Source organism: Chelonoidis abingdonii, chromosome 10, assembly GCF_003597395.2.
Source record: "Chelonoidis abingdonii isolate Lonesome George chromosome 10, CheloAbing_2.0, whole genome shotgun sequence".
NCBI classification, from domain to species: Eukaryota; Metazoa; Chordata; order Testudines; family Testudinidae; genus Chelonoidis; species Chelonoidis abingdonii.
The window spans coordinates 47,781,012-47,925,190 of record NC_133778.1 but is presented as its reverse complement, the minus strand read 5'-3'; the positions used below and the strand labels follow the sequence as shown (position 1 = coordinate 47,925,190).

General features: G+C 40.3%; 3 protein-coding genes across 3 annotated transcripts in view; all 3 read right to left on the bottom strand.

Moving 5' to 3' along the window:
• The window catches only part of LY75 (lymphocyte antigen 75), an 83,413-nt gene extending 49,173 nt beyond the window's left edge, over positions 1-34,240 (bottom strand). The window contains exons 1-17 of the mRNA XM_032782055.2: positions 34,045-34,240; positions 29,880-30,251; positions 25,901-26,074; positions 25,432-25,596; positions 24,613-24,723; positions 21,933-22,076; positions 19,826-20,014; positions 18,928-19,085; positions 17,338-17,445; positions 15,145-15,233; positions 14,285-14,457; positions 13,882-14,078; positions 12,418-12,560; positions 6,007-6,088; positions 3,677-3,748; positions 2,332-2,455; positions 64-99 (exon numbers count right to left, since the gene is read on the bottom strand). Of these exons, the coding sequence (XP_032637946.1) occupies positions 64-99; positions 2,332-2,455; positions 3,677-3,748; positions 6,007-6,088; positions 12,418-12,560; positions 13,882-14,078; positions 14,285-14,457; positions 15,145-15,233; positions 17,338-17,445; positions 18,928-19,085; positions 19,826-20,014; positions 21,933-22,076; positions 24,613-24,723; positions 25,432-25,596; positions 25,901-26,074; positions 29,880-30,251; positions 34,045-34,129 (2,422 nt within the window). The 5' untranslated portion in view covers positions 34,130-34,240. The remainder of the gene's footprint in view (positions 1-63; positions 100-2,331; positions 2,456-3,676; positions 3,749-6,006; positions 6,089-12,417; positions 12,561-13,881; positions 14,079-14,284; positions 14,458-15,144; positions 15,234-17,337; positions 17,446-18,927; positions 19,086-19,825; positions 20,015-21,932; positions 22,077-24,612; positions 24,724-25,431; positions 25,597-25,900; positions 26,075-29,879; positions 30,252-34,044) is intronic.
• Positions 34,241-60,540: 26,300 nt separating this feature from the next.
• PLA2R1 (phospholipase A2 receptor 1) lies at positions 60,541-128,277 on the bottom strand. Its single transcript, XM_032782067.2, has 30 exons — positions 127,849-128,277; positions 122,708-123,091; positions 119,418-119,585; positions 117,304-117,468; positions 106,403-106,516; positions 105,712-105,855; positions 105,251-105,439; positions 102,727-102,884; positions 101,123-101,230; positions 93,614-93,726; positions 89,910-90,079; positions 88,952-89,154; positions 88,423-88,568; positions 87,330-87,414; positions 86,453-86,585; positions 85,749-85,784; positions 84,737-84,894; positions 79,296-79,360; positions 78,666-78,769; positions 75,474-75,616; positions 74,254-74,371; positions 73,126-73,256; positions 72,327-72,471; positions 69,869-70,107; positions 68,767-68,935; positions 66,414-66,554; positions 64,912-65,025; positions 64,008-64,184; positions 61,886-61,915; positions 60,541-61,757 (listed from the first exon to the last, which is right to left on the bottom strand). The coding sequence occupies exons 1-30, from the start codon at positions 127,955-127,957 to the stop codon at positions 61,540-61,542; spliced, it is 4,377 nt and encodes a 1,458-aa protein (XP_032637958.1). The 5' UTR covers positions 127,958-128,277; the 3' UTR covers positions 60,541-61,539.
• A 14,871-nt stretch (positions 128,278-143,148) lies between these two features.
• ITGB6 (integrin subunit beta 6) overlaps positions 143,149-144,179 on the bottom strand; it is a 44,027-nt gene continuing 42,996 nt past the window's right edge. Inside the window, exon 16 of the mRNA XM_032782069.2 lies at positions 143,149-144,179. This exon is cut by the window's right edge and continues 825 nt beyond it. The gene's annotated coding sequence lies outside the window, so the exon portion shown is untranslated.

Sequence of the window (144,179 nt, the reverse complement as noted above, 5' to 3'; positions counted from 1 at the left end):
ATATATAGTGAGAAACGCTAGACACAAGTAACTGAAACACATGTAAAAACTAAATCTGTTTACCTGGTGTATACCACTCTGGTGTCTTTGGGGTACTACCTGTTCAGGAGAGAAAGAAACAATCACTGATCTTGCATTCCTGATACACATACTTCCACTGAAGTCAACGGGAGCTTTGAACGCATCAGACTTCAAGTTATTTTTTCTCCTTATTAGAGATGTGTAAGCACTAAAGCTCACACTAATAATAATGCCAATTCTCCCCACGCATAGGCACTAAGATTTGGCATTTTTACTGCAAATTTCCAACAAGTCAAGGAAAGTTTTAAGTCCCCAAAAGCTATTTTTCTGACCAACTAGAATAATTAGAAGCCAAGATTACTAGATGCTAAAACTCCTAACTCCTCACAAAAACAAATGGATCTGTGCAGAACCCTCATGCCATCCTTTCTCCACCCTCACTAGAGAAACCCTTTTGTGTGTATTTTGCTACTCTGGAGATCCAAGTCATAAATTTTACAAGATGATTAGAGGCCAAATTCATGTCTGGAGGAATTAGCTGTCCAGGGGATTTTCTTTTGTTTATAAATATTGCTTATACTTTTCAAATAAAGCACATAAATGCTGGAATACCATGATGTGTACCTCCTCACCACACTAAGGTATCTACATTCTCTGTGGTGCATTTCTCACTCCAAGGGAACTTAAGGGGTAGAAGCAAGGTTGGATCCTAGAGAACTGATACAAGGTCCTTCCCCCAGTAATAGGTTTTTTGTGAGTGTTTTGTATGTTTATGTTTCTATGAACAGGAGCCTATGAGACATGCAAGGGATTTCAGGCCCTTGCCTCGTGTACTGTTATGGCCAGTTGGTTAGAGGATGTGGTAAAGTACTGGTTGCCAAATTTATTGCGCTCATATCCTTCTTTTCCCCAACTAGAAAAAAAAAAGACATCCATGTCACAGAGTCATCGGGTGATGCTCTGGAACTGCTCCCCACCAAGCCAGTCAGGACTTTGGGGAGCCTCCTCTCCCTTGGAGCAGACTTGTCCAGGGCAAGAAGCTCACACATCTTCACTTCCTGGGTCTCTCCTTGCAGCATTCAGCATCCTCTGCCCCTCCGTGCGCTTCCCACAGCGAGCCCGCTCCAGTGGGGTCCTGGAGAAGCCACAGGGTGCTGCACCCCCACTTTTCAGTCAGACGTGACTTTCAGCCAACCAGTAAAACAGAGGTTTATTTGATGACAGGAACAGGGTCTAAAACAGAGCTTGCAGATACAGCGAACCAGACCCCTCGGCCGGGTCCATTCTGGGGGGCAGTGAGCCAGATCCCCACATCTGCACTTCACTTCTCATCCCCAGCTAGCTCCAGACTAACAACCCCCTCCAGTCCCTCCTCCTCTGCTCAGTTCCTTTCCCCGGGCCAGGAGGTCACCTGACCTCTTTGTCTCCAACACCTTCAGTTGGCACCTTTGCAGAGGAGGGGCCCAGGCCATCGGTTGCTAGGAGACAGAGGGTCAGGCATTTAGGTGCACTGGCCCCTTGCTCTGCAGCAATCACACACCCTTATTCTATCATCATACTTAAGAACTGCATAGGGGACACTGAGGCACCACACAGTATTCAGAGCAAACATTAAGAACATTCCCAGTTCGTCACAGTCCAACAACCAAAAACTGTGAATTTCACACAACTTTAGAGAATATAACTCAGCTGTTACTCATACTTCAACCTTACACTTCCTATATTAAGCACCCTTTCAAGTTGATAATAAATAGCATTGCAAGTGTGACAGTCTCTCTCTTCTTATTTATTTAAAATACACAAAGTTCAAGTCTCGCTCTCAGATTCTAAGGACTCTAGATCTCAAGATTATTTTAATGCCTTCTAAGATGTTTTAAAGTCAGAGATCCTGGGTTTACTGTTAATGATGACAAAGTGAAAGAAGTAATCAAAGACATTTTAAACAAAAAACAGATGAGAGTTTAGATCAGGGGCTGGCAACCTTTCAGAAGTGGTGTGCCGAGTTTTCATTTATTCACACTAATTTAAGGTTTTGCGTGCCTGTAATGTATTTTAATGTTTTTAGGTCTCTTTCTATAAGTCTACAATATATAACTTAACTATTGTTGTATGTAAAGTAAATAAGGTTTTTAAAATGTTTAAGAAACTTCATTTAAAATTAAATTAAAATGCAGAGCCCCCTGGACCGGTGGCCAGGAGCCAGGCAGCGTGAGTGCCACTGAAAATCAGCTCGCGTGCCGCCTTCAACACGCATGCCATAGGTTGCCTACCCCTGGTATAGATGAATAAATGGATGTAAATGCAGCTTACCTTTTGTTATCTGGCAAACCCATTCAAGTCTAGCATCACACAGGAAAGGTTTTAAATAAAAATCCAATTGTCTGTCATCATGGAAATGAAGTCTCCAAAAATACCTCCCCGACATTCGAGTGGTCTGCATAAAAGTAGCGGTGGGAAACGGTGTTGGTGTACTAGATACAAACGTCTGAAGCAATAAAACTGTTTATAAGATACCTTAGATATCCTTGATTATAGAAGTCATCTACCCTGTTGCCAACTCTTTGCAATTTTAACTGAATTTTTAAAATGATAAAATATAGGTACAGCTTCAAAAATAGTCTCTCAACAACTAGAAATTATGAAGCAATCAGTTTAAAATGTATCCATTCACAGAAATCTCATCTTGCAGCTCAGTACAACATTGTGTGTTTGTTTATTTTTTTGTAATCCACAAATTTCATCTCTGTTTATCATGGAGTAATAGTCACTGCCCCTTAAAGGATTCTCGTATCTGCCCCGAAGGGACAATCCTCTCAATTGGCCCAGAAACAGGATTCTTCTTAGCATAATCAAAATAAAAAAAGCTCGATGCCACCTCCTGGTTTCTACAATAAAGATAACGTTGGTTCTTTTAGTTTGATAACACAGGATCAGACTCTTGTAATTGTGAAAACAGTGGTTACAAAAGCCACGACGCCCACTTCACACTTGTTTAGGGATAGTCTTCCTAACATCCAAAAATTTATTAGCCTAATATTTTAGATGAGAGGTTCTCAGTCTAAGGGCCATGGCTCTTGGGCGTTTCAGGGGCAAGAGGGTAGTGACCACCACCCCCTTCAGTGAATACTAAATGAGAGGTGGTTCTGGATAAATGAGAGGGAACGTCCCAGCATGATCCCAATACAGGAAACCAGGTAATTGTATGGAAAAGGTTGAGAAGTACTGTTTTAGCAGTCATACCATATGGTTACAGTTACATAGTAATGAGGCATTTATGAATGTAAGAGAACCACACCAGTCTGGATAAATGGCTTGTAGGACCATAATTACAGTATTTTGCTAAATTCCTCTGTATGTGACATATTATTACAGTAGTATTTTAATAGAAGTAAAGAAGTGTTGGTGAAGAAAGTCCTTGTTATATGTTGTTAGTAAATATTCACTCAGCAGTGGAGGTAAAGCTGCTGTTTTTTGTGAAAATTAGCAGGTTTGTGAATTAACAAAAAGAAAAATAGCATCTTTCTAATGTGTACAGTTATAAATTTACAGCAGCGGTCTAAGTTTAATGTACAAAAACTTAAAAGTACAAAGTAAATATAGTGTAAATAAAAATTTCATATGAATATATTCATATTATTAAAATCTTGAAACATACCTTTAAAGCAGCACAGTCTCTAATGTCATAGACATCTCTTTGGAAATCGTGTGACATAACAACAGTAGTTTCCTACAGAAAGGGGAGGGATGGCAGAATCGTGACTTATTATTATTTGTATCGAAGTAGTGTCTAGGGACCCCGGTCATGATTCGATCCCTTTGTGCTGGGCACTGTTGTAACACATAAAAGACTATAACTGCCCCAAACAGCTTTCAATCTATGACTCTGATTCTGCAAAGACATGTGTACATACAGTACTTAACTTTATACTAGGGTGCCGATTAATCACAGTTAACCTCATACGATTAACTCAAAAAAATTAAACATGATTAAAAAAATTAATCATGATTAATCAGTTTTAATCACATTCTTAAATGATAGAATACCAACTGAAATTTATTAAATATTTTTGGACATTTATCTACATTTTCAAATATATTAATTTCAAATACAACACAGAATACAAAGTGTACACTGCTCACTTTATATTATCTTTATTACAAATATTTGGACTGTAAAAACGATAAACATAAGAAATAGTATTTTGCAATTCACCTCATACAAGTACTGTAGTATGATCTCTTTATCGTGAAAGTGCAACTTACAAATTAGATTTTTTTTGTTACATAACTGCACTCAAAACAATGCCTACAAGTCCACTCAGTCCTATGTCTTATTCAGCCAATCACTAAGACAAACAAAGTTTGTTTATATTTATGGGAGATAATGCTGCTGACTTCTTATTTACAATGTTACCAGAAAGTGAGAACAGGTGTTCGCATGGCACTTTTGTAGCCAGCATTGCAAGGTATTTATATGCCAGATGTGCTAAACATTCGTATGCCCCTTCATTGTTCGGCCACCATTCCAGAGGACATGTTGCCATGCTGAAGATGCTTGTTAAAAAAATAACGTGTCACTTAAATTTGTGACTGTACTTTCTGGGGGGAAGAACTGTTTGTTTCCTGCTCTGTTTTACCTGCTTTCTGCATATATTTCATGTTATAGCAGTCTCGGAAGATGACCCAGCAATGTTAGTTTTAAGAACACTTTCACAGCAGATTTGACAAAACGCAAAGAAGGTACCAATGTGAGATTTCTAAAGACAGCTACAGCACGCAACCTAAGGTTTAAGAATCTGAAGTGCTGTCCAGTATATGAGAGGGACAAGGTGTGGAGCATGCTTTCAGAAGTCTTAAAAGCAACACTCTGATATGAAAACTACAGAACTCAAACCACCCAAAAAGAAAATCAACTTTCTGCTAGTGGCATCTGACTCAGGTGATGAAAATGAACATGCATTGGTCTGTATTGCTTTGGACTGTTATCGAGCAGAACCCATCATCAGCATGGATGCATGTCTTCTGGAATGGTGGTTGAAGCATGAAGGAATATATGAATCTTTAGCACATCTAGCATGTAAATATCTTGCGATGCTATCTAGAACATTGCCATGACAACATTTGTTCTCACTTTCAGGTGACATTTTGAATAAGATGTGGGCAGCATTATCGTCTGCAAATGTAAACAATCTTGTTTGCCTGAGCAATTGGCCGAACAAGAAATAGGACTGAGTGGACTTGTAGGCTCTAAAGTTTGATATTGTTTTATTTTTGAATGCAGTTTTTCTGTATATAATTCTACATTTGTAAGTTCAACTTTCATGATAAAGAGATTGCACAACAGTACTTGTATTAGGAGAACTGAAAAATACGATTTCTTTTGTTTTTTACAGTGCAAATATTTGTAATAAAAATAAATATAAAGTGAGCACTGTACACTTTGCATTCTGTGTTGTGATTGAATCAATATATTTGAAAATGTAGAAAACATCAAAAAATATTTAAATAAACGATATTCTATTATTAACAGTGCTATTAACTGCGATTAATTTTTTTAATCACACGATTAACAACAATTAATTTTTTTAATTGCTTGACAGCTCTACTTTATACACATAAACCAGTTTGAAAGTGAGATAGACATTTTCTGGAGAAGTCTATACAAACCGAGGATATGGGGTTGAGAAGCTGAAGTACATCTTGGGATATAAAGACACCTTGTTCTGTCCAGCAGCATTTAGATCCTTATTATATTTAAATATTTTGACAGCAATACAGTATAAAGCAGATTATTATTTATGAGATTACTTTTAACTGAGAAAGTCTCCTAAGTGCAAAGTTTTACATATGTATTTTTCTATATTCTTCATGTGCCACAGAACAAGATTAATCTAAAATATCAGTAACTTGATTATATTTTCAATCCAATCTAAATTCAAACAAATGTTAATATGTATTTTCTGGAAAAAGATTAATGTAACTTACCGGATTGTTATCACTCCACTGCCAGGTTCCTAGAGAATCTGGATTCCTCTTATTGAGTCCCACCCAGACCCATCGGTCATTACTGTAAATATATATTTAAAAGAAAAACCTCAGCATGAGTGTATGTTCATTCTAGCACATTAAATAAAAAGATTAACAAGTCATTTTAAAAGCCTTCCTTTAAATACCAAACTTTTGAGACAAGTACAAAAATACAAGTATAGCATCTAATTCTTCAGACCCTTCGCTTTGTCCACGAAGCCCAGTGTGAATTACTAGTATCGTATCCCAGTTTAAACAGCCTATGATAGCACGTATTAATTAAAGAAGCCAATATTAATTTGGAGTCCCATTGCCTGGGATATTTAAAACAAAAGTACATAGATGAAACAAGCTAAGACAAAGGGGTTTGTGTTTTCTCTCTTCTCTTAGGTTCTGATTCAGCAAAGCACTTAGGCACATGTTTATTCTCCAGTAACTTCGATGAATTTACAAATGCAGGGCTGTCTTTTTTATTTTTGTTTTTCATTTTTTAGGAGTGGGGTAATTACAACTTAAAATTCTCAGTTCCATTCCAGGAGAAAGGTTGTCACTATAAAAGGGGATTTCAATATATTCAAAATTGCAGTAATACCACAGGTCTCTTTACTATTGATTGGGACTTTAAGGGCATTGTGACAGAGTGGGATATATCTGGGTCAGACTGTGAACTCCATTTGTATTGTAAGCTTCATTTTGGTTTAGGACATCTACTTTGTTCTATGTGCTGAACGCATGTCCAGCCTTGCCAAAGCAAGGTTATGAAGTGTTCTAGTCAGTTACGCTGCCTAGGGAACAGTGCTGGTATCTTGATGACTTCTCAGAGATTATCCTTCAAAAAGACAACAATCTAGTGCCACCGACTCTGATTGTCTCTAAACTACCAGTCCATTCCCATGGAAAAATGGATGTTTTACACAGGATCCTGGAGGGGGAAAGGGAAAAGCATCACAGTAGAGCACATGGCAAAAAGGAAGAGAGACTGTATTTAAGGAGTGCTTTTCTGGCAAAGGATCTGTCCATTGCCACATGCAAAAAGACAGGTTGGAGAGAGAGAGGAGGCAGGAGAGACTCTGCCTAACCTGAAATGCTGACCAGACCATGGACTCACAGAAGAGATGAGCTCAAACTAGGCAAGGGAGCATCTCAGGACTTTTTTAAAAAATTATTTCCAAAGATCTGTATCTCTTGAATACTTTTTCAGAGGAAAGTGATTGTGACTAAAATTATTTTGCTAAGCCTTTGTTCCTTGCCTTACTGGCCTTGAAGGGGTTAATGTAGAAGCCAGAGTGCCCACAGCCTTGGTGGAACTCTCAGAGAGCAGAAGTAAACAGCTGGGGGTTGGGAGATCTGAGGCACTGACTCCAGGGTCTGGGATGGCTGGACTGCTGAGTCCCATGTCCCAAGGAAGGGCTCAGACAAGAGGTATGAGTCTGAGAGTGTGCCCTAGAGACCCAGCGCTAGAAGTAGTGACTCAGCTCAGAAACATGTGGGACATAGGCTAGAATTTGAGTCCCTTTAAAATAGACTGGTGCCTGTCTAGAAACAAAGTGGGACAGGCTGTAACAGGCATAACTAATTTGAATATAGTAAAGATACTAATTTCCAAGACCATCCATTTCTATTTGTCCTCCGATTCTTTTTACGGAAATTCTTGGTCATCTTTTTATTTAATTTGTAGACATACACCAAATACTGCATTGACTTACAATGTATGTAGCCTACTGAAGTCAGTGAGGTCACTTTGGTGTTAAACCATCACAGAGTCTGGCCTATAGATGCAGATATTGTACATAACTAAAGATTTTACAATTCTACATTCTAGATCATCATTTGGGCCAAAAATTGGCTCTTACTCCAGTAACCAGATCTGCTGGGTTTAAGTCTGCTTTGTCCTAGGGGAAATGGCACTTAATGCATTGGAAAATGACAGCCAGCAATTCCACATACATAGGGCTGATCCAAAATTCTCTGAAGTCAGTTGACTTCAGATCCAAAAAAGGCATTATTCATTTTCTTTACTCGGATTTTGATTAGTAGGATAGATGTTTTACTTAAAAAATAATCTTTTCATGGCAAATATTTTGCCTTGCTCTAACATTAACCGTCTTCATATACCAGTGGGATATTAACTTACCATGTTCAATATTTTCTGCTCTTCTATAGTGATAGGAATTAAATTTGTACAAGTGTAGACTCTAAAGAACTTAGAATGCTATATGTCACTCCCCAGCAAACCACTCAGAAACAGGTATTTACATTTACCTAACAGCTGAATTGCTTCTGACATTCTTCTTTTAGGATTTTATTCTTCTACAATTGTCCACCCCTGCACAGTTATTCAAGCACTGCTTAACTCTCTCTCTCTCTGAGACACATCCCAAAGCTTAGAGTGGCACAAGGAATCACCACAGACACACTTACTGACTAATGACCCTAAAACACTTATTTCAGAAGACTTTGCAATAATTACTTGAGAGAACAGAGCAATTTTCAAAATCCTTGAACTTCGATGCTCCCACCTATTTCTTAACCAGATGTCAAGTCAAGAGTTTCCCCAATTTATTTCCCAATTTGTAATAATTAACCTGATTATGTAATAAGACTTTTCAGCTGATGTGGCACTTATAATATCAATTCATAGTTTGGCTTTTTTGTGAGAGCTCAAACATAATTATGAAACGTATTCAGCAACTGATCCACTATTTTTGATAGCACTCCTGCTCAAGTCAAGTCTTTTAGTACCCTAAGTTGAGTGCACTATCTCTTCACCATGAAGTAAATTTAGAAGGCATCCCAGGCCAAAGTAACGCTGGAATACAGCAGTTAATTAAGATTCCATCTGCACTGCAACTATGATGACATCAGGGAACCATGTTACACCACTGTTGTCCCCTGCTCCAGTTACAACATGGTTAAAAGTTGTATTGTAGATTGCACTTAAATATGTTCTAGTTTAAAACCTTGAGTAGTCTAGGTTTTGGAGTGGTTACAGTTAGTTCGTCATATAGTGTTGTAGCACAGATGGAACCTAAAATGGACTCAATCTATGCTTTACCATGGACTCAAATTTGATTGAGTTTAAAGGATTGTAAGTCTCCATCATCTGCTGTTTCTGTGCTGAAGGCTTTCCATTCAGATGAGGAGTACTCACACAGAATTAGACCTTGGTAAATGCTACCAAGTGTGGTATGGTCTTTTTTATTACTTGATGTAAATACTATATGGATCACTGACAATACTGCAACAGAGAGGTAGGTATGTCGCACTTTTTAAAGATTGTTCTAAAAGAAAAAAAATAGTAACTCAGGAAATAAAAATTCTAAATGCTCTACATAATTTAAAAAATGCAAAGCACAGCGTAAACTAATAGCACCGTGTAAATGTATTTAAAGAATAATAATTTTAAAGTGCCAGTCTCCGGAGGCAATATTAACCATGTAACATCTCTTTACTGGAAGTTAATGATCTCAAGACATAAGTGATTCACTCCTGCAATCTCATCAACATTCTCTCCATGTCTGGGCTATTGTTGTGTTCATTCTGTTATTGCTGCTCTCTTTGATTACACAGTCAGTTTATACTGTCCTTACTGTATTAGGCCAATTTAAATTCCACTGTGGTCAAGTAAAAGATCCTAAATGACTTCAAGTGGGATATCCAAGTCAGGAGTAATCGAATGCCTTAAATCACGAAAGAGGATTATAACCAGTGTTATAACACTGGATACGACAGCTGGCAAGGCATGACTGGGGTTATGGAATGAAAGACTATGTGCAGTCAGATGCACTGAAATAGATCTGGAACCCCACGAGGACCTTCCTGCAAGGGCCGACAAAGACTGGTCAATGTGGTGATGCCTGAACCGCCTGTGCATACAAACCGGCAGATCAAACACTAATATGATCAAATGGGGCTACTCTAATTACATGAGGTGAGGTGCAGACTATGGAGCACCTGCTCATTTGCCAACTCTTTGGGAGATCTGTATGAAGGAGGACCTCGCTGCAGTGATGGTTCTGGAAAAACATCTAGTTTGTGACAAGGATACGAGGGGGAGGAGGAGGAGGAGAAGAAGAGGAGGGAAATGGATCCAGCCCTTACTCTATCAAGCAACATTTGAGGTTCCTTACATATGACGTATACAATATCTCACATTATAACATTGTCAGAATCTTTAGAAATTGTAAATCTTCATCTCCTGACTCCTAACAAAATAAACATGGCCATTAGTTGTAATTAATATTGGACAGGTATTGGCAAGCTGTAAAGCCAGGCCACCTACCTCTGTTCAGTGAGGAAACAAAATATAATGATTCCTTAAACATATTTCATAGTGAACTGGGTACAGAGAAACAAAACTTATATTTGCAACATGACAGAGTAAAATTAGAATAGATTTACTACATCTACATACAACAAAGTTGTATAGTATATTTTATTTGAGGGACTTTAGTAAGTCACTTTAATAAAGAAGTTACAAGTGCCTTTTTCTGGGATGTTTCATCTATGTATAGAGTATATGGGTTTGTTGTTGTCTTGTATTAGTGCAAACAATGGCTGGGTCCTTTTCACAATTGTTATGTTTGGAAATCCACCAAATTGGATATTCAGTTATGCCAATCTTCAGCCACTGACTTTCAATTTTTAAAACGCATTACAAGAGACTGTACATTGGGAGATATTAAATGCTCTTGCTTTAGTTTGTGGATAAAAATTTAAAAAGTTAAGTGAGGCTGGCTGCAACAACAAATTTAAGCTGGCAAGGGTTATGCAATGCTAAACTGTCAATCAAAAACCTTATTACACATGGATCTGACATCATACCCATGCATAACAAGGCTTTTCAGAGACAGCTTCTTTGACAAAAATCCAAGACTCACAATTTATGTAGCATTTAATTTCTTGATACCAAAGAACTCAACATACTCATCTAATGTCTGTACAGTGTTATCCCAGTTATGCCAAATAGAATCTGTGCCAACCAGATTGCTAGATAGTACATTATTCATTGATTTAATTAATTAAAAAACAGAACTTTTATTTAGGCAGAGAGCATCTTGTGCACAAAAATAAAGCTCACTTTAAAAAATTTAATCATCAGCCATTCCTAGAGTAAGTTTTTTCTCCAAGTCAACCGGAATACAGCAGTTGAGAACAGAGAGTAACTGTCATTATACCAAAATTCAGCAGAAAGAAGCAATCGTTTTACTGTAACAATGTAGATTTAAAGTCATTGTAAAGAGAAGACGGAAAGCAAATATCTCTGCTTTGTCTCTTTATTCCTGTAGCACCAAGAAAACTTTGGCCAACTTGTGTTCCCTTTAACACTATCCAGAGAAGTGGTATTATGTTCAGGAGATTGACTGTCATGGGCTCTTCTTAAGAGTAGTTAATAACTGCCTAAGCTGCCTCTGAGATGTTTCTAATGGGCAAGCCCCTGGACTTGAGTCCAATGAAGTTTTGGATCTATACTTACTACAGTACTACCCCATGTACTGGGGACATAAAGAGACAAAAGGTTGAAATCCTGATCCTATTGAAGTCAATGGGTGTTTTGCCCTTGACTTCAATGGGACCAGGATTTTGCCCAAAATCTTGTCACCAATATGAAAAAGATGATAATGAAAACATATTACTGCTTCATTTTTTTTTTAAAGTTGCCCATTCCATTCTAGTGGGAAAGCAGAATTTTACAAGGTTGATTTAACTAACAGAATCTCTGTTGCTTTGCAATAAGAGGTAAATAAATGGGTGCTGAGACAGATGAACTATTATGCAAAGAAGAGGCAATCAAATTAAGGCTATTGCTATTATACAACAAACTTATACAGGAAAAATATAATTTTCTACTTCATTAAGAGCTTTTCAAAGTCCTGCACGGTTTCCTTCTTGACAATCTAGTGATATACACTTTAGGGACATGTCTAAGATGAATGGTGTAAGTGATCCAGGACAGTCCTAAAAAGTAATTAGTTCTTCATTGGAATGACTTATTTGGAAAAAAAGATGTATAACTGTCATAAAACTAAAGTCATCTGGAATCAAGCCTGTTTCTTTTAAGCCTAAATCTGGCCAATTGTTAGAGCTTTCAATTTCATTTCTGAGAAGACTTTGACTAGTTGAAGATTTTCTTTTGATGAATAATCTGGGTTGAAACATAGCCCAAAACAAAATCAGATTTCACATACTAAATCAGAAACTTCAGGATTCTCATTTACAAAAGTAAAAACTTCAACATCCATCACAGTTATTCAAATGACAAATACACAAAACATGCAGCATTTCTCAGATGTAACACCAGGTTAGACTCCAATCTCAGCAGTGTGTAACTGAAATCACCATATCATCATGGCATTTCTAGATTGTTACCTGACAATGTTTCTTAGTATATAATGGAGTTCCTTCATTTCTGCAATATCACTGAAACTAGGAAGATGACCTCCTAGTGCTTCACAGAATCGTTCTGCCTCTTCCCAGGTTCTGGTTCTCAGCAATCTTTCACTGTGAAAGACCTTCACAAAAAAACAAAGTGACAGCATGACTCAGTGACAGCATTGTTTAGTCACTGTTATTCTATTCAAATGTGGGCACTATTTGTAGGAACAAATTATTTCTTTCCAGGGGAAGAAAGTGGAGAGCTTGATATTAAACATTTTTTTTAAATCATTCTTTTTCCCCAGTTTTGAGGGAATGGCTGGATTCTCTGGATTTTTAGTCCAATTTTTGTTGGTCTACACTCAGCTCGACAGTATTTCTCCTCCTGTCTGTATGTACCGCAATAATTTTTGAAAACGACATCTAGTAAATTCCAAAATGCCAAGGAATGTTCTATGTATGGAAAGACAGAACTGTATGGATTTTGGTGAAAATCTGAAAAGCCTGATTTTCACTAAAATCAGGCCAACAGAATGCCCATTTTGTGCTGAGGAAGCTCTCAGACACCCTCTACTGCCATCTTCTCCCCTGCCCGCCACTCTCACCAACCCCTCCTCCCAGCTCTATCCAACCTCCCAGCAGGGACTCCATTCGTACTTAAAAAAGTTGGACACCCAAAGCTCAGCCTAGCTGAGCAACAAAATGTGATCTCGAGTTTACTATCTGTCTAAAGTTTGTACTGCATCCCAAACACTGAATCCAGAAATTAGGAGGTTTAAATCAAATAGGCCATTCATTTTAATGGGATTTGATTCTAAGCATTTCCATTAGGATTTTTAAATGGAAAAATAAAGTGTGCTTCTAAATTCAAGATCAATGAAGCCATTCCAGCCAACTCAGAAAGCTATCTTAAAACACCAAATACAACTTCAAAATTTGGCTATACTCTTTAGTGGATGAGATCAACATAATCCTGTAGCCATCCAGAATGAAAAGTCAAATGTCCCCATTCATGGCCTCTGACGGTATACAAGGGGATGTGAGAGGAGAGAAGCTGCAAGGTGCCAAGTGCCTTCTTTGTGCCTCTGTACAACAGCCAGACACAGTCAGGCTGGAGGGAAGACACTCCTTGTTAGTGCAGTCAACAGCACTAGCCTCCTGAAAGGAGGCAAGATGATGGCAGAGCTGTGCCTCAACCTTCCTTGCAGTGGTCAGCAGCGCTGGCCTGACATGGAGGGGAGTGCATGCTGCACCTTTCAAAGGATGGCAGAGTTGCTGCTCCTTTGGAGGAATTCTGAGTCAGCAAGAATTCTTCCTTGGGCTCCCAGTGCAGTATGGCTTCTCTGAAACTCCCTGCAGCACAACTTAAAGCCACAAACTGGCCATTAACATGTATATACAGACGGCTGCAAGAGAATGCCAGAATAAATAAGGCATTTAATAAGAAAAATGTATTACCTTATAGCAGGCAAGGCCTGATCCATTCTGCCATCCGGCAGGACAAGGGTCAGTTGGCTTAGGAAGTACTTCTGGCTGCCTAGGAGGCCCAGTATAGTTCTTGCAGATAGATAAAGCTGTAAAGGTTTTACAGTCCTTGGCCTCCCATTTTCCAAGAGATTTCCTACTGGACATTGCTACACATCCTCCAGGAAATGCTAAGATTTTAATAAACAAAGACAACTTTTAACTCAAAGACAACTTAAAGACAACTTTTAACTCAAAGATAACTTAAAGACAACTCCTTGCTGGTTTTCAGAAAATCCATAGGTTTTTGAATTACAGTTGTGCCATTCTTGTGAGACTATAAAAGCACTTTATCACAATTATTTATTTTAGTTTTCTTAACTGTTGAAGATTTTACCTGGCTCTAAGGAATTCCAGTTTGCATACATCACAGCTTCATTTTTTCTCCCATCCGCATCACCCCAAGTATACTTTCCTGACCGGCTGATATCTTGCAAGCCTGTCCAGAAATATTTTTCTTTGCCTTTACTGTATTTTCCAATCAAACTGTTTATAAATTCTTGCTCAAACCTGTAATAGTCACAATTTATTTCAAAAAGATATTAAAAAAGACATTTGTAACTATCAAATCAATTTGAAAATGAAGGGATATTCTCTTCTCTATGTAGATGGGTAAGTCCAAAAGATTATAAGAGGCAGTTGATGAATTCTGTACATTAAGAGAATTTAATTTCTAAATATGCACATTTGAATTGCCTATAAAATACTAACAGCTGATAAATGGATGGGCAGGTGGTAAGCTGAGACTACTGCCTACCATGCATATCATTCTTGTTTTAATGTTACCTCGTCCTCCCACCACCAACTGTTGTTGTGTCATATAAACCTAGCTTATAAGATCTTTGGTGTAGGAATTGTCTTCTTAATACTTATCTATACTGTGCTTACCACCACAGCCCTTAATTGGAGCCTCTAGGACAGTGGTTCTCAAACTTCAGTACTGGTGACCCCTTTCATATAACAAGCCTCTTAGTGCGACCCCCCTTATAAATTAAAAACACTTTTTATATATTTAACCCCATTATAAATGCTGGAGGCAAAGCAGGGTTTAGGGTGGAGGCTGACAGCTCGCGACCCCCCATGTAATAACCTCACAACCCCCTGAGGGGTCCCAACCCCCAGTCTGAGAACCCCTGCTCTAGGATCTACTGTAGTACAAATTAATAAATAATAATAATAAAAGATACAGGGCTGTACCTGTTCATTATTGTCAGATTGCACTGAGCTCCAAATGATACTTTATTGTTATGAATCTTGTAACAAAAGTCTCCATGTCTCTTCCATTCCTAGAAGTTTACAGAATGAAATGTTTATATTTTTATAGGCAAGTTCTGACAGTATAGTCCAACCTACTTCCCAAAAAGAAAGCATTACACCATTGTTTGGTGTCCAGGCACAGACATGCTAATACGTTATCAGACCCAAGATCAGGATATTACAGAATTTTCACCCTCTCGGCAAGGGAAGAAAGAACATGTAAAGGAGTGACACACCATGGGCTCTATCCGACATCAAATATCCTTACTTTGAGTAAGGGCCACAGGATCAACCCCTAGACCTATAGTGTTTGGGGAAACAAGGCAAAAGAAAACACAACATTATGTATGCAAAACTGTGCAGGAAGAGCACTGTAATTGTTGCTTGTCAAAAGTCAATACTAGAGTGAAATTCTGGCCCCACTGAAGTAAATGAGAGTTTTGCCATTGACTTAATGAACTCAAGATTTTTAAAATATTTTATTTTAAAACTGCAATTAATATCAATTTAGGAACATGACTGGAATAGTGATTTAGAGGCGAATACCCTGTTCAGGAACGTAGGTGGGGGAAAAAGGGGAAGAGGTGTTGCATTATGCATCAAGAATGTATTCACTTGTTCTGAGATCCGGAAGGAGCCGGGAGGCACACCATTTGAAAGTCTCGGGGTGAAAATGGTTTTAATTGAATTAGACAACAAACCAACCCAAAGGGAATTAATGAAAACACATCTATTAAAATTAGGGTTTTGTGACAGAGTCAGGCCAGATGGATACAGGAGAGTGGTTTTTTTTGTTTTTTTTTTAAAGCAAATAATTCGGGGAGACAACTAATGAAATAACAGGGACAGAAGTGCGCTCAAAGGGTCAAACGAAGGGAACCTGACTGGGACACCGAGCAGAGATCCCCAGACAGTGCCCCCTGCTCCTCGAAGGTGTCCAGGGAGCCAGTGGACGCCGCCCAGAGGAACTCTGCCCAGATGCGTGAATGGACAGAGGATTGGAAATAGGCCCCACAGTCACAGGAGACCCCACTGGCCAACCTCCTCTCCTTGGTCTTATAGATGGCCATTTTAGCCAGGGCCAGGAGGAGGTTGACCAGAAGATCCCGCGACTTCGTGGGGCATTAGAAGGCAGATATATTAGTCCCAGAATAAGTAGATCCTTTTCCCCTGTGTAAGGTAACAGGGGCAGTTCCAGAACAAGCAGGTACTTGCTGGAACCAATTAAGGCAGGAAGGCTAATTAGGACACTTGGAGCCAATTAAGAAGAAACTGCTAGAATCAATTAGGACAGGCTGGCTAATCAGGCCATCTGAGTTTAAAAAGAATCTTGCTTCAGTTCGCAGCATGCACATGAGGAGCTGAGAGCAAGAAGCACTAGGAGCTGAGAGTGGGAAGGTGTATTGATGGAGGATTGAATAGTACAAGCATTATCAGACACCAGAAGAAAGGCCCTGTGGTGAGGATAAAGAAGGTGTTGGGAGGAGGCCATGGGGAAGTAGCCCAGGAGTTGCAGTTATCATGCAGCTGTTCCAGGAGGCACTCTAGACAGCTGCAGTCCACAGGGCCCTGGGCTGGAACCTGGAGTAGAGGGCGGGCCCGGGTTCCCCCCAAACCTCCCAATTCCCAATCAGACACAGGAGGAATTGACTTGGACTGTGGGTTCTGCCAGAGGGGAAGGTGTCTGGGCTGTTCCCTGACCCACCTGGTGAATCTCTGAACCGAACAAATACGCCAATAAGCGCAGGAACCATCAAGACAGAGGAGGAACTTTGTCACACTTTGTAAAATATATTTTTTAAAATAAAGTAATACAATATTACAGCTTATATATTGGGAATAAACTGCTTGCCAGCATCCCAGTATACTTCCCACTAAACAGAGGAGTATGACTTTTAAAAGACAATCCCTACCAAGTGAAGAGAATTTTAAATTAAGTCAACTTTTGGATCAAAACTACTTGGATGTATCTTTATAAAGCTAGGACAATCCAACGTTTGATAAATTCTTTTAAAAATTAGAACTCCAAAAATAGAGGAAATAAAAGTAATTTTTATGTAGGAAGCATTTTTACAATGAAGAAAGATAAAAGAATCACACATTTTTTAAATAATTGGCATTATGAATTATTACCTCTTTCGGGAAACAATGTTTATCAGATGTTTCATTCAAAACCTCTCCTTTTTTCATGCACACGTATTTCAGTTTCTCTTCACAAGATCTGACTCTCCACCGACCCAACTATTAGAAAGGAGGAAAAAAATGGGATTTAAAAACCCCTCAAAACTTTCAAATTTGAACTTCTTTCCATTTATACTTTAGTTTAAAATCATTGCTGTGATGTAGACATAAGCCAATTTAAGTTGTGGGTACTCCTCCAGGCTGAATCAGCCTCTCCTGGCTCTTGCTCTTTCAGGATTAATGATTCTCCTGGCTACTGGCCCTATAAAAAGCCTGATTAATTATGCCTGCTTAAGGGACCTTTGTCTGCAGGGTGTCCTGTTATCTCTTGCCAGTGCCGTCTCTTGCTCTCCTTTACCAAAGCATTACATGGATACTTCATTTTCTTCTTAACTGATCACGGCCTGCAATGACCCTCTTGAAGACACCAACTCTGCTGGTCACAGCAGTACTTAATAGCTTCCCCAGGTTCATCAGATCGTTCCCTCCAAATACAAACCCAAACTGCCCTAAATTGCACTTTTAAAATGCACTGTGTTGTTACATCAACAGACAATGATGTTTCATCATTATCCAATACTGCCCAAACATACAAAATCACATAAAATCCCGCTGTCATCATTTAAAAAGTACATATAAAAGCCTTAATGGAGAAACCCCAAAGTTCAGAGTTTGCTGAAACAACTTGTTCGGCTATGTATGCAGAAGTCCGGATGCTATCAAAATCAGTGATACTTCCAGCCAAGCCCTGAAGCCCTCCTCCATACTACCTCTCTCTTCCCAAAACATTCCATTGCTCCCCTTCATATGTCTCCTTGGGGAAGGCTCGCCACCCTCTTCTGAGTATTTGCAGAATAGCTAGTATGTCTTTTCCAGGAGAATGGCTATGGCCAACTCTGGCACCTCTGTGGTGTTATCAAGATCTCTCTCCCCTCCAGTCTCCTTTACTACCCTCCAACCGCCAGGGTCTCTCTCCTTCACTCCACACTCCAGGTATCTCATTAACCCTTCTCAGAAGGGAGGGACTAAATTGCTCATAGTTCTTCAAGCCTGTAGGGTTTGATTCAGGCTGGCTCCTCGTCTCTATAGCTCTGGCCGCATCCCTCTTGGCTCTCTGTCACCTAGACATACCAAGGAGCTGGTAAGTGGCAACTCAGAAGGCAGAGCAGGATTGGAAAGAACAACATGGAGCAACAGGAGAAACAACTAGCTGCCCCTCAACAGCAGCCAAAGCAGCAGCTGCTAGTGGCAGAATTTGAGAACTGCAAACAATTGTTTTCATTCCCTTGAAGCCCATCACACACACAGGGAAACCAAGATACACAGTATGCAAACTTTGGATAAATAATTTCAAGCAATTTCTTTTTTTAAAATAGTGTCAAATAGTTATTTCTGAAACAAAGAGATTTGCTTTCATTATCCCTATATTTCTTTACATATCTAAGATGATTCAGTGGTATTTGAGGTTTTTTGCTCTCAATCTTCACACATACACCACATAACACTGAATCTACTGTGACTGAAAGAGCACTGGGTTCTTACCTTTCCTGAATACGACACACAGTTAGGAGTGTTGTTAAAAGGAATTTTTGGTTCATTCTGATCCCAGTAAGTGAAAACCACTTTGGACCCATCTGACCACTTAAACAAAGCTGGAGTATTCTCATTCATGAAACCCATCCATATTTCCTCTTTAGTTTCTAAAGTTAACATGGGGATGAGAATATAACTTCAGTTTAGTAAGTAAGATAATTGCAAATGAAAATGAAACCAACAAATTTAAGATTTAACAACATGCAAAATACTACAGAAGCCTCCCCAAACCTGCCACATCTCAGAATGCACTGCATTATTCTCAAATATCCATTCTCACAATGCGATCTGAGACTAGTACAAAACATTTTTTACCATGTAGTTTTTATTATTATGCATGAATATACGTAATTGCTTTTTTTTTGTGATGCTTACATGTACCAGCAAAATTACCACTAACCCAAAAAGAGAAAGCAGCAATGGAAAATACAGACAAGTTCAATGACCAATAGTCAAGTAATAATTCAAGTAACCGTATAGATTTGAATGAAGAACTATCACCATTCTGTTTAAAGCATAATACAATAAAACACAAAGTAAAATAAAAATAAACCATAACCCTACCAATATAAAACAGAGTAAACAACCCTAAAAACTTTGGAGAAAAAAAAATAGTTTCCTCAAGAGAGGTTGATCTTCTTGGGTCAGTTCCTCAGCTAACATGAATCAGTTTACTACACTGATATCAATATACTACTACTACTGAAGTCAAGGGAGGTACACTGATGTAGACAGACTGAGGATCTAGCCTTGTATCTCTCTCTCTCTCTAAACTGCTGATTCATTAATTTCTGGCCTCAGTGAGCTATTGTTAATTTTGTTAATATTGTTAACTATCCAAACTTACCATTATGGAGCTTTGTAACAACCAGCTCAACATCTGCTAAAGAATGTATGCTGATGAGGTCACTTTTATTTTCTCTGCACGACTGACTTGCCGTATTCCAGGAAGCCTGGTTATTCATTAACATATAACAAAAACCACTGTATGGAAGCCAGCCTGAATCACATTGAGTCTCCAAGTACCTCCAAACATCTGAGAATGAACAGAAAGTGGATTACATGCCATGTGAGTTACACAAATTATTGTATAAACTGAAAGGTTGTTAAATGTTTTCTTGCAGAATCTTAAAGCTTCCAAAACAAAGCAATTATAACGTATTCACTCAGCAGGAAACTGCTAGTATTTCCTCTTTCTCTGGCTCTGATCTCAATGTCCCACACTGTACCCTCCGATTCAGTGAGAAGAGCTACCCCAACTATGTCAAATGGAAGGAGAATTCTACTTCTGTGATACTGTTCAAGTTCTCTTCTCAAAGTACAGAAATCGCTCTAATATGAAGTGCACAGAAAATGCTTCAGTCTCTACCAGCATTCCTGTATGTCTCTCACTTATTACAAACATCGACTTAAAGTAAAATGGAGAGAGGTAACATTAATAAAAAAAAGTAACATGGCTCTTACAAAGTTGGAACCTAAGCCAAGGGTCAAAGAGAAACATGTGGGGCTTGCATCTATCCAGCTAGTTTAGCAGGGGAGAAACTAATAACAGTGATTAGTAATATTTATGGGTGGTACGGAAGGGGCAAAGAAAATGCAGCTAGTTGCAGTGGAAAGTAAAAGTTATCCATCACCCTAATTGTGATGTAAGTGAAAGGTATTTGTCAGAAAAACGACCACTGCCACATCTTTCCTTGAAACTACATTAGAACACACAGCCAAGCAGCTAAAAAACAAAGCTACTTCATTGTTAGTGACCAATATATCACTCCCTCAGCTTCAGCAGCTTGATTTAGAAGGAATTATGCATGCCAAGTATACAATATTATTTATATGCATTGTGGTATCACTGAATGGGCTCATTCAAGATTAATACTGTGAACACACACAAAAATTCCCAGTCTCAGCCCTGAAGATTCTACTATCTTTTTCTCCTAAGTAGGTTTCCTGTAAATTGTCTCAAACTCCAATGAGGTTCAGCCTTACTGATTTAAAACACAGCACAAAACATAAATACATTTGAAGTAATCACAAGTTGTATGGTGGAGTGTTACAGTACGTAAACTTACTATTTCATACAGCCTGTCAGACCTTTCCTCGAAGCTTACTGAATGTTTACAACACTACACAAATTATTTTATAAAATAGAAGAGAAGACATAGACCCTGCCTCAAAGAACTTATATGCTAACTCATACAAAACCAAACAAGGAGACACAGTTCAGGTATGGGAGGTGTGAGGACACCACTGGTAATGAGGTCTGTGTTGGAATAACACTGAGCTCTTCTCTAGTTTACATCATCAAAACATTGTGCAAACATTAACTACCTCTCAGCACACCCCTCTGCAGAAGGTATCAGAGAGGTAAAGATTATACAGTGGGTCAGACACCAACTCAGGCTTCTAATTCTGGGCTTGATATAAAGTCAAAGGAGTCAATGAAAAGATTCCCATTGAGTTGAATGGGCTTTCAATCAGGTTCCCTGTGCTTAATCCACCTAAAACACCGTCTTGTCAATACAGACAAGCTTTGTGAGGGAAATGGGTTTTCAGAAGAATTTGAATGAGCAAGGGTGCCTAGAGCATAGGAACTTCCAAACATTGGGTACAGTATGAAAGAAGCCACAAGCTGAAAATAGGAAAATATGATAAAGAAAGCAGCATGGAGGAGGCAACTGGGAAGCATTCAGGGAATGTTTGAGAAAGTAGGAGGAAATGGGAGACGAGGGTGAGGGAAGATCCTGCATTGTTTTGAAATGGAAGGCAAAAAGTTTGAGTTTGATGTAGGAAAAGAAGGGATTCAGTGCAAACAGATTTTGGGGAGGGAGGCTGATGTGGTCAGAGTAGGGAGAGGACCATTACTTTAACACTGGCAAGTGACTATAGCAGCAGTGGATATTACCCTCATATCACTATATATTGACCAGAAACGCAGATGCGTAGAGATGGATTACCTTGTAATTCTGATTTTGTATTATGAAGTGGTTTCTTGCAGACATATGGAAGTGCAGTCCCACAGTGGTAACTCTGCCATTGACCTGAGGCAGCATTCATTGCCACACAACTTGACCCATCCAAAGGCGACACATTTTGCATGTCTTTGGGAGAGAAAGAACTATATGTAAGAGTGCAGATTTATATAAAATGAAGGTGATTATTGCTTCTTTTGTCTCACACTTTTTGATGCAATAATAATACTTCTTGCTTCTGTAGTTTCTTCCATCTGAGGATCATAATGCACTTTACAACCTTTGGCCTAAGGAATTTGTTTTACGGTAGGTCACACAGGAAGCCTTCTGAAAGAACCAGGAATAGAGCCAAGGAATCCTCATTCTTAGTCCTGTACTTTAACCACTTCGAAGACCTAGTAGAATATTCTATCTAAACTACAATTAACACAAAGAAAATTTAAGCTATGACATAAACCAGCAGATACAATTGTTTCATTAATTCATTTCCTTTTAAGTAAAAGTCAACACTTAAATGTCCTTGTGTATGTTTAGAGGTAGCTCAGTTACAAATACCTGCTCTTATGATCATAGGAGTTTCAAATGGAAACTACCAATATACTGTTTACCAAAACAGAAGCCTGTATTAATATAGTAAGCACAGTAAAAGCAAAACGAAACAATAGTGACTACATCTGCCACAGAAATCATTTGGCAATAGGCACTGCTTTATGTTTTATCAAGTTTTTCTGTCTTTATAATGAGTGAGGCAATAAGTATTTCAATACATGGTCCCTCCTGGCCACTTCTCTCTGTTGTTTGGAAACTAGGTGCCAAAAGAATAATTTGGTTTCTTGATTAAGGGCTCAATTCTGCACACTTGGAAATTATTGTGAGTTTTGCCATGGATTTAAAGAGGGAGTGGAGCAGGTTGTAATTTATTGGGCTTTTCCATCTACCCCTTAAAAGTTTTACATTTTGAGCTACATGGTTTGGATTGTCAGACAACTGGGAACAGATTCTGCCACCCTTACTTATGATTAGGGTTCTCAAGCGATTAAAACAATTAGTCACAATTAATTGTGTTGGTAAATAACAATAGAATACCATTTATTTTAAATATTTTTGGATGTTTACTACATTTTCAAAAATATTGATTTCAATTACAACACAGAATACAAAGTGTACAGTGCTCACTTTATATTTATTTTTGATTAAATATTTGCACTGTAAAAAACAAAAATGTATTTTTCAATTCACCTCATATAAACGCTGTAGTGCAATCTCTTTACTGTGAAAGTTGAACTTACAAATGTAGAATCTGCATTTGTAAGTTACACTTCCACGATAAAGAGATTGCACTTCAGTACTTGTATGAGGTGAACTGAAAAATACTATTTCTTTTGTTTATCATTTTTACAGTGTATATTTTTGTAAGAAAAAATAATAATAGAAAGTGAACACTGTGCACTTTGTATTCTGTTTTGTAATTGAAGTGAATACTGAAAATGCAGAAAAACATCCAAAAATATTGAAAAAATTTCAATTGGTATTATATTGTTATAAGTGCAATTAATCACGATTAATTTTTTTATTGCAATTAATTTTTTTGAGTTAATCGCATGAGTTATCTGCGATTAATTGACAGCTCTACTTATGATGAATAGTGCCCTGCTTTGCAAATTGTCCCACTGAAATCACAAATAAGGTGTGACTCATGTAAAAGTGGCAAAGCTGGGTCCTTAGACTTTGAAGAGATGATAAAAGAAATGCTCCATGTGGCAAATCTTATAAAAAGCTCTACTTAGCAAACTTATCCAAAAATCATAAACTCTCACAAAAGCCACATCTTATCCCTCTTCTCCTTGCTTCCTCAAATGGCCACCATTTGATGGAACAAGAAGCTATTCAATAAGCTGAAAAAAGAGAGTTCAGTTCCAAAAAGACCAGACAGACTTACTTTGGGGAGGGGCAGGAGCCTTAGTATTAATGTTCAGTTATACAGCAAAGATTCTCATAAATACCCACAACAAATGAAACCAGATTTCAAATGCAAGGCTTCAAATTGCAAGATACTTAATAAGCAAAACTCTCATTGATTTCAATGGAACTCTGAGCAATTAAAATAAGTTTACCAAAATTCGTCTTTCTACCTCACCTCCTAAGACACCACAAGTTAATGTAACCTTAAAGTTAAGAATTTAACTGCACAAGTCAGGCTCCTGTTGCAATTTATCCCAGGTCCCTGGCACATATGTGTTATTTTATACGCTGTTAAATGTATGCCTTCATATAGCAGTATAATGTGGTGAATTACAGTCGTTATGATAATCATATCTTTGAAGTCCACAATTTGTGTATAAAATCTCATCCATTTTGCCAGCAGGAAGAAGAAATTGTCAAAGAACCCTGGAGCTGCACCAAATATGCAGACAATCTCTAACTGAAGGTGTTTTTAAAAGATGTCTTTTTTACTAGGGGTTTATTAACCCTAATCTTCCATAATTTGAAACTTGTTTAAATAGTAGGATTCACCTTTTAAGAAAAATGTTTATGGATGTTTTTCAACTTTTTACAGCAATGGAACAATAATGTTCTCTTTGGTAAAGTGCAATAAAAGAAGATGAAAAGTAAAGTTCTAGTGGGTATTATGAATATACGTTCATTCAATTGAAAAGATGGTTACCTGGATTCCAGTTAAGAAAGTTCAAGGGTGTGTGGTCTGACCACTGCCAGCCTCCAGAAATGTCCAGTTGGTTTAAGCCAATCCAAAACACCTCTGCAATGCCATCTTTAGCTGGAATTAATAATTAAAAGTGGTTAACTAAAACTATGTTCATCCATTAAACAGTTGTTTTTAAATTAAGGAGCTAACTAAAAACATGTCCAATGGAGAAACATTTTGCATTGAATATGGATGTGCAACTTCTACTGAAGTAAGAAGTTAAGGTCCCTGGGCAAAATTTGGCCCTTAATACATTACAGAATTCTGTTTCTTCCTCCTCTTCCCTCCAGAAGCTGATTGTTTTATTCCTCACATACTCAAAGACACAGTGACACCTCCTGCAGTCCAAGCCTGAATTAAGCCCTGTATGGCTGCACAGGTGATGACATGACAATGGCACAAAACACCCTCTTTCTCAAGGGATGAGTGCACTGCTAGAATGGATAGAACTAATTTGATTTCCAGATCCAAGCCTGGATCCTGTGCACTGCACTGACACTAAACTGTCATGCTGACACATTCTGCATTTTGTGTGTGGACACTGACAGTTTACTTCTGTTTACATTCACAAACACTATAATACAATCAGATGAGCTATATGAGAAAATCTCAGGTTAGATTTGTAATTCATTCCTATTATACAAGTTACAGCACCAAGAGATCTTACATGCCAGAGAATTTTAATGCTACCTTGAAGTTATTCTACTTGTCAGGGTTTCCTGATATTCTGCTGCCAACATACTCCTCTCATTCATTTATTACAGACAGTTTTATACCTACCTTGTATATAACTTAATTCACTTGTATTTGTGATGCTCAGTAAATCTCCCCCTTGTGTTTGACATGAAATATAGGCTTCTTTCCAAGAAAGAGCAGACTGTGTGTTTAACTGGTAGCAACTTTCCAATTCTGGATCGTGTTCCCAGGTATCACGACAACCATCCTCTGTTTAATGCAAACACATGATACTGGCGACTGTAGCAAAACAATAACGGCATTTGGGTTTTTTCAAACATTTTAGTGAACATTATTGTAATGCAGAGGAAAATGCAAGGAAGTGTTTCAGTTGTATGTTAAAATCACTCATATTCCAGATTATATTTGTGTTGATTGTTATATCAATGTTCCAATATCAGTGAGACCTAATTTAAAAAGAGTTTAGTGTGCAGATATTGTACCATAAAATGGAGCTGTACACACATGAAATTGCAGAACTCTGTTAGAACATCTGTTTAGAAAAACTACATGCCTGGTTTTAAGCAGATTCCCCATTTGGCATCCTGATTGTAACTGGAGGTTGTGGCACACCAGTCACCATCTGTGTGTGTTTCATCCCGAATGCAGTCATGATACCATGTCTTATTAACTAGGAAGGGGAACTCACAGGGCCTTCCATAGGAGTTACCATCCCTCGTATAGATCTCTGTAGGAAAAGCAACAAAACAGCAGATTTAGTATTTGAAAGAGAAATCTGAACACACCTGAAAGCATTATAATGAATAATCTAAAACTCCCCTCTCACAAGTTTGTTGAGGAAGAAAAGAGTAGCAAATAAAAGCTACTACTTACGTGGAGAACATTAATTTAAAAATTACCAAATCAAACTACTATCTAGGAATACTGTACTCTATTGTTACAAATAACACATAATAATACTGTAACTAGAAGGGATTAAAGAAAAATATTTTTTCTGTTCCTCCCCACTTGCCAGGCATTATTTTGTGTATTAGCTAGTTTCACCATGCTTCCTCTATGGTCAATTAGACCCCAATCCTGTGAACATACTTGTGTTGAACTTCATGCGTTTCAGTAATCCCACTGAGTTCAATAAGACTCTTTACACATGTAATGTTAAGCATGCGTATAAGCATTTGCAGGATCATCACACCTTAGTTAGTTTCCCCTTTTGATCCTGTGAATCCTTCCCACAAGGAGTTGGGGCCGGCTAGCCACAAAGCACCACCAAGAGCTCTGAGGACACAAGTGAGCCAAACCCCAGTATGGGACCCCTGGATTCGATTTCAAGTCGATGGTCCCTTTAAACAAACACGAAAATGCTGTATATTACTGTTAACTGCTATTACTTTTTGCCCAGTCTAATGGAAATTGTAAAATGGATTATACCACCCATAAAGGGCTCTTACAGAATACTTTACCTAGCCCAAATTTGACTCCATGCCTGCTAGACTACAGAGGCACTGCACAAACTACTCCATTCTCAGAAGCAATGAATATAACACAGCTCCCAGAGTCAGAGACACAGAGTGCACCAAGTTTGACTGCCATGTAAATATGCTAATTTGAGTCATCATGGCTATAGCATTAGGGGGATGCATTAAACACATTCAAAGCACCCCCTCCCTTCTCATGCAGGGGCAGGTTATTCTCTGTATGACAGACTGTTAGTCGACGAGGGAAGAAACACTAAAGGAACATTATGGCCTGCAGCAACTTTTCCCCAAGACTAGGTCTACACTAGGAGCAATTTGCTGCTATAGCTATTCTCTCCCAGCAAGGACACCGCAAAACTACATCTATACTAGAGCTTTTGCCAGCACACCTATGTCCGTCTGGGATCACATCACATGACATGCCTCAAAAATACAGCTATGCTAGCAAAAGTCTGAAGTGTACACATGGCCTAAGTGACAGCTGCCTCTGTTAGAGGGCAAGGCTTCATATGACCCTCAGGACTCTCCTGAGATTCCTCTTAACCTAAACAAAAGTCAAGGATCAGGGATTTCCCCAGTAGAGCTCTGATAGGGGAATCTGTTGGAGGGGAGGAAGAATGGTCTACTAGATAGGGCACTGGACTGAGACTCCAGAAACCATTGTTCAGTTCCTGGCTTAGCCACAGACTTCCTATGTGACCCTGGGCAAGCTACTTGGGGCCAAACTGACAAAGGTATTTCAATGTCTAAAGCTGCAGACAGGTGCCCAACTTCCTTAGGTACTTCTGTAAATCACACACTAGGGCCCAGATCTTCAAAAGGTATTTAAGGCACCTAAGTGAGTCACACACCTAAATAACTTTGGAGATCTGGGCCTCGGTGTTTATCTGCATCTTTAGGCACTCAAATTCCTCTCTCTCTCAGTGCCTCATTCCCCATCTGTAAAATGGGGATAATAATACTTCCCTACCTAAGAGGGGTGTTGTGAGTATAAAATCCACTGATGATTGTGAGATGCTCATTTACTATCGGGACGATAGTTGAAAACAGTGCTGGAAGCTGTCACTGTGGTCACAGGTTCCCTACAACTTCCAAATAGCTAAAGGAAGCTGAACATATGTGAGTTGCAGGGTAAGTGTGCATGACCAGAACTCTCTGTAAAAATCCATGAAGCTCACACATTGTCCTCCTTTAAATCCCTCCTAAAAATTCATTTCTGCCATGTTGCCTACAGGACACTTGACAACAGCAAAGCAGCTGGTGTGCTTTAACCACTGCTTCTTATGCTAAACATAAAAGTCTCATTGTCACTGTGCACTCCCCTACGTGTCTGTTATATCCATCTGCTGTCTCTTGTCATATAAAAGCTTGTATAGGCTTTTGGGGACAGTACCATCCTTATCATCATATGTCTGTACAGCACCTTGCAAAATGCAGCCCCAATCCCTGACTTGAGCCACTACTGCAACGCAAATAAAATAAAATAAAATAAATAAATAATAAAGTAATAACAATATATAGGGCTTCTGTTTTACAGGGTATATTAATTATGGTTTGGGGGGTTATTTTTGTAATTGTTGAGTTTGATACAGATGGGATTTTCAGGGTTTTCTTTTACATATACTGTATGAATAATGTATATTAAATACTGTTATGAGTAATCTCTTTGTAATGTTCCCTGGTGCTATTTAACATAGTACTGTTTCAAACAGCACTGTGTTAAAGTGCACTAGGGACTCTTTAATGTGCACCAGAAGGGTCAATATGGACCAACTAATGCATAACACAGTAGAGCACTTTAGAAATCACACCCTCATAGTTCATCTTACTGCTCCATGTACACAAGCCCTTAGATACAAGTAAGAATTTCTGTTTTTTCTAGTGTTTATTAGATAAACACCAATTTCTTTTTCCTTTTCTGTATCAGGAATGTTTTACTGGTGTTTATTGGATAAAACTGAAAACCAGAAGCCCTATAATAAGTTACTCTAGCCATGGCAATAGGAGTAATTTTGGTAAGCTGCATGGCACCAAGAAGGAGAACAGTGAAGCAGATCCTGGGATCCTGGAAAGAAAGGCAGGGCTGTCTTTATTCGTGTGTATCACCAATGCAAAGCATTTTAATAATGAATACAATAAATAAAATAATAGTTAATAATAGAGAGTTTTGGAGCATGTTGCATGAGATCATCTTCCAAGCAGCTCAGCAGCTGTCTGGTATTGAACTATTACTGTTTATGGCTTTGCACAGTGTGCAGACTATTCCCCTTTACCTAGATAGCAGAGAATAAACTATTAAAGACAAAAACCATCTCTCTGTTCTTTCTTTGCATACTCCAGAGGCAGCTATTTCCTGTCTTTTATACAGGGCTTGTGGCAAAGATACAATCCAGGCCTATTTTTTTCAAACCAAGCAGTTAATTGTTTGTTATTAAGGGCCTGACTTTTTTAAATAATGCTGTTATGGGGAAAATAGCTCAATCTACACTTTCTCCATGAAAAACTATTTACTCGTGAACTTTCGCACAGTAGCCAGTGATCCACCAATTATTGTGGTTAAAATATTGTTTATTTAAATGCAAAAAATACTGCAGATAACCAGTTACACAGTTTTCAGATCACCACTCCTACTAATCAGTGTCAAGAACAGATATAGAATGGTAGAGAAAGAAAAAAACCTGAAATCCTGGTCTGAATGAAGTTAATGGCAAAACTTCCACTGAATTAAACAGGGACAGGAAAAGGCCTATCAACTACAGTCTTGCTAAAAGGTGGCTAGTGTTTCATATATGAAAGGGATGCTATCAAAAGAATGGTAGGTGTACATGTACAAAACTAGCCTTTTACTTGACACCACTTCTCTGTGATTAATCAGTCAATAAACACCAGGTTACAAATTTGCAGTACCTGAACATCACTATCTCTCTGTGGCAAACATTTCCTTCTTTTATCAGTCGTTCAAACGCTTAGAAGTTGGCATATTCCCACATATTGTTAGTGAAAATCATCACCATATCTCCTACTTCTTCCAGAACAAAATCAAAACCATAGACTTACCACGGTAAGGGTATTCACAAATATCATCGGAAGAGTTACTTCTTCTCCAGGCGTCTGACGAATTTATACTTGCAGTGACAACATTGTCTTTTAAAGTCAGCTTGTACTGGGATGCACCAAATATGGAAGCATCAACACATCGCCACCATAGCATAAGTTGTGAATCACAATTAACCATTTTCAATGGAGCTGCTCGTTTGGCTATATTTAATCCGAGGCACTGTCGGGATCCCAAATGGAAAAGGCGATTTTGGGAGACCCATTTCCACAAAGTTTCATTTGTCTCCTTGCAGTCTGCTGCCATGATCTGTGAGTTTTTAACTTGTAGGCACTTGCTGGTTTTTTCATGGCGAATGGTAAATGCACCATTACCTATACATAAATACACGTGATTTACATGTGAAATTTTGTTTTTAAAACTAAGACAAGTTTTGATATGCTCTACCAGAAAGGACTAGCAATTGCAGTACATAGACGACTCTTTATCACTAAGGCTAAGATTTCGTCATGGATATTTTTAATAAAAGTCACAGACCGGTCAAGGGCAATAAAGAAAAATATCCATGACAAAATGGGAACCTCTGGGCAGCTGAAGGGCTGGATAGGAGCTCTGGGGCCCCCCACCACTCATGGGGGCTTGGAGAGCCAGGGTCCTCCCCCACCCAGGCTAGGAGCTGCAGGGGTCCCCCCACGCTCTGCGGCACGGCTTAGCTGTGGTGATCCCCTTGCCACCCACAACAGTGGAGGGCTGCGGGGGTCTCCCTGCCATGGTAGGAAGCTGCAGGGATAATGCCACGGGTAACTGGGGGCTGCAGGGATCCCCCTGCTGCCACGAAGGCAGGGAGCTGTGGTGGTCCCCCTGCTGCCCATGGCAGCCGGAGCTGCCGGGGGGGTGCCCCTGCTGCCGCAGGGATAACCTGCCACCCATGGCAGCTAGGAGTTGCAGGGATCTACCTGCCGCCCATGATGGGGAGCTGCTGGGGTCTCCCTGACACTGCAGCAGCTGGGTGCTGAGGGTGGCTGGGAGCTGCCGGATACCCTCGTTGCCTACAGCGGACAGTGGATTCGGGGATCCCCCTGCCACCCACAGCGGTGGATGGCTGCAGGGTCCCCCTGCCACTCCAGGCTGAAGTCCTGGAGGTCTCTGGAACTCACAGATACTGTGACTTCCCTGACCTCTGTGACAAAATCACAGTCTTACTTACCACTGGTACAACTTACATAAACCCTAGTGTTAGTAACACATTTAATTTCATCTTCCTTAGTGAAAAAATTCTGTTAATAAAACAAAAATCATTCTTTCTAAATGCGCATAAAATGAGTTTACAATGTAAGGCCTGAGGTCAATGGGAGTCTTTCTATTAACTTCAGTGCACACTGGCTCAAAAGTTGGATTAATGTGAAAACTGTCTGGGTCTGGGACCTTGTTTTCATGTCTGTGGTAAAACAACCAGCACGCTGTAGTTGATACACAAGCAATAATAAATAATGATCATCCTCATCTTTAGCTACTAATCAGCAGGAACTGTCTCTGAATGTGTGTTTGTATGGTGTCCAGCTCATTGGAACCCCCATCCAGACTGGAGTTCTTGGTTGCTACCATAATATAATAATGGACAATTATCCCACCTTGGAAATGTGCATACAACTATAAAACCATACAGTTAACCAGGGCTTAAAATAATTACCCAACACTTACCAGCCTTAGGACTAAGGTAACATTTTCAGAAGCATTAGGGGCCTAGGTCCCTTCAAGAGTGACTTAGATTTTTGTCTATATGGGAAAGTTTTTTCAGGTATAACTGAAGATGTGGATTTAAAAGGATATAGTTACACTAGCATAACTTCCCATCTGGATACTGTCTGGCCCTTTTTCAATACATCTTATGTCAGCTGGGAAGGATTTGAGGCTAAAACTGAAAAAACAAACAAACAATTCTTATATCTGAATAAGAGTGTCCACAGGGTTATATCAGTTTAACTATATCAGTACTATGGTAAAACTGTCCTGTAGGCAAGGCCTACATAATAAAGTTATGTTCACATATGCTATGTCAACTAGGAGTGCGAAAAAATTCAAACACCCCAGCTGATACAGCTCTGGCAGCAAAACCCCCCGTGTAGTCGCAACTATGCTGGAAGAGGCGTACGTACCTCCCCCATTTCCAGGGGTAAAGTGGGATGGGTCCTACTCCTAGGGGTGTGAGAGGCTCGGGGGAGGAGGGGGTTGCACAGCAAGTCTGCCCCACACACACTCCAGAGCAGCAGATCCTGTTCCATAGGGCTGGCTGGGCTCGGTTTCCTACTTCAGGTATTGTGGCCTGGCTGGTGTCACAGGTCCACTCAGGTTTGGCCTGGCCATATCTGCTTAGGGTCCTTTCCAGCCCTACATAGCTATGATTCTTAAATGGTAAGATTCAAGACTGTACTTCCACTAGAAGCGCAGAACAAAGAAACACCACGGAATCACAGCTTATGTATCCACTTGAGTTGTATCCACTTCTCTTCTCAGGATCTGACTATTTTGGAACATCTGCAGAGACTGGGAATTACTACGGAGACGTAATCAGCACTTTAGATACTGTTCTGACAGGCACCTTAGTAGTACCTGATGAGATAAGGAAAGAGAAAAAGATCGACTGTGCATTTTGACTGTCTCTTGGGCATGTGAAAAGCAGCATTCTTTGTCCTGCAGCTACGGCAAGTTTTCCCAGGCTGGAAGGCAATGTGATTTTTCCAAGCCATTGGGATAGCACAGGCTACAGACAGGGATAATGGATTTAAAAAAAAAAATTCTTTTGTAAGTGAATTTAGAAAAGCTTGCCACACTCCTTCAACCAACATGCCTCTGCTCTCCGCCTACAGGGACCTTCTCTATTCAATCTCTGGTTTCTCTTCTGAGTCTGCCAACAGGAATACCTGGAATGGCTTTGGTGATGTGGACCTTTTTTCAGCAGAGTTACAAATGAATTCAAAGTCCTTTTTATGAACATCAGATGACAACATTCATCAAATTGTAACCACTGTCAATTGTTCAACCAACCTGTGTATGAATGAAACTGGTAATCAGATCCTGAGAAATCAGCCTTAGACTATTTTAAATTTTAGAGCCCCTAGAGAGCTAATCTGTCCCACCAAATATTTAATATTCTAAAATATCCCCATTTGGATGAACAAACCAGCAGCTGATCTGCCTCGGATCCACACTGACTGCCAGAAGAATTTGTGCAGCACCTGAGAGTGGGAGTACACATTGGAAGAACTCCCTAATGCCCCAATCCTAAACACATCAGCACCAGCACTTTTTTAGCAGCAGGGTCACCTCCAGAGTGAAACAGAGTAGGAATTAAGCAGGTCGCAATTCTTTGGACTTTGCTATCTACCCTACTTGCCTCTCCTGCTTTTAATACGTTGGTTTGCTCTTGTCACATTATATCGAAACTAAACTTCTTCCATTTCCTTGGCCCTGGCAGGAGAGTTTGCTTTGCCTCGCCTAGCAGTAACAAACACAAACGCACGAGCTGAAATTCCCCGGCTGCACAGGGCTGCGCCACTTCCTTATACTGTGGACCCGAACTCTCATCTCTCGGAGCTGGGATTCCCTGGGTGTTTCGGTTCCAGCTACTGAGGCCAAGACATGGCCCGTCTGGGGCTGCGTTAATTCAGGAGACGCAAAGGGGACGATTACACTGTAGAGGAGGCGGAGGGGACTCGCCGCAAATGTGAAGGGAATTTAAGTAAAAGTGAATTAGCGTTTAAGCTGAGCCGAGCCCTGCCCCGCCGCCTTCGTGATCACTCCTGCGGTGGGGTCCTCTCGCCTGTCCTTGGGAAGGTCCCTTCCCCTCTCCATGGGGCGCACATCGCTTCCCACTAGGGGACCCTGCCCCTCGCCACAGACGCCCGCTCCTCCCAGCTAGTTACATGCTTTTGTCTGCCCGCTCCCCTAAGTGTCCTGAAATTGTAACTAAATGCGCCACCAAAGCGCAGACGGGACAGCCCAGCCCCCTGCAAAGACTCTTCCCTCTCCCAGGTCCCGTGTCTTCCCCGGTGCCCAGCTGTCTGGGCTGGGCTCAGGCTCCCCGGGGCTGTGGCCCCGCTGCTCCACGGACCTGGGCCGGGTGCGTGCCTGGAAGCAGATAAAAGTAAAAGTCTCGCTGTGCGTTACCTGCGGATGCCCCGCACGCAAAGCAGCAGGCTGCGAGCAGAGCCACCCAGCATGTGGCCAGCGAGCGCCCGGGCGCCCTCCTCATCCTCTCACGGGGCGAGCGCGGAACGCGACAGACACCTGGCCCGACCCCGAGAGATCCCCGAGCGCTTCCCAGCTCAGTGACACTCCCCAGTCCCACGGGCACTCGCTGCGACCCATTGGAGGAGGCTGGGGCCAATCAGAGTGTTCCCCTTGACTGCAGGCTGGGCGGGTAAGTTGTTGCCGGGCGAAAGCAGGACCTAGGAGGTTACGCTACTATTTTCACCGCGGACCTTACTCAAGATCACATCTCTCAGGGCATTCAGGCCCCTGGTGGGGGTGCAAAGGGGAAGAAGGGCCTCACTGAGACACACATAAAAGGAACAGTGGGAGAAGCTTTACAAGCACAGGATTTATTTCTAGTCTCCATCAGTTCAGCTGCAGCCCTCCACTTCACCTCCTCTCAGCCCCCATGTCACCTCCCCATCAGTTCAGCTCCAGCCCCCCCAGTAGTCACCTCCTCTCAGCCCTCATCACTTCAGCTGCAGCCTGCCCAATAGTCACAACCTCTCAGCCCCCATCAGTTCAGCTCCAGCCCACACATCAGTCAATTTAACCCTTTTCTGGGCTTGGAGTGCATCTTCAGCTGCTCTTTTAGGGATACCAAGTTTGGTTGGACATATTCTTTGAGGTTCCATCACATGACAATCCTCAATTAAAGATGATAATCTTTCATTCTGGAGACTCCAAGGCAATACTGTAGGATTGGCAACCCTACTTCACCCTCTCTGCCCTTTCCCAGGCCCAGGAGGGAGCAGGAGGAGCAGAGGCCTGTCCAGCTGTTCATAAGACAGAAGGGGGAGGAAGGAGCTTCTGGGGTCCTGTGAGAATGGCTTGGTGTTGCTAAGAGAGACAGAGAGAGTACACTCTTCCTATAGCCGCCCTGATTGATTGATTGCTCTTCCCCAGGTGGTGGGTAAGTGGGGCAGGCAGCCAATCGCAGGGGGTTCTGCCACCTCTGAACTTGCCAAAGGCCTGGAGATGGGGACTAGCACCAGCCCTAAATGTCATTTGCAACAAAACTCACAGGAGCTGGCAACCAATAGTGTTTGATTCAGCATTATTGATGCTCTTATAATACCAAGTTCAGAGCCTGAACCAGAGCTAGCTCTGGAATTTCCTGCTGATGTTCTAATCCAGAGCTTTGGTGGTAGCCTATGTTTATAATGTTAATGTTTGGAGTAAGGATTGGTCTAATACTGGATCTTGTATACAGCCCAGCCCCTCAAGGTGATTAACAAATAATACATAATAATGATGGGCCAGGTTTTCCACTGTGTAAATCTGTTTAGCCCCATTGATGTCACTGGAACTATTCTCCTGTACACAGGCTGAGTATCTGGGCCATGGTTGGTAATAATTAAAGAGAAATACAAGATCCTTATGGGATGGGGGCATATGTGGGTCTAAGTGAAGAGACACTACAGAGAGGCATGCTTAAGACAATAATGTTAAAAAAGGAAAGAAAAACATGGGGATATATATGTCCTGTGGTACTGCAACATGCCAGACAGATCATGTCTGTTCTCAGAAAAGAAAAACAAAAACCTTCAGGGGAAAAGAAGACCAAGGGAGAAAATGGGAGAGAGAAGAAGAAGCCGAGGGTGGGAATGTAGTGAGGTGGGGAGTGAGGACTAAGGAGGGGAAGGTGAGATAAGGAGAAATGATGGAAGAAAGAAGCTCAAGGGGGCGAGTTTGGTTACTGACTTCACTAGAAGCTGGATCAGGCCTCAGCTCCTTAGTACAGTTTTAAGCCTTTCTGAGTCCAGCCTGAGCTGCCTTTGTAGCTCGCTGGTGTTTCTTGACTGAATTACTTCAGTTCAATAAGTGAAATTACAGCCTTTGACATCAACATGGCTTTGCTTCACAATCTAATAAGCAGCCACATGACACTATCAAACACACAGAAAGCCTTTTGATTTAATTTTATTTTTTTAATCTGTGGGGAAAATTCTTGACCCAACATACAGTCCTAAGAATGGGTTTCTCAACAGAGGCACTCTCTCCTGAGGCTGCACCATGACAATGAAACTGTTCTGTGGCACTGTTACGTCCTGAGGGCTGTAATATCCTCTGCTGCTGATGCTCTCCCCCTACAGAGGAGAACAGCCAGTGTACAAGGAATGTACACAGAGAAGACCTCTGTGCACATGCAGAGGTGTGGAATCCCCATGTGAAGATCTCAAATTCTTCCCTCATCCTTTCTGCAACAGAACTTCAACAAGGCCCTCTGTGTTTATTGAGGAGGGGCCGGATTTGTGCCGTATAATCTATGTACATTATTAACATACGAGAGTTTAAAAATATCATTTAACTCCACTTGAGTGACAGCATTTTGCTGCTGCTCTATCCAAAACAAATTACTTCAGAGCCATTACTCACATGAGCGAGACCATCAAAAGTTGGCTCTGAAAGGTTTTACCAAGTACAGATTGGGGAGATGAGTGGTGTTCCTTTGGATTGTAATGGAAAGCTAGTTGCCAAAGAGCCCATATCAAAACATAAAGAAGAAAGAACACAAAGTGTGCTAGACATAATCCACAGGAATAAACAGATGCCTTCTTCCCACAGATGAGGAGGAGAAAGGTCACTCTGTGAAGAAACTGGTAGGGGAGTTAACTGTCAGATTATAAAATTCAGGTGTCTATGGCCTCTCAGATTTGAAACAACTGCAGCTAAGAAAATGAGCATATGGGATAAGTGAGTCACAGATACTAAAAAATAAGACTTGAAGGTGAAAAAAAATCCCAAAGCCTTCCCAACAGGCATGTGAAATAAAATATAATCAGTTTATGAAGAGATATACTGTGTATATGGTGATCCAGGGATATCTATATAGGCAGGGCCCCAGCTAGGAAACAAATTCCCTCACTCAAAATTTGCAGAAAAAAATATTGGGGGAATCTATTATAATTAAATTTAGAAGACAAAACCATTCAAGGGGGTAAGTCAGATTTCCATCACGGTGGAAGGTGCAACACTGAATCTATTTTGTTAGCCAATACCATATATTTTAGAAGGTTTATGCTAAGCTATATAACTATGAACCAAACTTGTAGTATACCTTGTTAGGTATGCTAAGCTTTACAGTAGAATTGTATTAGCCAGAAAAAAATTTATAACCTCAATTTCTTATACATGCAGGAACTGTCAGAAATGAGATGTGTGTTTTGTTAAGGTTTGCCAACTCATAATTAGTGTGCTTGGCACAAATATCAGGAATATTTGGGCAAGATAAGATGCCAGGATAATTGATGCTAGCCCTAGAAATATTTGGGGTAGGTGTCTCTCTGTACCCTGAAAAACAGGTGTTACAAACTACAGAATAAACAGAAGAAAGGTCTGTGATAATTAGGGTATTTTCTATTTGATGTAAGTAGATAAGATATAAATACAAATCAAAATGAGCTCACATCTTTGGAACAGATTCGAGCTGCAGAGCCATTTCCCAGGGACTGGTATGTATTTGCTTCTCTGTTTGTGCTGATCCTGAGCTATTTCACATATCATTGATCAGTAATCTAAATCAACCCCACTTACAATGTTACATATTTCTAACATACCCAGTCACTTTAAAATCTGGACACCCATCTGAGAATGTAGGTAGGCTGAATATAATGCTGTCAGGTGTAACTGTCAGAAATGAGGGATACAAACAAAACTGTATAAGGGAGCAAAAATTATGTTCTTCTTGGAACTCAGCAATGACCCCTGAGTCAGGAAGCAGGTGTTTCCAGAGATGATTTAAAAAAAAATGTTTCAAACGGGGGGAAGAGGGTTCTCTGTAAGTTGCCTTAAAATTAAGACTGCTCTTTTAGAACAAGATATACATTTTCTGGAACACTAGAGCTGTAAATAAACAGTTAACCCAGAGTGAGAGAGAGCACAGTTCTCACTGGAAATTCTGATACACAAACAGGAGATTAAAGCTAAAATTAAAAATATATTCAGACATTATGTGATGTCTCTTTCTTCATACAATATCATAACAAGAATCACTAGCACAGACACCTGTACCCATGAGTGTGAGTTCTTTAACTGTTTTCCTCCAACTTTATAACTGTCTGTCTCCAGTCTGGGTGAGGAGGGGGAACATAGTTTTAAGTTTGTAGCAAATGCAATGTGGTGCATATTTACTGCACTTACTCTAACAATGATGTATATTAAGTTAAGAAAAGAGGTTAAAATCTACTGAAATCTAAACTGTGCAAAGAATCATGTTTGGCTCCCCTAAAATACAATTCCAGCTGGTGGTCTCTTTTCATATAGCTGTCTACAGACATCACACCAGGGACAAAATCACTGGTATCACAGGCCTTGCTCCTTCATGTCTCAAGGTAAAAGAACATTTTAGGAGTGCTAAAGATGAATGTTTGTACAGTTTATTATGTTTCAGCAATGGCTTTTTTTTATACTTAATATATTGAAATCTTGAGATAAGCGCAGTAGACATGCAGCCTGCAGATGTTCAGTTGCCAGTTAAAACACATTCGGTTCCCCCCCCACACACACACCCAGACTGGGGACAGACAGTTATAAAGTCAGGGAAAAAAATAGTTAAAGAACTCACACCTGTTGTTGCTCTAGTAAACTGCTTTGTTGCTCAGTGTATAAACATGGGAACAAGGATTTTGATGATGAAAGTTGCTAAAAGATGCACTTGTTATTATAACATACAAAAGCACAATGTATATTAATTTATATACCCAGGTTTTATGCCCTTTGATGTTTGTATATTGTAGAAGTTTCAAAAACAATTTTAAATGAATAATGACTATTTATGAAGTGCAAGCTCATTTCTATTCTGAAGGTAAAGATTGTGTGGGCATGGACAGTAATTAAGCCACCAAGAAAAAGCCAGGATGCCAATTTGGATAGAAGGAATGATCACCATGAGAGATATGTAGAAAACTATTATAGCTGATAATACAAAAAAGGAAGTACAGTATCTTGTTTTATTTCCATGGAATATAAACACAAAATTTAAATAAAAGTAGGAGACACTGGGAAGGTGGGGTGTCCTGGGTAAGACAGAGGTGGAAATTGAAAGCAGATGGAGGAATGCAACCACAAGGAAGACTGAAAACTAGGAAAAACAGAAGGGAAGCACATATTTAAAACTGATATTTGCTTCTGACAGAAGAGGCCCAGATGAGGTCAGCACTTCAAACAGTGAATGGTAGGCATGAGCACTGAAATGGAGCCACTCGAAAGAGGGGCAAATTATCTTGTTTAGTGACTCTATAATGAGGAATATAATGGGCCTATTATTCATTTACACTACAGTCATTTTATACAACTCTGGCATTAAAATGGGTGGAAAATACTCACCTTTATGGCACCTTTAAACTGCCAGAGCAGTGTAAAAGGGCCTTAGTAGAAATGAGAATCAAACCTGGAAACTGTAGCCAAACAAAGAAAAGATGCTGGCTCCTGAGAGCCATGACAAAGATATCCCAGTAAGGGTTCCAGATTTCTGTAAAATGTTGGGCAACTCTTACTGATCATAATTCATATGGGGACACCTGGCACATGTAAAAGAAGTTTTTAGGTAACAGAGAAGGACCTCAGAGGTCTGAAAAAGCATCTGAGCATCTTTCCCCCCCTGTTGACAAGCACAAGTGGAGAAGGAAGACTGATAATGGAAGCCTCCAGCTCACTCAACAGTGATGGGGAGAGGATTTTGGATTTCTGAAGCTCTGGAATTACATCTGCCATGAGACATGATTATATGCAATTAAGGACATGGGAGTGCCAACCTTCTGGATTCAAAACGGACAGGGCTTGTTAGGTGAGCTTTGAACTAGGTTTCTGGAGGAGGAGAGTTTTTGGTTAACTCACATGATCTGGCATGTGCCTCCAACAAAAAAAGACTGACAATGGAGTTGTTCTGAAACAAGATGAAGAGTATGAGCATACTTATGTGTCTATATGCATACAAGGAGTATTGAGAAACAAACAAGAAGAACCAGAAACACTTCTAAATTTTAGAGATTTTGATCTAATGGGCAAACTGTAATTAAATACTAGGATTTTTCTCATAACTGGAATGTAGATATAGGTGGGTGTAATCTGCATGGCAGAGGTGAGAGAAGAAAGGGTATTATAGGTCAAAAGTGCTTACACTGCAGTAAGCTATGAGTTTGGAATAAAGACTCAGATGGTAAAATTCTTGATGAAAGTAACAAGAACTGAAAAACAAAAACCAAATAACAGCGAGCATCTCCTCTGGACCAGAGGAACTGGTCAAAATCAAGCAATCTGACAATAAATGCAGACTTATTAGTTATAATTGGATAATAGCTGGTTTCCATGTAATGGCTATCTCTGAAGGTGGAGCATCGAAGCCCTTAGGTTAGTTTGTCTTTTGCTGAAGTTATGAGCAAAGAGAGGTTCCGTCTACTGCCTGCAAAATGTTAGGGAGTTGTCCAGATCTTCAATCTGTCAGAAATCATCCATAACTGTATTTTATAAAGCAACTGCTAACACCATTCTCACTAAAAATGCAAAATGAAAGTGGAGTTCTGAAGCACAACTTGGGGGGATTCTTTAGAAGCATGGTTGGATATCAATTTAATACAAATGACTTTCTTTTTATGGCTGTTTGGCTGTGTGTATTTTTTGGCATTGTTGGGACATGTACATTCTGCAAAATGATAAATTTGGGTGCATTTGAAATATTCATGCAAAATTAAATGCATTCCTCAAAAATAGCATTTTCAACTTTTGTTACAAATATGAAAATGGTCCTTTTTCTGATTTTTTTTAATAAAAAAGAATCTCTGCTGAGTGAAAACATATTTGCAATGAAAACATGCAGAGATTCATATTTTATCACTTACCTGAAATACTAAAAGTCATTTAATTGTTATTTCACATATAGAGAAGTTTGGTCTGAGAAACACTGCAAACATTTTCACACAAAGCTTTCCAAAACATGATTAAGTTTGCACTTGTCTGGCTTGGAGTCAATACTGTTCTTTATTATTGCAGAAATTAGTATGATAAATAAGGGTACAAAGAATGTGATAATAGCAACTTTCATCTTAACTATGACTGAATGCCAAATGAATGTCTTTGGAGGAATGCATGGGTTTGGCTGACCCACCCCTGTTGGTGACCATATAACCAGTTTTGGTGGCGTTCAGGGGTAAGCGACACACACAGCCAGCAGCTGGTTAGAAGTTAAAAGAGATGACACCAAAGATCTTTAATCTCTAAATATGATCTTCTTCTAGATTCTTATTCAATTTGTTGGCTTATTTTGTAACCAAACATTGTATGCATAAGAATTATTTGTAAATGTTAAAGAGTATTTAGAGTTTTTTAATGAAAAAGGAAAATAGGTTTGTTGTTGTTTAGACTTCCCATTCCGGCAGCAACAGCACAGTCTTTGAAGGCATTACGAAATCATTGTGTTGCATAACTTCAGCAAAGTAACTGAGAGGTAAGAGATCTAATTTTTCAACTAGATTTTTTATAGATTTCTGATATTTCTTTTACAATTTTCACAGAATTCCTTAGGACAAACTTCAGGGCTTTTGTTTTACATAGTATCTGGCTCAGACTGCTGATTCTTATTTACATTGGCATAAGTGAGGGGAGAATAAGGTGAATTGTCACTGTTCTGAAGAATGTTAAAAAAGGAAAGGGGTAATATCACTAAAATAGGTCCTGATCAAGCTCCTTTGACATGGGTGTCCATTTTCTGCTTATACAGATCAGGCTCATAATGAGGTAGTTCACTGAGGGCTAATGTTCAGCACGGTGCAGCGAAGCTTTTTTTAATGGTATAAAATAAATGTCTTAGTTAGCTAGTTTCTTGTAGGCTTTATAGAAGAGGGTCTTCATGAGGGGATTTAAATGTAGAGAAGGTAGTAGCCTTGTAGGCCAGCTCAGCAGCATGTTCCATTCAAAGAAATTTTTATTCTTGAACATATTTTTCTCTCTCTCTTTGAAGCTGGGGAATTTCCTGGTAAGTATTTCTCTGCATTCTTGTACTGCAACAGATGCAGTGACATGGTAGAAAGTTGGCGCATCGGTTGAGGAAGTCTCTTATTGTCTCTGACTGATTGCAGCATATAGAGTTTGTAAAATCATATGACGTGGGAAGCTAGGAAGGTTTCTTCACTTCCACCAGAATGTCTGCAAAAACTTGCACAGTGAACTGTTGACAGCCAGTTGTGAATCCTTGCAATTTTTACATAATTGCTGATTTTAGTTCTCATTGTGAAGGGTTGCCATATTACTTTGCAGATAAAATTGCTGAGATTCAGACTGAGATATCTGCTGCTGCAGAAACAAAACCACATAGGACAAGGGTTCTCAAACTGGGGGTTGGGACCCTTCAGGGGGTCACAAGGTTATTATATGGGGGGGGGTCATGGGCTGTCAATCTCCACCCCAAACCCTGCTTTGCCTTCAGCATTTATAATGGTGTTGAATAGATTTTAAACGTGTTTTTAATGTATGGGGGGGGGTCGCACTCAGAGACTTACTATGTGAAAGGGGCCACCAGTAAAAAAAGTTTGAGAGCCACTGACATAGGACAAACATTATGTCTTTCTCTGTGTCACAGTCAATATTGGTTGCTGAGGTCACAGAGGTGGTGAGGCAGCTTCATTCCACAACTTGCACGTTGGAGCCTGGCCTTCCTAGATGGTGAAGGCCAGAGGGAAGTACAGGCTCCACTGCTGGTTGAGATTGCTAGTGTTTCCCTATCAGAGAGGGGCAGCATTCTTGCCTCCCTTAAAGAAGCTACTGTGAGACCCATGGTCAAGAAAGTAATTCTTGATGTTGACAAATCTGGCTAACTTGCCAGTGAGATGGCTGTGACAAGGTAATGGTGGCTGTTTCTTCATGCCTCGGACTTCCGGTCAGTCTCGTTATAGGCTTGGATGTGATTAAAACTGCACTTTCTGAGTTAGTTGCTGACCTCCTCCTAGCACTGGATGAAGATTAAAGTGCCCATGCTGACTCTTTCAGACCTGTGAGCAGCCTTTGACACCATTGAGCACAAGACATTGTTGAGTTGTTTGTGAACACTAGGATATGTGGCTGGAGCTGCTCAAGAAGGTTCCATTCTTATCTTTCTGAGAATACTGTTCCACTGCCTCAAGGGATCTCTCTAGTGGCCAGAAGTTGATATTGTCAGCTTTTTTGTTCAGTATGAACAGGAGGCCACTCGGAGGGTTAGTGAGAAGACAAGGGCTGCAGAGCATTCTGTAATGCTGATGACTTCCCACTCTACATCTCTGCCATGTCTGATCCAGCAGGAGTAACCAGTGCCTAAACTAACTTCACCTATGTTGCCTACAGGCCTAGCTTTGGTCTGTTTACTCACCAGATGGAGACCACATAAACACCAGAGTAACAATTCCCTTCAAGGTCATGGCTTCTCTCTCCTGGTAGATGAACCTGAAACAAGAGTCCCTTTCACCACACCCTTGATGCTGAGTATCTTGGACCTCCTCAAATGGAATCTGGAGATCATTTGCTGCTCTCTGCAGGAGCTCTTGATATTGCCTGGGGTCATCAGGCGGAGATGGGGAAGATGGAACAATTGCCTCATCTGGAGAGGAAGATGAAACATCTGTGGTACCTGTGGATCAAATTTGATTTTCTTTCCCTCATGCTCCAACAGAGCTGATTGATGTAATGTAGGAGAGGGTCAGTAGGACTCATGAAAGGATCAGAGGTGTCTAGCATAGGGATTCCATGGACCTCAACAGGGCCAATAGGAAGAGTTGATTGGGTTGAGGGACCCCTTGGCATAGGGTACCATTGGTTCCTTGAATAGTTGTATCTGGGTGAATGACAGATCCCAGATCTCCTAGAGTCTCTGTCTTAACTCACCCTCTGCTTGGGGATGATGATTCATCTGGATTTTCATCAGAAAAGAAAACGGGCTCTCGTTCAACCTGTAGAGTGGTAAGTACTGAGGGGTGAAAATTCTTGCCTACACATAGGAGAGAAGAGCATCCCTGTCTCCTCAAGGTTGATTCCTCTTCTGGTGTCAGAATGTCTCTCAAAGGTTGGACCTGAAAGAAGAAGAGATTGAGGGTAGGGAAGGATGTTGTTCTCCAGAGACATGTAGGTTTTGGTTTGCCCTGTAGTACATGATGTTCTGGTAGTTGGGCCTGATGGATCCAGCAGGTCCATGGTCATGGTGGATAGTGAGTTGGGGATGGGTTGGTACTGACAGTCTAACTGGGAAATCTTAAGGTATGTATACAGTGGAATAAAACACCAGTGGCTGGCCTATGTCAGTTGACTTGGGCTCACAGGGCTTGGGCTATAGATCTATCAAATGGCAGTGTAGATATTTGGGCTTGGGTTGGAGCCCAGGCTCTGGGACCCTTTCCCCTTGTGGAATCCCAGATCCTGGGCTCCAGCCTGATCTTGAATGTCTACACTGCAATTGTATAGTTCTGCAGCCTGAGCCCTGTGAGCCCGAGTCAGCTGACACAAGCCAGCCATGTGTTTTCTTGCAGTGTAGATTTACACTTTGATGGTGTTGGTGGGTGCTGATCAGTAAGCTTATGAACCGGAGCCATTGTCAGTATCAGCAGATCCTTTCTCCTTTGTGCTTTACCCTCGTGTTTGGAGGTTTTATACAGGTCTAAGCCCTTAGGACCTGTGCATGAGGATACATATGACTTTAGACGCAGGCCTGGCAGGGTCTCTCTCCTTGTGCTTGTGAGAGTCTCCCTTACTCTCATGAGAAGCCCTAGTTGATGGGCTTAGCAGCTCTCACGTCCGCTCCTGAGCTCATGCTCAAAGGGCACTGCTCGTCGGTTGAAGCTGATATACATGAGCGTCTCCCTGAACAGAATCTGACTGAGGTCTTATGGACTTCTCCATAAAGTGCTTCCCAGTCATATTGACCTTTAGTGCCTTGAAGTTTCCTGGGGGCAAGGAGTGGGAGAAGCTGCACTTAGCAGAGAGATGAGCTTCTCCCAGACCAGGCTTGGGGCGGCATGCCGCGGGGGGCGCTCTGCCGGTCGCAGGGAGGGCGGCCGGCAGCTCCGGCCCGGCGACCGGCAGAGCGCCCCCAGCGGCATGCCGCCCTGCGTGGGGTGGCGAAATGTCTAGAGCCACCAATGCTGGTGTTCATCACTCAAGGAGAAAGAGCAGAGGCAGGAGATATAGTTCTTAAACCCCAGGACTCTGAGATTAGTTTCTCCCAAAACTCTAACAATACTAAAAACTAGGCATAATATCTTAACAGGTTCCGAAGAAGAAACACGGAGAAATCTGTGAACACACATGATTCTGACTAAAGCTACGTGGCCATAAGAAGGAACTGGAGAGGCGTTGGTCCACACTGCCCGAGTAATACCCTAAGTTTGGAACACAGAGATGGCAACTGCACAGACCAATGAACATTAGTTGCTAGAAATCTATCACAGGCATACGGTGCACATGCATATCATGTGTGGAATACACATAGGGATCAGGACTTGACTACACATACACTAGCCCTGTCTACAAAGCCCAGTAATTGTAATCTGTGTACATTAAATTTGTAACTGATGTGTACAATTCAGGAGCATCAGTCATGATACATTTACTCTGCAATGGCAACATTTCACTCTATAAATTCCACACTTCATGTTCACGTGCATTTTACAGTGCTATCCAGCGTGTGCACATCGAATACTTGGTTTCTAACATTTATACAGCTCTTAAAATAGAAAGTGCTAAAAATGTGTCAGAATTTTCTTTACCACATACTAACCCTAACCCACCTTAACTCAGGCACAAACACTGACAATACTTTTAATCTTAACCTTAAAACAAACACAAGCCTTACCAGTAACCCAAGCTGTAAATGAAACCCTAACTCCAATCATAACTACAAACCAAGCACTTATCTTTAACCTTTACGCCTACACACTTTTATGGTCAGGCACACTGTAAGACAAGGCATGACAGAACATGGTAAGGTGGGAACAAGCTAGAGTGAAGCCAAGAGTCTTGCTTGGCTTCAAAAGCCAAAGCGTGAGCAGAGACTCAGTCATCTGACAAAACATGCCTAAACCCAAACACTGGACACAAAAAAGGAGGAGGAAACACAAATTTAGTGTCTGACATTGATTTAAATAGAAGAAATGTCTTACTCTAGTTTCTTTTTATACATTATGCCACAGTTTCAGAAGACTGTTACTAACACATATTCAAGCATTAACAAGTTTTTGGTTGGCAGTACTGTGCCACTTTTTTTACCCACAACATCAGTGAAAAGAACAGTTGTTTTGTGCATCATTTTTATGCTGAAATTGGTAGTTGTTCATTACACTGGTGTTAGCATAGATTGGTTTTAGAATTAACACTACTCCAAATTTGGTTTTAAAATAAAACTTAGAAAATGCAGTTCTGCATTCAAATTTTCCAGATAATGGTCTTCTCCCATATTCTGAGAAGCACTATAATGATGAGGTATAAAATAGGATACTTCAAACTGTTGCTGAAGGGGTCAGGAAAGATTTCCCCACTGTTAATAGATAAATAATTCTTTTGACTCACATAGCACTTTTCAGCCATTGATCCCAGAATGCTTCATATTGGTGGAAACAATGAGGTGTCCTTGTGGCACCTTAGAGACTAACAAATTTATTTGGGCGTAGGCTTTCGTGGGCTAAAACCCACTTCATCAGATGCATGGAGTGGAAAATACAGTAGGGAGGTAGAAATGCACAGCATATGAAAAGATGGGAGTTGTCTTACCAAGTGGTGGGGTCAGTGCTAATGAGCCAATTCAATTAAGGTGGAAGTGGGCTATTCTCAACAGTTGACAAGGGGTGGAAATCAATTTTGTAGTGGTAATGAGGCCAATGTAATCAAGGTGGTCCATTTCAAACAGTTGACAAGAAGGTGTGAGTATCAGCAGGGGGAAATTAGTTTTTGTAGTGACCCATCCACTCCCAGTCTTTATTCAGGCTTAATTTGATGGTGTCCAGTTTGCAAATTAATTCCAGTTCTGCAGTTTCTCGTTGTAGTCTATTTCTGAAGTTTTTTTGTTGAAGAATTGCCACTTTTAAGTCTGTTATTGAGTGTCCAGGGAAACTGAAGTGTTCTCCTGCTTTTTGAATGCTATAATTCTTGATGTAAGATTTGTGTCCATTTATTCTTTTGCGTAGAGACTGTCTGGTTTGGCCAATGTACATGGCAGAGGGGCATTGCTGGCACATGATCTCATACCAATGTGATATATACCACTCTGAAACCTGTCACACTGGTGAGTAAATATCCTTATCCCGATTTTACAGATGGAGTGACTAAGACAGAGAAAGTGATTGAGTTAGCTAAGGTCACATGAGTCAACACCAAAGTTGGGAAGAGAACTCAGGTGTGGCATCTCATTAATGCCAGCCTTGTGCTCAATTCACTAATACTGCACCTGTCCCCAAATAGCACAGCATTAAATTACATAACTGTCTACTTTTTTTCTTTTACTAATCTTCCTCTGAACCACAAATGATTGGCTGGCTATTGGCCTTGTGGACTGTCTGGTGGGTCAGTCTGGAATCTTTTGCTATTAAGATAATGTTTGCTTTATCAAAGGTACAATAGTAAATACAAACAATTATTGGATATACATCCTATTTTTTTTTTTTTTTTTTTTTTACAAGTGAAGGCCTAAAACAAACTGGATGGTTTGGGCCCACAATCCAACTAATATCATAGCTGTGAGATTTTGTGGCACCTTCACCTTCTTGAAAGAGGAGTTGGGTCCTTTGTTTATGCATGCCCTTCCCCCAGTGTTGAAACTTCCCCACTACTACAGATATGTGTGATCATATTTGGAGATTCACATTCTTGATCCATCTGGGGCTCATTTAAACTTAATAAATCACTGTCAACAATATTATGAATATTCACAGTACCTTATCTGTTGCAATTTAACTCATCAGCCCAGGGAGGGATGGAAGACAATTTCATTATTCTTGAACTGGCTCAGATGGTAATTGCTTTTGTGCATCATCTCCGTAGCTCTCAGTATTTGCTACACATAAGCACTGGCGGACAACTAGGACTAAAGAAAGAGAGAAGGACGGGGTGGGAAGAGATTAAAAGAACCTGAAAGTAAATTTTCTACATTGTTAGTTTAGCAATACAGTATTAGCAGAACTTGTAATGTTACTTAAAATATTAAAACAAAAATCAAAAATATGCACACCACCAGTATTAATTTCATGGCCAACCAATTCAGCTGAAAATCTCTAGGTACTAAATAATAGGGGTACAAAAAATCAAGTCAGTATCTCAGGCGATCTGTTTGTTTAAAACAATAATACATTCAGTTAAATCAGTGCTGGCACTTGGCTTAATAACAGCAGATGTCTCTGTTTTGCAACTGTATCAAATAGCAAAATTCTAGCATGTTAAACAAATGGTACAAATCATTTATTCATTCCTAAATTTAATTTCTTTGCCTTTCTTTGTTTTAAACTACCGCCGGTATTATTTAATGCATTTATACTCTCTTTTCCCTACCATGGCATATATTTTAATTATAGCGAGCCAAACGCTGACTTGAATGAGCCAGACTCTGGTTCGATACACACCCTGAAAAACCTCCTTTCCCTCTCCTGCCCCCCCTCAATATACCAGCAATTGGGGAAAAGTATCTGTATATTACATAACACTATCTATTTGCTAGGGATGCAAGGGAAGAATGAGGACTTTTAAGTGGCGTGGGATGGGAATATGCTGCTGTGGTGTCTACTATCCACTGACCAGTCTGTTCTTTTTATTGCTTGATACAGCCGAATAGTTGTGATTGTAAATGTAGATGGAATTTTTCAAAGGCACAAAGAGCAGATAGGTGCCCAAATCCCATTTGTGCCCTTGAAAAAAATCTCACCCTTCATTATTGTCAGAGTGCCTACAATCCATGAACAGGCATTCTTCTCTCTATATTTTATATCAGAATAAACATATAACTTCAACTCTTCCCACAGAGCCCTTCATTAAGATTAGGCCTTATTTCAGCCTTAAGGCTGCTGAACAGTGTAGAAAAAAAATCATGGAGAAAATGAGGCTGACTGAATTTTTCTCCATATTCAGTTTGGGAACTTACTAGTACCTCATATAATAAAATACACCTCATTTTTCTCTTTCATTCCTGGTAAATATGTAAGACACATGTAAGTGTTACTTTTCAAAAGAGATCTGAATTACTTTTGATGCTTTCCTGGGATGTTTTTTATACACGCTTCAAATTCAATCTGTTCCATAGAGGGTTAACGAACAATTAACAAACTTGATCCTCCAGCTGTTTTTGGAGTCTAAATGCCATCCTCCTCCTCCTGAATTCAATCAAGATCCACCAGAAATAAAAATATTAAACAAATCACTGTGTGCTGCAGGACTCTCTTACAAAGTTTTGGTCTGTGCTCAACAAGTTTTGTTATTTTCCATGTAAGCTTTTTTTCATTCCACATGTGGTAGTTTTATGTGAAACAATAGTGCTTTTTAAAGCAAAGGTCCTAATGTTACTAATAATATGTAACACTTTATAGCATCAACATGCTTACAAACGTATACTGATTAATTAATCATCGCCTCTCCCAAAGTGGTTAAATGTTAATACACCTATGAAGTAGTTTTACCCCTCTGTGGTTGCAGTTTTTCCCCCTTTGAGTTCACTATTATCATTATTCCCATTTTACAGTTTGGGTAATTGAGGCAGCAGGATCAAGTGAGTTTTCTTAAGGCCACAGAGGAAATCAGTGCCAGAGTGGGGATGAAAAAGCGGAGTTCTCTGTCTTGTAGTCTGGTACCTAGCAGCTAGTACTTTTAGTTCTGTGATTGTCTCAAGCTGAATGTTGCTTTAGCTGGATGGTATAGATGCCTAGCCCCAAACAAAGCCCTCTCGGACCTCATCTCAGCATCCTTAACGAAGGGAAGTGCTATTATTCTCCATAGTGGGCCTGGTGAGCCCCAGGTTATAGGACCGAGGAGAATTTCTCTCTCAGATGTGGAGAGAATGTGGATCCCTATAGACTGCACTTCAGCAAGGGGCCTTCAAAGTGCGGGCAGCCACTACATGTAGGAGATTGGCAGGGGAACTGGTCACCATTTTTCCAGGAGCGCAAATAATCTGCTTAGGCTCACCCTGGATAGTGAGCTCAGGCATGGTCTGTGATTTGGTTCATCTAAATATCTTGGCTAGAAACATTGAGAGGGCATCTGAGCCAGAATTATTTTTTATTGTGGTGATATCCAAAGCAACAAACAACATCTCTTTAAAGAAAAACATCTTTTGCTTTAGTGCTTCAGAGGAGTCTGGTGTTTTGGGGTAGGGCCTATCCACTCCCTTCCATGGATTTGTTGCATCATGTACAATACAGATATTTTCAAGTTACTAAAATGATGAAATGACTATCAAGTGTCCAACTACAAGTTTGTTTATGGCTTCTCTGTAAAAAATATAATGAAGAATAGACATTCTTTCTTCTTGACTCACTATCTCATCTTCCATGAGGCTTCTGTGTTGATTCCTAGTCTTCCTTAGCAATTTGCATTTCTCTTATATCTTGTGAATGTTCTGTTTATTGTTTGTTTGCCTGTTTTTTGGCAGCTGTGGTGGGGATTGTGAAGGTTTTGTTGTCTATATACTTCCTTTCTGGCTTTCATTCTGGCCACTTTCATGGTACATTGGAGATGTCTCATGAATACCATTTTGGAGGACTTAGGGTCTTGGAATACCAAGTTTGTGTTTGTAGAATACTTGTGGGGAATGATGGCTGGTGGGGAGAGAGCAGGACAGGAATAGTGCTTCATCAATAGAGAAAATATGTTGTGATTTCTTACACAGGATCAACTGCAAGGGACATCCCGTGGGGTTTCTCGTCTGTTTCCCGGCATCGTTGCTGGAGTGATTTGATCATCCCGATACCATGGGTATTCAATGTAATTGCATATTTCTACTGAGGGTAATTCTACAATTTATTTTGGCAGCTTGTCCTGCTATCTGACTGTTCCTATGGTTATAAAGATTTCCCTTCTGCTTTTTCAGTCAATTACTTCTTGTTTTGGTCTTCTTGACTAATAAGTAAAATTGATCCCTGTTGTCTTTATAACACTGCTTTAGATAGTGATCTTAATTTTTCTTGGTTTTTGCTTTTAGCAGTCTTGGCATTGTGCTGCCTAGGAACAGGTAGCTGAACACCCCATAAGGCCAACAGAAACCTATCTGACTTCACTGTATATTTTTTTATACTAGAAAAGGATGAAGCAACTTTGTTACTGACCACAGCAAGAAGAGTGATGAGTTGGGAAGCTCATATCTTAATAGCAATAGTTAAAATCCATATTATTAACTAAATCTATTTATGGGACTAGATTTTGGCTGCTTATGTGTGGACACATGGGCCGGGGTAGAGGGCACATGAAATAGTTTCTCCCCTTTCCTATGTGCTCCTATAGCCAGAATCTTGGTGCTTGCATTCAATAATTGCAGAAGGTAGGTGACTATAGATACTAAACACCTCAAAGAGGGCAAGGGGCTCATCTCCATTCCCGGCTGGAGGCCAGCGGTGGAGAGTGCTCAGTGGACTCAGGAGTTAATACCCACGTAGGTATTCTATTTGTCTCTATTCATCGCAGGCAGAAAGTTTTTCCAGAAGCCACTGCTGATTTGTTGCACCTTCATCCTCCCTTTTAAAGCCACAGTGTAATCCCCCTCCCCATGTAAACTCAAACTTTGCAAATACATTTGCATTTAAAGTAATTTCGTCTGTCCTTACCATGAAATCACTTGGAAAGTGTTATCAGTCCACAGCCTGGCCCATTTGTCCTATGTGGCAGCAGCCATGTTAGATTCTTGCCCTTGAAGAAAGAACCCTTCCAGTCACACTGAATTTTAGGTACTCAGGAAGTACATCAATGGAACCAAGTAAATAACTAGCTATAGATAGGTAAGTTCATTGGTGACAGTGGGAGATCTCTCGAAGGATTGTAGTGTAGGCACTGCCAGTGGAACTATTAATGGCAGTAAGGGTTGTATGCTTGAGCTTATACCTAATTAAGCCTCAGAATTATTTATTTATTGTATAGATACATTCAGAGCTATTTGTAAAGTTTACATACTCCATCCAGTTGGCAGCAACTGAAGTTAGGGTTTCTGCATAAGTGGCTGATCAAGCCTTAAAGCATCAAGCTTTTTGACGCAATACTGAAACAAATGTTAATGAAGCCTTTATGCCTGAAGCTACTGACTAGCTGGACTCCACCTTTCCTTCAGTTTACAAATCATTATCTTTGTGCTGGCTTGCTCCCTATGGATCTGCAGTCAGAGGGGGTTTTCCACATGTATATCTCCTACTTTCTGCCTGGAAGGGGTAAGGGAATCCCTTATCTTGCCCCATGAACGAGGGAGGCGGGGAGGAAGAGGGGAGAAGGAATGTTGGGCTATGGAAAAGGGCTATGTCTTTCTTTGACTATGTTGCTGGTAACTGCCAGATGGCAAAATGAGAGGCACTCTACTGGGCCCACTTCCAGTGGAGCCTTTCCAAGTTGCTGCCTCAGAGCTGGGATCTGAAGAAACATGCTCAGGAGACAGTTTTGAAAGGGTAATTTTTAATAGTCATTTCAAAATCCCCACCACATATGGTTTTAGGGGTAGTGGAGGGGATTTTCTCAGCTGCTCCTGAAGAAAATCCATATAAAAAGGAAACCAATTACATGAGTGAATTTTTTGACTCAAAGATGACTGCTATGTGTTGATACAATATAGTTCATTTTAGGCACAGCTGTCAGACTCCATCAGTTGTCCTAATCATTGTGGAGGAGCTTAAAGTGTCATTGCTTGAATGGCTGGACACCACTATTTGTGTGCTGGCCTGCCTTGCAGACACTAGTTTTGTTAATTAGGCCTGATTTTCCTCTCCTTTAAAATGCTGTATGTCACTGAAGTTAAAGGACTTATACTAGTGCAAATATAAGAATCAGGCCTAAAATTTTACAGGCTTAGGTATTCCAGTGTAACCTCAACTCAAAAATGGCTGCTATATGTTGATACAATATAGGTGCCATGTTGGTAGCAATGTCACACACAAAAGGAGAAGTCAGGGCTCCATTTCATTTCTGTCCCTCTTTACCCACTAAAAGGTTGGGAGAGTATTAGGCATGTAGCCACCATTCTTTTTCCAAAGAAAGAAGATTCAGGACATTCCTACATGATTGTATCAGGAGTAGGTGACGGGGGTGAAGAGAGACCTTATTCCTCTGTGCAACCATCCATGAGCAGGGCACAGTCTAACCATCATGAATGTGAAGATTTGTCGTATTTACAATTTAATTTTTGTTCCAATGGGAGCTGTTTTGAAGACAGTTTATTTTATTTGTTAAAATTGGAGACCTATTCAGTAGGTTGAAAGGTTGCCTTTTTTTTTTTTTTTTTTTTTTTTTTTTAAGAGAGCTTGTCAAAATTAGCAGCTGCCTAACAAAAAATAACATGTTTTATTAACCCAGATACAAAATAGTAGTAAAGGAGGGATTTTTGTTTCTATCTACTTGGGCCTTCTTGGAAATGTATATATGTTAGAATGGATATTACAGAAAAAGACATGATCACTTGTATGCAATCCGGTCTGATGGAATGCTTACTTTTCCTTAATCATTACCACTAGTTACTCCATTACAGAAGCGTCAGAAAGTTACAGAAGAGTTAAGACACAGGAAAAAAATCCAAGAATATCAAAAGTAAGTCTCTAATTTAAAGGGTGGTAATACTCTAGAGTATCTTTTAACTCCCTTCCTCTTTTTAATTAAGTATTTAGGATCTGAATCTAGGCTGACATCAATTTCTGCTTAAAGTCAGTGGAAACTGAGGGTGTTCAGCATATCCAAGGCTCAGCTCCTTATGAATAAGCTCTGAGGAAGGATAAAATCTGCCTTCACTAGCGAAACAGAACTGAAACAAATAGTAGATGATAAAAATTGCTTTTGCATTTTTCATTTCATACATAAAGCCTTGATAAAGAAGATACTGTGCTGAGAGTCAACAAGTAAGAGAAAGAGGAATGTGTTCATATCTTAAAACAAATGTCATTATAATAAATAGAGCTTATAGACTCATAGGTCAGAAGGGACCAATATGATCATCGTAGTCTGAACCTCCTTGCCACAACGAGGCCACAGAACACCTTACCAAAATCCACTTCTTTAAAACCCTAACCTCATGTCCAGTTATTGAAGTCTTCAAATTGTGGTTTGTAGACCTCAAGCAGAGATATCCACCAGCATAGTGACAACCCCCCCACGCTGCAGGGGAAGCCGAGAAACCTCCAGAGGCCTTGCCATCTTGGCCGCTGGAGGAATTCCTTCTCCCGACCAAATATGGCGCACGCTAATACCCTGAGCATGTTTTGGGGCAAGGGGTTTTTCCTCCCAGCCCCCAGCAGTCAGGAAGAATTCTCTGCAGTAATCGCCTCCACCAAACTTCCATCGCAGGACCATTAGAGCGACTATTCTGCTGATATATTCAGACACATTGCCAATTAAACTATCCTTCATATCATCCCTTCCATAAACTTATCAAGCTTAGTTTAAGGCCGATATGTCTTTCTCCCCACTACTCCCTGGAAGGCTGTCCAGAACTTCACTCCTCTAATGGTTAGAAACCTCGTTAATTTCAAGCCTGAACTCTCCTAGTTCAGTTTACCCATTGTCCTTGTGTTCTACATTAGTACTAGTCTTAATCATTCCTCTCCTATGTTTATTTCCCCGAAGATATTATATGAGCACAAGCATTACCCCCCGCAGCTTATTTTTGGCCAGAGCTAAAAGCAAGCTCTTTTGAGTCTCCTTCATAGCAGGTTATTCCTGTCGGCATCATCTAGATAGCTGTCTTTGACCTGTTCCAGTTTATTCATTCCTATACTTAAACATGGGAGAACCAGAACTGCACCAGTATTCCAGCGTGACGGTCTCACCAGGCGCCTTTATACAATGCGTACTAACACCTCCTTATCTTGCTGAAAATACCTCGCCTGAATGCTATCTATAACTGCATTTGCTTTTTAACGGCCGATATCGCATTGGCGGCTCATAGTCATTCTGCGATCAACATACCCAGAAAGGTCTCTCCTCCTCTGTTGTTTCCACTTGATGGGTCGCCCAATGTATATCTAAATTTCTTATTTTATCCCTAAAGGCATGACTTGCACTTAATTCAATTTAAATTTTCATCCTCATTACTATTACTCCAGTTTACAGGTGCATCCAGATCTTCCTGCTATGGTTTTCCCTGTCCTTCTCTGGTGTTTAGGCATACCCCAGCTTTATCATCTGCAACTTTATTAGCCCATTCTGTCTTCTGTTGCGTTCGCCAAGTCAATAAAAAGGATAAATAGATTTGGTCCAAAAACCGATCTTGAGGACATCCACTAGTAACCTCCTTCAGCCAGAAGCCCCCCCCCCCCCCCCCCTGTTAACTCAGGACGACCCGTTGGAGTTCTCCTCTTTAACCAATCCTATATCCACTTTCATTGTCATTTATCCCAGCTCTATTCCAATTTAACTAAGCAATTCCCAATGTGACCGTGTCAAAATGCCTACTGAATCGGGAAATTAGATCTACTGCATTTCCTTGTCTAAATAATCTGTCACCTTCTCAAAGAAGGAGATCAGGTTGGTTGCACGATCTTACCTTCTAGGTAAACCATGTTGTAATTTTCCCATTACCTTGACCTTAATGTCCTTTTACTTCTCTTTCAATATCTTCCAAGAACCTACATACTAACAGACATTCCAAAAACAACTAACCAAGGCTATACATGTACTTGCGTATGTTTTTCCCTTTACTCTGAATGGATGGGACTACGTTAGCTAATTTCTCGCCAGTCGTATGCGTAAACACCCTGAGTTTAGCCGATTCATTAAAAATTCTGTTAAGGGCTCCAATTCATGTTGCAGTTCCGTTAATCTTCTTGGTTGAGATTGTCCGGGCTCCCTTACCAGATTGTCCCATCAAGCTGTTTTTAGTTTCGACTTCTACGCTCTGTGTAATATTACCCAGGTAATCATCTACGTCCATCTTATACTCCTTATCCTCTCATCACTCCTAAGTCCTCATTAGCCCTATTAAAGACTGAGAAACAGTACTTTTTAGATATTTGGGCATGCCCTAGGTACTCCTTAGATCCATTCCATCCTCAGGTGTATGCAGTCCACTTCTTCTTTGTTTTGCTTATTTATTGGGCTATGGACACCTTATATTGGTTTTAATTCCCTTCTGCAAGGTTTCAACTCTACACGGCTTTGCCTTCCTCACTTTTATCCACATGTCTGACCTCACTAAGGTAACTGTCCTGTAATCCTCCTTTCTCCCACTCCTTGTAGGGCTTGCTGCGTTTTCTTATCACTCTCTGAGATGCTTGTCTCATCAATGCTTGGGTTTACAACTTCCGTCTTGATTTTTATCTCCCTTCTTCGGGTGCGAGCTGCCGTATAGTTTCGCAGCTATAGACTTTAGTAATCCCAGGCCTTCCTCCGCCATTTAGATCCCAAGTTCTGCAGTCCAATCCACTTCCCTGACTAATTTTCTTACTCTTTAAAGTTAGGCCAGTTTGAGTAAAAACCCTATCCCGATCTATTTTTGTTTATCCTTCCAATTAGTTTGAAACTGATTAGTTATGATTCACTCAAACCAAGGTTGCTCCCTACAACCATTTCTTCTACGAGGTCCTTCACTGCTCACACAAACCAATCTGAAATGGCATCCCCTCTATGTTCGGATTCTTCAACTACTATTGGTGAAGAAATCCATCCGATCAATCCCAGAAAAAATTGAGCCCTATTATTCTGTGCAAGCACTTGTCCTTCGTCTATATCTGGAAGTGAAGTTCCCATGATCACAGCAATTCCCTTGTGTGTTTACTTCATTAAAAACATTAAGAGGTCTCTATCCATACCAAATCAGATCCTCGGCAGTCTGTCCGCCACCCCTTAAGACTATCTCAGGGGAGGCTCTAGTAGCTTTTCTTACCAGTGTGATCTTTGCCCCAGACAGACTCTGTCTTGTCCCATTCCTTCACTTCTTATTTCTTTATAGTTAACCTCATCATTTGACAATGCACTCCCCCACCTTATGACAGTTTAGTTCTGTCTTTTTCTACAAAGCAACCCCATAGGGCGCTTTTTTTTTCATATATGTATCCAGTCGACTATTATTTCCTACCATGTTTCTGTTATCCATAATACCAGTTTTCTATTCCGTGCACCAATAGCTCAGTTCTCCATTTTGTTACCTAGGCTCCTCGCAATTAGGTGTACAGTACTTTTTGAACTTTGGCGTTTTGGCTTCACTGACCATTCTTTTACCCTGTTATGCCGGACATTGTACACCAGCATTTCACCTGTTAGTCTGGTTATGATACACTACCCTTCCTCCTTATGGTCATTCTTTGGTCCCCGGCCGTTATCCCCTCTTACTTGTTTTAGCTCCCCTCTCAGCTGTTTAAATTCTGGCGTGGAGATTCCTGGTACATCTCCACCATTTCCCCCAATTCTTAGTTAATGCTTCTCTCTTAGGGATATCCGGCGAGCCCATCTATGAAGTCTATCCTCTCTTACTTTAGGTTGAGTCCATCTCTGAGAGAACAGTTTGTTCTGTCCATATAAATGCCCCATATGACATACATCCACAAGCCCTCAACTATAGCACCGCTGCCTGAGCCAATCTGTTAATCCATATCGTCAACCCTTCGTCGTCTCTTAGGGAACCGCAGTAGATTCCACTGACGTATCACCTGAGCCTCGTTTCCTTTGAGCATCTTCCCATCTGCATTAGTCCTCTTTGATACAGTTCAGTAGTAACTAGACGTATCATTCGTTCATGAAGGACAATCATACGTATCTTTCCCGCTCCCGCTTAGGATCCTTTTCGACCTCAGGTCCCCCACATTCTGATCTATAGCACGGCAGCCGCCCACCTTCTGATCTCTTCCAATCAGGTCTAGTACAAGGGCTCCTGTTTATTGTTCTCTCAGTAAGGAGTCTCCAATCACGTAGACCTGCCTTTTTCTGGTGACAGTGTGATTCTCTGATCCATCCCCTGCTCCCACTGGCTGCAAGTCCCCTCGATTCCTATTGACCCTTGCAATCCTCCTGGGGCTCATGTTTGGTGTTGCCTCCATTGACTCCTCCCCTCCTTCTGCAGGACTAGCTGTTGGAACACTTTTGACAAAACAAAACCTGCTGTTTCAAAGCTAAAACATTTCACAGAGGTGTAAAGATTTTGATGTAGTTTTTGACAGCAAAATTTTTGAGGTAGAAGGTGGATGTTCCAATCAATACCAGAGAGGGGAATCTAAAATTTGACCTTTTTAATCCCAAATGGACATTCTGACACAATTTTGCTTCTCAATATTTTCAAATGATTTTGTTTTCATTCCAGTTTGGAACAAAAACAAATTCTGAAACCTTGGAAGTTGTCGCAAAATGAAATTGTCATCCTCCCACTGATTCTAATTATAAATTAAATTAATATATGTGCAAACGTCATCCTAAGGGTTCAATCTTGCACCCATTAAAATCAGTGGCAACACTTGCATTAACTTCAAAAGGAGTAAGAGCTGACCCTGTACAATTCCTTATAGGTAGTAGCCTATCTGTTTAACTTCTAAGACCAGTTAACTTTAAATGAGTTGGCTGCTCTTATGTATACCACTGCCATCTACTGGCTAGAGTAAGACCTGCCTATGTGTTTGTAATCATGGTTAGATTATGATCTCAGTTTTAAAATGAGATTACTCCTGGTTTATAATGATGTAAAGAAGGTCAGAATCAGGCCATAAGTTTCATGGGGCTGGCCTATAAAGTTAGTTATACTGCCCCCCATACTACTAACAGCTAATGGAGGTTTCACTGTGGCTCAGGAAGAGACCTATGTTTTTGTACCAGAAGGTTGAGAGTCTTGTTGCTGAATGTACAGAGTGTAGCCGGACAATCATTATGTCAGTATGTGACTGTGTGGGTGTGTTGTGGATTTTATTAACATGGATTTATAAGAGTGTCATGGACAGGAAGGAAAAAAATTCAGGTAAGGGCTAAATTTAGCCCTGGTTTGTGATGGCAGAGCTTTAGAGGTGGAAAATCCAACCATGTGAGGCTGGGGGAAGAGGGAACTAGCACCAGAGTGAAAAGCAACCACAGCGTCCCCTCTGGCTGACGTCCCATTGTCGTACAGCACATCTCAAGAAAGAGATGTGGCCAGGGTGGTTAGAGATGCACGGATGCTGTGCATTGGAGGCCCCAAAGGAATTAACTCTGCCTTCAGTCAGTGGAAAGTCTAAAAACAACACAGTAGAAGAAAATCGCCTGCTCTCTTTCCCTCCAAGGGGATGGGCTGGCAGAGCAAAGTGCGATGTACAGATCCCTGCACCAGTTCTGGTGAATCCACACAAGCACAAGGAATGAATTTGCGGCTGGTGAAATAGGTGTGATTTAATTGGCTCAAACAATTTTAATGTGAGAAAGATTAAGGAGGAAAAAACTACAGAAGAGCATTTTGTGCACTATTTTAACTTTCCAAGTGAAATAACAGTGAAACAAATTGTCAATATCGGAATGAATCAGAATGAAAATGTGTTCACCAAATTTTCAGATTAGGAATAATACAAAATGCCTGTGATCCAAGAAAAGCAAGTTAAAGGAAGAACAGAAAACACAATCAACGCTTATAGTCCTGGGCTACTGCTAATTGTAATTATGAGAATTAGGTGGTGTCACAGTAATTCCTTATGTAAGAGATAAGTAAAGGAAGTTTTTATCATAGCTTGAGTGAAATGGATCATAATCAGTTTCTTCATACAGACACTGACTAAAAAAATAGGATCAAAGCAAGGTGCTTAGTTTGAAGAAACCCCCCACCAAGTATGTTATCTTAAAGTTTAATCTTTAACAGGTAACTTGGAGTAACTTCTGTTGTTATACTAACAATGTGAAGAAGTCAAAGTCTGTACACCAGGGCAAGTTTTAAGTATTTCAATTTAACAATAAGATAGGAATGGTGGACTGAACTGGTCAATTCTGACACTCCCAATTTCCTTCCCCCCATAATTTTGTATTTGCAAAACAAACAAATTAAACCAAATAAAAAAAACTAACCCCAGCCCAACTAACCAAAAAACCCCTAAACAAAACAGGCAAGCAAAACCACCAAGAATGGCTCTACTTCTCCATATGCTGGAAATCTACATGGGGTAGTCCTGTGTCTGAAGAATTGTCTGAAGAATTATACTAATCAACCTCGTTATCTCTAGCTTGCTTGCTAGCATATATATACCTGCCCCTGGAAATTTCCACTACCTGCGTCTGACGAAGTGGGTATTCACCCACGAAAGCTCACGCTCCAAAACGTCTGTTAGTCTATAAGGTGCCACAGGATTCTCTGCTAATTATACTAATGTTATTCTCTTTGCACAAAACTGGGTATTGAGCAAAAGATTCTTGTAGTAATTTGATTATGTTTTAAGTTTCCTGAAATCAGGACAAAAATTTAATGTTAATTATGGCCAGATTTTGCCTCTTGTGTAAAATAAAATGCAACAAAATACACAGAAGGAACAAAGCTAAGCGAAAAATCTCTGCTGCCTTCAGGCCTCAGGGTTTCTGTTGAACTGTCCTATGTAGTATGAGAGGTTTTGCAGGTCCTGAGATCTGTGGCCCTATCCTGAGGATCTTCAGGCAACTGGAGAATTCTAGGTTCTCTCACAAGGGAAAGACTCACTGTGATTCTCCTAGGGCTGGTCATTTAAACTGTATTGAATCAAAATCAAATTAGAACAAGTTTCCATCCCAGGGCTTGCTCTGTACCACTGAAGTCAATGGGAGATTTACTATTGACTTCAGTGGAAGCAGGATTGAGCCCTGTGTACTTGAATCTGTACGAACAGAAGAGGCAAACATCCTGGTTTTTGCATCATCACAGAGAGTGATAATCCTTGAACAATCCATCCCCTAGCAGAGCTTCAAAGAAAATCTGTTCTTAATCAGCAAACCCATTTTCCACAGGGGTTTCCAGGAATGGAATGCAAACCTACCCAAGTTCATGCTGATGGGCTGATGCTGCGAACACCATGTGTTTCCTGGTTCTAACCCCTCTCTGCCCATTTGTGCTCCCTAAAAATCTGCAGATGACTTATTGCAGAGAATTCACACAGAGAAGCTACCACAGGAGCAGAGGGAGGGGACATACAGCTGCTACTTAGGTTTCACTCCCCTTCTTTTTGACAGATACTTGCTCCTTTGAATGGTTTTTCCACTCTTCATTTTGTCCATTGCAAAAAACTGAGGTGTGATTTGGTCCTAGGTAGTAACTAGTTCATAAAATGAACTATTCTGCAGAGTTTCTTTGTATTATATGTATTAAATGCAATTATTTTAGTCCTTCTTGCACCACTAATTTTCACTAGTTCTCTCAAGATCAGAAATGAGGATGGTTTCTTCCACAGGTAGATCTTCAGAGTTCATTTGTGAATAATCTGAATTTCTGAACCATCCAATTCTGTTGAAGAGACGGTTGTTCTGTTTGTACAGGCACCACAGAAATGTAGAAATAGCAGCTACCATCACAAGTGTCACCATTACAGCTAGAGCTACGATACCACTGTGTGATGCTAAAAAGGAAGAAGAAGAAAAGTTCTATAACAATGAAAGAAAGTAATATCATAAAAATAGATGCAGAAAACATTTTAGTTTCAGTATTTCTGATAAAAATATAAATGTATCACATAGCAGAATTTACCTTTTACAGTTTGCACTGTTGCAAAGATATCTGAAACAGAATTTAGAGTTAGCATGAAAATTATTCAGACAACTTATAAAAGTTAACATACATGCTTTATTGTAAAGTTGCTACTTGTGGGGGAGCGGACATATTTTAAACAATAATGAGCCATCCCTGATTTAACTTTATTGATGTCAATGGGAGTTACAACAGACTCTGATAAATATGGCCTGATGTGTCATTTAAAATTCTTTCACTTACCAAAGTGCATGTGAGATAAACACGGTCTGAATATGAAGGAGCTAAAGTTCAGGAATGCTCAGTTATGGTTTGATCTGCTACTGCAGAAGTCAACTGATTTTTGGCACAGGTTTCAATGGAGGCAAGATTGGGCCTCTACTGGGTGAGAGTTGTCAAGCTCTAATACTTTGAAGCCTTTTCTATTCGTAGTGGTCTTTTGGTTAAGGAATCAGCCTGGGAATAAGAAGATCTGAATTCTATTCCTGGTTCTCCCACAGATTTCCTGGGTGACTGTGGCCAAGTCCTTTTCTATAGGGGGGGAAATAACATTTACATACCTCTAGGGAAATTGTGAGGCTAATTTCATTAATATTTGTGAGGCACATACTATACTACTGAGTGACACAGAAAAGTCTATGCATAAATACTTGGGATATAATTTTCAGTCATCCACTGGACCTATATAAGAACTGTAGCAGCGCTGAAATCAAAGATCTAATTTTTCTATCTGCCACCTGTCTTATGAGCCAGTTGTTTCATGAGGAGAAAACTTAGAAGATTCTACTGCTTTTCCCAAAATATATTTGGTACAATTTAACATTGGAACTCTTTTTTTTTTTTTTGGCACAAGAGAACCTTGCAAAATTATCACAGAACTTTACCATTCCCATCACAGCAGCCTTGGTGATTATGAAAAAAGGTAGTGATATTTACTCAAAAAAAAAAGAAATTCTCACCGTGGACAAGTAGGGGAGCATCATTACACAGGCCCGGTTTAAGACTAACTAGCAGGGCTAATGCTGATTTTAGTGTTTTTAGGTGGGCCTGCAAAATGATTTTTTTAATCCACAAAATGTAATGATTCCTGTCCCCTGTGACTATAGAGTAGCCCTATGTGTCAGGCAGACTTGGTACTTCGGGGAGGGTCAGTCAGATAATTCTTTAGGATGCTCTATATTTCATTTCATGTATAAAAGGAGAGGGAGAATCTCTTATTCTACAAATCGTGACTATTGTCTGTGAAGTTTCCGACACTCTATAGTGTTTCAAAGAACAATTATATGACTAAGGTAAGAGTTTGGGGGGTACTGGAGGCTTTTGTGCACACTCTGGTGACCATTAGCACTTATATAATAGCACTTTATGCCACTTCTTTAGTAGATTGTTAAGTCAGTAAGTAATTATTAAATATCCTCATTTTACAGGGGGGAAAACAGGTTAAGTGACTTGATTATGGCCACACTGGGAGTCAGGACTAGGATTAGAGTCAGGGAGCTAGCTTCTGTTCAGTCCACTATCCTAGGCTGCCTTTCACATTATTTAGCAAGCTGCCCTTGTGGCTGGAGGCCACATAGTCTGCTCAGCATAGGAGCTGACTCAGCAGCCTGGAAAGCAGCTACAGCAGCTCTAGCACCATCAGTAGCAGTGCCCGTTGTCCCGCAACTACAAACTGGTCTGCATCCCCATCCCAATAAGGTGACCACAACTAAGGATTTTATGGGTCCTACAGGCCAATTCTGAATGGCATTAGGGAGGACCAGAAATAAAGAAACATCTTTAGGAAAAAAACATCAGTGATAAAATTGCAAACTTTGAAGTTAGTTCACTTCTTCAAAGCTATATCCATGAATAAAAAGGGGGAAAAAAAAATCTATAAAAAACAAAATATCCATTATAGACTACCAAAATCAAGTGAGGCATGTGACTACAGGCTTCATGGATGCAAAGCCCAGTTGTGAAGAGGATTGGAGACATACAGGAAACTGAAGATGCAACGGCATTAAAGGCCCTTAACTGAACACCACTTCAGAGGAAGGCTAAAGTAAGGAAAAGGGGAAACCAGGGGCATATAAAACAATGTTATAAGGAGATGGTTACTTTCTTTCACATAAACACATACCTGTATCCATTTTACATACAAATCCCTTTTTCTCGCTGCAGGGAGATAATTGCCATACTCCATCTGTGGTCCTCAAAGCAACACAAAAATTCCCTTTGAGATGATCTAAGTCAGGTTCCCTGATGCCCCAGTTTGAATAATTTAAGGGAGAACCATCAATCCATGTTACTGTGTCATCTAAGGGCAAAAATATTTAAGCACTGTGAGGTCTGTGTAATTTGTTTCTAAATACTTGCTGAACAGGAAAGAATGAGGAGAGGACAACTAAATAGGGGGATTCTGAAGAGCCCATTCCCCAAAAATATGGGCAAAATTATCTTCTCTGATATGCACTGCTGGAGCTTCTTTTGTTCCCTCCATCTCCAATTCAGGAAAGCATTCCTATTCAGGAAACCACTTGCGTGTCTCCTGAATATGGATGGATGTTAGCACATTCTTGTGTGTTTTCCTAGATCAGAGCCTCAGAGAGGTAGCCTATCTGTCAGGAGCAGACTGCATATGGTCCCGTTGAGAAACCTGTGTCACAGCAAAAACTGTGTCATCCATTATGAGCAGTTAAGGTGTGGGCAATGAAACTGGGTGTCTCTCTGCACTGTGAAGTAGAGTGGTTGGGGATGTGAAGCAGAAGGGAATCTGCTCTGCAGTGACCACCCACCCTGCCCCGGCAAGGAATAAGGGTATTATCCTTCCTGTGAGCCAGCCATTATAGTGGGTCACAAGGCAGAATGTTCCAACCAAACAGGCATAGCTTTAACAGCTACAGAGATAGAACTTTGTATTTCCAGTGCATCCTAAACTGACAAAGACAGCTGATATAAACAAGTTGAGTGTTCTGGTATGTGGTTGTCAACACTAAAATAAGAAATGTAACTGTACCATCATATTAATGTATTCCATTACTTACTGTCCACAACAAACTTGTTCAACCAAATCCTTTGGACAGAACCACCAAAATGGTGCAGTTCTTCCAGAACAAAAGCATTTTCATCTTCCTCTTTAATAGTTAAAAGATTGGATCCTGTAGATGAAACATATATACCAAGTTTCTTCATTGTTGATCATGTTCAGAACATAATTAAACTCTATTCATCTAGCCTTCCACAGCGGGAAATCATCTCCTCCTGCTATAATGGCAATTCACGCTTCACAAGATAACTACATGCAACCCCATGCTCAGGATGTCCCTAAACCTCCGACTGCCAGAAGCTGGGACTGGACTTAAAGGGGATGGATCACTCGATAATTGCCCTGTTCTGTTCATTCCCTCTGAAGCATCTGGCATTGGTCATTGTTGGAAGACAGGATACTGGACTAGATGGATCATTGGTCGGACCCAGTATGGCCCTTCTTACTTTATATACACTCGTTCATAAGCCGAATATTTTTGGTAAAAAAGTGACGCATCAAAGAGCAGGGGTTGGCTTATAAATGGGTCCACACCAAAATTTGATGATTTTAAGGAATGGAATAATTGAATTGAATATCTAATACACTGTCATTTTGTTTACCTGGAACGTCTTCAGGCATGGAGCCCCTCAGCTCCCTGTGGCTGCGGTTCACCGTTCTCAGCCAATGGGAGCTGTGGGAATTGGCACGCTGGGAATGGCAAACCGTGGACACTGGGAGCTGAGGGGCTCCATGCCTGTGAACGCTCCAGGTAAACAAAACATCCAGGCCCGCTAGCGGCTTACCCTAACAGGCCGAGAGCCAGAGTTTGCCAACCCCTGAAATATAGGGTCGGCTCATGAAAGGGTCATACAGTTTTTGCTATTTTCATCTAACCATCTTGGGGGGTTGGCTTATAAACAAACGGACTAATGAATGAGTATATACGGTATTTTTCAGTGGAGCCTTAGGAAGTTAGTTTTCCAACACTCAAAGCAATTCAGTAGGAGTTGGGCACCTAACTCTCTTAGGCACCTTTGAAAATTCCAGCCTCTCTCTTTAAACAAAATATTTTTGTTTCATTCTCGCACACCACATGGAAGTTACATTTCCCACTCATGGGCCTTTGCTACAGAAGAAATAACACCTGTTGCATAGTGTCAAAACTTAATATTGAGCTTCAAAAGTTTAACATTATACATAGTTATCTTAGAGATTTTAAATTATGGTTACACTACATAACTTCTACATTTGCAATGCAGGTATAAATCTGAAACTGTCAGACTGTTGTGAAACTGTGATCACAGGATGTTTACAGTAATCTGAAGAGAAAACCATTGAATTTTATACAAATGCAAAGAAAACTTATATCCTGATGTATTTTAGAACATTTGTTAGTTGTTTTAGTTAGTTACAATATCATCTTCTCTCTCATATAAAACAGGCCACTATTTAAATTTATTAAAATGTTCAGAAGAATACATGACATTTATTACTGTAAGATAACTAATAACAGATTACCTTGCTTTTTGCAAAATTCATATGCTGTATCAAAACCTGTACTCTCGAAAACTGTGGAAAACCTGTAGCAATTGCTTCTAAATTTTATCCAAGTGACATTTTTTTCTGAGCATAAGCCTTTGTATTCAATTAGTTTCTTTTCTGTGATAGAAATAACATTGTAGGTTTAATGGAGTAACACAATATATTAATAAACATCCCACAAATCATTTTAGAATAATACTAGTAATAATTTTACACTTGAGAAGCACACATGTAAACTGGTAATCTTTTTACTGTATTATGGCATGGAAAATCTTTATTTATTGTAAAAAATATAAAGAAAAATGGAAACTTGACTCACTGACCGTTAAGATCTATTTTTTCTTTTTTTTTGCAGGAATAAGCTAAATTGAAGTAAACTATTCCTAAACCCAAATAAGATACAATTAAGGGATACAGCCACATAATAAATACAATCATTGTAACTGATCCTGCTGCCCTTCCTCACCCTAGATGCCGTCTGGTGAGAAATTAGCTCAATATATATATTTTTAAATGGACAACAGATCTCACGCTACACCCACTGAAGCCAATAGGAGTCAATGGCAGTGGGACTGGGCCCTTGGATAGGGTAATGTGGTCCTGTGTTGAAGAAATATTTAAAGGACACTGCTTAGTACTGCAAAAGACTCGGCAGAGACAGTAACTTTAATTAAATTAAAAACTGTTAGTTACTTTTGATGCATCATTTTAAGTACATCACTAGTGTTGTTAAATATGTCCTTCTTTCCTAGGCAGTGCAGTATCATTTATGATTAAAGTAAGAGAATGAAAACAGGATCTTGGTTTTTGGTCTTATTCAAAAACCCTCTCACACAGTAAATTGTCTGGAACTCTATTAACCTCAGGGCAGGGCCGGCTTTAGGAAGTGCAGAGCCCAATTCAAACAGTTTTGACGGGGCCCTGGCAGGGAAGAAAAAAAACGTAAAAAAAACGTGGGCCTGAATCATGGGAGCAGATAAGACTCTGCTAAAAACTCCCCTGCTCCCCGCAGCCTCATCCATGACCCCCCAGTCCCTCTTAGCTCAGACACTAGACAAACCCCTCCGGGACGGTCCTGGGTTACGATATCCATGGAAGGATTTTAAACTGTGGTTTGGATCCAGGAAATCTAGACAAGAGTCTACTCATTTCTAACTGATGACCACCAAATCATCCATGGTCAGTGAATTTTATTAAAGTGTATTATACTTCATGCTAAATCTAGTCTTAATCCAAGAGATCTAACATTTCTCATTAGTTTTTTCCAGTTACAAGAAGGTGTTTTCCTTCCTCCCATTGGCCTGAACCCAAAGTCCATTTTTTTTTTTATTTAGCTTCACACCAACTTTTAGGCACCTAAAAATCACTAGGATTCACAAAGCCTGAGTTAAGCCTCTATATAATGAATGGGGAGAAACTGGCACCTAGGAATGGGATTCAGAAAAGCCAACATACTAGGCGGCTACTCATCTCAGCTAGCCAATGGGTGCCAAGGTGTGCTAAGCTCTGCCCCTCTAATGGAGTTAGGTGCCTAAGTGTGGGTTGCAGGGAGGTGCCTCCACCTGCTTCGGATTCTCAGTCATGGGGCCAGAGAGATGCGAGTATGAGAAAGACTCTGTGACTTGGTAGTTAGTTGGGAGGTGGGAGACCCATGACTCAGTCCCCTTGAGCCACAATAGAACAGCGTCAACAGGAGAGACTGGGAACACCACATCAGAATATCCAATAGCTTAATGCTCAGAAGAAGCTCCCAAAAGATGGGACATCACTGTTCAAATCCCTCTGCCTCATGGGGTCTCCCACATCCCAATTGAGTATGATATCAATGGTAATGAGGTGTAGGCTGCTGCTGCTGCTCATTTTGTGTGAGCTGGCCGATGGCGGCTTGAGCCGATAGATGAGCTCTGAGCATGTTGACTAGATCGGGCCTGCAGGTAAGTTAGGCATAGGAACACTTATCTTCCTCTACTTAGTGCACGACTCTGGGGCTTAGGCATCTGGGACATCTGACATGGGCTGACGTGCACATGCGCAGAGGCAGAAGAGTAGGTGCCTAGGGAACTTTTACTGCTGTAATTTAAGCACAGAGTTTGGTGGCACCTGAGCAGTTTTGTGAATCCCACTGGGGCCTGATTCTGGGATTTAGTCACCTAAAGCAGTTTATGTCCTTTTGTGACTCTAGCCCTAAATACTTATATATTTTATAATATTATAATAATCAGTATTCAACTGTGAACCAACATACTTCTGTTCACATGCTTCCATAGCCAATGTGTAAAACTAAATTAGTTGCTGCAGAGATTTAATATAAAACTAAACAATGACTTACCAGTTGGCACATGACAAACTGCTCCTTGTAGAAGTCTTTCACAGTTAGCACTTTTCCACTGCCCATTAATATCAATATAGACACAGCTGCCCAGTGACTGTGACTCCTCGTCTCCCCAAAAGGTAAACAAAGACTTGGTACCATCTGACCACTCAAAGTTAAGCCCATTCTGCCAAAATAAATTTAGGATTATTTCTCTTTATGTGTTACTGTAACATAAGTGGCTTCTTCTTTTGTGTTGACATCCTTTCCGTGGGCTGGCAAATCTGGCTTTTCCTCCTCCAAGGCAGCTTCCTAACTAAACCATGCAGACACATTCCCAAGGACCATTACTATGTAATTCTGCAAGAGCTTCATAAAATATGTGGGAGCTGTGGAGCCAGCACTCTGGGTGGAGGCAGTGTGCAGAGCTGCCTAGCTGTGCCTCCACCTAGAAACAGCAGGGACAGGTTGCTGCATGTGGGAAACCTTTCCCGCTCCCCAATCTCCTGTCCCAAGCCCCCTCTCATATCCAAACTCCCTCCCAGAGCCTGCGCCCCAACTCCCTCCTTCTTAGTTAACTGGAATTATTCATTTACCAGCACCTCCCATTTCCCCAACATGCTGGGTAAAAAAGCTTTTACTGTACTAAAGGAACCATTGTGGCAGCTGACCATAAATAAAGTAGTCATCTGGAGCATAAGTGTACCAAGAATGAAGCCAAAGCCACTTCAGTGGTCAGCTTACAAAAGGTCTTTTGCCTGTGAATATTCTTCTTTCTGCCTTTAAGTTTCCTTTCAGTGCTGGGACTCTATCATCATATCATGCAGGGGTGACACCACACTGATTACAATTTACTTTAATGAAGCTTATATGTTATGTTACAACTATAGATAAGCCCAAGATGCATAGTTGGGGGTTTTGCTTCAGGATCTGAACTTCTCCCAAGTACAGGGGTATTCAGCTTGAGGTTTTTGCTGCAAGCTCATCTCCATTTACAAATCCACCAATTTCAAGTGAATATGCATTTCCTTTTTTTTTTTTTTTTAAACAGCTTATTCCCTTGTTACTGTAAAAATGAATCTACAATATCATGTTCATATGCACAGACTCCATCACGTACATCTGAGGTAGAGAGTCCAATCCAGTGGGCGTATCCTAGTCTGTTTACAATGACAGTGAGGAAGGCTTGGTGATAATGGTCCGTAATGCTGACCAATTCAGTTCCATTTGCCATGCAGGTTTTTAAAGCAGCAAACCAAGTCATATTCCCATGTATTAGTTTATATGTTCTGTTTCCATATTCTAATGTATCTGGTACTGGATACATCTCAGACGCATCTATGGCATGTTTGGACATATCTGCAACAAACAGAAAGAAAAAGACAAAATATCCAGTATTTTCAGTATCAAACATTTTCCTTTAACAGACAATGTTTAATAAAATAACAGTTCTCAAAGCAGAATGGCTATCCTTAAAAACAAATGTAAAAACTCCAAATCTGTTAGTTCTTCTAGGAACATCCCTGAGACCATGTCAACACAGCAAACACACACACACGACTCGTTTGAAATCACAGCAAGGCCAAAGATTGAATTTGTGTGGAAAATGAATTGATTCAGTACACAGAGAGGAAGGCTCTCTCTCAACTCTCAAACTTTGAATTCAACAAGAATTCAAAGGGGAACTAATGCCAGTGGGCCTCAATGCCAGGGTAAGTACCCATAAAGCACTATATACACAGAAACATGCACCAGCTCAGTGATGCTGTTTTACAGTGATGTTTTGAGTGTAACTTTAGAGGGTCTCATTACACACCTGTTTACTGTGGATCTCCTTGATCTCCCACTGGACTGAGGAACTGGAATAATCCAAAGGTTTGCTTATCTGCTTATCATGCTAATAAGAGCCTGGTTTTGAATTGTAAAAAATACATATTTTGCACAGTGAGTAGTGTACATATTCAACTGTGAGGCCTACCTTTTCAAGGGGAGAAAATTGTGCATGAGTCTCAGAGTCAAAGATGAATGCAAACAGTACAAAGACTATGGGACGACTTCAGAAATTAGCTGTAAAGAGCATCATATATCCTATGCAGTATCTCACTGATTCTGGCAAATGGATAGAATGGTAACAGAATCAGATGAGAGGGAGAAAAAAAGATCAATTGCACAAAGCTTTAAAATACTTCTGAGCCAAATCAGTTGGGAGGAAGAATTTAAAATCAGAAAAATGTGAATGATAATTGGGAATTACTCAAGAACTCTTTATTGGATACCCACAATCAAGGAAGAAGGCCCTACTAGTAGAAAAATACCAATATGTTTAGAGGGGAAGTGAAGGCAGCTATAAAAATAGTGAAAATGTTATAACTTGCCAAGTATGATCATCTTGTTTATATTTTTGTATCACCTTTATATGGTGAGGTATATCTGTATTTTCAAACTTGTGTTGTGTTTCTGTGTGACGTCCCCAGACAGATTAGCATCAGCAGTGCCTAGCCTGTTCGATGGCCCTTCAAGGGTAATCAACTGCACAATGAACCCACTGAAAGGAACCTGGGAATACACTTCATGAGTCAGCAAGGCATTTGGTATCTTTATGGACAGAATACTAAGTCTTTTCCACGCCGTGTGCTGGGCAGTTTGTGTTTGGGACAAAGGAAGTACAAGCCACACGGCAAAAGAATATAAAGGGCAGCTGCATCATCTCCATTTTGTCTTCATTCCTGCTTCTTCTCTTTGGAGTAAACTTTTCTACAAAAGAAGCTCTGAACAAATGACTAAATGACCCATCCCAAGTGAGAAAAGCTCTGTGTAGCTCTAAAGTTGGTTCAATAAAAGATACTACCTCAGTCACCTGTCTCTATAATAAAAATAACATGGGACACATTAAATGGATTAAAAGCTGGCTAAAATATAGGTCTTAAAACGTAATTGTAAATGGGGAATCAACGGCTAATGGGGGCCCCAATTTTTAAATCAAGATGGGATTATTTTCTAAAAGATACACTCTAGGAATTATTTTGCAGAAGTTCTAGTCTGACCGTCTGTATAACACAGGCATAGAAGATTACAATGGTTCCTGCTGGCCTTGGAATCCATGGAAAAAACCCAACTATATTAGGTCTTCTAGTCTATCTTCCTGTCTGTGTGGATTGTTCTCTACAGCACTTTTTCCTAAAGTTTTCTATAATCTAGTTTTACAGGTCTCATACTGAATCTCATTGTCAGTAGTTTTTTCTGATGGTTAGTCTAAATTTCATACCATTACTCCAAGTTATGCATCATCCCAAATACCTGTTCCCCTCCATGATCTAAGATATGCATTGTGTAGCCAGAAGAAAAAACCCAAAATAATACTCTTGATATTGCTCATGTAGCAATGTTGATTTATCTAAAATGCTACAGATAATTTGTAGTTTTAGGCTGTTGACATGAAACCATGTAAGAGATAATTTACATTCCACGGTTTATAAAGAATTTATACAACATACCACAGCTGAGAGAGAAGAAAGTGAGCAAGGTAATTAACAATGGAGATGGCTGAGGGTGAGAGTAAAACAGAAACAAATCCTTACCTTGAGACTTTTGGCAGATAAAACCATAATTTTTCTGACAGCTTTCTAAGTACCATTTTCCCGTAAAATGAAAATTAGGGTTATTTGATACCAACGTACACAATGGAACTTGTTCTTGAATATTAGCACTGTTATATCTCTGACCCTGTAATAAACATATATCATGATAATGAATAAACACTGCCTAAAAACCAACTCTTAACAGATTAAAATAAAAATTACAAGAGAAAGCATGCCGAAGATTAACCAGCTGACAGTCACTAAACATGAACAGTGCAATGTACAACATCATAATTAAAAATTGAAACATCATAATGAAAATGTTGCATAATTCAGTTGAAAGAATGTGAAATCAGAACTAACTAAATATTTCTCTATGCATAAAGCAATACACTGCACAGTACACTTCATGATAATTTTCATTCCCCAGTCTCTTTGGAGCAGATTTAAAAAAAACTCATTACCACTTGTTATGCCCCCAATTTTGTGCCTGTAAATAGCTGTAGGAGTAAATGATTCAATATGTGTGTCTACCCCATTGGAGGTGTAAATCAAATAGATGTCTACAGAGGATCATTTTTGCCCACATTTAATTGGACCTATGAAACTGTACCCCCCATTATTAGCACGTGCGAAAGTAAGCCCAGGTTAAGCCCCTGTCAAAAATCAGGCCCTAACCTTTTAAAAAAAATCATTGATTACTTTATGTACAAAACAACATCTCCCCACAATTTAATAAATCATTGATTATTATGTACAAAACAACACTTCCCCACAAAACACATTTCATAAAACTTACATGAACTACATCAACTGGAGACCAGTTGGAATATATCTTTGGATGTTCATTCACCCATTTTCCATAATCATCACTCTGCAGACCTATCCAAACACTAGTCTTCTGTCCAAACAGATTCATTGTTATGAAAGCTGCAAAAGGAAAGAATGAATTTTAACACATACGGTATTGTGAATCATTTGGGCAACTCTCTCTTTATAGCCACAATTGGCATATTAAAACAAAATATAAACTTAATTATCAGCCAATGCCATTTCATTGGTATTGCCTTTATTAGAAGGAAAGAGAACTAGCAGCATTTCATTTCCATCTAATCTTAAATTTACTGGTACTGATTGACTTCAGTGGGGTCAGGATCTAGACCATTATCTAATTAGGGTTGAAGAGGTTCCCATAGCTGTTAGAACAATTTTAGTTTTTTGATGTGACTGTTTCATTGAACATGCATTTCTCCATGGTAGTTAAAAATCAGACTGTGTAACAGAGCTTGAAGGCTAGATTTTTAGTTCAACTAAAAAAACCAATCAACCAACAAAAAAAAAAAATTTTTAACCTGGGACTTTTTTGAACAGGGAACATAAAAAGTGCCAAGTGCACAGGTGTTTGTGACTCTGACCAGTCCAAACTAGAGTCTATAAAAAACCAATCTAATATAGTACAGATAAGATCCAATGCACTACATTCATGTAACAAGGATACTAGCTTTTCATCATTATTATCATAATTTTTAATTAGGTAGATTTTATAATATTATAATGTTGTTTTCCTAATATAGGAATTTTATAAAGCAATCTTTAAAAATGTATCCCTCTATCTTTGCATGAATTAGAAATGCCATCACCTTTGTATGTAAGCACAAAGTGTTGTGCAAACAATAACTAATCCTCAAAATACACTTTTGAAGAACACAAGGAAATATTATCCCTGTTTCACAGTTTGAGAAACTGAGGAATGGAGATTTTAAAGAGATTGTTCAAAGTCACTTGAGAGAGTTAGTAGCATAGCCAGGATTGGAATGTGAGTGTTCTTAATTCCTGGTTTTGTAATTAAGATTATGCTTTACTTTTTAATAGAATAAATAAAATGTCATCTTTATTATAATACAATACAGTATTATCAGTAAAGTACCTTGTTCTACTTCATTTTCAATAGAAGCTAGTGACCCATCCTGTTCACTGCAGAAAGACTGGGCAGAATACCAGTTCGTCAGATGGTCTGGATCCTTTGGAATTTGTATCAAAAAGCACTATTCCCAAAAGCAAAAAATGTTTACTTTTTTACATTTTAAAATGAGTTTGGTGATTGTTCAAGGTGTTGTATTGACAGCTCTGAAGACTATAGTCTTCTGATTACCCACAGAATAGGTACAACAAAGGCAATGGCCTGCCATTGTGTTTGAACCCTAAGCAAGAATGACAATTATTTCAAAAGGAGGCAGGGCAGGGCACTGTCCATGCTCTTTCAGTATCTAGGCCTCTCTGCCAAGACTGTCAACAAGAGTGAAAAATCAAGGTCAGCTGGGTCATGAATACTGTGATGTGGACAACTGCCCAACAGGAACTGAGCTGAAGCCATCAAATCAATTCAAACAGGTCACTGAAAAGTAAACATTTATTTACGTAAACACATCTCTTCTACATTCCTGGTATCAATTTTCAGTCACAAGCGATCAGGGCTGGATTCAAACCAGTTTAAAGGTGAAATGTTCCTTGGGCCAAATTTACCCCTGAAGCCAGTGGAATTTAACCAGCGATGAGTCTGGCTACCTATCTGTGCCGGGGTTACAGAATACACAGGTTTAATATAAACTGAAAGAAAATTTTATCACTGCAACTCTAGTGTGTGAATAGACTTAGGTTTATAATCTTTTCTGAACATTATTGTAACAACATGTATAGGAATGTGACAATTTCTGAAGGAAAAATACAGGGCTCCATTTAGCACAGTCTTCTTGTCATATTTGAATCACATTCCTAGGCAATAAAAGCCTTCTTAGTGCATATGTTTTAATTTGGCCACGGGGTATGGAACAGGCTAAGGCCCCAATCCTGCAGACACTCAATATATGTGACTCAAAAACACGAGTAACTTTGCACACAAGCACGTGCATTTTACTCAACAAAGTCAAAACATTCTGTAACTTAAATGGGACTACTTGTGTATAGAAGTACTGGTCAGCATAATCATTTGCAGAATTGGGGCCTATATTTATATGCCTAAAAAGCCTGTTGTCAAAAGGGAAAACAGGTATCTTCAATAATCTGTAATATCCTTAAATATCCTTAAAAATCACTATCGTAAATTTATAATGGGTTTTGAACAAACAAAAAAATATATATTTTTTTTACCTTGAATCCAAAGTACAGCCATCCTTTGGGACATTCTCCTTGCTGGTTCTGGTCTTTTAGGATTTCTCTCTCTATTGTCCATACAGTTTTACGCTTACAAATAGAAGGAAGAGAAATGGTACAGTTTTCATCACCCCAGAGTCCTGTGAACAATAATTATAGAAATGTTAATACATTCATGTTGGAAAAGTTGCTATGTACATCAATTTGATGACTAAATATTATTGTTTCTCAGATGTTATTGTTAATATTGCTATACATTTATTGGCCAAATGACACAAGGCCCTACAATCAACTCAATGGTATTTCTCTGTATGTCTTTCTATATTAGAGGTGGCCAAGAACTGGAATTTACATTCCGTTGGAAATACTGATATTTTCAATTTTGTTTTCATTCTGAATTGGAACAAAAAGCTGAAATTTTGAGATTTGCTGTGAAATGAAAATTCAGAAAAAAATTGATTTGGGACCATTTTGAAATATTTTATTTTGATTGAGCTGAAGTGTTTTGTTTCTATCATTTTAATTCATTTATTTTTATATTATATTAAATATCAAACATGTTAATATTAAATATACTATTTAAATATTTTAATATAATATGAACTAAACAAAAGGAATCAAAACAAAAATATTTCAGCACTATCAAAGTGAAACATTTTGACTTGTTTCTGTTGAAAAATTTTGGCAGAATCAACATGTTTCTGCTAACCATTTCAATTTCAACAAAACTGTCAGTGGAAATTGTTTAACTTGCTCAAATCTGTATAACACAACTTCTGAAAACCACATCTGGTCAATTCCCAAATTTCAAAACTGGAAAACCAGAGAAGTTTGATTTTCACTAAATACAGACCCACAGACCGCCCATTTGGTGCTGGAGGTAGAGGAAACTCCCTGTCACTCTCTGCTGCTGTCTACAAACATCACAGACAGAAGCTTACTTGAGGGCTACACATTTCCCTGCTTATGTAGATTGAGCTGTACACTCCTCCCCCTCCAAATCTGGCCAGCCAGCCCCCACTTCCAGGCAGGCAAATTGCTCCTTTCACCCCCCTGCTGTGCCCCTCCCCGCCACAAGCTCCTTGCTGACTCTCTGGCCAGGCCCCTTCACCCTCACCTACATTTACACGTAAGTTGGATAACACACAACTTGAATTCCATGAGCAATGATGTGTGCAACCCTCTAGTGGCAATTTATTGCTGAGAATTATACAACATAGAGGGGCTGATGCTCAGAGGGGCTGAGGATCAGCAGCTCCCTGGGGAGTAGCAGGAGTGGAGCACCAGCTCAGTTCAGCTACTATGTTCTAAAATCTTCCTGACTGTGTTGGTAAACTATGATGACCCATATTAGAAAATAAAAAAGAGTAAATAATCATTTCAAACTCAGCCGAAGAGTCCTGTTTTGTCTGATTTCATCTGTTCTCTTTCTTGCAAGTTCCACTAAACATCTTCACTTTTGGCTTCAGGATAGCCATGCTCTCTCTCAAAACACAGCAGTACCTTGGTTACTCCATGATGGAGCAGTGGATACTACCATAGTTGATGCAATCCATGTGCCCCTCTGATAAATAGTAACATCACTTGCCTACATATTTCATCTTTGGCTGCCCCCATCATCACTTCAAAACACTGCTTCTTACAAGGTAACAAAACTACACAACTTTGCCACTCAACCTACTCTCAACACATAATCTATTTTGAGAAAACAGCAAACATCCTTTTGGTTGACACCTGGAACTTACAGTATTGCCAACCTCCAAAAGTAAGGTCCCAAAAAATCATGAGATTATTAAAAATAATACATTTTAGGTTCTTTTTAAAATTTGACTGCTGCTTTTTGAGCCTAGGGTGCACCTAGTTACATTTTTTAGCTTTTCTCCACTGCCACATGGGCTAGAAAGTTAATTTAATTTAATTAAAAAACCCAAAAGCTGTGACTCTTAAGTTACCAAATGACATCAGGAGCTGGGGCATTAAGAAAAACATCAAATATCACAAGATTCATGATAAAATTGTGAGTTGACAACACTACAATTTTGATAACAGTAGCAAAAATATAGATCCAGCCAATGATGTAAGGAACTGACAAGAGAATAACAAAACATTGTACCAACAATCCTTAAGCAAATTGGCTAAAGAACCAAAACCAAGCTAGAGCAGTGAGTTAGTAAAGTTTTGTGTTGGAATAAATACAGTTTACAAAAGTATTAAAAACCATTACTAAATCAATCCAGCTCATTTGGGATGAGCAACTGGCTGAAAACTGGCAGTGCATTAGCTTTATTGTTGTGCAAGAAAAATTTCTAATATGCACTGAAGATTCATTGTATGATTAGATTATTTATAATTTTGATATTAAAAATCTGGAACTTAAAATATTTGTTTTAGATGCTTTGAGTCAGTCTCTAGGAATATGTTCAAGTTATTTTGCCATTGCTTTGTTCCAAATAACAGTGTCACTATCTAGAGCAGGGATGGGCAAACTTTTTGGCCCACACATGGTGGAAAAATTGTATGCAGGGCCATGAATGTAGGGCTGGGGCAGGAGATTGGGGTGCAGGAGGGAGTGCAGGATATGGGAGGAGGTGCAGTGTGCAGGAAGGGGCTCAGGGAAAGGGGTTGGAGTGCAGGAGGGGACGCGGTGTTCAGGAGTGGGCTCAGGGCAGGGTGTTGGGGTGCAGGAGGCGTGCGGCAGAGGGCTCAATGTAGGGGGTAGGGGACTCAGGCCTGTGGCTACCACCCTCGAAGTTCCCATTGGCTTCCCATTCCCGGCCAATGGGAGCTGCGGGGGGCGGTGTCTGTCGGTGAGTGCAGCACATGGATCCCTCTTCCCTGCCCCCCCTGCCCCACAGGGGGCACAAGGATGTGATGCCGGCTGCTTCTGGGAATGGCGTGGGGTCAGGCTAGGCAAGGAGGCGGCCTTAGCCCCGCTGCACCACAGGGCTGGCAATCCTGCGGCCTAGACTGAAAACTCTGACGGGCTGGATCTCGCCTGTGGGCTGTAGTTTGCCCTCTCCGATCTAGAGTTCACTTACTGAAAAAAAGAATTAGATTGTGGGTTATTTTGCATGTTCCAGAGAAATATAAACCTCAATCTAATTTAGCAATAAAATGTGCAATAACCCCTTCAGGCCCATTAAATGATAATTTTTGGATTAATGCAACAAAGGGAAATGTAATATTGACCTGTCTGTGATGAAATGAAGCCACACCTTTCACCTTGTGTGCGCACAGATCTTTCTTTTCCTTCATTCCAGTTCTCATATACTAATGGTGACCCATCTCTCCACCTGCATAGAAACATTAAACATTTAGTCCATATAATAATGCCTGCATCTGTAATTTTCACTCCATGCATCTGAGGAAGTGGGTTTTTTACCCAAGAAAGCTTATGATCAAATAAATCTGTTAGTCTTAAAGGTGCCACTGGACTCCTTGTTGTTTTTATTAAACATTTAGTGACATTCTCTTCTTTTTTCCACCCTCAAATTGCCACTACATTAATAAATGCCACCAAACAGATAGGGGATAGAAAATGTCCCTAAATTAGCTCACAAAAAACCCTATTCACATTGTTGTGTTATATCCATTATAGCCCTTTCAGTAGAAATACTGTTAAAATGAGAGAAAAAACAGTAATAAATTCTGAATTACAGCCCACCCCCAAAAACCTAAGCGGATCCTTGACACCCCATGCAGTCATAAAACAGGGTCTTATTTTGACAAACAGAAGGGCAACTTGTAAACAAGATCTTTCAATTAAAAAAAAGACAAAACAAAATTAAAATCCAAACACATACTTAAGTACATTCTTACCGAAATCCATCACTAGATACTTCAGAGTGCAATCCAATCCACCAGCGTATGTCACTTTTTGATAGCTGTAAGAATTTTTTTTTTTTTTTACCAGTGTTTAATTATATATAGTTCTCCTAGTAAAGCATAAACAAACACCTAAGGCCCAGTCCTGCTCCTACCAAGGTCAACGGGAGCAACATCAAATCCAAATACTGTTTGCCTTAATTTTTGTGAGTAGGCGCATTGACTTCACTGAGACTATTCATGCAAGGACAGCAAGATTTGGCCCTGAGTTTGCATTTGGATCTCCGATTTACAGAGGATAAGTTGCCAATTTTAGGGATTTATAGCTTGTCTGTAAAACTGTGCTGTGGCCTGAAATTGCGACACGGGCAATTTATTTAACTTATAAAATGCAAACATTCCCTTTTAGTATCAAAATAATGTTAAACAGTCATTAAAGTTTGCAAATTGGTTATGTCACATTTTAAATAGCTTTATTATTACTAATATTATTTCACTCTGAAATCTGTAATGTAGAGCTGTGTGAGGTGTTCCTTTTAATCCAGAGAACAGATACAATACAGACCACAACAATGTAAGCTTCTACTCACTGCCCTGCCAACAAGTCTCTCCCTGAACTGTGGGTGGGGACCACTTCTGGAATGACATGATTGTTGAGTGTTTATAGATAAGGCTACATTTTAGTCACAGGTATTTTTAGTAAAAATCATGGACAGGTCACGGGCAGTAAACAAAAATTCACAGCCTGTGACCTGTCTATGACTTGTATTATATATCCCTAACTAAAAGTTTCTCATGCCTGACTGTGATCAGTTGAAGGACCACATTAAATCCATTCAAACGTTTTACAATTTAATGATAGTTGCCCATGCTCCTGCTACCACTAAGTCAATGGCAAACCTTCCAAATGACTCTGAAGAGAACAGGATTAAGTCCTGTGTTTCATGTAGAAGCAACTATAGCTCAAGAACACTTGGCTATACTGGGCTTTAAAACTAGTTGGAGCTCCAGTGTAGACAAGACTCTGATGGCCAGAACTGTTTTTATAACTGAGGTTTAACTAAACCAGTTACAGGAATAGTTCTGCTGCCTCGAGCCTTGTCCACACTGCAGCTCCAGCTGGTTTTAACAATTTGATGTTTCCCCAGTGCAGACAAGGCCTGATTGGCAATTACTACCTGATCCTCCAGGAGCTGAGTGTCTCTTGTGAGATGCTGAGCAATCTTGACTCCTGCTTAAGTAAATATGAACTGAGGGTATTCGATACCACATGGGATCAAGGTCATAATCTAACATAAAACCAGTGAATTAAATTGAGTTACTCTAGATTATTTATATACATTAAATTTACATGAATAATTTAATTAGACTTGAGAGCAGAATCTGCCTTTTTCTGTAAACACAAAATTGCAAATCTCTTTTTACCTAGATCCTTGAAGGACATACTCATAAAGTCACTATGACATGCAACATGACTTTAAAACTTGTCTTATTCTTTTGACAAACCATCAATAAATATCCACTATTTGATTTTAAAATGAAAAAAAATGTTAATTTTAAAAATGGTTAAGTAAATGCCTCTTCATATAATCATTTTGAATAGCTATTTTCAAAATGATTTTAATTCAGAAAAATATTTTGTTATATATACTTCATGAACAAAATACATATTTTAAATAAAACCAAGTTATAATCTCAACAGAGCATAAACTATAATAAGAAGCAATAGATCTGGTGATTGAAGCATCTGCTGTACAATGTATATAAGGATAAGATGTTCTTTCATTACAACCTATCCCTGTTTAAATCCATTTTCAATATATTTTGTGTAAAAATTCTCACTGTCTACTACAGATGAAAACAGGCTAGTAAGTCATCAAAAGCTTAAAGAAATCCTATCACATTAAGAAACAAACAATCTGTTTAGGTTTTTGTTTTACTTTCTAAGGTAAAAGCAAAGAGGACTTTACTCGCTGAAAGTAAAAGTAGACAGTAAACAATTACAGCTTGACATCTTTTTGGCTCAGCAGTGTTTGGTGAACTTTTAAATTGGTGCTGCAGTGTAGTATTGCTCTGACTAAGGCATCAGAATCATAGCTATTATGTGTTTTTCTTTATTTTTCTTCCTTCATTCTTTATTATTAACGAAATTTAAATGAAAACAGGCTGTTTGTTTCTAGGGAATTCATCTGTTTCTGCAGCTATTTCCTCCATTTAAAATAATAATAATCTGCTTATTACATCACAACGATTGCTATGGAGATTCTGATTTCATATACAAATGAGAATTATGATAATTTAGAAGCAAAAATCCGGTTTTCATACAAATTACCTTAGTAACAAAGGGCTCTAATTCAGAAGAAATCGTAGGCAGCATTCTAAAGAATGGGAGTTGCGAGTGACACCCTGGAAGGCCTATTCAGAGGAAAAGTTGATCTGTTGTGCAAGATCTAAACCAGCTCTGGATCTGCTTAATGAGTGGGAAGCTTGTGCATTACCAATTCTTGCTCAGGACTACTGAGGAGTAACTACAGCCCTTCAATTATCTCTTTAGAGATGTATGCTTAAGAAGAGGACTTCAAAGCATTCAGCCGAAATTTCTTACCTGATAATTTCCTGTCTGCTAGCAGCATCTCCCACAGTCCTTATACATACGAGTTATTGCCCTGCTGTCTGCAGTTTCTGGGTGCAGTTCAATGCTGCTATAACAACCCCAGCTGGTCAGGTCTCCTTCTCCAGCTTGCCACCACGATTCATTCCAAGCTGTATAAAAGCCTCATAGAATACAATTAACAACAATAGCTCCAATGCCAACCAGTAAACCATGTATAGGAGGCTAACAGCCCTACAAATTGTAGATATAAAAATTCAATTTCGCTCCTTGGGTAAGAAGCCATCCAGGGAAGCTAGACTTGTGGAAGATGCTGCTATCAGAAAGGAAATTATCGAGTATGAAATCGCCCATTCTGCAGCCCAGTGTTTCTCATGAGATGTATGAGAAATAACAAGCAGTGAACAGAAGTAGGGAGGAATAATAAAGTCAAATGAGATATGGAAAACACCTCCCAAAATTAATTGCCAAAGTGGCATGCAGCACCTTCTGGCCAAAGGAGGCCTCTGAAGAGGATAGAAAATCCACCTTGTAGTATCCAATAGAGGTGTTAACAGAGAACCATGTTGCTGCCCTGCAGATCTCTGCAACGAAAACAGATTCTTTCTGCTCATGCATGTCATCATAAACCTCATGAAAGGTGCTTGATTCCACCAGCAACAGATGAACCTGATGTCTTCTATGCCTCTACAATGCATAACCTGATCCATCTGTCCAGGGATCGTTTCAATAGCAAGAGCCCTTGGCACTTTGGATGAAAGGACTTGAACAAGAAGACTGGGCTTCTTGTTGATTCATTACATTTGATATAGATCCTTAGTGCTTTATGAACCATCCATATACCCCCACAGCTTTTCTGTAGGAGGCTATGGCGTTGGACAGAATGATGGATCATCTCCTGTGAGACATGAGAAGATGAGTTCACCTTTGGCAAGAAAGATTCTGGGCCCTTATCAGCACCTTCTCAAAATGGAACACACAATTAGGTTCCTGTTAAAGTTGCCAACTCATGTGACTGCGTGGGGAGGAGAGGGATGGTTTTGGTTTGGAAGCACCAACCGCCACACTCCGATTTTCCCACAAACAGGGGAGCAGCTGTGAATTTGGATGAGCACAGGATTTGTTTGGAGTGACTGTCTTGCAGGGTGTAGCCAAATGTGGCACCGTGCCTGGGAGATGAGGTCTCATTGCTAGAGTCCTTGGATTTGCTGTTGGGAAGAAGGGGAGCTGGGTAGGAGCCTGCGTCTTTCCCCAAGGAGCTTAGGACGCATTTCGTTATCTGGGGGTCGGGGTGTGTGTGAGAAGGCGGGAATGACATGGTGCCCCTTAAGGGTTTTTTCCTCATGGCTCAGGTCTGTGCTAGGACTTGCCCCCAGAACTGGCTGACTGGCACTCCCCTTGTCTTGGATTCTCTCCCTGACATCTTCTGCGTATGCACATTGGGCTTTTTTGCATTGGAGTCGCAGCTCCTCTGGGCGGGGAACCCAACATGCCAGTCCAACTCTAAGGCCCTGTGCCCTGGCAGCGCGAGGGTTGGCTGACTGTGAACAGGTAGGTCATAATTCACTCTCTAGAGAACCTATAAATGCTGCCTCACATATGGGAATACTACTCTGATTAGCCTGGTGAGCTCTGGGCAACTCTGACATGACTGAAAAGGAGCAGAAAAGTCTGGGAGGGAGGCTGGATCCAGCTGTGACTGAGACCACAACATTGCTCATGGGAGTGGGAGGAAGGGAGAATAAAGGTTGCTCATTACTTCCCAAAAAAATCAATTAAAATTAAAGCTGGAAAAGAAATGCTTGGGGGAAAAGAAATGCTTGGGAGAAAAGCAAACCATCACTGAACTGCTGAGACAGAAGATACGGATGCAATCCAGAGTAAGGGACATAACCAGCAAGGACTGTATTACAGAACTGAAATGCCCCCAGAACTGCAGACAGGAGAATAGCCCATACATACCAGAACTGAGAGAGATGCTGAGCTGCAGAAAGTTATATCCATCCCACATTAATGCTGTACATTAATCGGTCCACGTAAATTCTGCTGGTGCACTTTAAAGTAGTGCTGTTTGAAACAGTACTACATTAAAACATATTAGAGAACCTTCAGGGAGCACCAGCAGTCTCTATCAATTAATGTGAAATACCTTAATGCACTTTAGAAGTCACTCCCCCATACAATGCATTGCCCCACCATGTAGATAAGCCCTCAATATGTTCTCTAGTATCATTACCCAAAGGCCAGCTACAGTTTACTATATGACAAGAGAGCATTGTTGTGCAACTGTATAAGACCAAATCTGGCCTTATACAACTGCAACCATAGCCCCACTCTGTGAGTGAGCTAGGAACCATGATGGCAAATTTGGACTCAATGAAGCTGCAACAACTCCTATGCCCTGCACAGACACAAAGGGATGAGTGGAACAAAGAGGGAGAAGCTTATGATAAAATAGGCACAGTGCATGCAGTGTGGGAAGCTCCTTTACATGAACTCAACACTTCCCAAGCACTTCCACAACTCTGGGGTAAGGAGCTGTTTTTTGTTTCTCTTGACACTTACGCAGCAAGCTGACTTGTCTCTTCATTGGCTCAGACCACTGCAACTACCACTGCCCCCCCGCCCAAAAGGTTACTAACATAAAGCAGGATGATCCTTTATAATGATAAAGTAAGAGGCAAAGATAATAGTAATAATATAAGCAGAATTGTTTCTAAAATAATATGACTTTCAACTTTTTATAAAAGGCAACTGAAAACCAGAAATTCCAAGAGATGTTATTGGTACTGAAATTTAATTTTGCAAAGGTTTGTCTTGTTACCTGTTTTATTCTACTGTGAATAAATTCTTGTTCACTGGAGGATTGTATTGTGACTATTTCACCACGAAGCCAACCACAGATGAACTCAAAGATGGTCCACTCTGAGGCACTAACATGAAAGAGGTATTCTGCTCCTTGATAGTAAGACCATGGTGGTTCTAAAATAGAAGCAAAAGATTCAAATGTGTAGCACAAGGTTTAAGACTTCCTTTGGATTCTTACATGGAAAATTCTTTGCAACTAACAAAACATATATCTGAATATACTATATATCACAAGATAAAGATTCCATTATAAAAAACCCTCTTATTAACTTTGATCTATCATATATTACAAACTGACAGAGATACTAAGCCAAATTCTGGTCTGAATCATACCCCATGCAACTCCAATGACATTAGAGGGGCTGCATGGCATATAAGCAAAGGCGGAATTTGGCACATTGATTTTAATGAGTCTCAGAGGATACCAAAATCCTACACCATCTGCTCTTGGCTAGATTCTGATATCTTTAGTTGAGTAGTATCTTACTTGAGTACTCCCACTATGAGTTTGGGCTTGTCTTCACTATGGGGGTAAGTTGACCTAAGTTACGCTACTCCAGCTATGTGAATAACGTAGCTGGAGTCGACATAGCTTAGGTCGACTTACCCCAGTGTCTTCACTGTGCTACATCGATGGGAGACAATCTCTGGTCGACTTCCTTTACTCTTCACGGAGAGCCGGCATACCGGGGTTGACTGGAGAGCACTCTGCTGTTGATTTAGCAGGTCTAGTAAAGACCCGCTAACTCGATTCCTGCTGCATCAACTGCAGCAGCGTTGATCTCCCTGAGTGAAGATCAGCCCTAAGAGTGGCAAAATTGGGCCTTATAGAAGCAATGAGATCAATAATTCTTACAACGTTACTTAATGGGAGTTTAACATATTAATTATTTTAACTCAGAGCTTAAATATATAATTCCACATAATAGCTTTTCAGGATGTGAAAACTAAAATGTCCTTTTTCATACCATTTATGTACCACTGTGGACTCTTTGGCTTAACACCTGTAAAGAAATAATAATTAAGAAACAATAATTTCACACAGCAATCATACAGTAAAATTTAACAAAAAAAATTATATTACTTCTTTTGTTGGTCAAGTAGAAAATTCAAGAGGGAATAAAATAAATATTGGGCACATAGTTTTTAAACTAATATGACACTTTTCAGCAACAAGATAAGGCACTTGTTCTAGGTTTTCAGCTGAACATTCATCACCACATACTGCTCATCAGTATAGGTCATTTCTAAACTATGTGCACATTGAAGGCCATTCAGCAAATGGAACACAAATCTCAATCCAAAATCTAAGGGTACTACAGTCCTGCTTTCATTCTATGCAGCAGAACACCCATTGACATCACAGTTTTGGCATGGAATAAGAGAATTCTATAACCCATAAACATTTCCCCTGTTTCTTCAGGGGGAAGAGATAGCTCAGTGGTTTGAGCATTGGCCTGCTAAACCCAGGGCTGTGAGTTTAATCCTTGAGGGGGCCATTTAGGGATCTGGAGCAAAAATCTGTCTGGGGACTGGTCCTGCTTTGAGCAGGGGGTTAGACTAGATGACCTCCTGAGGTCCCTTTCAACTCTGATATTCTATGATTCCTTATAACATAATGACTAATTATAAGTAGCATACATAAATTAAAATATAGCTTAATGATTCATACCTTTTGGTATTTTGCATATCCATTCACGCTTCCCATTGCAATGCAATGGCAGGATTGTTCTATTTACTTTGTATGCAGCACAATTTCTTGAATCATCTTCAACATATATGCTCTGTAAAAATGCAGATACAACCTGCAAGAGACAAATGCTTTCCTCAGCCCTCACTGAGATTCCCAGATGTTTAAAAGTTTTAATACAAAATTAAATGTAAGTGTTTTGAAACATATACGTTGCACCATTAGAAAACTAATAAACTTGGGGTACCTGAAGTACGGTGAAGAACTCTTAAAATGGGGTCCACAGTTACTCTCTTCCCGGGCCTTATTCAGTACTCCTTGCTCATTTTCAAACCCTTTTTCATATAGCTAACTGAGTAGCATTAAACAGTAACTTTTTGCCATTCCTGACAGGGGCTGCCCCATGTCTAATGTCATTTTTCCTCTGTGTTCAAAGTATTGCATGATTTGCATTTTGTATTTATGTTCTGCACTTATTTTCATCGTTAATATAGAGAGTGCTTTTGCTGTACTATGTTTCTGGATACAATTCTAATGATTATATTTTTCACTGGGAGTCTCTTCATGCCCTTATAACACTTTAGTACTTTTGAATGCCACGTAGCATTTCAAATAATATTCCCACACTGTGTGCGCCAAAATCAAAACTTGCCACCATTTAAGATGTGGTACAAGAGATGTGATTAAATCTGTTAATTCAAAAGCAGATTACAGTTAGTGAAGTGGATGCGTGTGAAGGAAGAGTCTGTTTTGTCTGGCCACACAGTTTGGTTATTTGGAAGGTTTGTTTTTAAATTGTGGTCTCATGCTCAGAAATAATTTAATAGGTCCTTAGAATATATAGCAAATGAGTATTTACAGGAGTTCCATCAGACCACTCCCATGTTCCTCCAGACAAGGGGTTTCTTTTATTAAATCCAATCCAGAATTGTCTTTCTTCAGCCCTGTGACAGAGAAAAAAGAAAAGAACTAAGGAACATTGCTGATATGTTTGTCTTGTCTAGCTTCATAGAGCCTTTTTAAAATGTATAAATAGCCTGCAAATAGAAAATTCTGGTAATTGAGATATGTCAAATTGTAATGTATTTATTAGAGTTCATAGGAATGTTCTGCAGAGTTGCTGGCATTAATAAAATAATTTCTGTTTCTCTGATTAAAAAAATACTAAGTTACCTACTTAAAGATGGCAATGTAAAAAATATCGGGTCAGATGGCGAAGCCCCTTTTCCCACTGGTGAGAAGTTACTCATGTGGTTACAATGACTTTAATGAATATTCACAGAGTAAACTATTGATAAGGATCTGGGCCACACGGAGCACATCTTGACGTAAAAAATATAGCAAATTGTCAGGACTTTCACCATCAAAATGCACAATCTCTAGCCACTTATGATAGAGGAGTAATTCATTTGGTTTAATAGGCTGTTTCAGTAGCTGGGAGCTAGCAACAACAGAAAGACACAATCACATGCATTAAGATTATTAGGACAACACTGAATAAAATCTCCTGGGTAGGTAAAATGCCATCTGACCACATCTTATGCTTTTTCGATGTATTTTGTTATTGAAAGATTCTAAACCTAGGGCCTGCTCTTACTCTCATTCAAATCAATGGATGTCAATGGCAGCAGCAACAGACCCTTTACAAATCATTAAGATTAATAAACAGACCACCCTATCATGGAGGGTTTGAGCATGATGAAAAATAGTGGACTATGGTAAGACTTGTTCCAGCCCTAGCACAAATAAAGCTGGTCTTTAAAAGGAATTACACTAGAATTTTGCTATTGTGCTTCTTTTGGAAGAACAAATTCATTTGCAACTTCACTTCAGTCAGCGAGGGAGATTTAAGTCAATTATTGGCCATTGTTGATGAGGCTGTAGAGGCACAGAGAGTTCTGTTTGTTTAAAAAAATCTTTGGTGATATTAAATTTTATAAATACATGTTTACCGATCAAACATTTTGTTTAAAAATGTGTTCAAAAAATCCTCTTCATATACATGGGTAAAGCTGGCAAGATGTGCTCCAAGATCTTGGCATAATGCTTCTGCTTCATCCCACGTTCTTTTCATCAGAACTTTCTCATTATGAAATACCTGCATATAAAATAAGAACCACCACAAATTTAAGAACAAAACTGATTTTGGGTGGCTAATATACATATATTTTAATTTTTTTTTTTTTTTTTTACAGAGTTGCAATTTGCCCTTGCAATAAAAGACATTTTGCCCTGTCTGTTTCTGACACTAATCTTACCTTGGCTTTCATTAACTTTGAAATGCTGTATAAAATGGTACTGATAAGTTTGCAGTCCCAGTCCAATGGAGAAAAGATCAAGTGCAACAAGGAGTCTTGGATTCTTTTAGAAAATTCAAAATTTTAAGTTTAAATGAAGAATTTTCTTTCTTTAAACAATGTTGTTTGGAACAATAGGTAAAATCCTGACGCAAATTAAGAGATTTAGGTAACCCTTTTTTACCTTGTAGCAGTTGAGCAGATTAGATTCTGATTCCCATCCAGGATAACATGCATCCAAAGGTTCTTCAAAATTAGGCTCATTTTCTTCATATGATTCAATTTTTTGCTTACACAATGACATAGCTTTGAAGCTTTTACAGTTTTTCACCTCCCAGTAACCAAGAGGCTGCCCTCTGCGAACAACAACACACCCTCCAGAATGGCCTAAGGCAAGGAAAACAAGAGCATTCAGCATCAGAACAAAACACTCCGTGCTCAAACAGGACATAGTTTTACGAATTAGTAATGGTCCTCTTTCTATGAGGTGCTGAAAAGTATCAAATTAAATAGATTTAAACCATTTTTCCTAATAAACTCAACATTTAGTGAGACAAAATGGCTGAGGTAAAATCTTTTATTGGACCGTCCATTAAACGATCACATAACCATAGATTTTACTCTTCGATCAATGATATGATAGCACTGAGAGCTCATTCTGGAGTGAGTATGATTGTGCCATGCCTGAGACTCCATGGATTGGTTGAGACTGGAAATAAGGGGCTACATTATTATAGCCTTTACTCAATCACACAGGGGAGTGGGAAGCTGAGGTTACTTGCCTAATACTGCTGGCTGGGAGGCAATGGGCTGGGAGGAAGCCGACTGTGGGAGGTCCCCTGGCTGTATCTCCCCACCAAACCTTCATAGCTGGACAGATTACCTAGCTGGGTGCACAGTGGGGAGTATATTGCTCATGGGGAGGTGCTGTTATTTACCATCCCTTCCTCAGGGCAGACTGTAAAATTACAGTCTGATCCAAAGTGAGCCTAATGCTACACATATCTTGGGCAGAGTGAAGGAAAAAAAGTGATGATTGCTATGTAAAAAGGGTGACAAAAGTAATTCTGGCTCAAGAATATAGTGGGAGATATTAGAATTTAACGAGAAGTTGTCATTTATCACTACAATGTATTACTCACTTGGCTGATGCTTGTTCCAGTTTGTATAGCTCACAGGCTGATTCTTCCCCTCTGTAGTTAGCCAGAAGTATTCTCCTGTATTGTTAAGGTCTTGTAGGGCTATCCAAAAATAGGTGTTATCAGTTTCCACCATGCTACGAATCATACTGTTGATAAATGCTTGTTCAAATCTTTAAAAAGGTCAAGATAAAAATTTTGTCAGAATAAGATACCCTAATTCACATTTCAGTGAATAATTCTCATGAAATATTTTGAATAATGCAAAAGAGAGAAATATCCAAAGCCATCTACACTTCCTAATAAATGTCAGTCATGTATTTGCAATACAGGCAGAATTTGGCTATTATTGCATATGCCCAAATGCTATACAAAACAATCGTTTAAGCTATCTAATTTGCATATAAAGCAATAACCTCAGTGCTTATGGTACAATATATGAAAAGAAAATATAACACCCAGAAGGCATTATTTATAAATAATGCAAAGCTTAACAATGAGACTCTTCATATGCATGATGAGGGAGGAGTGGTACAGAAGTTCAAAGGGAGTTACAGAGAGAATACTGATGGGAAAACAAGAAAAGACTAGTCACAACAACGTTTTTTCAGGATTTGATTTGGACACTCCAGTGGCACTGAGTAACTAGTGGCACTACACCAATAGCTCTGACACTTGCAGATAAAGATGTTCTGTGGGTGAAGCAGCTTTTTTATATTAATAAATGGTATATTTAATCCTGCTTTTACTACATAAATATAATTTATTGGTATAGCATTATACAAATAAATGCCTTAAACTTATCAACACATTTAATCAGCTTCCTATAAAATTACATACAGTGCATTAAGGACCCAATCCTGCAGAGACTTACATACTCTTAACTTTAGGCACTGTGAGAACTATTGACTTCCATGGGAATGGTCATAGAGTGTAAAGTTAAACATGTCTATACATCTTAGTAGGATTTGGGCCTATGTAGCTACTATTCATTAATTTTTTTATTTATAACTTTTTGCTTCTCCTCCATCCCCACAATCCTCCTTCTTAGTAATATGCTCTTTATTGCCAGAAATTATGATAATTTAGAATCTTCTAAGTATCATTAATTCTGGAGAAACGTGTTTGTAGTTGTCACATCAGGACCAAGAAACTAAACAATAAATAAAATGCCATGTTTACTACTATTTTCTCAGCTAGTGCAATATGGCAACTGGAAACCAGTGTCTGAAACAATCATAATGTGGAAGTGATGAACAGTTATCACATCTGTGCCTCCATTGAGGTGCTGTGTATCCTCAATTCCCATTGATGCTAATGAGAGTTGTAAATGCTCAGCAACTGCAGGATCTTTCCTTTCTATTCACAACATGCATTACTTGTCTACTAAGATACTCATTGAGTATTAGGAACAATGTAGGGAATCACTGTCCTAGCAAGAAGAATCTCCATCAACGTATCTCCTGGATTTTTAAATCCATCCCACTGAATTATTCTCTTGCACCTGACAGTGCTATCTGTCATTTTTTTCAACTGAACAGGTTTCTCATACTTTATTTCTCCATGCCACTAATGTTGGGGGAATCTATTCTTTTCCAAAAGTGAGCAAGCACATATCTGGCTACTAGAAGTAATTGTGTTATAAATGTGTCTTACCTCCCACCCCATTCAATCACTTCCTTTAGATTGTAACCTAATAGAACAACTATGGATTCTGTGGGTAGACTAACTTTAGTTATATCGAAAAATTCTATTTATTATTTTTCTACAAAATATTATTATGGTAGGACAATCCCACCATATATGCAGACAGGTCCCTATTCCTCCACATCCAGGATCAAGTAGGTTTTATCATTTCTAGTTAACATTTTTCAATCTTGAAAAGATAAATGGACAGTTGAGAAGAGGTTCACCAAACACAAAGAGGTCTCAATGGTAACAAATGCAGGATATGAGTAAGTTTGTTAATATTTGTACAGAAAGTTCATATGTGTAAATAATGATCAAATAAAAAGGTTAAAAAAATAAAGTATTTCCTTATATTTTATGCATATTTGAACATTACTTATTTAGAGCTTGATCCAGCCAGGTGCTGAGGACTCCAGCCCCAATCCTGCAAAAACTGAAAAATGTGCTTAATTTTAAGCAAGAGTAGTTCTACTAAAGTCAAGCATGTAGTTTATTGCTTTGCTGGAGTGGGGCCAGAGTGCTCAGGATCAAGGCTTTACAGTCGTATCCTACAAAGTAACCTCAATTTCCACTAAACCAGGTATCTGTCCCTTTAGTACCATAGAGTGGTAGCAATTTCATAAAGGGAGCAAAAAAAGGAGACACAATAGCAGTGACTAGTGACCCACATTTCCAAGAATTCTATGAAACCAGGGCGGGGCAAGTGGGGAACCACCCATGGCGCAAAGCTGCAGGATAGGAAAAATGGAGCAGAAATGGAGGTGACATGTAAAGGGACTCAGAGGGGAGTTCCACCTCCAAACTGACTCACCTCAGTGGGCCACCCAGTCAGTCTGGGGGGTAACCAGAAAAAAAAAATCACGGGCAGGGGGGATGGGACCCAACGTGCCCTCCCCACATTGCTTCTAGGAGGAAAAATTATGATAAAAATGGTAAAAGACACAAATATGTTTGCTGTCCCCGGCTGCTAAAATGCCTAGTTATGGTTCTGTACGAATCAATTCCATGGGTCATGTTTAGAGGTCAGTCACCCAATTGTATCTTTTGACAGCCTAATAAACTCCTATGTAACTGATCATTTTTATTGCTCTTACAGTAACAGAAAAGAATTGGATATAGGGTTAGAACACGTAAAAGGGTTTCTCCTCAGGCCATTTGTCCTCAGACACCCAAAATGTTTCCTTGGAGCAAAGGTGCTCACAAGCCTTGTTAGCACTGGCAGTTTTTTTCCAACTTTTCCACACAACTAATTCTAGAGGGAATCAAAACTAATGTGTTTGTAGTAAAATAAATCTTGACAAGCTAGGAACCCCTCTTACAACATTTACACCTATGTATCATTGACTAGTAGTGTACCTACACTAATATACTTTATAATTGACTGAAGAGTATCAACTTTTTTTCCCCAGCTCTCCCCACTAGCTATATAGAAAGTGGAGCTGACAGAAAATTTTCACAGAAATCAGATTTTGTTTTTGGAAAAAAAAAATTGTTTAAATGAAAATGCAATCTTCCGTCGATAAACTGCTTCAATGGAAATTCTTCTCTTTTATTTTTTGTCAGAAAATGAATTCTAAAACCCCAAATGCTTTCAGTTTAAAATGCTATCCAAGTGCCTCATAGGAGTCTGATCAAGGAGTCCAGCCTATAGAGGAGTATGGGAACTTGAGGGACCTGAAGTATTAACCCCCCACCCCCACTCCGCAGCATGAAGCACTATGGTGACATTTCAGAATGGAAGTATTTTGGATTTTGATTTAAAAAAAAAACAAAGAACTTGAAATTTTCTGTAGGAACCTGCCACCAGCCACATACAGTCCATCAGGTCAGTAATTGCACTCTACCAAATTTAATCCCTACTCAGGAAGGAAACAATAACAAAATGAACATTTGATTTTAGTCAGTCATTAATCTATGTAGTATTATTTATAAATAGTAACATTTTCTCTATGCTTTTTTTTAAAGTTAAAATAACATTTGTTACAAATATCTTTGCACTGTCTAATAGGATTAACTACCTGTTTGTTACTGTTACAAGTGAAGGAGGACAGTAATAGCCACTGGAAGCATGTTCAAAACTTCGAGGGGTATTGTCGATTTTGTAACAAAATCCACCATGTCTCTCCCATCCCTTAAAAAAAAATAAGCATTATTTATATATCATATATATAATATATATGCAGTCCCAGTCCCAGACTTGGGAGATACCATGATGATGATCAATGGTGGAGACAGTGAGGATGATGACTAACGCTTATGGTTTTCCTGCAGGGAGTGGTGAGAATATATGGATGGTCATATGTGGCATGTTTTGACCATCTTATATTATTTTTCTGCTTTGCTGGGCTGAGTGTGAGAGATTTTGCTAACTGCGCTAATAAAAATATTAAAAAGACAGAACACCTTTCTGAAATGTAACTGTCTCCTTTGGGCACAGGAGATTCCTTGTAATAGCCTTAATATTTCTGGATCTGATCATGAGGCAGAACCTTGTCAAACCACAGAATGCTAACTGGGAATTAATACATAATGAACAGATCAGGCAACATAGTCAATACAGGGTAATGAGTTTACTTACTGAATCTTGGGGGTACACGCCAGGACATTTAGATATGTCATTTTGGGATGAAGTGTTTAATTGTGCTTGTTAGTTTACAGTTGTGATAACTCATTACTGATGTAGAATATAAAAAGTGTAAGAAGCATCACATGTTGTTTCAACTGAGCTGGTATTTATGACCATTTGTACTCCTATGTTTATCCCTTTTATAAGATTATGATATTTTTTGTGCAAAGTATGTCTTATGAGGTATCATTTGAAAACTCATAATTTGCTGATCATTATTGTCCTGGTAAAATGTGTGTGGCAACATTGTATGTAAAGTTATAATATTCTACTGTATGATAATACTAAGACATGTTCCAAGTTTGGAGAGCAGTCACAACCCTGTTTCCCAGAGACTAAAGGCTTGCTAGTGCCTCAGAGAGGTGTCAACAAAATCAAATGGACCATCACCTGGTTAAGTGGCCATTCTTTGGCAGGAAAGAGGATGTGGGCAAAAAATTACATCTACACAAAGAAACAACTGAGGGTTTCCTGTCCACATATCCTTTCTGTCTCCTGAACCTTAGCTGGAGATGATTCTCAATGAAAGGAAAGAACTATAAGAAGGGAGAGCAGACACCCTAAATGATCTCTCCCTTTCTCTCTACCGCTGGCATTGACAACACTTGAAGAACAAAGGAAGCAGCACTGGACTGGGGGAAAGATCCTGACTGAAAAAGAAATTCACCAAGTAAGATGCTGAAACATGTGGTCAGAGAGATCCTTGCTTTGAATTCACTTAGTTTATTTAACTGGGCATTAGCTGGGTTTTACTTTTATTTTTGTATAATCAATTGAGACTTTTATTCATTATGTGTAGTCACTTAAAATCTTTCTGCAGTTAATAAAATTGTTTTATTGTTCTAAACCATTGTGTTTGGACTGAAGTGTTTGGGAAACTCCACTTGGGATAACAGGATTTGTGCATCTCATTTTCTATTAATGACAAGCTTTGTATTGGCTTGTATTGTCCAGAAGGGGATGGGCAGTACAAGACATATTTCTGGAAGAAAGTCTGGGACTGGGACTGCAGGTGTTGCGCTGCAGTGTAATTCAAGGGTGGCCGGCTATAGCACACATACAATATAATGGGGGGGTAACTTACATGCTGGAAGCTGTGTGAGAGCAGACCAGGAGTGGTAGCTGTCACAGAGAAACAGTGTAAAAGGCACCTCAGCTTGGAGAATTGAGGGAACGCAGCTATTCATCAGTCCAGATTGTACCCTGTCACAGTATTATACGTTACAGCTGTATGATTTTTGTTTTAAACTGAAAATGGAATGTTTACTTAATACTAAAAGTGGCCTCAATGCTGACCTTTGATAAGGCAAATCATCCTTCTTGTATTTACTTCATATTATTTTCCTGCTCTGTTTTCAAATACGTAATACTTTTAATTTTCTTCAATCTTTTTTTTTAAATGCCAATATCGCAGGATAAAATAAATGAAGCACATTATAGCTATTACACAGGTCTAATTTGTTTCATCCCAAGATGTTCACATTGCAGAAGAGTTGACAGAGCTTTTGTAGAGGGAAGTCATGCCCCGCCAATCTATTAAAATGCTTTGGGGTCTCAACAAGCACATGGACAAGGAGGATCCAGTCAATATAGTGTAGTTGGACTTTCAGAAAGCTTCTGACTAGGTCTCACACCAAAAGCTCTTAAACAAAGTAAGCAGTCATGGGATAAGAGGGAAGGTCCTGTCATGGATTAGTAAGTGGGTAAAAGATATAGAACAAGGGTAAGAACAAAGGGTCAGCTTTCACAAATGGAGAGAGGTAAATAGCAGGTCCCCCAAGGATCTGAACTGGGACCTGTGCAGTTCAACATATTCATAAAAGATCTGGTAAAGGGGATAAATAGTGAAGTGGCAAAGTTTGCCGACAGTAAAATATTTCTCAAGATCGCTAAATCCAAACCTGACTGTAACAAGTTACAAAAGGATCTCACAAAACTGGGTGATTAAGCAACCAAATGGCAGTAGAAATTCAAAATTGACAAGTGCAAAGTAGTGAACCCTGGGAAACATAATTCCAGTTATACATACAAAATGATTGGGTCTAAATTAGCTGTTACCACTCAAGAAAGATCTTGGAGTCACCGTGGACAGTTTTCTGAAAACATCCACTGAGTGTTCAATGGCAGTCAAAAAAGCTAACAAATTGTTTGGAGCCATTAGGAGAGGGATAGATAAAAAGACAGAAAATATCATAATACACTGCGTATATCCATTGTACACCACAACTTGAATACTGCATGCAGTTCTGGTTTCTCCATCTCAAAAAAAGATTTATTAGAATCGGAAAAAGTACAGAAAAGGGAAACAAAAATGATTAGAGGTATGGAATTGCTTCCATATGAGGCACATTTTTGTAGTGTTTTGCAGATTTCCTTAGAGAATGAGGACTGAAGTTCAGATATAGAGTGAACGTTGTGTGAGAAGTATTCACCCACAGATGAACAATCCTTGGAGCTTAAATTCATAACTTTGCTAGACACTAAAAATCATGGCTTATTACAACAATCTATAACCCACTAACAACCCCCCGCACCAGCTTCCAGGTTGTTAACAGGTCACTTCTCCTTGCACAGCCCCCTGAAATATGTGCTCGTTACTTATGCTCAACAATGTGTTCCATCTCGTATTTAGCTGTGACACACTGAGTACATTTCCCCAGACCTGAAGAGCTCTATGTAAGCTGGAAAGCTTGTCTAGCTCACCAACAGAAACTGGTCCAATAAAAGATATTATCTCACCCACCTTGTCTCTATTTTTGTTCATCAATTGTACTTGGTATTCCACCCCTTAAATGCACCTTCTTCTTGCCTATCTTATTTTCGGCAGGCATGGTAACATTAATAGTATCAGTATTGGGAGATGGGCCCTTTTTACCACAAGAGACAAACAGTAAATAAGAGAAATGCCTGTTTTAGTGCTACACTATGGTAGCTTTGAACATGTCAGTTAAATTACTGAGGGCCATAACTGCCCACGGATATATGTGTATGCAGTGTTGTTGTAGCTGTGTTAGTCCCAGGATATTAGAGAGAGAGAAGGTGGGTGAAATAATATCTTTTATTGGACCAACTTCTCAAAAGCTTGTCTCTCTCACCAATAGAAGTTGGGCCAATAAAATATATTACCTCACTCACCTTGTCTCTCACTTCTTTCTCTGTCATCAAGTAACTGACAGCTCCAGAACTCTTACCAGAAGCTGGTTTAAGGAAAGTTCTTAAAATCATTGTTTTTGGACAGATTGCCATAGCGAAGCTGTCCTTTGTTACAAGACATTTGCTTCCTGTTAACAGATAACAGGTTAAACAAATAGTTGAATGAGTAAATAAATAAAAGTATAAGACGAGCCAAATAGCTCATGGTGAGTTGAGAGAAGAGGAAAAATAGTGATTTCTGCAATTATTGTATCAGCTGATCAGATGCACAAGAGATTTTTAATGCTTATCAGTCTGAGCATCAAGTAATAAAATCAACAGAAGATAAAAACCTCCGTAAAATAGATAAGACTAGAAAGCTTCATAAAAACAAACAAACATACATGCCTGGGCTAAGAATCCTTGAGAGAAAAATAAGAGGCATAATGAATTAAAAATCAGATGTGAGACAAGCCACCAGAATTTACCTAGTTATTGTATATCAACAATGACAAAGAAAAGGAAGAATAAGTAAACCTGGAAGAGCCCATAGAATGAAACCAAGAATAAAGTTAACTTTCTTACTAGTAACAGGCATTATTTTCTATGACGTGATGGCAGCTATGCTAATCCAGAAAACTACAGTTTGGGGATGCAACATCTATTTAATCAACGCACAGAGTAGATGGAAAGAGAAAACTAATTAGCAAGATAAAGATTCCAAAATAAAAATTTAACTTACTGACTACTTTTGATCAAATGCACACAACTGCTTCTATCAAGTTAAAAATTACCAGACCCATAGAAATCAAGGAATTATACCAAGCTTGAGCATGTTTTACAGAATGAAAAATAACAGACAGCAAAGAGGCGACTCCTACAGTACATTCCACTATTTATGACCTATGAGTCAGACATGTGATTTCTGATCCTGGGAGGTGCTTCACTGCCTTTTGCAATGGTTGAATGCCTTCAAATCACACTCAAATCACTCAGCGTCTCTCATTCACGGCTTGGTCTAATGAAACTGGCTCTGTTCACCCCAATGAGGGGCAAAGGAGAGAGGGAACAAAATTAAGAATATCTTTCTGAAGAAAAATGTGAGCATGAATGGGGTACATAAACTCAACACTGGGATAGAAGGAGCAGTTCTGGGCCTACGTAGCCCCACCCTATTGCACCTGCAGAACCTGCTCCAGCTGGAGGCGGAGTTTAAAATAGAGCTGGACAGCTCAGAAAGGGGAGGAGAAGAGACAGGATAGAATAGGAGATAGACTGGTAGGGGAGCCCACGCTCTCAAGTCTGCTGTGAGGGTGGTATAAACCCCTCCCTCCTTGAGATAAGGGGATTACAGACATTGTAAGCCCTGCAGTAATGATGTGAGGCCTTTGAGGGCCCTCAGTTGGGCTGGAAACTCGTTTTTGGGGGCCAGAGGGCCTTTGGACTTCTATACTTTGTTGGACTCAATCACAGAAAAGGATGATTTCATGGGTGACCTGGCTAGAGGGTTGAGTTACAATCTGTGATGCTGGACAACCAGGTCAGATCAGGACCCCAGACCAATTCACTTGTGTATTAGTATAGATCAAAGTAATGTATAAGTGTGTATTGAGATGTTTAAATGTCATGAAAACTAGTGGAATGTTATGTATTGTTTTCATTTATTTGTTCCTATTATAATGTAATAGCAAACATTTACTTTGTGTATACCCCTGTAACTAAATAACCCAAAGAAAACTTGTGACAGTCTGCCCTGAGATAGGCACTCACAATCATGAGTCATTCCAGACAGTGTGGCAGTATCTACTTGAAGAGAGATTGCCAACATGCTGGAGCGACCACTGGCAGGCAATACTAGAAATGGGGGAGAGTTGAGACCCAGGGACCTAACCACTTGCTAGTACCACTTGTAATCAACAGCCCCGTCACAGTGAGGATTTTCTTCTTTTAATAGAATAGCTGTTTGTGTGAAATAGTCAAATGGAACAAAAAAGAGCGTAGTGACTGATGGGTCAAAGAAATTATAAATGTGCACAACCTGCAGGTAGATGGAAAGACCTAAATACAACAAAACTCTTGATACTTGAATGTTAATCCAAGTTCTTCATTTAGCAGTGCACTATTGAATGATAATCAAAGGTCATTCTACTTCTAATTAATAATGAGAACCACCTTTACCTAAAGATGATGGATGCGGTCACAAGGCCAAATTCCGCATTCCTTTCCCAAGCAAACTCCCATTCACTTCTGTCTACTTTAATCTAACCTAAATATTTATATCAGCCCCATCACCAGCTATTTGAATGCTTTACTAATTTGTTAAAGCATACACATGAAAGCTTATACATACACTAGCATGGGAGAGAAAAGTTGCCCACTCTTGATTTTGATGAGGTCTTTCCTGTGCTCGCAGCTTTATAAATTATAAAAAATGGCATGTTCTTACTAAACTGCAAGAATCTTAACAGCCTGTGCCCAAGAGCTGAGATGAAGGACTAGGGTCTTTGAAAGAAAAAGACATCTGTAACAATTCTGTCAGTCATTGGCTTTAAATAATTAACTCCTGCTAACGGTACCATCATACTACCATTTTTTACTTTTAAACACAAGAAGGAAACAAGATTCAGTGAACTCAGAACCTGTTCTGTGATCAGATTTTTAAACTTCATTTTTAAGAGTACTCATAGCACAACACATCTTAGAATGACAAAACACCTGAGAATAATAATATAGTATATTTTTACTTGATATACCTCAAAATAGAGATTGGCTCAAGTGAAATGCCTTTTTACGCAAGCACCCTAACTTTGGGGAATTTTCTATTTGGCTCCAGATGTGTATACAAATATCATAGAAAGTCTCTAGCTCCATAAAAACCCGAACAGAAATCTAAGTTCTTAAAAGACTTGAATTTGGGGGAAAATTGGATCTAGGTCCTAACTTTTTAGCTTGGTCCCTTCTCTCAATTTAAATTGAATCTGTCATGTTTCTTGATCTCTGGCACATAGCTTTGTTAATCAAATATCCAAAGGGAATGCCGGAAAAAAAAAAGGGGAGGGGTGATGGAGGAGGAAACTATTACATTGAGCAGAAATACTCCTTCACAACCAAAGAAAGGACAAATATTTCTATTGAAAAAGCTTTTATAAAACTTCTCTATAAAGTTTTGAGCAATTTTCAAGGACACCAAAACCCATCAATCCCAGAATGTTTCTTTATATTGTGTCTGTTGAACAAACTGGTAACAAAAAGAAAAAAAAGTTTTGCCACTGGACTACATAGTTTAAAAAGCTTGAATTCCTATTATTTTCTCCCTTTTAGATAGCTTCATGCCTTTCCATTTGTTTTACAAAAGTGAAAGGAAAGTCAAATTGAGTGTAAAAGTTCATTCTCCATATTAAAAAAAACCTGATTATTTTTCACCCTGACATTCCACTTGAAACTATGAAAACCATGTGGGAGGTGGGGCATCATGTAACAGTCATTATTTGCACAGATGGTCTGCAAGAGTATTTTGACTTTTGATCTAGAAAGAAGCAGGAACTTAGGTCATAACTTCAGACAAGGCAGTGATCCATAAAAGGAGCACTTGCAAATTTTACATTAATCTTTGGTTTATACATTTTTAAAGCTAACAATAGGAATGAGAGTTTTCCTAGGAAAACTCAAGTATATTTTCTAATGTGAAAATACGAACATAGTTATATACAAACATGTAAAGGTTTCCTATCACATTTTATGAAGTAAAAAAAGCACTATGCAAACTCACCTCTGGACAGTCTGATTCCTCCTTGGATGTGTCATTTTCAAGCAGTCCTGCTATTTTACAAATGTAAAAATATCTATCCTCACAATTTTTAACTTGCCAGTGTCCTGCCTAACAACAAAAAAAATAAAAAATAAAAAACCAAATCAAACGCACACACGATTACATAGTTTCTTTTCTTATTTAACACACCTTTTTGGATGAGAGAATAAACAGTTACATTCTCCTCACTTGATTCCTGTGTTTAGTCTTCCCATTGATTTTGTAAAAAACCTTCAATGATACTATTTGTGTGAGTAAGGCAAGAAGGATTTGTCTCTTTGAATATTAAAATGAAACGCCCTTTAACTGACTGAAGCGAAACGGGAACTGCTGTTGTGAGCCCTCTCAGAATCATGTCTTAGATGTTTCTTAGCTACCACTGGGCCTGACACGATTAATCCTTTTTCGCATGCATGGTCTTTACTCAAGCAAGTAAAGGTTTGTGGGTCTGGGCCCTTAGGCATTTTTAACCTATTTGACATGCACAAAATGAATGCTTTAAAAGTTAAATTTTGTGCCTTGTTCTCTGCTACGTTGCAATGGATGAAAAATGCTCATGTGTATCTAAATTATAATTTAATTAATTATCTTCGGCTCCAAGACATTAAGCCTGATCTTCCAGTTCTTAGTTATCAAGGGTAATCCTTGGTTTCTGTGGGACTACTCCCAAGAGTAAGGATTAATCACACGAGGAAGGGTTTGCATGACTGGGCCAATTATTAGAGACTAGATAAAATTTCTGATAATTGTGCAGAATAGTGGATTCTTTGGCAAAAACATATTTTACTATAAAACCTGAAAATGATGTCACATGGCATTAAGGAAAGAGTTTATTAGTGGGTTTGAGCATTACTAAATTATCCTTTGGTCAGATAAAATATTGGTGAATGTTTTTAGACATCCTTGTCTGCCTAGTAGGAACTGTAATTTCCTTTTTTTTTTTTTTAAAGTATGCATTTTGCTCCAAGTCTCAAAATCTCTGGCAGATTTAGAGTTCAATCCTGCTGCCATTAAAAACCAATGGCAAAACTTCCAATGACTTGGAGTGGGATTAGACAGTATATGCTGCTCCTTGGTGTATATTTTTACAAGATGTTCCATAAACCGCTATAAATGCTGAGAACTGAGAGTAAGATGAAACCGGCATACTTTATCAAAAAAATTCATTTGGAGCTTTCAAGTTAATAACCTAAATGCAATAAGTTAAGATGCACTCTATATGGATTTTAAATTATTTTCTCTTCACTGAAACAAAACTACCTGGCCACTAATTTTTGTCTTCTTCCATTCAGCAAGCTTTGCATTATTCCATTTCTTATTGAGGATGAGGCCCAATGGTTATGACTCATTCTTTGTTTTGTTTGTGCATCAGCACAGTCCTAAGACTAATTTTTAAGGCTATATCGTACTTTTCAAGACTCAGGGTCACTAAGGATCAAAAGGGCAATGTTGTAATGTGGTCAGGGATGGAAAAATATATGCATATTAAAAAGCCCAACAGTGATCATGAGCAAAATTGACTAACCTAACTTTATTTTTAAAGGAAAGGAGGAAAGAAAACTTACAGATCCTTCTGCTGAAACACAAAGTTGACTTGTTCTCTGAAAGATATTAGGCTCTTGTTTGTGCCAGTTAGTGTAGGTTACAGAGGAGCCATCAGACCATTGAAAAATAACGGGGGTTTTATTACTGTTCAAGCCAATCCATGTTTCGGTTACATTTTCTGTAAAAGATATTTTAAATTTTGATGAAGCAGAAATAAATGCCAATTATTTCCATAGGATTAACAGCACCTTTTTAAAAAAATGCAGAATTTCGGTCAGTTTCACCTTTTTTTAGAAAAATAAATTACACAACATTTCTGAAAATGTACCGATATGTTTCTGCTTTACTTATAAAAAATGGCTTCAAAAGTAAACCAATGTATGTGATGTTATGATCTGTAAATGCCCACAGGGGGAAAAGAAATTAGGAGCATATGCATGCAAGGGGGACAAAACATGGTATAGAAGACAAAGTTGGCTATGGAGTGGTATCCTTTTTAGGGCTATCAAGCAATTGAAAAAATGAATTGTGTGAGTAAAAAAATTAATCACTCTTAATTGCACAATAATAGAATACCATTTATTTAAATATTTTTGGATATTTTCTACATTTTCAAATATATTGATTTCAATTATAACACAGAATACAAAGTGTACAGTGCTCACTTTATATTTTTATTACAAATACTTGCACTGTAAAAAACAAGAAATTGTATTTTTCAAATAACCTAATACAAGTGCTGTACAAATACACTGTAGAAAAACATCCAAAAATATTGCAGAAATTTCGATTGGTATTCTATTGTTTAACAGTGTGGCTAATTGCAATTAATTTTTTTAATCGTGATTACTTTTTTTGAGTTAACTGCAATTAAATTGACAACCCTAATCCTTTTCCACCCAGCCTCTGTGGCTGGGAACTAATGGGCGCTCTGCTCTACATGGCTGGGAGACATGACATCTTGGAACAGCCACTGTAGATTACCTACTCAGGGCAACTTAAGTTGCAAAGAAAAAGGTATCATAAACATTGCTGCTTTGAGCAGTAGTAGTTCTTGCTCCATAGCTTTTGCACAGGGAGTATTATTGAATTAAGTAAAACCCCATGCTGTCATACAGGTGTAATTTGTAAAGTGTAAAAAAAAAAAAAATATGCAACAGACCATGAATTCCAGTGATGATTGAACCTGGTGATACTGTAAACCCAATGAGCACTCAGCCAGTCTGAAACGATGGAAACAGCCACAAGCATGACTCAGACATTCTAAGCTTCAGAGTGACAATTTTGGAATTTTACAATATAGATCAGGGGTAGGCAACCTATGGCACATGTGATTTTCAGTGGGACTCACACTGGCCATGGGTTCAGGGGGCTCTGCATTTTATTTTAACTTCAATGAAGCTTCTTAAACAGTTTAAAAACCTTATTTACTTTACATACAATAAAGTTTAGTTATATATTATAGACTTGTAGAAAGAGACCTTCTAAAAACATTAAAATGTGTTACTGGCATGTGAAACCTTAAATTAGAGTGAATAAATGAAGACTCGGCACACCACTTCTGAAAGGTTCCTGATCCCTGATATAGATGCTTGGGAGCAGTTTGTAGAGGCACAACCAATAATAAAATGAAAAGGATAAGAATCAGACTGCAAAGGGCTTACTCAGGACTTGCTCAGAAACTAGAATATGCCAAGATCTATGGTAAAAGACACTTGGCCATTAGACTCTTGATGCTAGTCCCACCTCCTAGAGGGAGCAGTGTTTTCTGGAGCCTTACAAAAGGGCGTTGAGCTGCATGGGCTACTGCTCTTCTTTTGCATGAAGGGGAGAATATGGCGGGGAGCGGGGTCAGAGGCTTTCCCCACTCTGTGTGGCTCCCGGAAACAGTGGCATGTCCGCTCTCCGGCTTCTACGCATAGGGGCAGCCAGGGGGCTCCACATGCTGCCCCCGCCCAAGTGCTACCCCCACAGCTCCCATTGGCTGGGAACCACATCCAATGGGAGGTGCAGGGGTGGCGCCTGCAGACAGGGCAGCATGCAGAGCCACCTGGCTGCGCCTCTGTGTAGGAGCCAGAGTGGGAACATGTTGCTGCTTCTGGGAGCTACTTGAGGTAAACACCGCCCAGAGCCTGCACCTCGACCCTCTTCTGTGACCCAACCCCCTGATCCCCCTCCCACCCTCCGAATCCTTCGGTCTCAGCCTGGAACATTCTCCTGCACCCTGAACTTCTCATTTCTGGCCCCACCCCAGTGCCCTCACCGCCTCCCACACCCCAATCCCAAATTTTGTGAGCATTCATGGCCCGCCATACAATTTCCATATCCAGATGTGGCCCTCAGACCAAAAAGTTTGCCCACCCCTGTTCTAAAAGGGGCAGGCATCATAAGTTCTTATTCTATCATATCATGCCTGAGTCATGTGGAAGACAAATAATATCATGCCTGAGTCATGTGGAAACCCATCATTAAAAGAACTTAATGAATCAAAAAGAATTCAGTTATTAAAAGTAACACAGTTTAAACTAACTCTCCAGCACTCACCATCTTCAAGAAGGTTAATAAGTAACTCCACATCTGCCAAGGAAGTTATACTAATGAGATTGCTATTATCAGTCTTGCAAGACAGTAAAGCCTCATTCCAGCTCTTTTCCTCTTTATGAAGTTTGTAGCAGTTGCGGTTATAGGGATACCAGCCAGTGTTACAGCGGGTAGGATGATACTTCCATATATCTTAGTTAAATAATAAAAGAAAAGAATATATTACACAAAATTAATTTCAAGCTATGCTCTATTGTTTTCATAATACAGTCATAGCTTTTTTTTTTTATTTATTTACAAAAGTAGAAATATAAAACAATTCAAAACTACTAGGTAAAGACAGAACATATCCACATACGAACATGCAGTATCATGTATCAAAATACAAATGCTAAATATAGATGATACTTTATTGTAAAAAACAAAAAACCCACCAAAGGAAATATTACCACTGAGAGACTTACCAAATGTTTCATATTCTGTACTACTTCCATATTTTTTGCATACATAAGGCAATCCAGATTCACATTTATAACTTTGCCAGTCATACTGTTCCTTTGAATTAAACACCACACAGTGATTTTCTCCAAGCGCGCTATTGGTGAGATCTACAACCAATTTTAAAAAACGTAAAATTAACCACAATTTACTTTTGAATTGCAAAACAGGCTTATAATCTTCTACGGGTGTTAGCATATTGATACACAAATCACAAGCCCTCAGTAAAGTAAAACAAGTTTTACTGCTCAGCACTGGGTAATGCAAAGGAACTGATTGAATTCACAGGAATTGGATGGTTTAACATCACACTCTATATTGGTGGTACTTGTTTGCTCACTGAGTGCTATCCCATGAAATACCTGAAAAGTTCCAGTGTCCATTTTCTGTGGAAATGAATGGCCTTGAAATATGGGAAAAGGGATGTCATAAGACTTATCATATCAACGTGAGACTAATCAGTTAAAATTCCTAATATAAAATATCTTTAAAATACACTTTAAAAAGTCCAATTAATGAAACCCTGATCTATGTCCCTGGAATTTTGAATATCCCTCTAAACAGAAACACAAAAAGGGCCAATACTCTTATAAATTTCAGTTATAGAGAGCATACAATTACAATGCAATAATTCAGAGCAAGAGGAACATTAAGTACTTGATCTCCAGTTCACAAATGCCAATGGTGCTCCATCAGACCACTGCCAGCCAGAAGATTCATCCAGTCTATTTAGCCCTGTCCACAGCAGAATTCCTTTAGTGCTTAACTTCTCTGAAATATAAAAAATAAGCAAAGCATGTTGAACATTTCAGATATAGTGTTCTGATCTCTCATGGGGATAACAAAGCAAAGCTTAAAACAAGTCTCCAAAAGGCTTAAGAATGCCATTGGCATTTAATCTTTGCTCTTGAAAATGTTCTATTCCATTACTAATCAGTATTATACTGAAAGACAACTAACTTAGCCAGTCACTGTGCAGGAATAACTTATGTCCGCAATAACATGATCTCTTCACCTTCCATCTTGTTTCAGCTTTTCTTGCTCATTATGAATGAAATATGATTTTAAGGTCAATTATAGTAAACAAAATGGTCAGACACTTAAAAGAACATAATTTGTTGGAGAAGAGTCAACATGGTTTTTGTAAAGGGAAATCATGCCTCACCAATCTACTAGAATTCTTTGAGGGGTTCAACAAGCATGTGGACAAGGGGGATCCAGTGGATACAGTGTACTTAGATTTTCAGAAAGCCTTTGACAAGGTCCCTCACCTACAGCTGTTAAGCAAAGTAAGCTGTCATGGGATAAAAGGGAAGGTTCTCTCATGGACTGGTAACTGGTTAAAAGATAGGAAACAAAGGGTAGGAATAAATGGTCAATTTTCACAATGGAGAGAGGTGAAGAGTGGTGTCCCCCACAGGTCTGTACTGGGACCAGCCCTATTCAACATATTCATATACGATCTGGAAAAAGGTTAAACAGTGAGGTGAAAACATTTGCAGATGATACAAAACTACTCAAGATAGTTAAATCCCAGGCAGACTGTGAAGAGCTACAAAAGGATCTCTCAAAATTCGGTGACTGGGCAACAAAATGGCAGATGAAATTCAATGCTGATAAATGCAAAGTAATACACATTGGAAAATGTAATCCCAACTATACATATAAAATGATGGGGTCTAAATTAGCTGTTACCACTCAAGGAAGATCTTGGAGTCCTTATGGATAGTTCTCTGAAAACATGCACTCAATGTGTAGCAGCAGTCAAAAAAGCAAACAGAATGTTGGGCATCATTAGGAAAGGGATGGATAGATAAGACAGAAAATATCATATTGCCTCTATATAAATCCATGGAATGCCCACATCTTGAATACTGTGCACAGATGTGGTCACCCCATCTCAAAAAAGATATACTGGAATTGGAAAAGGTTCAGAAGAGGGCACCAAAAATGACTAGGGATATGGAACGGCTTCCGTATGAGGAGAGATTAATAAGACTGGGATTTTTGAGCTTGGAAAAGAGATGACTATGGGGGGATATGATTGAGGTCTATAAAATCATGACTGGTGTGGAGAAAGTAAATAAGGAAGTGTTATTTACTCCTCATAACACAAGAGCTAGGGGTCACCAAACTAAATTAATAAGCAGCAGGTTTAAAACAAACAAAAGGAAGTATTTCTTCACACAACGCACAGTCAACCTGTGGAATTCTTTGCCAGAGGACTTGTTAAGGCCAAGTCTATAACAGGGTTAAAAAAATAACTAGATAAATTCATGGAGGATAGGTCCATCAATGGTTATTAACCAGGATGGGCAGGGATGGTGTCCCTAGCCTCTGTTTGCCAAAAGGTGGGAATGAGCAACAGGGAATGGATCACTTGATGATTGTCTGTTCTGTTCATTCCCTCTAGGGCACCTGGCATTGGCCACTGTTGGAAGACAGGATACTGGGCTAGATGGAACTTTGGTCTGACCCAGTATGGCCATTCTTATGTACACAAATATTTAGTGTCTTCACCTGCAAACTAGACATTTCAAATCATAGTGTAATAGGAATTTCAGAGTTTCCTGTTAGCCACATCCTATTACTGAATGTAATAATTGTTGGGATTCCCTCCAAGACCTCTTTCCACTTGGCTTCCCAAGAATTCAGTTTGACTCCAGACTTTGTCACTCAGGTATCTTCATTTGGCATACCGCAATGCTACACTGAGTTGATCAGGCTCGAACGCAGTGGGAATGGATGAAGGGTACAGAATAACTCCAAAATTACAGAGAAACTCTCTCCCTTTATATACATATCTCATTGCATTTACTATACATTGCATCTCACATTTTTGGATTGGCTTGGTTACTTTGAGCTGACCATGCATTGTCCATCCTGACCTCCTCTTTACTACCTCTTTACATTCCTTCCTTATCTTGTTTGCAGTAAATGGTTCCCTGGTTGTCCACCCTCTGATCCTGGCTGGCTTTTTAGCTTAATGATCTGTTTACCTCCAAAGTCTATCTTCAAGAAATGGGGCCTCCTTCCATGTGTTAATAACTCATGTCAGGCCAAGCCTCAGCTACAACAGGAAAAAACTGATATTTGTAGAGAGGGGAAGTATCAGGATTCAGAGCAGTCTTTAGAGCACAAAACTAGAAGCCCAGTTCTGTAACCCTTTACCTATACTTATATTCTTTAATCAAACTAGAAATCCCACTGACTTCAAGGGTTTCAGGATCAGGCTCTAAGGGAAGATCACAAACAAAGGCTTATTTAAGAGACCCTTTCCACAAGCAGGTAAACAAATATATCAAAGACGAAGAAGTGTTTTCTGTTTATGATATTTACTTAAAGCCTGCAAAACTTTCTGGTCAGCCCAATCCAGTTAGTACAGGTACCGCAGAAGAAATAGACTTTGACACAGGGAAGAAGGTAGTTATAGCTTGCAATTAAAAGGCTCTCGCATTGTATTTGTGAAATTCTCCCGGGAAAATGAACAGACCTGTAACTTCCTGCAATGGGGGCACTCATCTCTTGAGTGCTGGGTGTGAAACTGCAGTCCTTTTCTCACTCCAGGCACCCCCCGCAGTCTGCCAGCCAACCTTGGCAGGTCTTCAGCAGCTTGTCCCTCCGATCAAGTCATTAAATCTAAATGACTGCAGTACCGAAGCGTACAATAACTAACAGTCTATTTGCTCTCACTAGGGTCTTGAGCCCCAGCTCTGGGCCCATTACATTTGGCCCTTTGTTCTGGAGCCAAAACAAGGCCTATCCCTTTCTTGGGATTTATACTACTTTACCTGTGGCTCTTAGGGGAACCTAGGCTCACCCACTATTCTGGGTTCTAACCCAAGAATCCTATAAACAGCAGCCATGTACTACTTACTCCAATCTGTGGCTGCTCTTTTCCTGGGTCTCTTCCTAGTACCGGGCCCCTTTTATCTCCAGGCCTATTTCAGGGCCAGCATCCTCTGGTTTGCTCTCTCTTCTTCACTCCGTTGGTCCAACTAGGAACTGACGTGTTAAGGCTCTGCAGGCTCTTTTTTTCTAAGCCTGCTGCGCTCTGATTAGCTGCTTCTGTGAGGTTTCTCTAGGTAGGCCTGGAAGACCCATCTTTGCTGTTCCTTTCCTGTTACTTCACTGCTTCCTGGGGTAGCATGCAGTAGGACTCTAGGGTCTCCCTTAGTGAGCTGCAGAGGCCAGATACACCCTGTCACATACCTTCCCCTGCAGAAAGGAGTTGGGGTGGTGGTTCAGTCTGAAGGTAACATTCTCTCTTTTCCAGGCTTTGCCCTGCTTCCTCAGGGTCTTCTCTCCCAGACCTCTCTGCCTGGAAAGCTTTTGCAATTTAGGCTCCCTGGGAGTTGCCCCACTCTGGAGCCAACATGCATCAAAAGGTGGGTTTGACTAAAGTTACCCTTTCACTATGTTCTCTAGCTGGGGACACTTTTTGTTTAGCTATTACAAGGAAGTCAGCCAGGTTCTTGGCAATACCCTTATCTTCCTCAGAGAAATATGAAGTGATGAAAGCCTGGAGTTCCCCCATTATAGTTACCCCATACAGTGCACATGGCATGCTGTAAATTATGATGTGCCGAGCAGTCAGCTGGTTGAAGCCCTTTTTCATCTCTAGAGTGGTTAACAGAATTGGGATTTCACTAGAAAGAATCTTTTCTGCTGTGGCCTCCTGAGCTGGAGAGGAACCTCCCTGGATGCACTTGCATGTACAACCTTTAGAGATAAGGCTCTCGCAAGCTACATTTAGATCACTTTCAGAGTTTCCAAAAACCAGGGATTGCACTGTTTTGGTCACTGCTTGTAGCATCTGGCTTAGGAATACCTGCTTTTGTTCTTTCTGTACCAGTGCTATTTTATGGATGAAATTCAGTATATTGGGATTACTTTTATCTTCCTTTTTCCTCTGGCTATAGCTCTTCTTTTTAGCAGGGGTCCAGTTGTGGCTTTAGCTTGCAGCTTCATTGTGAGCTCACATCATTAGGTCTATAGCAGGGCAGCTCTTAATTACAACTGGCTCATGTCCCTCCGGGCTCAATCCATCTTCCTGTTGTAGTGGTTGCACCCTGCACGATTCCAGCTCTTTTCGAAGGATGGGCTACCTCAGCCTTCAGGCTTTCCCACTCTTTATCTTTAACCTGCTAGACTTTAACCCTGACTGGACCTAAAGCAAATTGTGGAGCTAAGTCAGCAATTTCTGCAGCAAACACTGCTGTTCCCCAGTCTCTTTTTCAATTATGAGATGGGTCCTGTTCCCACTGCACTGCTTGGTTTGACACAATTTAGCCCAATCTGATAGCTTTCCTTGATAGGATAACGAGTCTTGTGGATAAGGGAGAAGCAGTGGATGTGGTATACCTAGACTTTAGTAAGGCATTTGATATGGTCTCACATGATATCCTTATCGATAAACTAGGCAAATACAATTTAGATGGGGCTACTATAAGGTGGGTGCATAACTGGCTGGATAACCGTACTCAGAGAGTAGTTATTAATGGCTCCCAATCCTGCTGGAAAGGTATAATAAGTGGGGTTCCGCAGGGGTCTGTTTTGGGACCGGCTCTGTTCAATATCTTCATCAACGACTTAGATGTTGGCATAGAAAGTACGCTTATTAAGTTTGCGGACGATACCAAACTGGGAGGGATTGCAACTGCTTTGGAGGACAGGGTCAAAATTCAAAATGATCTGGACAAATTGGAGAAATGGTCTGAGGTAAACCGGATGAAGTTCAATAAAGACAAATGCAAAGTGCTCCACTTAGGAAGGAACAATCAGTTTCACACATACAGAATGGGAAGAGACTGTCTAGGAAGGAGTATGGCAGAAAGAGATCTAGGGGTCATAGTGGACCACAAGCTAAATATGAGTCAACAGTGTGATACTGTTGCAAAAAAAGCAAACGTGATTCTGGGATGCATTAACAGGTGTGTTGTAAACAAGACACGAGAAGTCATTCTTCCGCTCTACTCTGCACTGGTTAGGCCTCAACTGGAGTATTGTGTCCAGTTCTGGGCACCGCATTTCAAGAAAGATGTGGAGAAATTGGAGAGGGTCCAGAGAAGAGCAACAAGAATGATTAAAGGTCTTGAGAACATGACCTATGAAGGAAGGCTGAAAGAATTGGGTTTATTTAGTTTGGAAAAGAGAAGACTGAGAGGGGACATGATAGCAGTTTTCAGGTATCTAAAAGGGTGTCATCAGGAGGAGGGAGAAAACTTGTTCACCTTAGCCTCTAATGATAGAACAAGAAGCAATGGGCTTAAACTGCAGCAAGGGAGATTTAGATTGGACATTAGGAAAAAGTTCCTAACTGTCAGGGTAGTTAAACACTGGAATAAATTGCCTAGGGAGGTTGTGGAATCTCCATCTCTGGAGATATTTAAGAGTAGGTTAGATAAATGTCTATCAGGGATGGTCTAGACAGTATTTGGTCCTGCCATGAGGGCAGGGGACTGGACTCGATGACCTCTCGAGGTCCTTCCAGTCCTAGAGTCTATGAATCTGGTCTCCTGAGGAGCACATCTCTTTGAGTTCCCACAAGGCCTTGACCTTTTGGACCTGTAGGATGTTGAATTGAGACATGACTTCCTGTTTGACCCTATCACCTGCAGTGACTCTATCTTCTACTTTTCTCCACGCCAGGAGGGGTTGGGTAGCTATAAAGGCTACTGACATTGTTGGAGCTTCTACAGTCAACACCGACTTGGTACTGGCAGCTGTTGATACCAAGTCCTTCACTGGGCGGTGAATCCATATCCTCACACCATTTTCCCGGCTGCTCAAATCCTTACCCTGCTCCTTGTGGGGATGTAAGCTTCCTGGTCAACTATCACCCTGCTTTCCACTTCAAGTCCATACTTGTGTGTTTAATCACACCTCTCTGCCTTCTCCTGGACCATCATCTTCTGTCCTCTTAATTCCTCAAATTTGTTTCAGAAAGTGGTTGCTGGCTCAGATGGCTTCTCATAGCTGAGAGCTGACGTCATCCCATTGTCCTATGGGCATCACCTTCTTGCTCTGTTGTTGCTGAAGCTTGCAGCACTAAGTTCTGATCTTGCAGACTCCTCTGATGTGCTTCCAAGATCTGGATCTGGTCCCAGAGAGCTTGTAGAACTATCTTGTGTTCTTTATGGTGGCTCTGTATCTGGTCTTACATCTCGGAGATATTCTGCAAAACTCTCTGTAAATCCTGATGTAACTTCATGTTACAAAGCTGAACAAATGTCAGCATGAAATCTTTGCTCTGCCAGATCACCTCCATCTTGGCCCCGCTGTCAATTTAAATAGTTTTCTTCTCCATCCGTTGTTGCCTGCAACTCTTTTGATTCTCCTTTAACTCCTCGATGAGTGTGTCTAGCTGTTCTTGGAGCTGGGAGGTCTTAGTCTGCTTCACTACCTGCAGACTTTGCAGTTGCTCCTTTAGCAGCCTCTTTTCTTCATCTTCCATTTTAGACCCATCTCCACGAGTAGCTGCTTAACTGAGGATGGACTGGTGTCTGGATCCTGACATTGGGCTGGATCTCTCAGTCACTTCTAAAGCTTGTTTGCTCTCTTCTATTCCACCTGCAGCAGTTGCTTCAAATTCTTTTGCATGGTACTCTATTGTCCATCCACAGAGTCTTAGCTGGTTGATGACTTCTGTCATCTAGTTCCCTGTTCCCCTTAGCTGTCTGGTGGCCATCAGCCTGGCAATTCCTGGACTCTGAATCCCATAGCTGTTTTAGCAGCACTACCTTCGCCTCTAAAGCAGCGAGGGGAGATCTGATTTGAACACCATCATACCTCCTCTCTGCCTAGATTGTATAATTGTACTAAATGGATCATCTCAAGTTGTGCTATGGCTTTGATCATCTTCAATTCAAACTATCCCAATCTCGGAGCTTTGTTTTCCTTCTAAAATAGGGGTTCCCTGCCCTTGTGTTCCCCTACCATGATTGGTCCCTCCTGGTAAGGCTGTGCTGGGCCCTTGTCACCTTTTTCAGGTGTTCTGTTAAATGACTGGAGTATTTTAAACATCTGTCTACACACCCTTAACTGTTGGCTTCTTGAGTGCTACCCTATGCTTTCTGCTGAGGAAGACCCTATTAAGACATACTGGGTCAGACAAAGGTCCATTTAGCCCAGCATCCTGTCTTCCGACCAGTGGTCAATGCCAGATGCTTCAGAGGTAATGAATGGATCAGGTAACCATCAAGTGATCCATCCCCCATTCCAAGCTTCTGGCAAACCAAGGCTAGGGACACTTCAGAGCATGGGATTGTATCCCTGACCATGTTGGCTAACAGCCATTGATGGATCTATCCTCCATGAGCTTATCTAATTCTTTTTTGAAACCAGTTATGGTTCTGGCATTCACAACATCCCCTGGCAATGTGTTCCACAGGCTGACCTTGCATTGTGTGAAGAAGTACTTAGGTTTGTTTTAAACCTGTTGCCTATTAATTTCAGTGGGTGACCGTGGCTCTTGTGTTATGTGAAGGTGTAAATAACACTCCTCTATTTACTTTCTCCACACAATTCATGATTTCATAGACCTCCACCATATCCCACCTTTGTTGTCCTTTTTGTACGCTGAGCAGTCTCAGTCTTTTTAATCTCTCCTCATATGGAGATTGTTCCATGCCCTTCTCTGTACTTTTTCCAATTCCAATATATCTTGTTTGCGATGGGGCAACCCGAACTGTATGCAGTATTCACTATGTGGGCATACAATGGATTACTACTGTGGCATTATGGTATTTGCTGTCTTATGATCTATCCCAGGGGTAGGCAACCTTTGGCACGGGTGCCGAAGGTGGCACGCAAGCTGATTTTCACTCTGCCTCGGTCCTGCCTGGGTCCCACTCACACTGCCTGGGTCCTGGCCACTGGTCTGGGGGGGCTCTGCATTTTATTTAATTTTAAATGAAGCTTCTTAAACATTTTAAAAACCTTATTTACACTACATACAACAATAATTTAGTTATATATTACAGACTTACAGAAAGAGCACTTCTAAGAACGTTACAATGTATTACTGGCACGCAAAACTTTAAATCAGAGTGAATAAATGAAGACTCAGCACACCGCTTCTGAAAGGTTGCCGACCCCTGATCTATCCCTTTCCTAATGGCTCATAACATTGTTAGCTTTTTGACTGCCACTGCACATTAAGCAGATGTTTTCAGATAATTATTCACGATCACACCAAGATCTTTGAGTGGTGACATGATTTATACCCCATCCTTTGTGCGTACAGTTGGGATTACGTTTTCCAGTGAGAGTTACTTTGCATTTAACAACATTGAATTTCATCTGCCAATGTGTTGCCCCTTACCCAGTTTTGTGAGATCCCTTTGTAACTCTTCACAGTCAGCTTTGGACTTAACTATCCCGAGTAATCCTGTACTCTCTGCAAATTTTGCCACCTCCTCTATTTATCCTTGTCTAGATCATTTATGAATATGTTGAACTGCACAGGTCCCAGTACAGACCTTGGGGGATCCCACTATTTACCTCCCTCCTCTGTGAAAAATGACCATTAATTCATACCCATGTTTCCTATCCTTTACCCAGTTATTGATCCATGAGAAGACCTTCCCTCTTATCTCATGACTGCTTACTCTGCTTAAGAGCCTTTGGTGTAGGACTTTATAAAAGGTTTTCTGAAAGTCCAAGCACACTATCTCAACTGGATCACTCTTGTACACAGTTTCCCAACAAATCATGTCCATCTATGTGTCTGATAATTCTATTCTTTAATATAGTTTCAACCAACTTATTTCCCTGGTACTGAAGTTAGGTTTACTGGCCTGAAATTGCCAGGATCGCCTCTGGAACCTTTTAAAAAAATGGTGTCACATTAGCTATCCTCCAGTCATCCGGTACAGAAGCTGATTTTAAGTGACAGGTTACAAACCGCACGTTGTAGTTCTGCAATTTCATATTTGAGCTCTTTCAGAACTCTTGGGGGAACTCCATTTGGTTTTCATGACTTATTACACTTTATGAATGTGTTTCAAAACCTCCTCTACTGACACCTCAACGTGGGACAGTTCCTCAAATTTGTTATTTAAACAGAATGATGCAAGTGTGGGAATCTCCCTCATGTCTTCTGCAGTGAAGACCATCTATAGATCTGGGATATCAGACATCTCATACCTGATGCAGTTAAATGCTTACCCCGTCTCGTCATCCTACCTTGATGGGATAGGGATTTGAATCCCACTTCTGGCACAAGGTTGTAACCAGGGCATTCACTGCCTGATCACCTCCTAGTAGCTAGGTGTGGTAATGCAGTCCTTTCCTCATCTCTGGCACCCCCTGAAGACTATAGTTGACTTAGGCAGATCTTCAGGCGCTTGGTCCTCCAGCCAGGTCACAAAGTACAAAGAAGCCCTTTCTGGGGTACTAAAGAATCCAATAACAAACAGTCTATTTGCCCTCATAAGATCTTCAGTCCTGGCTCCGGGTGCTATGAATTCAGCCCTTTGTTTGGGATCCAAAACAAGGCCGGTCCTCTACTTGGGGTTTACACCACTTTACCTGTGGCTGTTAGGGGAACCTGGGCTCACTCACTGCTCAGGGTTCCAACTCAGGGACCTCATGAACAGAAGCCACGCACTAAATTCCAATCTGTCGCTGGCATTTCCCTGGGCCTCTTCCTTCTGGGCCCCTTTTATCTTCAACCTTATTTCAGGCCCAGTTCCCTCAGGTTCTTCTCTACCTCCAGGCAAGAGGAGTACCTTTTTTCACTCCTCTGGTCTCAGCCAGGAACTGACTTGTTAAGGTCCTGCATCTTCTTTTAGTTAAGGCTACTGGATTCTGGTTCACTGCTTCCATGAGGTTTCTCTAGGTAGACCTGGAGGACCCACCTGTACTGTTCCTTTCCTGTCACTTCACTGCTTCCTGGGTAGGGATGTATAGGACTTCAGGGCTACCCGCATGGAGCTGCAAAGGCCAGATACACCTCAGCACACTTCCAAAAAGGTTTCAGTTTCAAGAATGGAATAATAAGCCTTATGGTAAACCATTTGGAAGGGGAAAGAATAAAATAACTACATCCTGGACTAACATACACATAAACCTTGGACTTTGTTAAGCCCATATCTTACTTGCTCTCAGATCTTAAATTTTTTTTTTTTTACTGGAACAAATGGTGTGGAAAGGCCCTGAAAACAGAAGCGAGCAAGAAAAGAGATGTAGATGCTAGATATTGGCGGCTATGTTGCAGCATCTCTTTGCAAATCTATAGAAACCCTTCTACATGAATACACTGGTTAGGGCTTCACAGATCTAAGTAATGAAGAGCCATTCTATACAGCCTGCTCCTCAGGCAACCTGGCTGAAATATCGCAAAGCTGTAAAGTTTTGATCTAGACTTGGGTCTGAACTTCTCCATAGTCTGGGGATGTTTGGGTCCAGCTTTTGGTTGGGGCCCATTTCTACTAAAGAGCAGTATTTGACACATGGGATGAAATCCTGGCCCTTCTGAAATGAATAGAACTGCCCAACTAAAGAAGCAAAATATATATTTAAGTAAGTTTTAACATAACTACACATCTACTCACCACTTATATACTTCTGTTCTGCCATGTCTGTGATACTTAGCAAATCTCCTCCTTGTGTCTGACATGCAACACGTGCCTCGTTCCAAGAAAGAGCAGAAAAAAGATTGAACTGATAGCAAATTTGGGTGTCAGGGTTCTTCTCCCAAAAAATATCACTACCAGGCTCTGTGTGAAAATCAGTTAAAAACAACATGATGCAACAAAACAATTACAGAGAACATTATAATATAACAATCTAGTTAATGTTGAACACAAAGTGGAAATGCTATTGAAGCGTGAGTCTGAATTCATTTTCAATGTTTAGTGTTAAAAGCACACAAGGAAATAGGATGCTATATGAATTTTAAAAGTTTAAAAATTTTCACCAATGTAAATGAACTGTTCAGCTTTTCACAAAGTTAGTGAGTACTAGCGGGAAGGTCCTCACCTGGTGTAAACTGTCATAGCTTCACAGCAGTCAGAGCTATGACAATTTGCACCAGCTCCTAGAAGCTCAATGGTGAAACTAACTCACGGTGAATTTTGTAGGAACAGGGCGAACCTCGATCCCCACAGCCAGAAGGGATAGGCAATTACATCTCCCCTTACCCAGTGCCCAAGAAGACACTCTGTTAAGAGATGAACACATTATGAACAATTAATGAAGGCAAGGCTGGTAGTAATGCTTATTAAGATATCCTGACATTTCCCCATTATAAAACCCTGTTTTTAGTTGCTTATAACTTTGCTGAACTCTAACCATTTGGGCTGCAATTTTCCACCTTGCTTGTCCGTCTCAGGCAGAATTTTTTGGGGGAGGAAATTTGCCCAAAATAGCTCAGCTGTTTCCAAGAACATAGGTAGAGGAAAATATGTTGATCTACCAATGTTAAGAAATTCTGGAGACTTTTTCCTTAAAAACGCTATAGTGTCCCAATGCTTTGGAGCAGGGACTTGAAATTTGGCAGTGGGTGGTCTTGGGTGTCATGATGTGTCTTTTGCTGTCTGTGATGGGGCAGCTGCCCCACACTATCAGAAAGGGGGTTAAAAGCAGCCCTAGGGAGGCTGCGCTAGAGGCAGCCAATTAGAAAAGGTCTGAGGGGAGCAGCCAGTCATGGCCTGGCAGGCTCATAGAAGAAGGGTTGCAGGGCAGAGCAAAAAGAGTCACTCCCTGGAGCTTAAGGAGGGAGGAAGACTAGCTGCCTTGCAGGCTGAGGGCAGCAAGCACCCTGGACATAGCAGTGCTGGAGGCTGAGGCCCTGAGGCTAGGGCAAAGAGGGTGCTGGGGCCATGGGGAAGTGGCCCAGGGAGATCCACAGAGGAGCTGGAGGGGATGCAGTAATTGGCCACTATCTATAGAGTCCCTGGGCCAGGACCCATAGTCAGCGGATGCTCCAGGCACCAGCACTCCAAGCACGTGCCTGGGGCAGCAAGCCATGGGGCAGGGGGTCCTGCCAATCCCTGTGAGGGCGGCAGTCAGGCAGCCTTCGGTGGTGTGCCGGCGGGAGGTCCACCGGTCCCGCGGATTTGGCGGCAATTCGGCGGCGGGTACGTGGAAGCCATGGGACCAGCAGACCTCCCACAGGCAAGCTGCCGAATCCGTGGGCCTGGGTCCCTCCCACCCTGCTCCTTGCCACTGGGGAAGTGGCTAAACAGTAGACTGCACTTGCCACAGAAGGAAGTGGCTGGACAGTGGATTGCAGCTCCCCCTGGAAGGGGGGAGAACCAAGTGTCAAATACTGAGCCTGTTAAAGGCAGTGTGTGACCAAAAGCAGCTTTAAAAGGTGTACTGTAGTCAAAAACAGTAGAGGCCCTGTACAGAATGAATCATCATTCACGGCATGCTGTGGAGAAAGTCTTCATAGATCATCTGGATGGGTGGGCTGATAGAAAGGCAAGGGTACAGTCAGGGGAGGTCAGTGGACATCTCTTGTATTCATATTTTGCTCTAGGGATCTGGGTCTCAGAGATAAGCATAAAGAATTATAGTAATGGCTATAATTTTTTGAAGAAACATCCATACTAACAGAATGGCAATGATCTTGCAATTAATAAAACAGCCTGCTCTCCTTGAACTAGCGTATGACGTCAGACAAACTTTTATTTACAAAACAGAGAAGAAAGGCAGTACATACCAGCGTTTGGGCAAAACCCCCATTTTTCATCTTGTTCATACTGACTTGTTGTGGCACACCAGTAAAATTCCCTGCTCTCTCTGGTGCATTCATAGTACCATTTGTTCTTATATTTAAATGGAAAAATACAAGGGAAACCAAGAGAATTTCCCAGCACAGTATATGTTTCTACAATAAATAAAATAAAAGGAAATAGAAAAATCTGTATCAGTCAAATACTAGTTTCTTTTCTACTTTTTTTTTTAACTTTATATCACAGCAATGTTGTTACTAAGACTACAGCAGCATGCCCTGCATCAGCAGATGTTTATTTTTTAAAAATTCCAGTCAACCTAAGACTTTCAGGCAATTTTTCAAAACTGTGACCCTGATCTACTACTATAAAAATGTATATGCAAAAAATAATTATGCATACAAAATCTGCATTTGCAACTAATTGCACATAGAAATGCCCATGCAATTGCCTGGTCTGGATGCACAAATCCTTTTAGATACATTTTCAAGAGCAGGGCTTTGAACATCATATCCTTATTTGTACATAATTCAATCACAAATAAACCCCAAGAATTTTATGGATTTCTACTGTTCTTGAATTTTCCCTGTTTATTCCTCTCTTCTATAGTTCCTTGACACTAGAATTTTAATAAGTTGTATTTTACCAAAGGAAAAAAAATATTTTACAGTGTGAACGGTAACAATCTGACTTTGGGGAAGGGTAACTAATGCTATTTGAATTCACTATATTTTTGGTTAATGCCTTTACAAAACAAACAATCTAGATCTTTTCCTACTATATTTTCATTAACAAAATATGGAAAAAATTAAGTACATCTGAAACCTGGGAAGAAGCTTTACCTCACTAAATAAATTTATTAACTTTACAGTATTGCCCTTCAGTATAGGGGCATTTTTAAAGCACCATAATTGTTTTTAGCATGAAACTAATATTTGTGAAAGGTGCTGCACTGATAGCCTGGAGATCAAAGTCCTCTGTCTACAGCTCAGGCACAGCATACAGTTTTAGTTTCCCAGAGCTCCTGGCAGTCTGTCTCAATAAGGGTGGGAGAGTAGTTTATTCACTATGAATCTCGTTTAAAGCCCAACAATGTTAATCGATAGTGTGAGACACATGGGAGATAGCTGTATTATTTTTATATTATACATACCTCATTCTATTCGATTGCTATCATGCTATCAGTCCTGAGTGATTTTTTGCACATCGGCAGGAACTCAAAATCAATGGCTTTAAGTAGCCAATCGCCGGTATTTAAACAATACAGGTGTCAATACCTTTGAAGATTTAGCCTCACCATGCTCTGATCATCAGGCTGGCTTAGCAACTCCAAGAGGGTGGGGGAATCCAAGTGGGGGAAAATGAAGCAAAGGATTTAGGATAGATTTAAGCCTCAGCCCTGAACCTCAGAGGGACACAGAAAGAGGTAGTGATTGCTGAGAAGACACTGATCTTCCTCTCCCAGATGTTGGGAGTACAGGGATGAGTCAGGCCTACCTAAATCTTGAGAGAAACGCTAAGCTTAAGTAAGATAATGTTTGTTTAGGCCTTTGTTGTTTTAAACCTTTTCTCTTTGATTGCTGTTTCTATAGGTGAATAAATACTATTTTGTTTTAATGAAGCTGTTCTAACTCACTGCATTTTTATGCTGCTTACAGCTCCCAACAGGAAGTCTATCTCAGGGGCCAAACCTAGTTGGACCTGCTGAGCAAACATGGTTGGCAAAGTGGGATGCTGTAATCTGGAGAATCAGCCTAACATTAGGGTGAATTGCAGGAGAGAAGTGCAGGTGCTGGCCCTGTTACTTGAAAGAAGTCCTCATAGAGAGACCAAGTGAGGGGTCAAATGTACAGCTCATGCTGGAAATGTGACAGTGACAATTTTATCTCTGTATCTTCATTTCTTTTTTATGAATGTTAACATATTTGGATGCTTGTATTGTATGTAAATATGGAACCCTACACTCTTTAGTTTATATGCAACACCCACCACTTAGCCAAAACACCAGATCAAAATACTCCTAAACTTTAAGTGTTTGAAATCTGAGCCTGGATCCTGAAATTTGCTCTTGGTCCCTTTCTCTATAATAGGATAAACCAAAATACTGAACTCCATACCCCAGTGTTTCAGGTGTTCAAAATCCAGACCTTGAGGTTGCCAGTCCTCATATTGCTACACTGTATTGTGACCTCTGGTCGATTTTGTATCTTACAGACAGGAGCTATACCTTCACTAACTTGCTCTCGTTGCACTGGGGAGGTGAGGCTACTACTGCTGAGCTTGGTGGGGGCAATGGGGTGGCTCTACTGTTCTATTTGGGAGTCTTCCCTACTCAGAACAAAGAGGCACCAGGAAATTGCAGACAGTTGCTAGTGCTTCCACATGCTCAGAAATGTTCCTGTGCTGCCTGCAGTTCCCACTTCGGTAGCTGTGCTACAGAAGAGTGAGACTACAGGCTCAGGGGAGAACAGGGATTGCCACTTCCCCTGGAGGATGGAGATGGGAGGACAGCTGATGGAGCCTGAAAGGTAGGAGGAATAGGGTCTCCGGCTGGTTGGAGGAGGGCACTGGAATCTGCAAGGGTGATGAATGCTGCTGGAGCCTTCAGGGGTTGGGGAGGGAACATGTAGCAGCTTGCTTGGGCTAGGAAGGAGGAGCTTCTGGACACTGCCAAGGAGCAAGAGGGTGCGACTGGAATTACCAAGAAGAGGGCAGACTGCAATTTACATAGGGAAAGGAAACAAACTGGGAAAGGGAGTGCTGAGTGCTTAGGAAAGGTGAACAGGGGGGTCAGAGAAGGAGAGAATGCTGGCCCAGGGATTAAGAGAGGGAAATATGGAGTCCGTGTCAGAGGGAAGATAGAGAAATTCCCTCCTGATATTTGTGCACACACATTTTGTGTTTGAGCTTGACTTTTTCCTCTTGCATGCACTGAAATGGAGGGTGAGGGAAGGAATGATGGGATCTGTGAAAAATCTGAAAGTCAGCACCAGACTCAAAGTACTTCGTGCTTTTTTAAAAATCAAATCTCATGAATATTTGTAGTTTGCCTGAGGATTTTTAAAATCATAGGGCTTGTAATACTGGGATCCTGATCCAACTTGTGATGCTTTATAATACTGTAAAAACAAACATACACACAAACACACACCCTAATTTAAAGACTCAGCATGATGCAGGTCAGGAATGATAATGAAATTGATAAGTTATGTCTCACCCTGCTTCAGAGAAACTGTACAAAATTCTAATAGCACTGCGGATGGAGACTTATTTTTACCTTGAAATGGATGTTCACAAAGATCTTCATCATAGGACATGTACTGCTTCCACTGGTGATTAGTGATTCTTTTTGCCACAACGTGTTTGCCATTTTCAGCTGCTAGTTTGTATTGTGATGCACCAACCAACAGCTTTCCATTACAGTTCCACCATAATGAATGCTGAGCAGAATCACATTCTAACAGGCTTAATGGTTGCTCTTCATTACTGATGTTCAGTCCTAGACAAGTGCTTCTGCCTATGTTGAAAAGATGACGTTTCGATACCCATTTCCACAACATATATTTGGAAAGTTGATTGCAGTCTTCAAGAACAAGTCTAAAAGTATCTGCTTTAATGCACAGGTTGAGATGTTCACTTTGGATGATAAACATCCCTTTGTCTGGGGAAAAAAAAGACTTTTTTGCAGATTATTATACATTATACAGGACCAGGGCCTTAGTTTTGACCATTTGAATTAAAACATGCTTAACTTTTACAAAGAACTTTGAAATTATCTTTCAAATTACAAGTAAAATATTAAAAACAACTGGTACTCCAAAGACAAGAAGACTGTTCCAAGTTGGTGGTGGCATAAAAAAAATGCATTAAGCTCTCAGCGATCCTTCATAGTCCAATGCAAAAAAATCGCACCCTTTTATTTAAGGCTAGTACTTCTGAACTCACTCTTTCTTGTTTCTGTTTAAGTATCCAGCATTGTAACACCTATTTTATATTATATAAAATGTTAACTACATAGGACGAGACTTTCATGAGCAATCAGTAATTTTTATGCTCAGTTGAGACATGCTCAGGACTTTCTAAAAATCAGGCCTGTTCAATATAGCTTAAGCTGGCCACCCAAATAATGAGGCACACAAAATCAGTAGTCACAAAATCTTAGCCACAGAACAGGGGTTGACAACCTTTCAGAAGTGGTGTGCTGAATCTTCATTTATTCACTCTGATTTAAGGTTTCGTGTGCCAATAATAGATTTTAACGTTTTTAGAAGGTCTCTTTCTAGAAGGCTATAATTTATAACTAAACTATTGTACGTAAAGTAAATAAAGTTTTTAAAATGTTTAAGAAGCTTCATTTAAAATTAAATTAAAATGCAGAGCCCCTCGGACAGGTGGCCAGGACCTGGGCAGTGTGAGTGCCACTGAAAATCAGCTCATGTGCCGCCTTCGACACGCGTGCCATAGGTTGCCTACCCCTGCCATAGAGAATTCATAGAATCATGGAAATGTAGAGCTAGAAGGGACTCCGAGAGGTCATCTAATCCATCCTCCCCTGCGCTGAGGCAGGACCAAGTAAACCTAGACAAGGGGTAGGCAACCTATGGCACATGTGCCAAAGGCGGCATGCAAGCTGATTTTCAGTGGCACTCATACTGCCTGGATTCTGGCCACCAGTCCGGGGGGGCTCTGCATTTTAATTTAATTTTAAATGAAGCTTCTTAAATATTTTTAAAACCTTATTTACTTTACATTCAACAATAGTTTGTTTATATATTACAGACTTATAGAAAGAGATCTTCTAAAAACGTTAAAATGTATTACTGGCAGGCAAAACCTTAAATTAGAGTGAATAAATGAAGACTTGGCACAGCACTTCTGAAAGGTTGCTGACCCCTGACCTAGACCATCCCTGATAGGTGTTTGTACAACCCGTTCTTAAAAACCTCTAATGACGGGGATTCCACAACCTCCCTTGGAAGCCTATTCAACTATAACCATAGTTAAGCTCTGGAAAGATTTTCCTAAAATCTAATCTAAATCTCCTTTGTTGTAGATTAAGCCCATTATTTCTTGTGTTCCCTTCAGCGAACATGGACAACAAAGAACAGTTAGAGGTTCTGCAAGTGTCAATGAGAAGAGTCGAATCATAGGACTGGAAGAAACCTTGAGAAGTCTCATGGCAGGACTAAGTATTATCTAGATCATCCCTGACAGATGCTTGTCTAACCTACTCTTAAAAATCTCCCGTGATGGAGATTCCACAACCTCCTTAGGGCAATTTATTTCAGTGCTTAACCACCCTGACAGGAAGTTTTTCCTAATGCCATCTAAACTGCCCTTGTTGCAATTTAAGCCCACTGCTTTTTGTCCTGTCCTCAGAGGTTAAGGAGAACAATTTTTTCCCCTCATCCTTGTAACAGTTTTCAAGTACACAAAAGGTTATGTCCCCTCTCCAGGAGTGGCAGAGCCTTCCTAAAAGTAGGGGGAGCAAGGGCCCCTCCTCTTCCCCCCACGACCCCGCCCCCAGCCAAGCTGGAGCGGGGCCAGGAAGCCCGGGCCCTCCACTTGATGGGGGGGGCAAGAGTACCCCCAGCCATATCCCTGTCCCCCAAACCCCCTACCCAGGGCAGGTGGAGGGTCTGCAGTACCCCACAGGTGCCCACGTGGCTCTTATCCCGACCTGGCTCCGGCTTGGGTGGGGAGGGAGAGCCAGGGCCTCAGAGCCACAGCTTGGCCATGGTAGAGCTGCTTGGGCATCTGTGGGAAGCCGTGAAACCTCCATCTGGCCCGAGAATGGAGACACAGGCCAGAGCTGCTCTTGGGCCCCGCCCTCCCCCAGATAGTTGGAAGGTGGGCTCCCCACAGCTGCCATTGGTCGCTGCTTCCAGCTGGGGTGGGGCCTCAGGGGGAAGAGGCAGGGCAGAGGTGGGACGATGGCAAAAAGTGGGAGGGCCATAGTCCCTTGGCTCCCCCCTGTTCTGGTGCCTCTACCCCTTCAGTCTTCTCTTTTCCAGACTAAACAAACCCAATTTTTTCAATCTTCTCTGAGATCATATTTTCTAGCCTTTTAATCATTTTTGTTGCTCTTCTCTGAACTTTCTCCAATTTATCCACATCTTTTCCTGAAATGTGGCACCCAGAACCAGACATAAGACTCCAGTTGAGGCTTAATCAGCACGCAGTAAAGTGCATGTGCACTGCTGATAGACCCAGGTTATCAGTAGGCAGAACTGAACTGGGGACCTCTGGAGCTTAGTGCAGGAGCCTCTACCACATGAGCTAAATGCTAGCTTGATGTTAGCTAAGGCTGTAGAGCAGACTCATTTTTTCTCTCTCTCTAAGTGGCCTTGGTGCCTCTAGATGGGACAGAACACCTCACCCAGAAGGTTTGTGGGTTACACAAGAATTACTTATATCTTGCTTATAACACTCCTGCTAATATGTCCCAGAATGATGTTTGCTTGTTTTGCAACAAGACTTACACTGTTAACTCACAGATCTCTTTCCGCAGTACTCCTTCCTAGGCAGTCATTTCCCATTTTGTAAGTGTGCAGCTGATTGTTCTGTCCTAAGTGAAGTACTGTGCATTTGTCCTTATTGAATTTCATCCTATTTACTTCAGACCATTTCTGCAGTTTGTCATGTTCATTTTGAATTTTAACCCTATCCTCCAAAGAACTCCCAGCTTAGTATCATCTGCAAACTTTATAAGTGTACTCTCTATGCCATTATCTAAATTATCGATAAAGATATTGAACAGAACCAGACCCAGAACTAATCCCTGTGGGACCCCACTTGATATGCCCTTCAAACATAAACGTCAACCGCTTTAGAATTGCTGGCTTTTCTCCATCCAATATAGGGAGATGGGCAAGCCCAGTACAAGAAAAACATACTGTGAATAAAACAATATGCTTAGGTCATCATTCTATGCAAAAAAAAAAAAGAAGTCAGATTGCAAGGGGTAAAAGGCCAACAGCTGATCAGCACTCTCTGTTCCTGCTTACTATGTTCAACACTGCAAGAGGGCACCTTCACTCCCCACAAAAGGCAGTGGGAAACTTCTCATAGTGGTAATGAGAGTGTTTTACTCCCCTCAGCAGCAGCAGATGGGAGAGTAGTAGGAAGTTGCTCAGAATAGGGAGAACTTCACTGTCCTATGACAAGACACTGGGAAGGAGAGCAATGGTGAAAATCTGACGAGATGCCTACAGTCTGTTCTCCTAGGATAAAAGGCAGCCACTGAGGTGGGAGAAGGTATCTTTGTTTTTCTCCCACCAAGGGTCCATCTTCACTGCAGAATTAACCAGGGCTCTTATTTGGGAGTTGTCTCTAAGGCCCTTCCTGTCCACACACAAAACTTTTATCTCAGTGTGATGGTACTTTCAACCCAGGCAAGCTGGCCTATCCTTGATGTGTAGCCGAATTGCCGCCGGACACCTGGAGCGGAAGAAGTTCCGGGGCCCCTGGAGCAAGTGAAGGACCCCGCTTCAGGGGCCCCGAAAAACTCTCATGGGGGCCTCTGCAGGGCCCGGGGCAAATTGCCCCACTTGTCCCCCCTCTGGGTGGCCCTGCAGCAGCTCAGTTTACTGCAGCACAGAGAACCATGGGATTTGCCCCCCAAAGTCCTAGTGCCACACACGTCAGGCTCTGTAGTGTGGCTGCTCACGTCTCAGATAGGTTCACCCTGGTGTGAACACCCAAACACTTAACTCTGCAGTAAAGACATGCCCAAAGACAGAAAAGAGAGGCCAGGAAGCTATCAGAAGGGTAAATAGAGATGTGCATTCCCCTCCCAAAAAGCAGAGGAAAGAAGGGCAGATCTTCACCTCTCTGCTTCTGGCAGGTAGGAATCCTTATGCTTCTCACCAAACATGTAATTGCTGGGGTGGGGAAAGGAACATCTTCACTCCCCTCCCTAAAGTTCAGTACGGAGCCCTGAGGAGAGTGGGCTTCCCTCAGGGGAATGGGGACAGCACCACTATCCTCCCCTAAGACAGAGTATAGAGGACATGGGGGAAGTGGCATAATGGCAGTGGGAGTGATGAAACTTTTCTCCAGAACAGGAAGGAAGAAGCAGAGAGGACTCACTAGAGGAGAGGGGTCTGGTTTGAAAAACGGAGAGCATTTCCTAGTGTAACCTGGTGATTATGTTCACTTTCCAAACGAAAGCCAGAATCCCACGCTGCTGCCAAAGAGCTGCACATGTAAACATGCTGTCAGTGTGAACACATCCCCCAACAGGCTGAGTGCAGTTTACAACTGCAGGACAGAACAGGAAGAAAACAAAAAAGAAAAGGAAAACTGCAGGACAGAACAGGAGGAGGAAAAGGAAAAAGCAGCAATATTAAGTTCAGGGCTGTTCAAAGCAGCTGCCTTTCGCACTAGTTGCTCAACATGGTTCATTGCTTCACTTACTCAGAAAGTAGGGCACTTGGTCCTGACTCAAAGCTGCATCGTCTTCAGCCAAACTGTAGCAAACTAGCAGCATGGAACAAACCAGGAGTTGGATCTGCACACACAGCATTTCTGCAGAGTAACAGCTCCTGGCAAATACTTTCCTATGGACTCAGTCGATGGAAGAATACCACACTTTTCAGGCAGAGAGCGATCCTGGATATGCAGCTGTTCCCCGGACTACCACAGCCACTCTTTGACTCCTCCTGGTTTGATGAAGGGGAGGGACATGCAACCCCCCACCTCCACTAACAGCAACTGCTTTCTGAACAAGGTGGAGGGACATGTCCCGCCAGCCCCTATCTAAGGAAGGGAACTGAAGCAACCCGACCCTGTTAATTTGTTTCTGCCTACAGGAGGGACATGCAGCGCCGACTCCCTCCAAACCCTGCTTGGGGAAGTGACATGGAACTTCCCCCAATCTCACCCACTCTGCCCTGCAGTCCAAGGGAGGAAATGGCAGGGACCTTCTGCATCCTCCACGTCACTCCCACATGCAGCCTCAGGGAGGGGAAGTGAAGTGCATGCACACTTATGTCCTGGCCCCAGAAAATCCCAAGTGAAGTACAGGCAGTTCCCCTGCTCACCCCACCCCTCCCGCTGGCCTGAGGAAGGAGAAGTGCCATGCAGTTTTCCCCAAGGCAGCTGTATCTTCATTCCCCCAGCGCCACCCCAGCTTCAGGGCAAACTTGTTGGAACTTGAGTGACGTTCTGGGGGCCTCTCTCTGGGGACATGCTAAACAGAAGGGGGAGGATAATGTCTAAATTGAATTGTTAGCTGGTATAAAGTTAACGGCTGGTACAAATACACTTCTAAATCTTAATGGTATCAATACATTTCTAATTAAGAGGTCAGAACAATGTTTTTAGTATGAAATGGTGTGTGGAGCACTATACAAGACTGCATCTGTGACTGATTGGGAGTTAGCCAGCAGTGGGCTCAGACTGACTATAGAGCAAAGTCTGACATGGGCTCCTTGACTGGTGAATGGCTCAAGTGACACAACTAAGACATGCCAAATTAGAAGACATGGATTTATTTGAAATCTGACAAGCACAAATTCTTTTCCCTGTGCCCCTGTCCTGTACCCATTTGCAAGTATCCTGAAAAAGAGCAGGAAAATTACAGGAAGACACTAGGTGGAAACAGGTGATGCAGCAATTCCTGGCAGTATCCAGTCAGATGTACTGACCGGACACTAAAAATCCAATTACTGCAGGCAGCGCAGGGGAGAGTGGCAGCCTGTCACCTGGCCCTGAAGTGGCAGTTACCATGGCAGCAAACATGAACCAGCTTGGGCTGCCCCTTTGAGGAGTATGGGTTGCAGGGCTGCAGTGGAGGACAGGCATGGCAAGGGGGTAAGGAGCTCCCAGCAGGCATGGAATGTTCCCTGGGACAGAAGGAACACAAACTGCTCTACCAACTGGTGTTTTCCCAGCCTGCACTCTCAGGCAGCTCCAGGGCGGGGAGGGCCTGCGCGGGTGGGGATGAGGGTTGCTGGGCAGCAATGCACAGGGAGGCAGGAGGGCCGCATCCTAGTTCGCAAGCAGGGTGGCCTGGCTGCTCCCATGTGGCCTCAGTGCTCTTCTGAGCTGCATTCCCAGGCAGCCTGCTGAAGCTGGGGTTTGCAAGTCCCTTGGGCCTGCTCACACTGGAGTTGAGGGGGGAGAGCAGTGAGTGATGAGGCCTGGGGGAAGGTGTGGGGCCCGCTTTCAGATATTAGAAAGTTGGCCACCCTAGTTACCAATTTAGTCATTTTCCAACCATTTCTAAAATTTGAACACTGCCTCTAATTTCAATTAATTAATATGAAGGTACAGTTTTAATCTGGGTAAGTTCTTCCCTCCCTGGCTCTGCTACTAATGAGAAGAGATAACAAAAGTCCATGTTTGTGTTCAGAGCATAGCTGAAATCCCTGCTTGATTTCCAGCTATTGTTGTGGTCTTGTCATCTTGTTTCTTTTTCTCCTTCTTCTCCCTTTTATCATCAGGCAACCCTACCCAGTGCCCTATAGGTGTACAAGCTTCCCTAACTTCACAAAGTAGCCCACCACCTTCACTAGAGACCATCTACACACACACACATACACACACACACACTGGCCACCCTCTTGCTAGGGCCCCCACTCTCTCACACACTAGCAGCATTCCATATTCGCAAGGCCCAGTGGAGAATAGAAGTGTCACATATTTAGCTGAACTGTAATTAAGATGGCAACTAAACAGCCTCTATTTTATGAGCTGATTTGTAAATAATTTGCATTAAACGTTACACATGTTGCTTCACAGAACTTGGCAGCTATGCGCTAGCTTCCCCAGGGAGGGCCCCACTGTCACATACTCTAGCAATAGTGCCAAGAACAAACAGGCCCCCAAAATCATGAGATCTTTTGAAAAACATATAATTTTTTAAAAATTGACTTGATAGTTTTTGATCATTTAGGTTTCACTTTTCAAGCATTTCTCTACATCAAAGAGGGCTAGAAAAATTACCTTTTTAAAAATGAAAACATTTCCAGCATAAGAATGGCATTCAACTCTGACACCTCCTTCTGCCACTAACCCCCACCCCGCAAAGAAAAAAACCCCAAACCTATCACAAGCAGAGTTTTTACCCCAAGAAGGGAGAAATGCCAGAGCATCCATGAAGTCTAGTATAGCTTTGGTATTAAGAAAACACACCAACTATCGCAAGACTTGCATCACAAGGTTCACTCACCTCTAGGAGAGCCTCTTCCTGGCTCTGCTCAAGTCCAACACCCCCTTCTATAGATCATTCATGCTCTCTCTTCATGACTTGGCCCTCCTGTCAGGTCACTATACGCCTCCCCTTTTGGGATACCAAAGTCCTACTGGATGACTGTCCTAGGCAGTCTTCACTCCACTGCCCGGTCTGTGCCACTTCCCCAGCAGCTCGTAGGAAAACCCAGGCCCACCAATAACTCTGGGTTCCAGGCCAGGGACTCTGCAACCAGAAGCCAAGGTCTGCACCGTCCCAAATCTTGCTACTGTTTCCCTGAGCTGCTCCTACTTCATCTCTATCAAGCTTTTTGCCTCTATCAGACTCTTTCTCTACCTTCCTCTGAGTATGGCCTTCCCTTTGATTCTCCCCTGATTTCCTCCTTTCCCTCTCTACAGCTAGGGAGTGACTGTAGGGCTCCACACTGCAGACCTCTTTCTGCTGCCAACTCCCTGACTTTGTCATAGAGCCGCCTGTCCCTTCTCAGCTGGGCTCTATTCCCAATCAGGGGTTGCTCATCCAGCCTAATTCTTCTCTAGTGTGACCTATCAAGTTAATTGGCCCCCCTTCTGAGCCTCATTAACTTTTGCAGGGCTCGTGTGGAGGTGAACACCGCATCGCAACTTGCAATAAAATTGTGAGAGTTAGCAACAGTGCACTGGCCTCCTCACACGCTATCCCACCCCTCACTAGATCCCCTGTACACACACACTACATCACGTAATTTATCTTCCGCCCTTCAGGCCTCATCCACACATACACTAGTTTCCCCTCATTAGCTCCCTTTGCACAGTAACCCTCCCACTTACATAACCATACAACCCACTACATACAGTATTAATAATATCTCACCCCCTTGAGCCCTACTCACATGTAAACTTGCTTTCCTTTTCCTCACACATGGTTGGTTTCAGGGTCTGCCTACCAGTTACTTCACCCTGTACATATACACAGTTAGTTTGTGTCTCCTCTATCCCTAGCAAAACCGGCTCCAGGCAACAGCGAATGAAGCAGGTGTTTGAGGCGGCCAATGGAAAGGGACGGCACGTCTGGGTCTTCGGCGACGGGTCCCTCAGTCCCTCTTGGAGCAAAGGGACCCACCACTGAATTGCAGCCGAAGTATGAAGCAGTGTGGTTGAGCTGCCACCGAAGTGCCGCCGATCGTGGCTTTATTTTTTTTTTTTTTTTTTTTTTTGCCTCTTGGGGCGGCCAAAAAACTGGAGCTGGCCCTGATCCCTAGTCTCATACACACGTCAGCACCTCGCCTCTTATAAACATAGTTGTAAACTGTGGGAGTCTCCTGCCTCCCCTGCTTGCAGCCTACCCTCCTCTCAGGACTAGGGGCTGCAGTGTGTTGACTGAAAGGAGGGAAACAGAAACAGGCAGCTGTGTACAGACTCCCCAGCATGCCATTAGCTTCTCTGCAGGGGGAGAAGAAGAAGCACAGAAGCAGCTGCAGCTCCTCCTCCCCTGCTGCCACATCCCCATGAGAAAAGAAAGGCTGCACTACACAGAGGGGCTATAGCTAAGACTATTTTGTGTTGTTTTCTCCTGTCCTGCTCTAGTCAAGGATCTGGGAGCGGCAATAGAGGGAAATAAAGTTTGTGGGGATCTGTCTCTTCACTCTCCCCATAAAATCATGCATTTTCTTTTTGTTACAGTAACTGTAGTTGGAACAGAATGGCAACAACAAAGTACCAACAAAAACTAATCAAGCTGACATAGTAAGAAGGAGCCTTACATACAAGCTAGATACTTATAGCGCAACTTCATTTCTATCATTAGACCCAAGCAACTTTCAGCTGAACCTGCTTCCAACTCACCAGTGTCTTTTAACTGTAAGGCCTTGTCTACACTATTGATATTTTGCAAAAATTTCTCATCTTTGTTACCCACCAGTGCTAACAAAGTTGAGAGCCCTAGTGTAGATAGCTGGCCAGCTGCTACCAGCATTTTAAGCGCTAAGTCATGTAACCCAACTCAACATGTAACTGATATAGGCCAAGATCCAGCAAAGAATTTAACCATATGCTTAACTTTAAACATGTAAATAAGACCATTAAAGTCATGGGACAACTGATTTGTTTAAGTTTTTTGCTAAATTGGAGTCATGGTGCTTAAAATTCAGGTGGATTCTGATTAGCCATATACAGTAGAGATCTCAATGTTGCTAACACCAGTGGGGTGGAACCAGTGTTAATAAACTGTTAGAAATTGGCAAAGTTTCTCTAAGAAGATATGACTTAAAAGAGGTTAATATTGCTTGTATACACACAGAATCATAGAATATCAGGGTTGGAAGGGACCTCAAGAGGTCAACTATTTCAACTGCCTGCTCAAAGCAGGACTAATCCCCAACTAAATCATCCCAGCCAGGGATTTGTCAAGCCTGACCTTAAAAACCTCTAAGAAAGGAGATTCCACCACCTCCCTAGGTAACCCATTCCATTCCAGTGCTTCACCACTCTCCTAGTGAAAAAGTTTTCCCTAATATCCAACCTAAATTTCCCCCATTGCAACTTGAGACCATTACTCCTTGTTCTGTCATCTGGTATCACTGAGAACAGTCTACATCCATCCTCTTTGGAATCCCCTTTCAGGTAGTTGAAAGCAGTTATCAATTGGCAGAATTGAGTGAGACCGTCATCAACAGCTTGCTAAAGTCAAGAATAACGTGTCCACTGCTTTCCCCTCTTTCACAGCGCCAGTTACAGTCATAGGAGAAGGCAATTAAGCTAGTCAGCATGACTTGCCTTGGTGATCCTTGCTGGACTGTTCCTGATCATTTTCATCTCCTCTAAGTGCTTCAGGATTGATTCCTTTGAGACCTGCTCCTGATGATTTTTTCCAGAGACTGCGGTGAGGGAGCTGACTGGCCGTGTAGTTTCCCCATGTCCTTCCTCCTCCCTTTTATAAGATGGGCACTACCTTAGCTTTTTTTAGTTCATCTGGGACCTCCCCGGATTCCGCCATGTGAGTTTTTCCAAGATATGGCCAATGGCGCTCTGGCAATCACATCCACCAACTCTCTTTAGCACCTTGGATGCCAGCACATTCGTCCCATGGATTTTGTGTCATCCAGTTTTCTAAATAGTTCCTGAACCTTTCTTTCTCCACAGAGGCTGGTCACCTCCCCTATGCTGTTGCTGCCCAGCTGGCAACAGTCTGGGGAGCTGGACCTTATTCGTGAAAAAGCGGCAAAAATAAAGGATTGAGTACATTAGCTTGTTTCCACTCCTCTGCCATTAGGTTGCCTCTCCATTCACGTAAGGGCCACACTTGCTTGACTTTCCTTCTTGTGTAACGTACTTGAAGAAACCTCTTCTTGTTCCTCTTAACATCTCTCGCTAGCTGCGAACTCAAGTATTGTTTTGCCTTTCCTGATTTCATCAGCAATATTTTTATTTCTCCTCTGGTTCATATGTCCAATCTCACTTCTGTCATAAGCTTGTAGGCTTCTTTTTTGTGTTTAAGATCAGCAAGGATTTCACTGTTAAGCCAAGCTGGTCGCCTGCCATATTTACTATTTTTTCTACACATCGGGATGGTTTGTTCCTGCAACTTCAATAAGGTTATCAGTTATCAATACCATTGCATTTACTCATGTACTAACACATAATTATGACTATTTTAGAATCAAAAATAGTATTTACTTAATGTGCAGCTGCAAAAAATATTTAACATTTGCAAAAATTATCACATAATTGAATGCAAAACATTGAGTAAAAATAATGTTGTTTTGAGTTCTAAGAATGAATGAAATGATCTGTACCCCACAAAAATAAACATTACCACAATTACATTACAAATTGCAGAAGCTTGGCTTTAATTATCTGGTTCTCGCTATGTATACATGGAGAGAGAGAGAGAAATAGATTTAATTTCTCCAAATAGCTTTGTCACATTTAAAAGAGAAGCAAAATAGGTTTGACAGAGGATAATGGAATTTTTATTTCAGTTCATGTGGCAAAAAGAAAGACACAAGGCTATTTTTGAAAGAAGCTGGTCAAATAATGAAAAGAAAAACTTTCAGATAATTTACATGAAAGATATTTTTAAATTTGCTTAATTTTTATTGTATAATAATATTATGATTTATTATTAGACCAGCTCTTAGGATTTATATTGTTTGATTACAACATTACACCTGTACCTCCTAGACGCAGATGTGTGACTCCTATTGACATCTGTATCTGAAATGTGTTCTGACTTGTTTGCAATATATATTGTTATGGGCATTATTTTTTCTAGACGAGATCAGTTTGATTTGGATAATGCTGTTCTTCATTTGGTAAATGTTCTGTAGAAGGATGACAGAATGAGAAACCTCAGACAAATAAAACATACTTAACTGTAGCCCCAAATGTGGGAACTAAATACTAGTTGACCACTAATCATAAGTTTTGATCTACAATTCACTTCCATAGCGAAATCTACATATTGAGATAAGTTTTAGTTAAGAAAATATCTGGTAAAATTTGCAAAATTCTGAGTCCCCATGAAGCTCAGGCAAAAGCCAGAAGTTTTAGCTCAAGGATCTTCCAGATGGAATAATTTTGCCTTACATATCTTATTTTGCATTCCAAACATATTCTGTGTTCTCTTTGATATTTTCTTTTGATATAAATCCGATACATATTTTCCAAAGGAAAAAGATGATGGTCCCACATTTGATATAATTACATGAATTTATACAAACTATGGGTCCAATCCTGTTCCCAGAAGAATTCAGTGGAAGAACTTCCATTGACTTCAGCATGAGAAGGATCAGTCTTCATGTTTGGATAATCCAAATTCTTTTTGTCATTGCCGATAACACAGTCTCTGGCCTCAGGTAATTGTTGGCAGCACAGAACCACTTTTGATACCATATTTCCCCTGAATCCTACATTTTGAATCATGGATATTTACATTATTCAAACATTAAAAGGATGTGGAAACATTCAATTTTTCTGTGGCTGAACATCTGTAGAGACATAATAGGGATTACATTTGATTCCCAACGTATAATCATCTGCTACCATTGATCACGGCAGCGTGGAGGAAATCAGCACCTCTCAATGTACTAGGTGACTTTGTTATGAAGGAAGCTGGATGTGTTCCTGAGAATAGCATCAGTTGACTGAGCAACTAGCATCAGGCCAAGAATGTCAAACTTAAATGCACAGGCAATAAAGAGAAACACATTTATTGTAAATAATAGGCCAGATGCTCTGAATTTAGTACACTTCAACTTAGCCAAAATCTTTGATATCAATGAGAATTATTTATTGACACCAAAGCCATTAGATCAGTAAATCCAGACATGTAGAATTGCAAATCTTTGGTCCTTGGGATGGAGAGGAGGCTAGACAAGCTCTCCTCAAGTACTTTGTACAGGCACCTTTGTGTATTTTCTGCTTCCAGCTTTTTTCCTTCTTAGGACTTGTCTACATGGGGACCTGGCCTACATTACAAAGTTTTGCCACCACAACTATTTTGGATAGGAGTGTGAAAAAATTACGCCCCTAACCAACATAGCTAGGATGGCAAAAACCCTTAGTGCTGACACAATTATACTAGCAAAAGTGTCCTTCTGCCAGCATAATTTATATAATACAGGGGTGTGGTTTAACTTTGCCTCAATACAAGCAGGGTCTCCACTATGGGGCTTTGCTAGAGTAGTTATACTCGTATAGGTATGCTAAGAAGAGTTTGTAGTGTAGATCAGGCCTCAGGAGACTTCATCTGAATCAACTCATGGCATGAATTTAAAGTGCATAAATTAAAGTGCTCTAAAACTCTGCATGGATATTCAGCTTCAGAAGGGGCCTTTAAGGAGGATTAAGCTACAGTGAACTAAGGCCATTTTACTTCTGAATCAGAGCATCCATAGAGGGGTTTAATGCTATTTAAATTATATGCATTTACTTCACAGCTTCCACTGATTTGTCATAACTTTCCTGAGTATTCTCATGTAGACAAGCCCTCAATGTCAGTCTTCCAGCTGCTTCTTGTAGAGGTGAAAAATATATTCCAGGGGGGAAAAAACACTTCACTTGTACAAAGCCCCTATAATCAACCTCAATATAGCTGGAGTTGGAGAGGCTAGGACAGGGGTAGGCAACCTACGGCACGTATGCTGAAGGCGACACGCGAACTGATTTTCAGTGGCACTCTCACCGCCCGGGTCCTGGCCACTGGTCTGGGGGGCTCTGCGTTTTAATTTAATTTTAAATGAAGCTTTTTAAACATTTTAAAAACCTTATGTACTTTACATACAACAATAGGTTAGTTATATATTACAGACTTATAGAAAGAGATCTTCTAAAAACATTAAAATGTATTACTGGCACGCAAAACCTTAAATTAGAGTGAATAAATGAAGAATCAGCACACCACTTCTGAAAGGTAGCTGACCTCTGGGCGAGGAAGTGGAATCCAACCCCACAACCCACAGGCAGTGAATGGAGGTGCTGTGCAGTCTCCTTGAGGCTGCTATTCCAGTTGGCCTGGAACAGTAACCACAGTCCCTGCAGATCAACTGTGATAGATGTTGGGGCCACTGATCTGTGGCACTTCTCCAGTTACAGCCTTCTGTGCTGGCCTGTGTGGCCTTGGTGCAGAGACCCTCTGTACAGCCCAGAGTGGGTGCTCAAGCACCTTTGCACAGACACTGTGTAATGCCAACAGACCCCGTTTGTGTGGCTGGCAGGATCAAACCTGGGACCTCTGAAGCTAAATGCATGAGTCTCTACCGCATGAGCTAAAAGCCACATGATTGTAAGCCAAGGTTGTAGCAGACTCATCAGTCTCTAAGTGTTCTAGGTGCCACTGGAGGGGAACAGAGCACCACACTCAGCCAGCCTGGGTTACAACTGCATGGATTCAAAGATTTTAAGGACAGAAGAAATCATTAGATCATCTAATCTGACCCTGCTGTATAGGGGGACCAGATGTCCTGATAAAATCGGGACCGTCCTGATATTCAGTAGTCTGTCCCACTTCCCAATGAATGTATGGTCGGGACACCATTTGTCCCAACATTCTGGCTCATTTTTTTTGTTTTGGTTTGCTTTTTTTGTTTTATTTTGCTTTGGTGAAGCTCTGGCTCAGCCTTTTTTTTTTTTTTTTGGTGCTTCGACTGCGCTCTGGATCTGCTCCCCCATGTGTCCCAATATTTTGTTCATGTAATCTGGTCACCCTACATGCTGTATAACATGGCAATAGTCACTTCTGGCCTTAAAACCTATATGCTCTATGAGTCTATGTAATGGGTGGCTGTACCTGAACCGAGGTAGCACCAGTATAGACAGACCTGTGGGGGAGAGTTTAACAAACAAAGGAAATAAAAGGGCATATAGAGGAGTCTGTATAGAAGTTAGAGAAGAAAACAAAGTTGCTAAATGGTACAGAAAATAGAGAAAATAAGTATAGCATGAAAGTCCTTAAATAACGTTATTTTTTATTAAAAGGCTTTCTCCCACTTGATTCCAACTGCTCCTTGACTGCCTCGCTCTCTTTTCAGACTCCTTTATTTTATTTTTTCCTGGGAATGTAATGGTTATCCTATGTTCACTTGACCTGGCAATGGTGGATGGGCTTCCTACAGCTCGAAATAGAATCTCTTGGGGTTCATTATAGAGAAATTTTGACCCTGACACTGAAGTCATTTGGGCCTAGTCTTGAAGTCAGTGAGAGTTTTAGTAGGTGCAAGATCGGACCTACACATGTAACTTTGATCTAACAGAAATCAGCATGAAAGCACCATTTTCCTTAAGATGAGCTATTAGCTTTGAGATTTAAAATTGGTGGTACAGTCTCTTCCCCAGAAACATGTAAAGCCCAACTGTCTTTAACATTTCAATTAGTATGTGCCATTTCTCTCTGCATTTAGCCCTCAGGTTTATTTAATGCCTTACTTTGTCCAAATTTGGAAGCTGTTATTAAGAAAACTATTGGTGAGAAAAGTTACTTTGCAGACAAGTAGCTTGTAGAAAAAATATCAAGCCACACACTTTTTCTATCTGAAAATGACATTTCTTGCCATAGTTTGTAAATTACCCGGTTTTATTAGAAATACAAACTTGAATTCATCTATTGTATAAATAATTCTCTGAAAAGTTAAAGGTTGCAGAGAAAATCAGTTCCTGGTTCATATCTGCTCTCCTGAATTCTTATTGACAAAAGAATTGACTGGGGCAAACTTTAAAAGAAGAAGTTCTCAACTTCCTAGAATCTCTGGAAAGTTCATGCCTTTTTATCATGCTAGACGTGTCATTTTTGTCCTTTTCTTGATAATCTCTCAATCTTTGCCAATATGAACCACAATGAAAAGAGAGAAGAAAAGTTTCAAAGTATGAACCATTCTTGGAATCAAGAAAATAAAGATTTATAGAGAGTTGGTGTAGGTTGAATCTGCTATAAATTATGCGCCATAGGTACATGCTATAGAATCAAATCAATTTCAACTTTCACATCCCACTGTGAAATATGAGAGGACATTTTCTCATTTTGAACCGGGGAAATATGATAAACTGGCAATATAGATCTATCAAGGATATAGAACAAAGCTCTCTTCCTCATAGCAGGATATTAACAAACAAGACAACAATATATATGAATTTTCATTGGAACAGAAAAAGGAGAAGTACTCTACAGTTAAAATAGAAAATATGAACTTCACCTTATAGCTTCAAAGAGAAGTAAAACAGTTATTATAATGATTAATGGAAAACCCTTAGCTGTAAGCATGTTGTGCACTTTAGGAATCACTCTGTATAACCCTCTCATACATAATCACATCATATTTTGGAAAAATAGGTTGAGTATAAAGCTTATTCATTTACTTAAGAGCCTCTTGAAAAGTAAATAGATCACAAACAGGAGACCATCTATTCATATTGCACCTCATAAAGAAAGCAACATCATAAACTATAGGGCAAACAAAGATGTTAAATAAAAACAATAAATTTCAGCAGAACAAATTTTGGAAGCATGAGGGAGTTGCTAGGAATAATCAAACGACATGAAGCAACAGATGAGGACAGGCTGACACATAAAAGATTTAGAGAAAGAATAATTACTATAAAATATACTTGAACCAACAAATAATAACAACAACAAAAAAGATACACTTTTGCAGTCTTTACTCAAGATTAAATAATTCCCTCCTTACGGAAGAAGAATTCAGTGGGAATTACTCATACCCTGCAGAGGAATGATGGAACAAATGGGTTCCTTCAGGTTTTACTCATGTAGCTTCTGTGTGATCATTCCACTTGGACAATGTTCCCCTCCACCTACTGTAAAACAAGCTGGGAAGTTCAGGTTCAAAAGGCTTGACCGACATACAGGAAGTGCGGCTTTATACTCCGAACTCAGGGCAAACATGCAGAGCTGTGCAGCATTAAGAAAAAAAATTCACCCAGGACTCCACTTTTTGGATCACATTGTGTGGCTGACTCCAAACACTCCAACAGCAGGTTTCTCAAAAATTGCCTAGGGAGGTTGTGGAATCTCCATCTCTGGAGATATTTAAGAGTAGGTTAGATAAATGTCTATCAGGGATGGTCTGGACAGTATTTGGTCCTGCCATGAGGGCAGGGGACTGGACTCGATGACCTCTTGAGGTCCCTTCCAGTCCTAGAGTCTATGAATCTATGAATCTCATCATAGAGGGTGTTTCTATGTAAGATAAGGGTTGGAGTTATCTTCTGAGATAAATCTCTGTGGGTTTTGAGGAGGATGCTTTGTAGAACAGCTACTCCTCCCAGCTTCATCCACCCACGCTGTCCCACCATTCCCTCTGAAACCAGGGAGCTGTAAGTCTGTGAGAGACTTCAGGGAGAGGCAGACAGTGCTGTTTCTGCACATCTCCTCCCAGTTTGTGGATACTTGCAGATACTTCAGCTCCTTGATGCTTGGTCTCTAGTTAGGGTGACCAGATGTCCTGATTTTATAGAGACAGTCTCAATTTTTGGATCTTTTTCTTGTATAGGCTCCTATTACTCCCCACCCTGTCCCTATTTTTCATGTTTGCTGTCTGGTAACTGTATCTCTAGTCCTATCTCAATTCTCATTGGTGTCAATGTGATATTTGCCTCTAGGAACATATGATGAATATCACAGATTTTTAGCAGCTAAAACTCATAGCCCAATTCCTGGAACTAGCTTACAGTCCAATTAGCCTGCCTGTACACTTGGTATTTCCTCAGGGTGTTGGAGGGCAGGAATCCTCTCACTTGAAGCCAGAGAGCCTATCACAACTGCAACTACAATCTCAAGACTACAACAGCCCAGACTGCCATTGGGCTTCCTTACCACCCTCCCTTTTATAGTGGAAAATGGTTGACTGGATCTATATACTTGTGGATGCATTGGCCCTCTCCTGATTTATTCTGCAGGCTGAGAGTCAGTGACATATAGTGGAATACAGCTCCATAGCCTGTAGGAAGTGTGGACCCTCTGTATCTCCAAATCCTGCCCTCCTTTTCTCTTCTGAGAGAACTGGTCTGACTTAGGTGAGTCAGAGCACTCCATAGCCAGAGAGGAAGAGACAGGATTTGGCCCTCTGCATTACTATATACAGTACACAAAGAGTACTGCCCTGACATTCGACTCCTGGATTCATTACCTATTTTCTGTATTATGTTGTTTCCTGAAATTGAAAAAGCCATACATGGGAAATGCAATCTGGACACACAGTACATATATACATTTTTGTAAATCAAAATGAAAATTATCCATGCAAGACAAATTACTTAAATTACGTTTTTAATGTATGACAGATACACAAATACAAAAAAAATGTTATGAACATTCTTTTATTTACTTAGTTTAACTCTTCAGTGAACAGAAGTACATCTATTAATAATGTTTTGCCCTTTCTCCAGGTCCAGCCTTAGGTCAAAACATCACCCATGACAACAGCAAAAAAAAGACTTTTCCATCTTCTTCACTGCCTCCCCTCCTTCCCCACCACACAGACACTCAGAGTTTGAAAAAGAAAAAAAGGGTTGTAAAAGTTTGCTTAAAGTATCTACAAGATAACAAATATTACCATCCAACTAAAAGGATAAACCCCACTCTTGGAGTTGGGAAAAATGCCACTGGTCTCTGATCAACATCTTATAATATGCTGTATGACCTCTGGGAAGCTTGCAGCACATATTTTAATTAAAAATAGCTTTCAGCATGATCTGTATTTGAGAGGTCTCCTATAGAATGTAAGCTCTTCAGGGCAGGAACTCTCGTATAGTGACTTGCACAATGGGGCCCATTAATCATAACAGTAAATAATCCGTGAGTCTGGGTATTTTCTCTGTTCTGATGAATTCTTACTATAAAAAGTAGTTGATTGATTTTCATTCTGGCAAAAAGTGCCCGACTGAGAGCCCTGAAAACCTCTGTGCACACAACTAGTACAGCACAAGCAGCCTTCTTCACCACACTGCTTTGCCAACGTGCCTCTGGCCTGACAGGGCTCCCTGCCAGGGGATGAATGAGTTCTGTAGTTCAGTCTGTGCATTAGGAGACACTGAACAGTGTTCAGAGGGTAACAACATTCAAACACTACAGAGCTGTTCTATATATAAACTGGTGACCTAAAGATGAAAAACTCTTCTTGCTATTACTGATCCATTGAGTCAGCCATTCTGAAATATAACTTCAAAAGTGTTTAATAAAACAATAGGCATTTGGTTACTTTAGAGCTACCAAATGGAAGATGCTTTTTAATCTTTTAAAAATGATTCTGATTTTATACTTTTACTTTAAAACCAAACACAGAAGTAAGATGTATTTTACCTTTACACTCTTTCCATGGTCCAGATTCTCCTATCCTTACTTGTGCAATAATCCTACTGAAGTTAGTGAGTAAAATCCTGGCTCCATTGAAGTCAATAGCAAAACTCCCAGTGACTTCAATGGAGCCATGATTTTGCTCAGTGGGACTATTCATGTGGTTAAGGAAGCATGATTTCATGCTATATGTAACTTTCACTGACTTCAGTATGAGTTAAGTGAATGGAAGGACTGCAGATCTGGGCCCTCTGCATATGCGTAGCTTCCACTAGTACAGACGCCTAATTAACTTATTCCAGTGATTAGATTTACAGTAAGCCTTTCACACTGCAATTATTTCACACGCTGTTATATTGTCTCATCTTATTTCTAAAGATGTTTTAAAAGTTTCTTTGAACACAAATAGATATCATAGGTCCCAGTCCATTAATGAATAGTGTTTATCAGCTTCTATCTGAACAAACAAACAAAACTTCCATTAACTAATAGCCAAGGTTCCATGGTAACTATTTTGGAGAAAGAGCTGAGATTTTAACAAATAAAATAAAATATATGTGCTGTAAGTTTCAGAGCAATATATACATCATTCTGATGTGTTGGAATTTAGTCTGAAGTCTAGTTACTGAGGTAGAACAACTTGAACTGATTTCAAGCTGTTTAAAAGATATTCTGCAATTCAAATAGAGAGAGGTGATAACTGCAGAGCAATGGACATCTGTTTTTATGTCTCTCCGGACATTAAGGGCTCATCCATCTTTCCCAATTGACTGCAGTAGACTTTGGATCAGGCCCAGAAAAACAGGTTTGAGTCAGAGCTACATGATAAATCAATTCACACCACATCTTGTATTTGCAATGTATGGACATAAAAGCTTGAAGTTGCACATGCTGTAGGAATAAATATTTATTTCAAAATGGCTACCTACAAGGATTTTTAGATCAAAATTTTGGTTTAATGAAGAGAAAAATATAATTTTTGTTAGCCTGTCAATAGGTTAACATGGTTTTTAAAAAATATTTTCTGATGGCATATGTGTATGTTGTAAAAATAGTCTATACTCTGAATTTCTTTACCGTGGATTCCAGAAAGTTAAAACATTTCAGAAGAAACTAATACCTAGCTCAATACAGTATTTTTTTCACTCTAAAAAAAATCTTGATAGTGTCATTAACATGTTATCACATCAGCTATTTTTTTTCAGTACTGTGCATGCCATTAGCATTTTTGACTGAGGGTCTATGGCAAGTAGTTAGCAACTCTAGTTAAAAACTGACTTTTTAAGGTCCTTATTAAGTCACTGCCAGGAATACCAAGTGGAATTAGTAATCATTAACTGTTTATTTTGAAAAACTGCCCCAAAGGGCCAAATATATTCTCTTGTACTATAATAAATGGACTTGCAGGTTAGAATATGCTGCTGCTATGGACACCTAAGAATCTCATCATTTGTGTGTGTGGTATCCACAAAACAATGCTATTATAGGTATGATAATTACAAATGTGCCTTATGTATTAAATTCTCTTCTATGCAAAGGGCTTGCACAATAGCCTGTGCAGCTCCTAAGCATATCTTGAAACCTAATTAGGATTAAGTGGTGTACAGGCCTTGTGCGGGATCTCTGCACAGGAGGTAGATTTTTCAGAACCCTCAGGGTCATCTTCAGGTTTAAAGCTGCTCTATTGAGTTTTCTGAACTATGACAAACATTTCTATTTTGTACAAGAACCTCTCCACTAGAACTCAGAGGAAAGAGGAGGAAGTGATCTG

Excerpts from the sequence above, each read along its gene's own strand:
- PLA2R1 (XM_032782067.2), bottom strand. The coding sequence starts at position 127,957 with ATGCTGTGTGTGCAGATCCAACTCCTGGTTTGTTCCATGCTGCTAGTT. Across the intron at positions 102,885-105,250 it reads TATTAACCTTCTTGAAGATG|AAAATGTAACCGAAACATGG; the intron begins GTGAGTGCTGGA and ends TATCTTTTACAG. Across the intron at positions 79,361-84,736 it reads TTCACAGTAGAATAAAACAG|CTATCAAAAAGTGACATACG; the intron begins GTAACAAGACAA and ends AAATTCTTACAG.